This window comes from Anastrepha ludens, chromosome 5, assembly GCF_028408465.1.
Source record: "Anastrepha ludens isolate Willacy chromosome 5, idAnaLude1.1, whole genome shotgun sequence".
NCBI classification, from domain to species: Eukaryota; Metazoa; Arthropoda; class Insecta; order Diptera; family Tephritidae; genus Anastrepha; species Anastrepha ludens.
Window position 1 is genome coordinate 87,167,692 of NC_071501.1, and position 144,179 is coordinate 87,311,870.

Consider the following 144,179-nt stretch of genomic DNA (forward strand, 5'->3'; position numbering starts at 1 on the left):
AAGGGGATTTCGTGTGATGAATCGTCGAAAATGTTGCAGAAAGCCTATGGCGAGTGTGCTTTGTGTAAAACACGGGTCTACGAGTGGTATAAGGCTTTTGCAGAGGGCCGAGAAGTCTTGAAAGATTTGCCCCGATCTGGTTGCCCATCAACGTCTTTAACGGATGAAAACGTTGACAAAGTCAAGTAAATGGTGCTGGAAAACCATTAGTTAAGCTTAGCTCGTGATCTTAGCGTTTCTCACGAATCAATTCGCAACATTTTACACCATCAATTGGGCACGCGACGCGTGGCTGCTCGACTCATTCCAAGAGAGTTCAATTGCTTTCAAAAAATGAATCGAAACCCAAAAAACCAAGCCAACGTCGGTCAAAAGTGACAGTCATGCTACTCGTTGTCTGTCTCGGAATTCGTTCCAAATGGCTCTACGGTAAATAGAGAATGTGCGCAGGATACGGCCCAACTTGTGGAAAGAAAACTCATGGATCTTGCACCATCATAACACACCGTCTCTTCTTCTTCTTAATTGGCGCTATAACCGCTTACGCGATTTTGGCCGAGTTTAGCAAAGCGCGCCAGTCGTTTCTTTCTCGTGCTAACCGGCGCCAGTTGGACACACCAAGTGAAGCCAAGTCCTTCTCCACCTGATCTTTCCAACGCAAAGGAGGCCACCCTCTTCCTCTGCTACCACCAGCTGGTACCGCATCGAATACTTTCAAAGCCGGAGCGTTTGTATCCATTCGGACGACATGACCCAGCCAACGTAGCCGCTGGATCTTTATTCGCTGCGCTATGTCTATGTCGTCGTAAAGCTCATACAGCTCATCGTTCCATCGTCTGCGATATTCGCCATTGCCAACGTGCAAAGGTCCAAAAATCTTACGCAGAATCTTTCTCTCGAACACTCCAAGCGTCGCTTCATCGGATGTTGTCATCGTCCACGCTTCTGCGCCATACGTTAGGACGGGCATGATGAGAGTCTTGTAGAGTGTTAGTTTTGTTCGTCGAGAGAGGACTTTACTGCTCAGTTGCCTACTTAGTCCAAAGTAGCACTTGTTGGCAAGAGAGATTCTACGTTGGATTTCAAGGCTGACATTGTTATCGGTGTTAATGCTGGTTCCTAAATAGACGAAGTCTTTTACAACCTCGAAATTATAACTGTCTACAGTGACGTGGGTGCCGATACGCGAGTGCGCCGACTGTTTGTTTGAAGACAGGAGGTACTTCGTTTTGTCCTCGTTCACCACCAGACCCATTCGCTTTGCCTCTTTGTCCAGTTTGGAGAAGGCAGAACTAACAGCGCGGTTGTTAAGGCCGATGATGTCAATATCATCGGCATACGCCAACAATTGTACGCTCTTATAAAAAATTGTGCCTGAGCGATTAAGTTCTGCGGCTCGTACGATGCTCTCCAACATCAGGTTAAAGAAGTCACACGACAGCGAGTCACCCTGTCTGAAACCTCGTTTGGTATCAAACGGCTCGGAGAGGTCCTTCCCAATTCTGACGGCGCTGCTGGTGTTGAGCAACGTCATCTTACATAGCCGTATTAGTTTTGCGGGGATACCAAATTCAGACATCGCGGCATACAGGTAACTCCTTTCCGTACTGTCGAATGCAGCTTTGAAGTCGACGAAAAGATGGTGTGTGTCGATTCTCCTTTCATGGGTCTTTTCCAAGATTTGGCGTATTGAGAATATTTGGTCGATGGTAGACCTTCCAGGTCTGAAGCCACACTGATAAGGCCCAATCAGTTGGTTGACGGTGGGCTTCAGCCTTTCACACAATACGCTCGCTAGAACCTTATAGGCGATATTTAGAAGACTAATCCCGCGGTAATTGGCACAAATTGCAGGATCGCCCTTCTTATGGATTGGGCAGAGTACACTTAAATTCCAATCGGCAGGCATGCTTTCATCCGACCATATTTTGCATAGAAGCTGATGCATGCACCTTACCAGCTCCTCGCCGCCATGTTTGAATAGCTCACCCGGCAGTCCGTCGGCGCCCGCGGGTTTGTTGTTCTTTAGCCGCGTTATCGCTATTCTCACCTCGTCATGATCGGGCAGCGGAACGACAATTCCGTCGTCAACGATTGGGGTATCGGGATCTTCACTTTCTCGGTGACATGCGCAGCTGTCACTGTTTAATAAGTTCGAGAAGTGTTCCCTCCATAATTTAAGATTGCTCTGTACGTCAGTCACCAGTTCGCCGTCTTTGTTCTTACAGGAAAACGCCCCGGTCTTAAAACCTTCTGTAAGCCGCCGAACTTTCTGGTAGAATTTTCGGGCGTTGTTCCTGTTGGCCAGCATCTCAAGCTCTTCGCACTCACGTATTTCGGCCTCTCGTTTCTTCTTTCGGATAATACGTCTCTCTTCCTTTTTCAGCTCTCTGTAGCGATCCCACATGGCTCGCGTTGCGCCCGATCGCAGCGTGGCTCTATCGGCGGCATCCTTTCTTTCTGCGGCAGCATGACATTCCTCGTCGTACCAATTGTTTTTTCGGGCTCGCCGGAATCCGATTTCTTCTTCGGCGGCGGTACGTAGAGAACGAGAAATGTTGCTCCATTGTTCGTGGATGCCGGTTTGTTGGGCAGTACTCTCTGAGAGCAGGAGTGAGAGTCGAGTGGCGAATCTTCTGGCTGTCTGTTGTGATTGCAGCTTTTCGATGTCGAACATTCTTTGCGTAGGTAGATGCACGTTTTTTGCTGCACAGAGGCGTGTGCGCAGTTTGGCTGCAACAAGGTAGTGATCCGAGTCGATGTTGGGTCCTCGGATCGTACGTACATCTAATACACTAGAAGCGTGTCTTCCATCTATCACAACATGATCGATCTGGTTTCGTGTTTTTCGATCAGGAGACAACCAGGTGGCTTGGTGAATCTTCTTATGCTGGAATCTGGTGCTGCAGACTACCATGTTTCGGGCCCCGGCGAAGTCGATCAGCCTCTGTCCGTTACCGGATGTTTCGTTGTGCAGGCTGAATTTTCCGACTGTGGGACCAAAAATTCCCTCCTTGCCCACCCTGGCGTTGAAGTCGCCAAGCACGATTTTTATGTCGTGGCGGGGGCAGCGCTCATAGGAACGTTCCAGGCGCTCATAGAAAGAATCTTTGGTCGCATCGTCCTTCTCTTCCGTCGGGGCGTGGGCGCAAATTAGCGATATGTTAAAAAAACGGGCTTTGATGCGGATTGTTGCGAGACGCTCGTCCACCGGAGTGAACGACAGAACTTGGCGACGAAGTCTCTCTCCCACAACAAATCCGACACTGAATTTGCGCTCCTTTACATGGCAGCTGTAGTAGACGTCGCAAGGTCCAAGGTTTTCTTACCTTGCCCCGTCCATCGCATCTCTTGGATGGCAGTGATGTCAGCCTTTACTCTCACGAGGACATCAACCAGCTGGGCAGAGGCACCTTCCCCATTAAGGGACCGGACATTCCAGGTGCATGCCCTCAAATCATATTCCTTATTTCGTTTGCAGGGTCGTCATCAGCATAGGGAGGTCTCATCCGAGGCTTTTTCAAACTTTTCATTGGGGGAGGATTTTTAAGTGGCGGGTCCCAAACCCAACGCACAACCAGCTATCCTGGAATGTTTCGCCTTCTCACGTTAGCTCACTCCCGAACGGGTGTTCGGAAGCTACCCAGAGGATACGTGGGCTAATCCCGGCCGTTGTGAGCTGCTTGAACCATATGCAGAAGAATCGTCCTGGCCATTCCCAAGTGAATGGCGATCAGTAACTTTCCCCACTTGCGTGGACTTCTACACATGGAACCGTCTCACAAGGCTCATATTGTGAACACTTTTTTGAACAAAAACTCGACAAATATCAACGAACAACCACCATGTTCACCGGATTTAGCCCCTCTGTGATTTTTCCTTTTCCCAAAACTTAGGCCATTAAAAAAAAAACGCAAAATAATTGTTTAGTCATCAAAATTTCTTTTGTCACCTTGAAAATAGGCTCCATTCGAAGCAATACACATGTATGCCAATGTTTAGCCAAGTCATCAAAGTACGTTTTAAACGCGTTTGAAGAGATCTCCAGCTCCTTCAGCGAATTCTCCTTAACAATTCGGTACTTTTTTGACAGAATGTAAGTGTTTATGTGGACGGCCGACGTAGCCGAATAGGTATGTGACTATCATTTGGTAGGCCCAGGGTTTGAAACCCCGGGCATGAAACAGCAAAGAAAAAGTTTTTTTAATACCAGTCTCCCCTCAACAATGGCAAACCTCTGAATGTATTTTTGACATGAAAAAGCTCCTCATAAAAAACCGTCTGGCGCTCCGAGGCGACATAACTAGCACAAAGTGTATGTAGATTCCTTTATTTTTGAAATAAATGTCAAGATGCACCCCATAAATAGGAGGAGGAGCTGGGCCAAGTACCCAAGAAAGGGTGTAAACACCAATTATATACATATATAATAGGTATATATATGTATGTATGTGTATATGTGTGTTTGTATAATAATTACCCTTGAAAAATACTTTCAATCTATGGAAAAATGCAAACTGCAGCAATAAAATTATCGCCACTTTAATAGTTTAATATTGGAATATTTACCATTTCTATTCACAACAAAGCGTGTCGAGGCATTTGTTTATGCTTAGGTCTATTAACGCCACAAACGTACTTAACACATGCATACATACATACATAAGTGTTATTTTATTTTGAAAAGAACAAAAAAACTATTCATAACTGACGATAATGTAAAGCTACTTTGAATTCATTTATCAGCTGTGCGCTCGTCGACCTCAAAAATAAAAACAAGTAGCAACAAAAACAAGGCGGGCAATACTTTGTTACTAACTACATACATACATACTTATGTAGACGCTCGCATAAATTATTTAAGTACATACATACGTACATATTATGCACACTGCCATAAAAACCGGGACACTCTCATAAAATGCCCAGCTGTGCGAAGCCATGTCGCGACGTTTTTGCAACTGTCTTTGCGCCAGCAGCACCACCATTCTGCTTATACAAGTAAAAGAAGAGTGATCCTGCGGTTTAAATCAACTATGGCGAGATAATCCATCTCAACATCGGTCCTCTCCATAGTACTGTGCCGAAAATGAGGCCCATCATCAACCAACTTTTTGGGCCAAATTACTATGGTTTTATACTTGGCAAATTCACAAAATCACCATTGATTTCTCACTATGGGAAATCCAGGAAAAGATCCTAAAAAAATCCACTCTCACTACTCTTTCATCGACTTTAGAGCCGCCTTGAACAACACGAAGTGAAGCTGCCTACAAGTCGCCATGTTCTCACCTCTACCAACCTTTCGAACCCAGTCAAAGCTCTAGCCAAGGCGGCACAATTTAATGCGAAATTTTTAATTTGACATTTCTGATTTGTAGAATCACAGCGTACGAAAACAATATTGATGCAGTTAGTTGGATCACGTAAGTAAAGTCAGCCTGGTTTACTCCGGCTTAAAAAGGGAAACAAAAACAGCAATGAATGGGGCATATTTTTGTTTCTTGTTCATTCCTCTCGGGAGCATAGGGCATCTACAAGACCCTTCCATAGTACACGGTTCTGTGCTGTTGTTTTTGCACCGTCCCATGAGATATCGGCATCTGCTAGTTCGCGCAGCATCGACCTCCTCCAATTGTTTTTTGGTGGACTGCGACCTTTGCTCCCTTGCAGGTTCCAGTCCAGTCCCATTCTCGTGATGCTATCTGGTAGTTTTCTCAATGTGTGACCTATCCATTGCCGCTTTCTGCGGTTGATATAACTAAGGATGGGTTCCTCGCTCGTTAATCTCCACAGTGCGTCGTTACTGATGGTGTTTGGCCGGAATATTCTGCAAATGATGCGGAGGCGTTTGTTGATGAAGGATTGTAGCCTCTGTGTGATGGTGTTAGAGACCAGCCATGTTTCGGGCATATATTGCAAAATATAAAGAACCAAATACAATTCGCTCAGGTGTTGTGAAGAACTTTTTCTACTAAAGAATACACATTTTTAAATACTACCAACAATGTCAATGAATGGAAATGAAATTGCCGATGAATTGGCCAACTGCGTATCAGTTACGCCACAGAGACCCGAGCCTATAATCGAAATCAGTTCTACAGGAATTTGCATAAAGAGCGATGATCCAGTCTGGAATGCTGCAGTGCTGCAAAGGGTTTTGTGACAAGCTCGAATAGAAAATTGTCGAACTTTCTTCTAAAACTTGGAAGGAAAAACGTTCGGTTGATGGTCGGTATTACAGCATATGACCACCATTGGAATCATTGAAACGTGGAAAGTCAATCAAAGTTGAGAGCGTGGGGAGTAACTGAGATAACTCTTCTATGGAAACTACACCATCCAGTTCACGTAGGAAAGCGATTGAACTTACTATGTCATACGTATGGGCGATGATGCTTTAATGACATGATTCTTTCACTTGGTACACAAAACTGAAGGTCTTTTTATTCGTAGGACGCATTCAAAACGCACTCACAAATTAGAGGTGCAGCTTCCAGAGGATACATCCGGCAATTTCTTATTATTATTAAATCTTTTTGCAGCCTTTTTCCCCATCCCTGGGCCCAAATAGAATACAAGTAATTGGACAGCTAGATTTGTCATCATCATCAATTCCTAGAGCTCCAAATTGAGCATAGCACCTGAACAAATCTCTTCCAATCGGGTCTGTTTTGGGCCAATCCCTCAACTTCATTCCAGCTAAAGCGCATGGCACAAGTTTCTGACTCCAGTGGTCGTCTCCAGGTGTTCGCTGGTCTTCCTTGCCCTCAGCTTCTTGGGGGTTCTAGTAAATCGCGACCCTTGTTATATCGCCTCTTTGGGTTTGAGAAAACAAAATGACTGGCATTCATTCGCTTAAGGGACTAGTTAGGGCACAGAAGACCACGAAGTTGACGTGCAAACCTCATAGAGAATCTATCTAACGGAACTAGTTCCGAATTGGTCCGTAGATAGTCCTTTTCGTTGAGGGGAAGTATGCAAATATCGCCATATGCTTGTTGACTTGTGTTATTATAAAAAATCTTATCACTACTTCCAACAAGCCGGTTGAGTTGATAACAACCAAAAGGACAGTCCAAACTATAATACATATATATGTATATTTGTAAAATATAATATATTGCAAACACATCTACATAATTATAGTGCCAAGAGAGCAATTTTGTACAAAAAGATGTATGTAGGGAGGTATGCCCGGCACTCAAACAGTTGCGCACCTAAAAATACGGGCACTCGAAAAAAATTTAAATGAATGATTTTTTAATGAATGTTTTAATTCTTATTTTTTTTTTTTTTTTTTAATTTTTCTAATAAGATAATCTATATATTTTTAGCTGCGAATATGGATAGTTTTATTTCGCATATTTTGGGTTTGGAAAAAAATGTTTTCGGGTTTTACTATATAATAATATCTTCGAGTCTCATATACATTTAAATTTACCAAATGTCAAAATAAGATTTGCCGTAAATGCTACCTTGGCGAGATCTATGCGATTATTCAATATTTTATCCGAAAGTAGCGTCAGCAATTTCTTTATAAGAAAAAAAAAACATTTATACTCTACTTAGCCCCACGAATAAAAGTCCAAAGGTGTGATATCACACGATCTTGGTGGCCAATCCATTGGTTCGAGTCGAGAGATAAATTGCCACCGAAACGACGTCAAAATAAACCTATTGCTTCACGGGCTGTATGGCAAGTAGCGCCTCAAGTAGGCGCCGTCCGCCGTCTTGTTGGAACCAAATATTGTGGATATCGCGGGCTTCAATTTCCGTCAGCCGGCATCAAAGGCATCAAGGCACGATAGCGTTCGCCATTCACTGTTACATTAGCACCAGCCTCGTCTTTGAAGAAATATGGTCCGATAATCCCTCCAGCCCATCCCCAAATTTCTCCAGCCGCTCCAAAGGTTTGTTTTCAATGTATGAAATGGCTGTTCTTGAATGGCTTCGGGTTGTTCTTCAGCTCAAATAAGACAATTTTGCTTATTGACGTAGCCATCAAGGCAAAAATGGGCCTTATAGCTGAATAAAATTCGGGTCCCAAAATGCGGATCTTCGGCGAGTTTTTCAAGAGCCCAACGACTGCAATTTTGACGCTTTGAAGGATCGGCAGGCTTGCTTCTTGGACTAGCTGCATTTTATACGATTTCAAACCAAGATCTTTGCGTAAAATCGCCCAAGTAGTGCCATAAGATAGGCCAAATTGTTGAGATCGGCGCCGAATCGATTATTCCGGGTCTTCGGCGAAACTCTTATTAACAGCCGCAATATTCTCTTCACTTCTGGTTGTACGTGGTCGAGTATCATACAATAATGTAAAATTTGTCTCAATTTTGCTGGGGGTTTGCTGAATAGAGCGTCCGATAGGACGGTTATGTACACCATAAGTTGACCTGAGCGCGCGATGAACGCATTTGAACGACTTCGATTATCGCCAGACCAGTTCATTGTGGAAGTTCCTCTTTCGGTTAAATAATTTTTATGTGAAAAGGAAAAGAGACGCTGATAAATGAATGTTTTAATGAACATTTATAAAAACAATGACATTAAATTATACACCGACAATTTCCAAAATGGGGACAGTGCATAGAACTGTTTTGAAAGGCAAATTAATTTGTTTTTGGAAAAGGCGCATTGCATTCAACAATTCAAAAATAGTATCTTCCTACTCGTTTGAGAAATCCCTTTCTTTCAGTAAATTTGTGCCAATTTCCCATTAGACACATTGTCTTTGGCAAAAATGTTTTTTTAGCAGCCCTACGAGCAGTTGGATCACCATTTGAAGCCTTCAACGAACTGTTCTCGTATGAATTTTGATTTCGCTGTCTTTTATGAACTTTCTCGGCAGTTTAGAATGCACTTCGCAAACTCCTGTGTTCCAGACAGAATTATTGTCTCATGCTAGACTTTCTGATATTTCTTAAGCTGATTGCCTCCTTGCATAAATAGTTTTTCAAGAAAAATACAACAACAGATATGACTAGTACTACTTTTTAGATTTTTTTTGTCGGAACAACTAGCAAGTACAGCCCTCCGACACAATTAAGTCCATTGTACTGCACTCAGGTTCCCTTTTTTAATTTTCTTTAAATCTATCCGACCTCCGAAGAAAAAATTTTCATTCTATGAAAAAAATATTTATACTCGTACACTTTTTATTTACTTTTTCATGGATAAATATTAAGTTTTTTTCACAGAATGAAAATATTCTTAAGGGGCTAGGGGTAGTCAGGGACCTGAAAAAATGTTGATTTTCAATCATTTTTTTGTTCTAGTCAATTGCTTTATTTTACAAAAATAAAAACACATAGCTTAATATATTTCAAAAAAAAAATAATAATAATTGTAAAAGTTATGGCTGTTTGTGTTGAGCCCGTTTCTCCAGAAGTCCCTTGCGGTGATCATCTCAAGTCCTTGGAGATTCATCAAAAATCAATCGGACGGGAGAAATTAGTGTTATTAATAAATAATCTTGTGCCTCATAGAAGCTTTTTTTTTGTTTTTCAAAATTAACAATATGGCGGCCTCAGGAAATATTTTTCAGATTTTCAAGAAAAAAAAACCGACAATTAATTGTTAAAAAAATCGAAATTTTTGAAAAAAATCCTTGAATCAGGCACGAGTTTTTACATTTTTCAAAATCAGTATAAATTTTATTGCAATCTACCAAGCGGTTTTTAAGTTACAGTGATCACCAGATCAAAAAACATAGTTTTGAGAAAAACGCATTTAAAGTTTTGCTATCGATTTATGTAGTTATACGAATTATTTACTTACTTACACTGTGTCATCTATTCCTAGGCCATATAATAGTTCTTCAGCCGTCAAAGCAGCATTCAAAATATCGCCGAACGCCCTTTGTTAATTGTTGCATAACTCTCAAAGTATTTATCGGAATCACTTCACATTTTCACACAATATTTTAAAGATAATATAGTTTAAGAAAATACAAAAAGAAAAATTCAGTTTTTTGAAAATTCTGACTACCCCTAACCCCTTAAATTTCGTGCTCATATTACATTAATTTGTAACCGTTATATCTTAAATCTGGAATAATAATAATTGACGCTTACACACTTTGTTTGGTGTTAGGCCGAGCTCCTCCTCCTATTTGTGGTATGTATCTTAAAGTTTTCCACAAATACACTCCATTTCTTTATGCCTCCTACAGTTTTGTGCCACTTCCAAGCGGCAGACGGTTTTTATGAGAAGTTTTTTTACGGCAGAAATGCCCTCGTAGGTTTGCCACTGCCTACCAAGGGACGAGCGCTTTTAGAAAAATCGTATATTTACTAGTCTCGGCATCTCAATGGGCTATGAGCCTGAGTGTGTCCCACAGGACAACCGCTTCAACCTCACCTAACCTAACCTAGTCACAGTAACCCCTTGAATGCAAGCTTACAATCTGTCCAGATTTTTATGTTTGCCACTGTAAATATTAAAAACAAAAGCTCCTTTGTGGATTACTATGCGCCTTATCAATACACTTTGATATGAACAACAATGAAAATAGTGAATTGTTTTTAATTTAAAGGCTGTATATATGTTACCAAATGTGTGCGAAAATGTATGTATGTATGCATTTATGTATTGGTATGTGCTTATGTACATACAGTAGGTAGGACCCCATCTACTGCCAGATGTATCCCATATTCGTCTAGACTCTAGACACTAGACAGATACGACAAGTACATGCGCTGGTGTGCTTGGGGCGATAACAGGCGCTCGGGTTATAAAAACCTTGCGACGCATGCAAATCAAATTAGATGTTCGCGGGACGCACATCTGTTTGGAAGTGATACACTAGCACTGCTCGAAAACAAAAGCTACAAAGCAAACGGCACAGCCAATACCTCATAAACAAACAGTTTTCTGCGGTAGCAGCAGCGATATTTGCAATCCGCGTGTTAATTAAAAAAATTAAAAATAAACAAATTTCAATAAATAAATGAACACTTACAAGCTTAACATTTTTTGAGAACAGCATTAGTAGAAAATAAAAACAACTATTGTCATTAGCTTAATTGAGCGCTTTGTGATTACACCTTCGATTGATCGAGCACCACACACACACACACGCAACTACATGCAAATTAAAGTGCATTTGTGTTTTCATATTTATTAAGTAAAGAAAACAAGTCAGTAAAGTGTTGATAAACAAACGTATATCATAAAGCCAAATAAACGATAAAACAAAACCAAAAATAAAAACAAAAACAAATTTTAAATAACTAATTCTATTATACATATATTCGTGTCTACGACGAGGTAAGTTGCAAAAATAAGCACACCAAAAAGATTACAATACAAAGTGATAGCTCGCACGAGTTTAAATATATAATCAAGGGCGGTGCTAGCGTAAGCATTTGGGGTTATAAAAACACCCTTCCTGCAAAACGGTGCTGATGTCCCGTTCAGACAACAGTCACTAAACACAGTTATTGACTTATTAGTGACTATTTGAATTAAATTCCACTAGTGACTGCGGTCTCCTGGGCAAAAGTATGTTTGCGTGAATATTTTAATTCAAAAATATTTAGGGAAACGATTACTAAATATTTTTAAGTCAAAAAACTTATAAAATAAAAGGTATTTCAAAAGTCAACGCCTAGATGTCAATCGTGAATTATTCTTAGAGGGTACCTTTTCTTATAAAATTATTGAAATGAAATGGAAAATGTATTGCACAAAGCAGAATTTGTGATTTTCTTCGGTGGAAATAATCATCCGAATGAGTCTACAATTCAAAAGCTGGGGAAAACATCTCAAGAAACTGGTTCTTTCGAGGATAGAAAAAGTAGTGGCAGACCAAAAACTGGACGTTCTGTGAAACTTATTATGAAATGGATTCTTTCGGGAAACGATTACTAAATATTTTTAAGTCAAAAAATCTATAAAATCAAGGTTATTTCAGAAGTCAACGCCTATATGTCAATAGTGAATAATTCCTAGAGGGTACTTTTTTTAAATTGATATTGAATAAAATTATTGAAACTTATTATGAAATGGAAAATTGAAACACCACGCAGAATTCCTAATTTTTTTCATGGAAATAATCATCCGAATGAGTCCACATTCAAAAGTTGGAGAAAAATTACAAAAAACTGCTTCTGTCGAGTATAGAAAAAGGAGTTTCAGACCAAAAACTGGACATTCTGTGAAGAATACTATATTACTGCTGCAGCGCGAAATGTTGCTGCTGTTGCCGATATCCCATATCTCGACGTTCTCAATAATTAGGCATTCATAAATCATATTTTGAATAAAAATAGTGGAACCTGAAGAAATCTAAATTTGTACACGTTTTATTTTAAAACAACATCTAGGCGCGTCTTTTTAAAGAGCATTTATACGAAAAAAAGTGAATACATATACAAGGTGGCGCAAAATTAATCATCCAATTTTGTTTTGGAATAACTTTTTGACTAAATAAAAAACATTAAAACATTAAACATCAAATTAAAAATCTTATAGAGCCTACAGCATTTTACTGTGATCAAATATTAGGATACAATTTTTAATTTACCAGTGTTTTCTTTTCTCGTAATTATGTCGCTGTTATTCCGCTCTGCGCCAGATCTGTAAAACTTGTATATTTTTTTCTTAGCATATTCACAGGGCTACGTTTTCTTTTCTCAAACCTGTGCTCTGACCGAGCCAATGTGTGGTATTTTCTACCCTCCACAAAAAGTAAGGATGAACGTTGGCCAGCTGATTTTAGTTTATCTGTGTACGCAAATTCGTCAAAAAAGTTTTCCACAGCCTTTAATTATTACAAAAAAATGGACGTGAACTCTTCTATTTTATTATATTCAGTGTATGAAAATGTATTTTATTCTAATAAATTATAATCAGTTCGGGCAGTTTCATTTTTAGGTTGGCACTACATATTGTCAATACGAATGGGCTAGTGCGTAACAATCATTCAGTAGTGGCCAGGCTCGAAGCCCCAGCCATGAGACACCAAATGATAGAATACGTTTTTTCTAGCTCCTCGGCAGGCCAACCTTCAAGGGTATTTCTGTCATGAAAAATCTCTTAATAAAAAACATTTGCCCTTCGTAGGCGGCAAAAAACACCGAGTAACGCACCACAAACAGCATGAGGAGCTCGGCCAAACATCCAGCAAAGGTTGTAAGCGCCTGTATAAATACTTATACATGTAATACTATCATTATATTATATATAATATTATATGTATATACTATCATTGACGTTTGTACGAAATTTGATGTTCTTATTAGCATCCGTTCAAAGTTGCTCGTTTAACCATGTCTAATATTTTTGAGCAAAAAAGTTGCAATAAATTTTATCTACGAAAGTGAAGAAGGTATTTGTTAGCCAATACTGGTTCTTCGCGGGCATTTCCCTAAAAATTAAAAAAATAACGTTTCACAAACACCGCACTTGGTTGCCTTAGCTTATTCCCTAAGCTCAAGTGACCCAGTCTCATCGCATTGAATCCCTTCGTAGTTGCATACGACTTCACATTAAGGTGCTGCACCAATGCAGGATGGCTTTGCTCGCTTGGTTTCGATATTGGTCAAAAATGAATAGAACAATACTGAAATATATTAAATGAAATCTTTGCTTGAAGCTCTTGTAGTACGGTACAGTTTCAAATAGTTCAATGTTTTATTGCCTTTCATTTGTCGATTTAAATATAATTCGCGCACCCAAATCTTTCGTCGTTGACGTAATTGGCGTCATATCTTGAACGTTTTTACTATTGAAAAGCAAATTCACAATATTTTTTCATAGCTTCTAGTTAACATCATCATTGAAATATGTATTATATAGTATTGAATATTTTTAGCATCTCAGTTTCCTTTTTCCTTTGCGAACAATCTGATTGTTATAACAGCCTTCAAAGCACCCATATGCCCATATAAGTTTTCAAAGCCAAGCAAAACAAGTACCACAGGCAAAGCCAGCCTGCATTGGGCCAGCACCCTAAGAATTCCCCTCAGTCATTTCTGATCGACTCAGCGTTCACTGACCTGACTTAACGCCTATCTATACAAGATCAATCACTGTAATATGAGAAATACTTTCTCTCTCTTTTGAGGCATACTTCGACAGCTGCTATTAACCCAGTTGAGTCTTGATAGTTTCAGACCACACTCGCTAATAATCCTTAAATGATGTGGTGCGCCTCCTGGTATTTTCCTATAAATGGTGGGACCTACAGTTGCCGCGTGGCAGGTGATTTCGTGAGGGTATGAATTTTGGGGTTGTTCGTCGTTAGCAAGAACTGTTTAATGTTTTATATTTACTGTCGGCCTAGAGCGAGAGCCTGCACATAATATTATATAATAAAGGGCGATCAATTTAGAGGTATCGGATTTTAACTTGAAAATTCAAATTGATGGGGAAATCTTTATTATTTTTGTATAGAGCCATTCATGACATTCATTCATTTGTTGAAGATAATCCACTTCAAATGTTGGCCGCAACTATACCGTAATTCGGCCAACCGTAGACACCAATTTCGAATGACTCGCTGGAGTACTTCGGTCGGTATCTCGTGAATAACTTTAGTGATGTTGGCTTCCAATGCCTCAATGGAAGCTGTTTTATCGACGAAACATTTAGGCTTTACATGCCCCTACAAATAAAAGTCCTAAAGTGTGATATCAATGATCTTGAAGGCCAATCCAGTAGCCCGGATCGAGAGAGTAATTGCTCAACGAAAGGACGACGCATTAAATCCATTGCTTCACGGGCTCTATGGCAAGTAGCGCCGCCTTTTTTTCAAGTATGTTTAACCCATAGTTGCTCAATGCCTCTGACAAGCCCTAGTGAAATTTTCTAAGGAATCTTTTTGTAGAACATATTACCCCTTTAATACCCAGTTTAAGAAGGTTTTTGAACAATTTTTGAAAAAATGGATTAAATAGTCACATAACGGTAGGATTCAAAGGGTTAAAATGTTTTACAAAAAATTTATCATTGAATTTTACTAAAAGTCTAAGATGAAATTATAAATAAATCAGTATTTGTACTGGATTTACCATATTATTTAAGATGGCATTTGATCAATATTGCGAAACTTGAATACACTATAAAAAAATTGTGACCCGGTGGACTAAAACCCAGTTGGGGTTTTACGATTCTACATAAGTACTTTCATTTGCAATTGGTTAGGTTTAGGCCCTAGTAATTCCTCCAGCTCATAGGCAGCGCCAAACGGTTGTTTCGAATGGATGAAATGGCTATTCTTGATTGGCTTCGGGTTGTTCTTCAGCCCAAATATTACTTATTTACGTAGCCATCAAGCCAAAACTGGGCCTAATCGCTGAATTCCGTTCGGTTTCTGAGCGCGCGATGAACATTTTGCACAGAGCGTCGATTTTTCTAATACAAAATTGTACGTTTTGTAAACGTTGTTGGGGCGGAAGTTTTCCCATGATGAAATGTCAATGAATACTGGAAAAAATATGAATTTTGTTTGACAGCAGTCTTGTGTGATCTGTCAAAAACACCATATCCCATCTGATCTCCCTTTATATAATGTAATATAATATAAAATAGGCTGTATGAATATTCTCGACCTGTTGGCTCAATAGCTAGTACGGTGCTAACAAAATATAACTTGAACTCAACTCCATATGGTAATCTATTAGTGGATAATAAAAAACATGTATACGTATGTATGTATGCAAGTATATCTATTGTACATTTAATTGTTAAAAACAAACCATCAGCGTTATTATGTAGGTCATATTTTGCTCATCATAAATTTGAAAATTGGTTACCAACCACTACTGCAGACGTCATTCATTTGCGAGATTAAGGCGCCACATTAACAGATGTCACAACAACAATGTGTGTAATAACTCTGCTAATCTGTTGCGAAGGGTCAAAGAATAATTTATTTTTGCGACCTCATAGATGTCCAAGTATATACATATTTACATATTTCAGTTGGTTATTAATAATAACAATATATATAAAATATAAATTGATATTCAAATACACGCAAACGAAACTATAAAAGTACGTGGGAGCGCACCAGGTGTATAACTATGAAACTAGAGCTCGTTCATAGACGGCGTTGGCAACAAAGGTATAGATTTTGCAGCTGTAGCAGCTGCAGGTTTTTTTTATAATTTTCGTCCACTTGACAACATCACAAGGGGTGTAGTAGATGAGGGCGTTCATGTTATAATACATCGCGTGATTGAACTAAAAATATAGTATATAGTGCTACACTAACACCAGCAACCAAAAATATAGTTAATAATATTTAGTACATAATTTGCCGTGCAAATCTCCGCATCTCTCGAAGAGCCAATGAAATGCTGAATTTAAAACATGCCCTTTGTGCATACTCCAGGCATGCCGCGAGCAGACTCATCACAAGAGTGTTTAGAGGCCCTGCATACGAGCTGCCAAGCCCATATAAATATTTTAACTTTTAAATGAGCTCACCAAGTAGCTCAGGTAGCACTTCCCGAATCCTCGGTTCCCTCAACATCCCTAAGCTAAACACTCACAGTGAACAACGCCTCTCCCAGTTTATTGTATGTTTACAGGGCTAGCTTGAAAGTCTTCCTAGATACTTAAGGACATTATTTTGGGTCATTTATGATAAGTTTGATTATAGAATATGATGTCCAAAACTTAACTGTTTTCAAGATATTTCATTTAGCAAATTTTTTTTTCTATTGGAAAACATTTTTTTATTATTTATTTTTAATATTTTTTTAATGGTGTCCAAAAGGTTTGAAGATATTCGATTTTAACAATTTTTTTTTTTAATATTTTTCTAGAACATTTTTTTTTATTATTTTTTAAAAATACTTTTTTTAATTATTGTTTTGTTTGCTTTAAAAAATATTAAAAATAAAAGTATTATAAAACATTTTTTTCATATTTTGTTTTAATGATGTCCAAAATTTAACCATTTTCAAGATATTCGATTTACCAATTTTTTGTTTTTTTAAATATTTTTTTTTTAAATTTTTTTTTTAATATGTTTTAAAAATACCTCTTTTAATTTTTTTATTTGCTTTAAAAAATATTTAAAGATCAAATAACTATACAACTTTTTTTTTTTTTTTGCTTTAAAACATATTAAATATAAAAATGTTACAAAACCTTTTTTTTATATTTTTTTTAATGATGTCTAAAACTTAACCGTTTTCACGATATTCGATTTAACAAATTTTTTTAATATATTTTAAAAACACTTTTTTTAATTTTTTTTATTTGCTTTAAAAAATATTAAAAATAAAAGTATTTTAAAACATTTTTTTATATTTTTTTAATGATGTCCGAAATTTAACCATTTTCAAGATATTCGATTTTAACACTTTTTTTTTTAGTTTTTTTTTTTTAATATTTGTAAAACTACTGTTTTTTAATAATTTTTGTTTGCTTTAAAAAATTTTAAATATAAAAATATTTTAAAACTTTACTTTTAAATTTTTTTTTTTTCATGATTACCAAAACTTAACCGTTTTGAAGATATTCGATTTTCACAACTTTTTTTTTGGAAAACATCTTTTTTGAAAAAATTTGTTTTTTAATATTTTTTTAAAATACATTTCCTTCCCTTATTTGCTTTCAAAAATATTAAAGATAAAAATATTATAAAACATATTTTTTTTAATATTCTTTTGTAATGAAGTACAAAACTGAACCGTTTTGAAGATATTGGATTTTCACCACTTTTTCTTTTTTGGAAAATGTGCTTTTTGAAAAAATTTGTTTTTTAATAGTTTTTAAAAATATTTTTATTTAATTATTTTTGTTTGCTTTAAAAAATATTAAATATAAAAATATTAAAAAACTTTACTTTTAAATATTTTTTTTTATGATTACTAAAATTTAACCGTTTTGAAGATATTCGAGTTTCACAACTTTTTTTTTTGGTAAATATTTTTTTTGAAAAAAATGTGTTTTATAATATTTTTTAAAAATACTTTTTTTATTTTTTTTTTTATTTAATAATAATATTTTTTTAATTTATTTCTTTAACTTTTTTTAAATAATTTTTTTTGTGTGTGTCCACTTGTTTTTAAATGCTAGTTCAAGGGTCAGATTGTTTTCTGGTTTTAGTTAAAAGGTGTGCCAATTAATAAAAAATCAATAAAATTTTAACCAAGCCCTGACAGTTAAATATGGTTGCTTGAAAAAGCTTTGAATTTACGTTTCTTCGCCAAGCATTTCCAGCTTCACATCATTAAAACCAAAACTTTGTTAGAAAACTGTTCTGCAACTTATTTCAAAAACTAGTATGTCTTTTTAGCTATACAAAAAGGTATACAATTTTAGGAGTAATGTAATTGAATAGAAACAGCAGGTAGTCCAATATAACGAATTATCGATTCCAAATACTACCTTTTTAGTACCTGACATAAAAATAAAATAATAATAATAAAATACTAATAAAAATAAAAATATAATAATAACAATAGAAAAATATAAAAAATTGCAAAATTTATTTACTTATATATTATATTTACATACATATGTATACATGCATATGATAAATATTTTTATGTATGTCGCCGTAGCCGAATGGTTTGGTGCATATTCGGTAACTCGAAACTCCAAATAATAGAAAAAGTTTCTTCTAATAACTGTCGCTGCTCGGCAGACAGTAGCAAGCCTCCGAGTGTATTTCTGCCATGAAAAAGTTCCTCATAGAAAACCGTCTGCCATTCGGAGGCTGCGAAAAACTGTACGTCCCTCCATTTGTGGAAAAACATCAAGACGCACACCACATACAGGTGGAGGAGGAGGCCAAACCCCCAAAAAGGATATTTGAATTTATCATGCGAATATGGCACGATACTGTGGCGCTGCACCAAGCAAAATTCTTGCTGGAAGGGTACAATCATAAAATATTCCAACTACCTCATAAACTTCCATATGGATTAACTTAAAATGTTCACAGGCATTTTTACTGGCTATTGCAGATTACGAAGTCAGCTGCTCAGGCTCAATATATGTATGTATAGGCCAATGACTTCTGCCGATTTTGCCGATTTGTCCCCAGAGATATTATTACACTTGCTTCGCGTTTGTATCGAAAAGATCATCTCGGTTTGGTACGGCCGGAAGAGGTGCACATACGAGGTGCAGCCCAGTACAGTACCATCTTAGATTCACTGAAAAAACTGGTTCTGGATAAAGTATTGTAAAGAGTAAAGGCCACTATAGATCTTAAGAATGGGGTGATTAGCTCTATTTCCATTCATTAATTTCCATTTAAAAAAAATTGTATGTCAAGTAAAGAAAAACTTATGTATGTATATCAAAAATAGTGAGTTTCTTATTCTGTCAGTGAGCGCATAAATTCAATTTAGTTACACCGCTTCCCGCTAAAAATTCTAAAAATTCGTATATGAAAAAAATAATTCACCTACTTATCGTTAAGGCGATACATTGTTGAATGCAACTTTTGTAAACAAAATATGCGAAGCTTCACATTTATACCTTGGCAATTGTTGCTATAAATGTGTGTTCACTTGGCGATGCTATAAATGTGCGCACGTGTATATATGCTATACAACAATCATGTCTAACGGCATTTATGAATACTGCATGCTAATATACACATGCACATATACATAAGTAAATATGTCATCCCATCCATAAGTATGTGTGTGTGTGAACACTCTTAATAATAATCAAGAGCACTTCATTAGTTCATTGCACCTGACGTCTTGATTGCCACTAAGCAAAACAAGAGCAGAAAAAGAATGCAAAAAAATTAAAAATAGATTCAATTTTACACACATATTATAATACATATATATGTAGTTGCATTTATGTAGGTATGTGAATATAAACATAGGATCCAATATAATCGTTGTAATGCGAACATGTATGCATCTTTGTATGTACCCTGCAAGGAAAAATACTAGTTGTGAATTCGAATACCACCAGTTCCCTTTTCAGTTTGACCAATTCGTGTTCTATCTTTTTTCCATGACAGCAAGTATTTAATGCAAAATTTCGATTGTCCAGCTATAAAAAATAAGTAAATAAATAATTAGCGTGAACAGTTCTGTTGTGTTTTCGGCCGAGGTACTCCCCCTATTTGATGTTGTTTCACAAATGGAGGGACCTACAGCAAATCATTTTTCATGAGGATCTTTTTCATGGCAGAAATAAACTCAGAGGTTTGCCATTGCCTGCCAAGGGGCGGCAGCTATTAGAAACACACTTTTTCTATCATTTTGCTGCTTCATGCACGGAGACTCGAATTGTTCAGCCATGCATCAGCAAAATAGCAGTTAAATACCAACTCATACTAACCAAAAAAAAAAAAAATCTAGTGGAATATGTTTCGAAAATATCCGGTTTTAGAACAGCTAAAATACAAAAAAAAAACATCCATTCCATTCCAACGTTTTAAGATATTCTAACTCACGTCAAAAGTGTACACAAAGTTTTTCTTAAAATTAAATGAAACTTCTTTCAGTTTACTGTAAGTTGGTTAAACATTAAAAAATTGGATAAAATTTACATTACAAGGTGGCACAAAATTAATCACCCTATCGAAAAATATAATTTTTACAAATGGCGTCGTAGGCCAATCATATTTGACACTTATTACTCAAAAACAAATAATGATTAATTTTGCGCCACCTTCTGTAAGTTAAGTTAAGTTGGACTGGTTGACTTGCAGTCATACCTAGACCGATTCGTTCCATAGCTTCTGGAAGCTTATACAATTTCCTTAGGCCTATTTCTGGGCAGTATATTCCAGCGCCTACTCCACTAATCATTTTAGAACCGTCCGTATAAGATGTATAAAGCGTATTGCATTGCAAAAATTTATTAAGAACATAAATGAAATTAATTCCAGTTAAAGTTCGGATTCTATGTTTCCGGTTGCTGCGAGTATTTTTCTGCGATTATTATTTTTGTTTTTCTTTGTCGGGACAACTAGCAAGTACAGCACTCAGACACAATTAAGTCCATTGTACTGCACTCGGATTCCCTTTTAATTTTCTTTAAATCTACCCGATCTCCGAAGAAATCTGAATAGATCTTGTGCTACCAAGGAGCCGAGGTGGTCGCTTCTTAACACATCAGTGCAAAAGACCTCCAGCCTGATTCGAGCGAAGCCTGGGCAGGCGCACAGAAAGTAGTCCACCGTCTCATCCTCCTCTCCACATGCTGGGCAGAGTCCACTGTCTGAGATGCTCACATTTTCCATGTGCTTTGCTCATAGAAATTGGCCCGTCATCAGTCTAACCAACCGCCTACAGTCCCTTCTGCTTAATGACAGGAGGATTTGCGACAGTCGGTCGGACATGTCAGGTAACATCAGAGATCTCGTTTCCCGCGATACCCACGTGTCCCGGGACCCATGTTAGCATCAGGCTATTATGTCTACCGACATAGTTCTGCCTGTATTTACAGGACTCGACTACCCTTGAAGTGGTTGGGGAGCTGTCTAAGGTCATGAGCGCAGCTTGGCTGTCGCTACAGACACATATAGATCTGCCTCTTCATCTGTTTTCCACAACATAGTTCATCACTTCTTGAACAGCATACACCTCCGCTTGAAATCCCGCTGGACTCCACGTAGACACCGTATAAAAGTGATTAGTTGGATAATAATATTGCTTCGAGTCTTTGCAAAAAAATTTTAGTTATGGTAAACATAGTGAATATTACATTGTTATGTAAGTGTATGGAAACAATTCACACGTAAATGGTGCAAAACAGTTATTTCCTTTGACATTTTGAAGTTTAAATTTTGATAGTGTAACAAAAAAAATACGTTCCTCTAATTGTACCGACCTTTGGTGCGCGGCTACTTATAAAGTGAATAAATTGCATGGAAATATTAATTACTCGCGCCTTTATTTGATAGACTTGGAAATAGTGATTTTCAAGTATATGTATTCATCAGTATCTACTTTTGCATAACCCTCTAATCATCGCGATGCATTTGGGCGTGTCCTAAACTTTCTTATCTAAGCAAATCAATTAATTTGCAAACAAGCTGATCATTTTACTTATTTTATTTATTTATTTTTGATCATTTTACTACTGGTACTATTCCAGTCAATGACGAACTAGTACGATTTCTTCTACCAAATACCAGTATCCGAGCTGGGATATTTCTATACTAGTTTGGCTTTTCCCTGCAGGGTATGTGCTGCATGATAATGACGTGTACGTACAAACTGATAGTAGTTGAATACATTAAAAAACCAAATTGTTTAGTGAATTAGTTATAAAATTAATTAAAAAAATGTTTTTTTTTAATAGCACGAGCTACTGAGAGCACTTTGCTTATCAAAAACAGGGTGAGCCATGTAAGAAATACTAATGTTAATGTAGTCGCTGCTGATCAATTTACGGTAGCAGAACTTGAACAATTTGAATTTTTTATGAATGCACCTTAAATTATCGAACTTTCAAATTAATCGCAATCTTGTTCAGGAAATACCCAATTGGCCGGAATGACGATGAATTGAGGCAAATGGATCACTTGCACTACTCTGATGCACAGCTTCCACGTTGCCTGCTGTATGAATATTTCGTTAAGCCCTTTATTAGTGCAGTCGGCCACGGTCATCGCACAGATCTATAAGTAAAAACACTCTCAGCTAATTATCAAAAAGGGCCCACAGTTGAGATTACCTGATGCCAAAATGCTCTTTTATGTAAAATGGTTGCATAAGAAATGATTAAATTTCATAGAAAATTGAATCAAAAAGTCTAAAAAATCACGTAAAAATTCAGATATTTCTTAATAAAAATCATTATTATAGCTAAGGAATGTATTAAAACATACGATGAAGGGACGCTTGGAGTGTTTGAGAGAAAGATTCTGCGGAAGATTTTTGGACCTTTGCACGTTGGTAACGGCGAATATCGCAGACGATGGAACGATGAGCTTTACGACGACATAGACATAGCGCAGCGAATAAAGATCCAGCGACTACGTTGGCTGGGTCATGTCGTCCGAATGGATACAAACGCTCCGGCTTTGAAAGTATTCGATGCGGTACCAGCTGGTGGTAGCAGAGGAAGAGGAAGGCCTCCTCTGCATTGGAAAGATCAGGTGGAGAAGGACTTGGCTTCACTTAGTGTGTCTAATTGGTGCCGGTTAGCACGAGAAAGAAACGACTGGCGCGCTTTGTTAAACTCGGCCAAAATCGCGTAAGCGGCTATCGCGCCAATTAAGAAGGAAAAGACTGTATTAAAAATATTTGTTATTGTAAATTTTCCTATTCAAAGATATTATTTTTCAGGAATTTATTTCAGGGTTTTAGTTTGTATATATGTAAATACATATGTACATATGTACATATTGCGGGAATTTAATAGAATGGGAATTTATAAGAAATGATTTTTACATCTTTTTTGATCATCGTTTTCAAGTGAATGCTTCAATTTCGAAAAACTGGAAGCAAACTTAGAATCCAACATTATGTCACGCAAATGTACTCTTTGACTATCCCGGCTGCACACTTTTACCCCATTTTAAATTTTATATGCGTGTATTAATATTTATAGGTGTATAAGTACAAATTTAGGTGAATTTTCAAATTAGAGAGCCGAGAGTATTATTTACTCATATCAGCTATTGATTAGTACCGTTATCAATAGGGTAGCATTTCTGCTGAGTACTTATCTAAATTTTTTATAATTTTGTTTCCAATTCTTTACTTATTATTATCGGCACTCGCCTATATTTATATTTTTCACAGTTCCTTTTTTCCTAACATGGGTCCAACACGTATTTTGACCAAAGATGGTGGCTTCGGCACACAAATGACAGTGCACGTTGGCAACGCAGTCGATGGTGATCCACTATGGAGTGCCAGATTCAATGCCACAAATCCAGCGGCTGTTATCAACACACATTTGGACTTTTTGCAAAGTAAGCTAAACTGATTAAAAACAAGCTCTATGTTTATTACCCATTAATTTCAATACACTGCATATGTATGAATGTACTTATATAAATATTGGTGTTTGATACTATTAATAGAGCAAGCTCATAAAATCAAATTTGACTTGAATAAGCAAACATAAAGTTCGCGGTTATTTTCCGCTAGAAATATTCCAGCTGATTAATTTGTATTACTTTGAAATATAATATATGTGCATACATAAATATTTCTGCGAACGGTACATAACACAATACAATATGCGTATATTTTTGTAGATGGTGCTGATATCATTCTAACAAACACTTATCAGGCCAGCATTGAGGGCTACGTCGAATATATGGACTTGGATGTGGAGCAGAGCATAGAGTTGATTAAGAAAAGTGTGCGTTTGGCGCATATTGCTAGAGATAAATACTTGGCGGAATGCTGTGAAGCGAAATTGCACGTTCCTGATGGTAAATAAATACTATTTAACACAATAATTAAATAACTCGCATTATTTCACACGCCCAATTCGAAGTTGTGATTGAAACAAAACTGGATTTGAATTGAATTCGAAACGGATAGCCAGCGAACTGGAAGCGGAAACATAAAATTTCTTTATAGTAATCACCCTGTACTTATTTCTTTTCTCAGGTTTCCCTATGATTCTTGCATCAATTGGTCCATTTGGAGCACATTTGCATGACGGTTCCGAATACACTGGCGAATATATTGATCATGTACCAATCAAAGAGATTACCGACTGGCATCGAGTACGTATTGATGCATGCCTAGGGGCCGGCGTTGATGCATTGGCCATCGAAACTATACCATGCCAAGCTGAAGCTGAAGCGTTGGTTGAAATGTTGTGTGACGATTATCCAGATGTGAAATTTTGGGTTGCGTATCAGTGCAAGGATGAATGCACTCTGGCGCATGGTGAGAGTTTCGTGGAGGCAGCACGCTCGTTGTGGGAATTACTGAAAGAGCGAAACGCACAGGGCAGATGTTTGGCCATAGGTGTCAATTGCGTGCATCCAAAAGTATGATTTTCAATTAACTGTTTTGTATATTATATAGAAAATGTTTAATATGTATTACTTTATTTATCTTTCAGTTCGTTACGCCACTGTTCAAAAGCTTAAATGGCAATACACCGGACGCTGAAAAGATTCCACTAGTTGTGTATCCCAACAGCGGTGAGGTCTATGATGTGGCGAAAGGCTGGATGGGTCGTGAACATTGTGTGCCATTGGCGAGTTACGTGCCCGAATGGTCGAAATTGGGCGCAACAATTATCGGTGGCTGCTGTCGCACGTATGCGCGCGATATACGTCTAATTTCGGAAAATATCATAGCACAAAATCAATTGAAACGAATAATTTAGAGCATCCACAAGAACTGTGATCTCAGAATACTGTATAGTTTTAGGTTAAATACGTAGACAATTGTATGACAAACGAATTTTATACTTAATGAAAATAAAAGAACAATTCAAATTTTTATTTAGATTTATTAGATTTATTTTTATTCGCTTTAAGACGCTTGCAAACGGTTGATTTATCAACGCCTAATGATTCAGCAAGCTCTTCTTGGGTTTGGCACGAGTCCTCGTTTACCAATTCCCCCAATTCCGCGTCCTCGAACTTTTTGGGCTGGCCAAGACGCTCCTTGTCTTCGGTGTGAAAATCACCACTTTTGAATCGTCGAAACCAGTACTCACATGTTGAAATCGACGGAGTATGGTCTGGGTAGGCCTCCTGCAGCAATTCACGGGCTTTGGCTGTATTTTTTTTCAAATTGAAGCAGAAAAGCAAAGCTTCCCGCAAATTGCGTTTCGACGGCACGAAAGTTGACATACTCGGAGCATGAAAACACTGCGTTGTTTATACTTCAGCGAAATGACAGATACTGATAAACAAAGCCTAGGGATGAGGCTTTATCATGAATATATATTCAGTATTGCCAACGCGATAAAGTGATAAATAGCGCCATCTGTGTGTCACCTTTAAAACTAATTCAATCTCCTAATATTTAGTTAAAAATATTATTATAATAAAATATTTCTAATAAAATTTATTAAAATACTAATATTATTAAATTAAATTAAATTAAGTAATATATAAATTAAATACTTTTTTTCTTAAATATTAAAAAAATATTTAATTAAAAACTAAATAATAACTATAATATTTGAATCTGAGTAGTGTTTGTATTCTTTAAGACGGATTCCTATTTCTCCCGTTTTTGTTTTTAAATATCGGTTTTGTCATGTATGGTCGTCTATGGAATTTTTCATTTGCCAAATGCTTTATATATTTAAAGTAGATTCCAGCCGAAATATTTTACACGAGTCGGGCATTTCCCTATCGTCACTAAAAAATAATTCAGATCTTCAAGGCAAAGTAATATAAAAACTAGAGCTCCCGATTTTGTTGGCACATTTTCGAATAGCCAGGGCGTATGAGCAAGGCTCCCACGACAGTCGATTCTACGTAACCCGAACGACCCGGATTTATATCCAGCCAAGGACTGCCACTTCAGCAGCATTCCCAGTATACATATGTGTGGGGATTGTTTATGCTGCTCCAACAACAACAACAGCAATGCTCCCCCCACATTTCTTCAATGCTCATTAGTCCATTGCGCTACGTAAAATAAATTAAAATCATAATAAGAAAATCTCAAAATGCATTCATATACTCGGCTCCCTTTAACGATCACAGCAAAATAGTGTTTGTACAAGGTGTTGCAAAAGTATTTAAAGGAATTAGTGAACTGACATGCAATTAAGTACGCACACAAGTCTGCCCTGTTGCTTAATGCTTCCGCGGCACGCTCATGCATTTGTTGTCCAGCTGCTTATATGTGTGCGTGTGATCATGCAAAAGCCGACAACAAGTATGTGTGACACGAAGCAAGTACGTGTGTCACCCGACACGCACACATATAAGCTGCTGGACAGCAAATGCATGAGCGTGTTCCGAAGCATAAGTGAAACGTTTGATTAGTGATTCTTTTTTTATCGTACAATAGTCGAATAATTGTTCAAAGTTAATGAAATGAGTACTCGCTCTCCAAAAAAAAATTAGTTCACGCAATGCACAATAAATTCTCAAAAACGTAACACAATATTTCACATTCTACACCCTGTGCTCGTGATCAGCATTGGCGTTTTGCTGATTTACAATCGCCAAACAACCCCTGCTACTGATTGTCAATTGCCTTCACGATAGCTTTTGGAAAACTGTTTGGGGTAATTTTGGGCAAAAATATAAAAGTGCACGCCGATATAGCATACAAGTCAAACAGACAAAAACATTTGGATTAAAAATTATTGAATCAATCACAAACAGTTCCAGGAAATTTATTCACATTTATACGCAACATGTTGATTAAAGTGAAGGTAAGTATTTGTCTGAAAGTGTAGGAACTTGCGAATCATCATTTGTGCTAATGCGGAGCCTACATACAAAAAAGCAACGCATGAAAATTTTATTATATATAAATGTTACATTAATTTTCTTAACATATTGATTTAGACATTAACCGGTAAGGAAATCGAAATCGACATTGAGCCAACAGACAAAGTGGACAGAATCAAGGAGCGAGTGGAGGAGAAAGAAGGCATACCACCACAGCAGCAACGACTTATATTCTCTGGCAAGCAAATGTGAGTTATCATTGAACTACGTAAATGCAAGTTGAACTAAGTGAAGAAAACCATTGATATTTCCTATTTCAAAGGAAAGTTCATGTAGGTACTTATGGTACCTTCTGGGTACATTGTAATTGTGAAATGGTATTAGTCACACGGCGGCAGCCATAGGTTTCTCTATTTGTGGAGCTTGCGAGATGTATACCGCAAATAGGAGGAAGAGCTTGGACAAACACCCAACAAAGGGTGTAAGCGTCAATTAAATATATATATAGGAATCATAATAAAGGGTTTTCCAATAAGAGGTGTTATTGGAGGTATTTTCCCGTAAAAGATCAATGGTTTCGTTGTTTGTGTGGCACGTAGCGCCGTCTTGTTGAAAATAAACGTTGCCCAGATCAATACCATCCTATTCCGCCCATAAAAATCGTTAATCATCCCTCGATAGCGTAATCCATTCACCGTAACTGTTGCTCCAGCTTCATTTTCAAAAAAATAAGGTCCAATGACTCCGCCGGACCATAAACCGTACCAAACAGTCACACGTTGAGGATAGAGAGGCTTGAAATTTTCTGAACCCCAGATCAAAAAATTTTGCTTGTTGACGAAGCCACCGGGGTGGAAATGGGCCTCATCGCTCAAGATGATTTTTCGATGGAATTCCGGATCACTTTCATGCATTTCAACGACCCAATGAGCAAAGACACGCCGTTGTTGATGATCGGCCGGCTTGAGTTCTTGTGTTAACTGCACTTCATTAGCCTTAAGACCCAAATCTTTATGCAAAATACGGTGTAATGACGTTTGTGCAATGCCTAATTCCAAAGAATGACGAGGAATGGACAAACCTGGGTTTTTTACAAGACTTTCCGCTACAATACCAATATTTTCGGCTGTTCTGGAGCGACGTGCACGGGTTTTATTCTTCACATCGCTAGCTTGTCCCAACAGCTCGAATTATTTCACCAATTTCTGTATTGCGGTCCGATAAGGTGCTTTACGAACCGTCTCTGCCCCACTTTCACCATTTTTATAGTGAATTTTAATAATTTCAATGCGTTGTTTAACCGTGTATCGTTCCATTTTTATTAATGGCGTAGTTTCCACTTGTCAAATATCAAAAAATGACAGCTTCAAAAAAGACATCTACCGAAATGGCGGGCTATTGAAAATAACACCTGTTATTGGAAAACCCTTTACTAATGGAAGCTTCAAGAGCATAAACTTTTTTCTTTCCAATTTCTTTCTAAAAATCGATGCATACCCTATTTAAATACGAATATTATTTTATTACAGGAATGACGACAAAACTGCTGCGGATTATAAAGTTCAAGGTGGCTCGGTACTTCATTTGGTTCTGGCGTTGCGTGGTGGACTCTTCTTAATTAAGGCATAGAAAAAATATACTAACTTAAAATTTAAATAATTGAAAAGCATAAATGTTGTGAAGTTAAAAACATCGTTTATTGAGTGTATGCGCCACAAAAATCTAATTTTGATAGATACAATCTCAGTGAAATGATGTTTGTACGCGTTTGAAGAAATAAAAGAAAAAACGATTTTCTATTAAAATTTTCAATTTACTTATTTAAAAAAATTTTAATTATTCTGGTCTTTAGTAAAGTAATGTAGACGTATATTCACTGCAAATCTGCGTCAGCTGGCAATTGCAATACAACCCACTAACAAACGATTTTTAGGCGTGCACTGTTCTGGCTTTAGCCGTGTCAGGATGACATCATAACCCACTTCTTCTGCTTGCAATTTGCGATCAGTATCAACGATATCCATACATAATTGTCCTTGGCGTGTGGTTTCTGGGCGACAGTTCAAGGTTCCCAACTCATGTGCTTGATCCGCAGTGTGTGCTATGTACAAATAATCTTTTTCAGACAACACTGTACGAAAACGCTGGCTTAATGGATAGGGTATATGTGGCATGGGCTGCAGCGATCCATAACAGCAAGGACAACAAACAAACTTTGCGCGCGATCGATGACACTGCTGCAGCACTATGTCAGTTGCTGTGCCGCACGCATGCAATGATGTGCCAACATCAAAGTATCCTTCGAAGTAATCAATATTGCACTGATAAAACCTGCAGTTTTTCAGGCCCAGTTCCGTGGCACGTTGCTTCGCACGCTCCAATGAAATAGCTTTATTTTCCATTAATATTATAACACATTTAGGTAATTCCAATGCCAACAATATGCCCAAATGACCTGTGCCGCTGCAAAAATCAACAATTCTTTCACCTGGCTTTGCTAAAGAGATCACCGCATTGGCAACATTTTGTAGTTGTTGGCGTTTGCGAATAATACGTTCGCGTGGTAACGCTGAACTCTTCTCATGTTCTGGTTCAATAACATCCCAATCAATATGATTCTTGTCATAGGTATTTGCGGTATCACTACTGAATTGGAGCTTTAGCCGTTCTAATTTGTTTAAAGCCGCATCGACTTCACTTTGTTCGGTAAATATGCGATTGCGTGGCTTGTAGCGTTTCGGATCGCTTTTGTAAAGGCTGGCAGCTTCGCAGTCCGGTATTTTAAGTAAAGACGTCGATTGATTAGCTGATTCATGAAAATACAATTCATTTAATATTTGACCACAGCTCTGCTCAAAAGCGTCAATCTGTAGACCAAGCAAACATTTTTTATTGCATGAAATTGACAAAATATAAGTTACCTACCTCACTTAGCCACGTATTGATCAGCGGGAAATGCACCAGCATGTACTCGCAGTGACGAAATATCAAACGCATAAAAGTGTATAAAATTATATCGGCTATAGTGAAAGTAATGCCCTCTGCAAAACGATGTTCAATGGGCAATAGCTCTTTGGGTACGCTGCAATCCAATATAATCTTTCCCTTCTTCTTCAGTCCATCACATTTGTTTTGCTGCTGCACCTGCTCTCGCGCAGTTTTGTAAATGTTATGCATGCGCACTGGCTCGTTCATGTGTCGTTCGAAACGTGGCACTACCTTTGGCATTTCCTCTACTATTTTACCAGAATCCAGTGTGCACAACAGGCAACTGATTGCGTCCACCATATCCACTTCGCAGAAGCGTGTCCAAATGGACGCCTCCGCCGGTGCTAACAAGCAAGCGCCTTTGAAACCCAGTAATTTACGCCGCTCTGGGCATTCCTGTCGTTCAACGAGCTCTCTACAAACCGCACACATGCCTGCTATATAAGTATTTCCCTCTTTTGCATAAATTGGCAGTTTAAGATCTCTGATAGCTTCAACACTTGTCGCTTCTTTTCGATGTATTTTTTCTTCAGTTAACTCCCGTCTTAAAGATTCTGAACGTAATCGCAATTTGCCCCCCTGGATGGTGGTTCGCACAAAATTCAATTTGATGTTTGAGGGTGAATGCAAGTATCGGTACATGTATAAAGCTATAAAAGACTGGACATTGCTGTAGATTTCCGTATTATCATTACGTGTCTTTATCTCTATTTCTATATACAATTGATCCATTGCAAACATTTAAACTCAGTTTGGTAGCAATTTTAATTTAGGAATAATGTCAAAGAAAACGTATGAGGAAGTGCGACAAATTAATAGCTATTTCTTTTTTTTTTGGTTATGTTTACATTCAAAACGTCATTTGTGTAGAAGCTCAACCAATTGGCCTCTGGCGACGATCCAGCATGCTTGTCCAGCAGGCTTATATGTGTGCGTGTCGGGTGACACTCGCACTTGCTTCGTGTCACACATACTTGTTGTCGGCTTTTGCTTGATGAAAATCAAAAATTTTAGATATTAGCGTCAAGCACCCGACACGCACACATATAAGCCTGCTGGAGCGTCACCAGAGGCCAAATGAGCTCAACGGAATGCAAGCGAAGGGTTGCACCTGAGTAAAATAATAATGTTTTGTTGTAAAGCTGCCTTTCGCACTGCTTTGAGTTTTGAAAAGAAAAATTGCTAAAACAACCTACAATTAGAAAACGGCTGCACCGAGAAAAGTGTATGATAGAAGTTTATGATTAAATAATAAAAATTTCGAAAACGTGCTATTCAAAAGGGACTAAAAATAATAGTTGTCTCGAATTTAAAAATTGAAAACGTCAGAAAAGAAATATTTTAACCGTTGCCGATATGAATTATTTCCCAGCGATAATTTTTATGTTGCTTGATAAAATAAGAAAAATATTTTCCGCTTTGCCATTAAGAATAATTTTCCAACGTTTATTTTCTACGTTTCTTGATGAATCTTATGCGGAAAAAATATTCGTATATAAAATCTACATATATACAAATACATACAATTTTAATGAAATTTTTTATAATTTTACGAAGGTGTTCTTTTAGAACGTCCAGTGATGTGTACCATTCTTTAGATTTTTAAAAATGACAACTTTCTTAAAGCTCTTTCCTCTGTCCACCATATAGCTATACATATCTAACGGTATAGAACTGATAATATCCACAAAATATGACTTCGTGTATTATAGATAGACATACATATGTAGATTAAAAAAAATATTTCTTCTGCTAGTTATCAGGCAACGTTAAAAATAAATTTTGGCCATTAACAATTATCGGCAGAATCTGAAATAACTGTCACATAGCAACATTTTTGCGATAATATTTGCAACTGTTATGTTCTTAATTTAAAGTAATTTTGCTAAAAGAAAATTTAAAAAAGAGTAACTTTTATAAGATAGTCGTAAATTACATTTCTTCGGCTGTTTTCTAAAACGTCTAAAGCACATTAAGCTTTCAGCTAAAAGCTTTTGTTGTTATTTTTATTGTCAGCTGATTTCTCCCTAACTAAGGGGGCGTCCATAAATTACGTGAGGTGTTTTTTTCAATTTTCTGACACTCCCTCCCCCCCTGGTGAGATGTCGTGAGATTTTATTCAACCCCCTCCCCCATCCCCCAATCTCACGTGAGATTTTTCAAAATGTGGGTTTCTTATGTAAACGCGTTGGATTGTTATTGTAAAAAGAAAAAAAATTTGCTTCGTGCTTTTATTTACGACTAGTTAAGACTAGTAATCAATATTGCTGAGAGTTATAAGTGTAATAAAAATTTAACAATAGAAGACTTAAATCGTAACTACTGCGATTAAAAAAAGAATATCTACTCTAATTCAGTTCATGGAGAATCATGCGCGGTTTCAAGAGAGACTATTGGGACCAACATGTCCATATGATTTTCAGTAAAATCATGTGCTCCTTCAACTTCGTTCTAATCTAGCCACTCTAAGCCGTTGACGCTTGCGCACAGTAACTCATTAGCTCGTCTTGTGACAATCCGTGAGGGTCGCACTTTGCGGAACATACGCGCTTGCTTAGCTGGTGCAATGTGAGCTGCTCTCCTGTGCTCTGCAGCTCTTGTGATAGATGCGAAGTAAATACCGCATGTACTGCAGCATATTTTCTCTAAATCATCACGTATACTTGGGCAATAGAGATCAATAGGCGTGCTGATGAAGGCATTCAGCGGTTGAATCGGTACGCGTATTAGAAATGGAGCAAATGATTTTCCGTCATGTTCTTTAAAGTCCGGAATTGTCAAACGTCAACCTGAGTGATAGGGCGTTCGGCTCATAGTGGCGCGAAAACAACCGACGGGCTACACTGTACCGCAAATTCAGATTAAATTGAGCTATTTGGTATAAAACAAATATGGTGGTTTGACAGTAGTAATGTATAACGTCGAAGTATGAATGAAATTATTTTCTTTCGAACGAATTAGTGAATGATCTTAATCATACTACGATTACGCTTGAGATTAAATCTTAAGCATGTACAATTTTTTTGTTTCAATCAGAAAAAAAATTGCGTGATATTTGCCGAGACCCCCCCTCTCTCCAACGTAAGATTAGATGAGATTTGACTCGACCCCCTTCCCCCCTAAAACATCTCACGTAATTTATGGACGCCCTCTAAACTAAAATTAAATTTTATCAGCAAACAAATAATTAGTTTTCTAAATACATAGTACATGCATAACATACGTACATACATATATGTATGTGAGATCGGATGTGTTCATGTACTTGCAAATTTTATTTGCAGGAAATACAAGCAAACTATTGTATTTAAAAATGTTGTTTTGTTGAAGAAATCAATAATTTGCTAATTCAGTTTCCGTAAAATACAGGACTTCAACTAAAGATGCAAGAGTGGAAGAAGCCAAAAACCTTACTTTATACAGGTAGGTAATAGACAGAATAGACTTTGGGGATTGGTGCTGGAGTGACAGTCCTGGGGGTTACTGCAGTAACATTGAACCGGCAGTCATGCGGCGACCTAAATCGTTTCCACGGCAGTCGGTTCTACGTTACCGAAACGACCCGGATTTATATCCGGCCAAGGATTGTCACTCCAGCAGCATTCCCTGTATGTAAGTATCGGGAATGTTTATGCTGCTATACAACAACAACAAGGTGATGATATTGATCACTTTTTGCACACCTAACTGGGAAGAATTTAGTAAGACTACAACAAAATAAAAAAGTTACAATTGTGTTTGCTAGTCAAAATTAAGAATCATAACACAATTATTCTTCTTCTTAGCATCACAGACCTTGGTGAACCATTGCTTCCTTCACAGCTTCTTGCCATCGATCTCGATTTACAGCCACTTCCCTCCAACATTGCATGCGTATTTATTTATTTTATTTTATTATTAAAGTCAAACATACAACCATAGGTTTTTTTTACAATGATTGACCTTAAGAATAGTTTACATAAAAGGTTTAGCAGTAGAATCAAAATTAAAATTAAAACTAAGAGGTAAAGAAGTTGAAGTTGGAGAAGGTAATAAAAAAGGAAAGTAAGGTAAAAAGAGTAGTAGTAGGAGTAGGGACTAATTGGAAGAGATTTAAATAATGTGGAGCCATTTGAGTACATTCAGCAATTTTCGGCAAGGTAGCGAAGCAATTTATTTTTGAAGCACGAGCTTTCTTTTATTCGTTTAATTTTTTAAGGTAAGGTATTCCAAAGACGGGCAAAGAACACAAAGTATTGACGTTCAGTCACCAAACAACTGTATTTCATCGGGACTCAGTTTAACGAACGGCAGAAGTTTGAAAATATCTTTGAGGTATCTGGGTTTCTGAATGTTTATGATCTTCTGGTGTAAAACTAAACATTTAAACCTAAGCAAGTCGTAAAAAGATACGGAAGCAATTTTTTTCGCAAAAACAGAAATCATAATGTTTTTTACAGTAAACGTATCTTGCAATGATTTTCCTGCGATCAGTCATAACTAAATTGCAGACAGACCATTTGTCTAGTAGAAAACGGATAAAAACAGTTCTGCCATTTTTTTTAAGTCAATTAACATCTTCGTAAATACTTGAAGAATTTGGTTCATCGGAGTTCTGCTAAACGACCATAGTAATTTCACGTTACTGTGATTCTAGCAGCCTTCCCAACATTTTTCTAATGACCAGAACTAACAACCATTAACTAGCATGATCATATATCGAGAGTGCGTTGTAGTCACGCTAGAATATGCATAAGCACCCACGATTACTGTATCAAGAAGGGGTATTTTACTTCTAACGAGGATAATCAAATTTAGCGTAAAGCGTAATGATATAATTTGATTTGTATTCATTAGATCTGAAAAGCTCGCGTATTCATAAGTAAGTCACGGAGATTTTAAAATGATACTCTACTACCTTTGGCAGAATATGAGAATTACGGAGATATATGCATGAATGGTGTATATGTATATATATTGTATATAGACATGTAGTTTAGTGGAAGATACTAGAATATCAATTTAACACCAAATATCTTATATATGTACATATTATTGCGTAGTTTCGACACAAAGGTAATGTGACTGCTTATATGCTTTTACACACATACTTACTTAGTATTTACAAGTGATCCATTATTTCATAATTCCAATTTTTTTAATCACGATTAATTTATTAAAGCCTTAGGCGTCCTAATAGCTCGTTATCATATCTACGTACCTATGGACGCATATACTTGGGTACATACATATGTGTAATGGCAACAAAATCCGTAAAAATCCAACTTTTATAATCCAGAATGAGGTTGCGACTTGTTGACTACATATGAATACATATCTACACATGATGAGTATCTTAAAGTGCGCTAATAACGTTGATATTATTTGCATTATTCCCCGTGCCCCTCCAAACAAACAATACAAACATATCCCGTCTATGTAGATCACAACAACTTTAGTGAGACGACATGGAGAGAGTTAACATGAAGGGAAGATAAACCACTTTAACAATAAGAATTCAGCAAATGATATACATATAAATGATAAATAAACAAAAAAAAAACAATTGAAAATAGCAACAACATTATTTCAAACAAGCGGACAGCAGTCACGGCGTTTAGACGGGTAAAAAGCGAAGGCGCTCTCCATATATCGTTTGGAGCGTGTGTGGGTAGCATTTGCTTTCGTGCCGGTGAGCAGTGAAGTGCCTAGCGGCAAGCGAAGTACAGCTTTTCTCAACAATTGTATTTTATCTTTTTTTCGTTTAAAGGGCTGACATAAAAACCTCAATTAAATATCACGAGACAAAAAGTAGCGCAACCAAATCATGGAAGAGCAGTGGAATAATGTGGAACTGACAACTTTAAGGAAGAAATCCTATACTTTAAACCATAAATATGATTTAGTTAATAAATGCGTTGTTGAGAATAGTAACAGCGAAGAGAGTACCGATAATAAGGGCGATGCTAACAATACAAACCAAAGTGAAGTACTACAGCCAGGTTCTAATATTAAACCAAAAGTAACAACAGAAAATGTGGAATCGTTAGCGCGACGCCTTTATGGAATTACTATAAATAATATGAAAGAATTGATATCATATGATGATCGCAATTATCTTATACAACCAGATTGGTAAGTTATGAAAAGAAAGTTCTTATTGTTGTTGCTGTAGCAGCTTACTGAAAAGAATTTTTTTTTTATTTTTGATTCTAAAAAATTGCTTATTACAAAATTTTATAAATATGGTAAACCCGTTTCCGCTAAGTTTGATGTTACTTTTATGACCTGTTATAATATTCATTATTATCTCGGTAGATGGCTGTAGTGATGGATATCTCGGCAAGTATCGATTAAACAATTTAAAGTTTATGCTCATTGTCAAGGTGACATTTAACACTACAAAATTCATTTACTGTTTTTTGTTTGTTCCATTCAGTTGTGAGTTACAGGATGTTAACACTGAAAGTAAAAAAATAGAGAAAATTCGGTACATTTTACAGTTTTTCTTTAATAAAGGTGAAAATGCAAGCCTTAAATTTTGAATGGTGTTTATGGTGCCGATACTGTTACAGCTAATTATGTGCAATTTCGATTTCGTCGATTCTGTTCGGGCATTTTTGATCTTAAAGAAAATGTCGGTAATTTATTTATCCCGAAATTAATATTATTGTTATTAATTTGTAACCAAAATTAACAAAGCATTTAACGCTTAACATACATACATAATACCAGACTTCATACTTACAGACTCTCATATTCAAGTCGGCTTTTCTCATTGCCTCTTTCAATTACAGCAAGCAATCGAACGTGACCGATTACTTATCATTCATATGCGTCTTTTTTACATTGTATATTACATATGTATATGTACATATATACATATATATATATTGTAAATACAACCGCAGAATACACAAACACAACTGTAGAATGAGATATTAAAATAACACAAAATAAACAAACGGTTCGACGCACTTATATATATATAATAATATATGTATGTATATACATGTATATAATTGGCGCGTACAAGTCTATAATACATATTGACAGGTAATATTACAAAATATTTTAGCACCCGATAAAAGGTCCAAACGTATTTTTTTAAGTTAAAAAAGAAAAAAGTTAAATCTGTATATACTTGTATTTGCAATCTTAAGATGTGTACCCTCTAATCTTCAAAGTATTTCATTAAAACCCAACCCACTTAGAAAATCTTTTTTTAAATCGATCTTTCAACAGCACAAAATAGTAGGCGCATTCAATAATTTTCCTCAGTACTGTATATTATTTTCAAATAGTGACACTGAGCATATGACTCACTCACTAATAAATTACCGTAAATAAAAGGCAGTCAATTAGATGTTGTATAAGCTTTCACTTGTCAAATGAGCATTTGCTGAAAATAAGTACAGAGGAAAATGAACTGTATTCTCATTTTGACACTTGAATATTAGCACAAAACAGCGATAAAAAAATATTTAAACAGTCCAAAATAAAATGATTTTAATTAGATAGTATATACATACAAATAAATAAATATGTATGTATGTAGCTGGTTGTAACTCTTTGACATACATATACATGTACATATGTACATACAACCAGCGAAACTACTAAATATAAATAAAAAAAATAAAAATAAAAAATAAAAATAACACCTTACGTTTGGACTAGTTTTGGTTATCTTTCGTTTTTGTTTGTTTTTTGAATGTTTATTATTTTTTCGGCCGCCGTAGCCGAATGGGTTGGTGCGTGACTACCATTCGGAAATGTTGTGGCTCATATGAGCCAGTAAATTCAAGTTCTCGTTGCACTTAACGACTAATGAGGACTTAACCTCAAAGGTTGACAATGCCCGGAGTGCCGCCTGGCTGTCGCTCAGAATGGCAATTCGCTCATTCCTGAGGTTGCTAACTAAGTTTCTCGCTGCGCGTAGACAGATGATGCTGAGAAAACTACCCATCAGCACAGAACGCTTTGATTTGGGACTATACTCGTAAAATCCCGGGCCTGAATTACTACTTGGAGTTTCGTTTCCTACTTTTGGAGTTTCCTTTCGAGAGCAGGTGAAAATATGATTGAACTTGTATAAAAAATTTTGGCACCTCTATGAAAAATCAGGCCTAGCTAATCGACGCCAATCAAAACGAAAAATTGTACAAATAAACGTAATACATGCAGAATACATTCGTATACGCGCTAGTCGTAGTTTCAGTTCTCATTTGGACTTTATTTATTCGTTTAACTAAATTGTGTGGTTGAATATCACACCACTCAAATACAAATAATTGCTTATACTTTAATCATCCTTATATTGACTTAGCTTAGCTTTGTGTAGAAAACGGCAAGTGAAAACTTGATAACAAATCAAAATTATACTAAAAAAATTGAACGGTAGCACTAATACACTAATAACAGGTAAACACAGATACTATTTTAATGTGGGTCGCTTTTTGAAACCAAACATTGTTAAGCGCGTTTGATTCTGCAGTAAAGCAGTTGTTGCATTTGTCGACTTTGTGTTGGATTTGCCACTTGTCTTTTGTGATTTCGATGTTAATTTGGGTCTAGTTTTTGAAAGACCCAAACGTTGTTTCTCTTGTGACTTAAACGAATAGATTGATGATTTTAACGTTGGTGTTATCTTTTGACTGGTCTTATTATAGACACCATCATCTTCTTCATCGGATAGCGTTATTGTACTCTTCAAGCTGTCCTTGCTTTCACTGTCTTCCATAAAACTGGTATCCAATTTCGAAACACTTGTATTTTCGTCACTCAACTCAACACTATCTAATTCCTTTCGATCACTAATGTTGGTTTCTAGAGTAAAATCATTGTCTATGGCAGTGTTAGTTTCCACACCAACTTTCCAGTTTTTCTTGGGTGATGGCGAGTCATAAAGCAACGCGCGCGTTTGTTCTTGCTCTCGTGATTGTTTTTCGATTGAATTAATTTCAGCAGACAAATCTCTACTAACGCTCTTCTTAGTTGTATTAACTTCATTAATGTTATTAGCAAAAAAACGACTTTTTACTGTTACTCTTTCCAGCCGTCTAGCAAGCGGACTCTTTGGACTTTTTAGATGTATACTTTCTGTATTAGCTGCATCACGTACTTTCTTGGGACTTAATACTTTCAATAAAGACGGATTTTCGCAAATCGTTCCTGACCTACTGGCTCTCGATGCAGCCATTAGTTGTGGTCTCGCAAAAGGATTATGAGTATTGTGCACTACTTTTGCAAGCGGGCTCTGTATTGCTTCTGGCTCATTACTATTATCCGAACCATCGTCATTGCTTTCACTACTCTGGCGCCGACGCTTACTACTTGGCGCTATAAGCTTACCAGCCTTGTCCTGGTACATTGAGAAAATTTCTGCTTCTTCAGGTTTTGCATGTTCCGCACGCGCATTTTCTGTTATTTCTTCATCAATAGTTTTACTGATGAAATCTACTTTTCTAAAATGCAAAGCACATTTGTCATCTTTGTCTACATCAATGGATGCGGCGGTTTTTGGCTGATAATTTCCTTGCCAAATACTTTTATGCTTGGCACGTTTAATTTTTTTATTAGTTGCCTGTGCATGTCCGAAATTTCTATCCGGATGCCAGTTGTCTAATTGTTTGAATGTAAATGGATTTAAGTTTCCCAATGCGAGATGCAAAGCCCGCTCATCTTCCTCGATCGGTACGCCAGCGTTACAACAATAGCGTTCATCTGTTTCGAAATCGCTTAGCTCATATAAACGTTCCATACGCCGCGCAATAGGATTATAAATATACATATGCTTAAAGGTCGCATCTGCTCTAAGGAATTGCTCAATATATTCATCATCCACCTGCAAAACGGATTTTTAAGTTAATATAATATATGGTTTACATTTGTTTCCTTTGCACATACCTGCAAGTTTTTCATATTCAAATATGTTGGTATTTTCTTCAGCGCCTTCCACAAATCGTCTTGTTCGGTCTTGAGTATAAATTTACATGCTTTTGCCAATCCAATTCCAGGAAGTGAGTCCAAATAATCACAACCAGATAGTATGCACATGCGTCTAAACTTCTCAAAATTGTATCGCTCTTTACTGCAACCCATTGCCAGATAAAATTTATCTGCTTCTACCAACAACCCAGCACCAGTCAAATCCAATTTGAATATTATTCTACTTGCACCAAATAATGTCAGATCGGAATCTTCGGTTATAACATATTGTGCCACATCGATCTTATTTAGCCAGGCCATTTGTGCATCCGCTTCATAGGGCGCCACAATGCAATCAACATTTCGCAGCCGACACTCGCGTATCACACGCAACGCCATTTCATGTGTAACATCTACGCAGCGTCGCATATGCGAACGAGCTCCTTCCTTATCTCCCTTACGCAACAGCTCTGCGGCCAGTTTGCGCGAATTCTTACGGCTGTCGCGCCGCCGTCGTTCAGTAAGTTCTTTTGCGGGCAGGTGGCGGCCATCAAACACTAGAATCGGTTTTATGTCGTAACTCAGCAACAAATCAACATAACGCATGCAATACTGCATATATTGATCGGTGTCCTCGCCACGCGCCAACTTCTCAGCACAGCCAAAAGCTCCTTTGTGCAACCAGCAGTAGGTATCCACAGCCACAGTGCTGCCGCGTATATCCTTCAGGTGCACTTTCGAAGATGCCTTCTCTAAAAATGGTATCAAACCAGTGATACCCATTGTGATGTCGCGTAAGAGTGTGATGCGTGTTAAATCTCCATTTATTTACATTTACATTCACTTTTATTTTTTTTTTAAACCACAAACTGGAACGTTGAAAGTTGTCTAATAAACCAAATGAGAGCTAAATAAGGCACGTATGAGAAATAAACAAAACCGTGAATGGCAATTTGGCGCCAAAAAGCAACTGTCAAAACTCTGCTAGTCAGCTGATTGCTGTAAAAAAAGCTTTTAATGGTACTGCCAGCTTAAAATCTTTTATGTTGTAAAGCAAATTATTATTTTTAATATGTTATAAACGCGAATTTGAAGCTTTAAGGGGCTTATCAGCTATGCTGTTAACTGTTAAGTTCAAATAATTCCATACAATGCGTTACATATGTGTTTATATTTTTCACTTGTAAGGCAATATTTGTATGTATTGAAAACGATGTAGGCGTCGGGTACTAGTTTCTTTTAATAAATTATATTAATCTTATTCAGGGAGTTTTTTTTAAAGAGTTTGGAGAATAACAGATAAGTAGTAGAATGTGATATGTACTGTGTTTATAAATGTTTACACATGCACACATATATATGTAAAGGATTCAAACTAATGTAGTATTTATCTTGTCTATCTTAAATGTACCGAGGGGAGATTTGAGTCCATATTAATGGCATTTCGCTATTCTATCTTTTTTTCCTTCTGTTACTTCTCTTCTTTCCTCTCACTTTCCAGAGTTTTAAATACAATGGGCTTTTAAGCCGGAGTGTTGTAGGAGTTACCAAATCTGTTGGTGCTTCTTGGCTCGACTTTTAAAATTTTAATTTCAATGGCGTCTCAGTGGACCTCTCTCCATACCCTTATGGAGTGTGGCAACCAACGTAATATAACCTATCCTAATCTGGTTATAACGGTTAAAATAAATACAAATTTTGTACCTAGTGTGTGACAGTAGAAGACTACTGTAATACTTTGCATGGTCAGTTGAAACCAAGGTGGATTTATTAAGGTGACAGCATTCACCCAGCTGAATTTTTCACCGTAGGTATGGCTTACGTCAAAATGATATGCTTTGTTTGTATGTATTGGTATGTTTACATTCGTATGTTTACATTTGCTTGCTGATTTTGACGTGATGGTTGGACCAAACGCAACAACAAATACATGTAGGGTTTTACTTATATGTGTTTGCTGTCACCTGTAATAAATTCGCCTTGGTTGAAACTGTACACTGTTGAAGCAAACACACATACAGTTCAATTCTTCAGTTTTGGCAATGGATTCGAAGAAGCAAGACGATTTTATGAACTACTTCATGAAAGATGGCCAAATCTCATGGCAAAAAAATCATATTTTGAAAAACAAATAAAAAGAGACCACACTCTTTGATATTTACCAAGAGAAATAAAAATAATGTTTATGGATAAATTAATAATATCGTGTTTTTCTTACCTCCTCACCTTCACTGTCCAGATTTGAAATTGATGTCTTCGGAGTGTCTTGGTCTTGCAAGAAATCAAACAAGTCGTAATACCAGAGTGCCGGCTTGTAAATGCTATCCGCTGATGATCCAGACTTCTTTGACGCTTCGACTTTCTTTTTCTCTTTGCGAAAAGCAGATCTCAAACTGTTCACTTTATTAATAACAGATTTCTTCGTAGCACCAGGTTCAATTTCGTCCAATTTTTTTGCTAATTTGGTATATGCATTATCTTTTTTCATACGGTCATGATAATCATGACTCTTTACTTGCCAAAGACAAGGTTCCGATCGATACATTTCAATAAAATCGCTAATTATTTGATTAGGTTTATTACGCGCCATCTTAACTACGCGAAAATTATACTTTTAAAAAGGAATACCACAGAATACAACACACCTCCTCTTAATTGAACTGAGAAATGTACAGCGAACCCCCACACACGTAATAATCAGTTTAAACTTTCAGTTTAAAAAATTGAAAATTTCATTTGTCTCAGTTCAACTGTAGAGTTGAATTGAACTGAAACTGAAATATCCACACACGTGGATGTTAGACTGTACAGTTGAATTGTACAGTTTAAACTATCAGTTGAAACTGTATGTGTGTGGCCGGCCTTAGATTAAACTATTTATTCTCGTCTAATTTCTACACATTTTAGTTATTAAAACATGCCATTTTTTGCTACTTTTCAGGAATATAAAAAATCCAATAATCACCACGCAATGGCCTCATGGTTATATTTTGAAAATTCTAAATGCATTGGATTCAAAAAAGCTGGACTTCGTCGATGCACAGAATCAGATGATGATGTATTTATGTATGTACGCCCTGCAGTTAAAAATTTTTCATCAAAAACTAAGAATATTTTTTTATGTACTATTTTTAGCCAAAGAAGGTATCGTTTGCCCCAGACCAATTGCAAATGTAAATGATAAATACTTTTCTGTGGAACACATAAATGGCTCTGATCATGTCGTTCGTTTGTTGGAGTTTGTGCCTGGCAAAATGTTTCATGAAGTGGAAAGTTCGCATTATCTGCTATACAAGAGTGGTGAATATATAGCAAAGATCGACAGAGCATTGAAGGTGTAACAACATATACGTTTGTTTAAATATATTTATATATGCATATATATATGTACGCTCTGCAGTTACATAGATATGTATAAATATATTTATATATATATATATGTATATATTATATAATATTTTACTAATAGCTTTGTGTTTTATAACATATTTTAGAACTTTCATCACGAAGTGTACGATACACACAAAACACTTTGGATGCTGGAGTCAGTGCCGCAATTGAGAGAATTCCTTTATGCTTTGCAGGATTACTCACGCAAAGCTCTTGTTGAGGAGATTATCGATGCATTCGAAAAAAATGTGCTCAGCAAAATAGATAAATTGGAGAAGCAAATAATACACGGTGATTACAATGAACAAAATATCATAGTCGAGCAATCGCCGACGTCCGCTTGTGGCGAGTACAAAGTGAAGGGCATCATTGATTTTGGTGATACCAACAAATCGCCACTAATCTTCGAAATTGGCATCGCACTAACTTATATGATACTACAGGCCAAATCGCTGGAAAGCGGTGGCTACTTCCTCGCTGGTTATAACGATATACGACCGATTAGCGTGGAGGAACGTGCTTTGTTGAAGTACTGCGTGGCAGCACGTTTAGCCCAGAGTCTTGTCATGGGTGCTTATACGCACTCGCTAGATCCATCCAACGAATATGTATTGGTAACGCAAGAATGCGGTTGGAAAACTATTGAAGAGTTGTGGCGCAATAGTTTTGCAGACGTTGATGAATTGTGGCAGACAACAGCCGATAAATATCTTACACAAAGTGTTAAATAAGCTGCCTCAGGGAACAGGAGTAATAAACGATCAATTATGAAAGTAATTAAATATCAATTTGCCAATTAAACCAGTCAATTTCAAAGTCAATTTTTAATCCGATTTCTACGTGCATTACATGTGAACCAATGCCTAAATATATAAGTATACGTGTATGTAAAAATGAAATAGGTCCTTAATAAAAGTATAAAAACAAATGCGGAAATGTTTTTTATGCTCAATTAAATAGATACACTCTTTTATGATAGATCCGATAAAGAAAGTTTCCCAGCTTCCTTCGTAACACATGAGCGTACAAAGAGTCGTGTTGTCTGTTTGCAAAAAAAAAACGGTCTGCTAGGTTAGTTCACCTCTAAAAATGAGCCGAATCGGTTGTTGTGTGACTTCTACTCGGGAGTGCGAAGTTCGGCTCGCCTTGCATGAAACATCAAAATGATAGAAAAATTTGTTTTTCTAACAGCGGTCGCCCCTCGGCAGGCAATGGCAAACCTCCGAGTTTATTTCTGCCATGAAAAAGCTCCTTATAAAAAACCATTTGCCATTCAGAGTCGGATTAAAACTGTAGGTCCTATTTGTGAAACAACATCAACACGCACACCACAAATAGGGGGAGCAACTCGGCCAAACACATAACAGCAGTGTACGCGCAAATTATTTATTTTATTTTTTTATGTTTCGGAAAATTCGGAATTTGTTTAAGTAATACTTAGTTAATAATTAGAATCGAATTGAACACTTATTCGTTTATAAGCCTTGGCAAGAATTTGATAATTTTTGGTCTGTGTACAGTACTTCACTACGAAAATGTGGCGTCGAAGATAAATAACACCAAGCAAAAAGGTAACAATCGTCGAGTACTTTACAACAACATAGCGTTTATAAAGTCGGGCATTAAATGTCAGTTATGATGAAAAATTCATAATTGCGGTTTTTAATGTGATTCAAAACAAATATTTTTGTTTGCCATTAAGTGTGCATAGACACGTTTTATTCTTATTCATTTATTTTTATTTTTAAATTTTAATCATACATTTTCTGACACAAACAAAAATAAAATACATTCATTCAACAAAAAATCACGGACCGTAACTGTTATACTTTTTTTCAAAAGATTCACTAAATAGCGCTTATTAATTTTTATTGTTTTTTCACGGATAAGTTTTCAGCCAAAAGAAAATTTGACAATTGACTCCTGTTTTAAGTTCGAAATTAATAGTCAAAAGTTAATTTGTACTTTTCCAGTCAAAAATAAAAGTTAAAAGGACGATACCTAAAATCGTTCAGAATTGGTATTGTAAAACCAGAGTAGCTTTTAATAGTTGTTTAATAAAACATGACGTATTGTTATGAAAAAGTTTATCGCTGTTTTTAATCGAAGGTGTAAAAGTAAAATTTTAACAGTTAATTTTGGCTGAAAAAATTAGAGAAAAATTTTGTCTTTTATATTTGACCGAGATAATAAAAGTCACTTTTAACCTTTATATTTGACCGAAATAATAAAAGTCACTGTTAACTTTTATTTTTTCTGAGACAGTAAAAGCCAAATTGTAATTTTTGATCAGTTAGAATTTAACTGTTATTTTTGATTAAAAGTCATTTTGAAAAGTCAAAAAAATTTAAATCATATAGGATTAATATTCCTTGGCTAACAAGCATCACTTGCAATAACAAAAAATATTAAATACACAATTTCTTTCCAACTGATTTTTTGAATTGAAATTTCAAAAATAACTAGTATTTCCGTTCCCTGCAATAAACATCGAAACGTTTTTATGTGCTTCAAATTCAGTACCACTAACAGAATAGTTAAAACATATTTTTTGCAATTTTTGAACAGTTAAAATATAACTGTTATTTTTGTTTAAGAAAATATAATAAAGGGTTTTCCAATAAAAGGTGTTAGGTGTTAAACAAGAGAGATGATTAACGATTTTTTATGGCCGGAAGTGGATGGTATTGACCTGGACAACGTTTATTTTCAACAAGACGGCGCTACGTGCCACACAAGCAACGAAACCATTGATCTTTTGCGGGAAAAGTTTCCGGACCGTGCTGTCTTTCGAAGAGTGTGATCACAATTGGCCACCGCGATCTTGTGATTTAACACCTTGTGACTTTTTTCTTTGGGGCCACGTAAAAGAGATGGTCTACGCCAACAGCCCAGGGTCGCTTCAAGACCTCAAAGATAGAATTCGTGAGGCTATCGACAACATAGGGCAGCCACTTTGCAATTCAGTTATGAAAAATTTCATGAAAAGGATATTGTCCTGCAAGCGTGGTCGTGGTGGTCATTTGCCTGATGTTATTTTGCATTTTATAATGAAATAAACATCCGATCACTTATATTAAAAAATAGTATTTTTCTTGGAATATCAAAATAACACCTCTTATTTGAAAACTCTTTATAATATATATGTATATTTAAGAAAAAAAAAATTTAAATAGTCAAATTCCTTCCTACTGACTTTTTTTTCAAAAATACATAACTAGTATTTCCGATCCCTGCAATAAAAAATAAATAAAAAAAAAATTTGTGTGCTTCAAATTCAGTATCACTCAATAGTCAAAAAATATTCTATATAAGAATGCACAAGTATTTTCTAAATATGTATGTATTTTATGCTACATAAATTTTTTTTTTGTTAACTTCTTCAAATTAGACTCATACATTGCACAAATTTATTTTCTTCTTGTCGTCTACAAAAAAGTTCTATTGAAGTAATTTTTATAATATATTAATTCGAGCACGATCATTCTAAAATTTTAGCTACATAAACGAATTTTCAGTTTAATTTGGTTTGTGTGAACTAAAATTATTTATATATTAAAGATAATGTAAAACAATTACATTGCCGTGCGGATTATAATCAATTTTCAATATAACTTAAATTTCTAGAATATAATTTAAATTCACATATACATTTTAGTCAATAACTTGAAACTACTATTTCGTATAATTTTGCTAATCTGCTCCTTTTCAAATTGTATACACATATACTACATATTTTCATCAAGCAATTTCTTATTGTCGAAGATGCATTCGATTTGGTTTGAATTTTATATATACGGAAAAAAATCAGCAAAATTTTCTAATGCATGCTCAAATACAACTGTGGACTCTTGACACAGCATCTACATATATCGACATGTTGACATAACGTGTCAAAGTGTGTCGTCAAAAAAAATCAGGCATAAGAAATACAACTATACTACGGTTGATTCACTAAAGTCAAATAAGTTGCACACATATATGTATACTATATGTACTATGCGCCACTGCCGTTAATAATAATCAAATTCCATTTCACGTTTCATTTTATGTAGCAATCTTTGGTAAGCAACAACATAGCTTGCATCTTCGAATCTATAATTTAGCTCCTCATGATAAAGAGTTAGCTGACTATTGCTACGCATGACATATGTACATTTGTAATCGAATATTAGTTTATATGTATACTAAAAATCAAAGGCTGCCTTTAGACTACAATCATTTATATCCTTAGCTCGAAAATTTATTGCTACATATTTTCTATACCACATCATAAGACTTGAATTATTTACGAATTGTTGTATTTTTAATTTCTTTACTTTTGAAGTTATCTCTAAATTAAATTATATTTTTTTTTAAATTTGAGTAGTCTAAAGACCATATTCATAAAAATATAAACTACTTTGAAATGCTGTACAAATCCAAAATCCAATAAGACTTCTATTTGTAAAGCATTTGAAATCGCTGCTATTTTTTATGAATAACAGTCTATTTCTGGTACACATTTTTTTTACTAAAAAACAAAAATATATTCATACATAAGCAGGTAAAGTTTTAATTTACAGTAATTCCACAATTAAGCACAAATATGTACAATCATCTATTGTATCTTTGATGTGTCACCTTAAAATCCTGCAAAAACTAGTCGAGTTTTATATGATATTATACAGTTTCAGAAAAATAAAAACTTTCAACTTAACGCAGACTTTACAATCATTTATGGGCATCAAGGAAAGTAAAACCCCACTTAGTAATATTGTTGTTGCTGCTGTTGTTGTTGTTCCACTGTCAAAATAACAGTGCATGCACCTGATGTAAGCCCGAATCGTAAATCCGAAAGTTGTAAGAAAGTTTGGCAACAATATTTGCATAGTAACTGTATCCAACTCACTCTAACTTGCATGCATTCACTCTAAAAAGTATTGCAGCATAACATCGCAGGCGTTGCTATGAAGGCGGAGAAGAAAAAGTAGTGTCGATTTTCAGATAAAATATAAATCTTATGCAGGATAGTTAGTGCCCGACATTCAATTGATTTTTGTTACACATTCGCTAACATCCATTTAAGTATTGTGTTCAATTGTTTTACCTGCAGCTATTTTGTATTGAGTCAATCCGCCGCGAATGATTATTTCATGAATTTTGTTGTTTTGGTTGAGACTTACATGAATTTTGTTTATCTTTTCTGAGACCAACGATAGTTTCTTAAGTAGTTTCGAAACTTTTCACGCATATTAGTATATATATTGCTAATTTTAGCCCTGAAACTTAACTACTTTGGTGGATCCTCGTTGCTAACCTCGTTGTTCGCAACAGTTGGGGTAGAACCAGCATTTATTGCGTTTGGTGGCGTTGAATCCGTCGTCGCAGGTTGCGTCGTAACAATAGTTTCTGGCGGCGCCGATGCTACAGTGTTCGTTGTTTGGGCAACCACTGCTGCAGCTCTACGAAGTGCACCGCGCTGACGTGCCGTTTGCGCAACTCCTGTACCACCAGCGGTACCGCTTTGCTGTCGTTTGCGTTTTTTTACAAACACAAAGGTGGAATTCATAAGCTGTTGCTGCCCTTGTGCAGATGATGGATTGGCACCAGCCTGACTCTGTGCTAATGTAATAATCGAACCGGTCGCTGCTGATCCGGGCGTACGACTGGAAGTCATCGCTTCCAACCATGGCAAGTCAAATTCATTGTGAGCACTTAATTTTGGCACAAGCTCTCCAAACGCTTGCACTGGTAGATCAATGGTAAAGCAAATTGTCTGTATTGTATCTGGCTGTGGATAGAAGCTCAATAACGGCTGTTGTTCTGGTGGTATTTGTATTTCATCCTTGCAGTGGCGTCGCTTCAGCTTCTCTATACGCCGCTGTTCGCGTATTTGCTGCACATCCCACTTCTTGCGCCTCTTCTCCGCCAATTCTAACTTTTCGTGACGTTTGAGGAACGTTTCGTCCGACAGATTTTCCGTACCTTCGATACAATAAGATACAGCAAGTTCGTGCTCAGTCCATTTGGGTATCTCCAACATGGGCGCGTCAGCCTGAAGCGCTTCTGCTTCTTCCTTCATAAATTCGTAGCCATCAGCGACCACCTCCTCATCTTCCCATGCTCGCGTACAATACATTTGCGCCGTTGATATGTAAGCACACCGACGCGATTTTTGTCTTTGTTGCGACTGCAGATGCGTACCGCTGCGAAGGGAGTGTGTTATAGTACTGTTCTTTGGCTTGTTTGATTGATTTCCAACTTTGGGTGATGCTGGCGACGCAATCATAGAACGCTAAAACAAAAAAAAAAAAAAAAAAAAATTAATTGAATCAAAGAAATATATATACGCAAGCGTACCTGATCGGAGAGTTCCCCAAGCGACTCGCAGCTTGCAGATTCGTCAGATTGTATATCCGGCGCATGCCAAAGCATAAGTGGCATTTGTTTCCCACGACTTGGTGTTGGTGGAGTAACACAGATTTGCGTCGTCGTTGCTGTTGTCGAAACGGTGGTGGCTAAAGCCGGTGTACCAGATAACGCGGATGTTGTTGTTACCGGTACTGACACATTTGTTACAGGCGTCATGGCTAATTGACGCAAGGTTTTAGCACCACGCGATACAAGCACTGGTGACATTCTTTGATGAGGCACTGACTTAGAATGTACCGCAACTACATCACTACTATCCTCAGTGGTATTGCCTGTAGTTTCGCCGGTCTCCTCAATATCACCATCTTCTTCTTCTTCGCCAGGCTCGTCATCGTCATTGTCATCTTGTTCGGCATGTGTCTTGCTCGCTGTGCTGTCATCCGCCTCTGATGTAGTATCTGAAGACCCGGTAGTTGTTGAGCTCGGACTATGTTCTGGCAAACTAACACGGTGCAATATTATTTTGCTTATAAGTTTACCATTACACTCGCCAATAATATTTTGAGTCGAAGATGTCGTCACTGTTGTTGCAGCTGTTGCAGGAGACACTGCACTAGTTAAAATAGGTTCAGTTTTACGTTGTATCTTTGCTAATGGAGGCGGCGAAAGAGCTGTTCGCTTTATATGCCGCTGTAATTGTTTTTGTAGATCCTGTACTTGTACCTCCAACTGCTGATTTTTTGTGCGTAACCCATCAAGTTCTTCATTTTGTGTAGCAAGTTGTTTATCTTTCACTTGAAGTTGATCACTTTGCGCTTGTATCAAATCCAAATGCAATATCAACATAGCGCGAAGTTGTTTGTTTTCTTTCAGTAGCGCCAAATAGTCTGTATTCGCCGCTGAAGCAGCGCCACCACCACCCCCTGCATTGTTATTGGCGCGTATGTAATTTTTGCTTTCAGTTGGATGACAATATACATGATCCATATATTTACTGTTAGTATTCGGTGTTTTGTTGCACTTATTCTCCATTATATATTATTTTAACAAAAACAAACAGATCCACAAACTAATTCTAATAGATTTCTAACAATTTCTCGATTGGCCTCGCATTTGTTTTCTTTTCCGGCCTCTTCATAACACCACGCGCTTTGTGATCTTCTGTTTTCAGAATTTAGTTGGTTTCTTTTGGTTAGCATTCGGTCTTCGCGAACCCACCATTAGGCAAAACGAAATGCGTAATTTCGCCCACCTTTTCAACACACTGCAAATTTTCCAATTTTTATTGCTTTTCCACGTAAGTTAACAAACCAATTTAATGCGGAAATACAGTAATTCTGTGCAAAATTTTAATATCTTTCGAGACGCTATTAACCAAGATTTCCGAATAACTATCTGACAATTGGATTTAAGTTGTTTTCCAACAGGAATTTTCGTTAAAAATCACACACAGAAATTTGACGCAGCAAAGGCGACATTTATTTTTATTTTTGGCATCACGCTTTTGTCCACCACCGGCTGTGCATGGATAAAACTTATATTGGCGGCACTGATATGTTAACCCGTCACAAGGCTAGAAGTGGCCACACTGAATATCCATAATTGGCAATGAATTATCGCTAGACAATTACTTCATTACTTGGCTTATATGTAATATTAAAAAAAGCCGAAAAGAGAATTAAACTTATTCGATTACGTTATAATAATGGCCATTTAACCATTTTATATTATTCAATATTGACGATCAGGTGCTGGTGTCGTATCGTTCGTTTAGTATAAAGTTGCAATAATACAACAAATTTTAACAGCTATTCATAATTTTTGCATTAGGAGTTCGGTAACGCTAAAAAATTATCCATCACATGAAAATTGAGGGACCAAAATATTAGTTCGATGGCGGATATTCCGTTCGTTACCTTTTTTGCTCTTTGGGAGAGAATTTTCCCTTGCGTTTTTGATTTAGATTGATGGCTGGTGACAAGTTTGGTCATGCGAAACAAAATTGTGTATATGAGTAATGGTTGCGTTGACTTTTGCTTATACCACCAACACAATCTTAGTTTTGTCGTAAACAAACAGCTGTCGCATCCCTTTCTACGACAGCAAATCACCTGATTTCTTCAAATTCGTTGAGAGCCGATCAACGGTCTCATGTTGGCCAAATCTTCAAATTATTTTCACAATGGGCGGGTGGTGGTTCATTGTGTTATCGAGCACAACTTATGTCTTATAGCTCAATTTAGCAATTTAATAGTTTATCAATTTGCACATCAGATGCTATAAAAAAAAGATGTAGGGTAGATATTGCTTTGGGAGCTATCATAACCTTGCTTATTAGAGTAGTGAAACTGTCAGATCTCAACGTTGATACCATTTAACAGTAGGTACAGGAAACGAGCAGTGTGGATGAGTTAGAACGTTACCTTCTATAGTTAGCTGTTCTTTGCGATGCTTACGAGCGAAATTTCCACTAAAGTTCAAAACCACAACAAGGTACTCAAATCGCTAGCCGGAAGTACTTGAGGCAAAAAGCAAAAAAAAAATTGGTAGCGACATTTAAGTTATTCGGACATTGAAGGCAATTTACGCAGCGCCCACCTGCTCGCCTGTAATTAATAACACGCAATGGACTAAGCTTCAGATCTGCCATTATACTGCTATCAGCACAGTCATGGGATGTCTCCTGATGTCTCCCTATAGTATCTACACAGCGAGGCTACTATGCCCTTAATTAAAGATTATAAGATATTTATCAGCAAGCACTTGGCCTTCCGGATCACTTAGATCCCCACCAATATACAGGTCATAAACGACATTCATCGAGAGTCCCGTACCGAATGCCGTCATCGGTGTCCAACCTCGTCCTATTACAAACGAAAAGTCTCAGCTACCTTGTGAGGCCTACGTTATCTCTCAAGTATGAGAAAAAAACCCTGCACAACACTAACCGCCTATTCACGCACCTCCTTGAAACCGCTAATTTAACATCCCTTTCTCTTTGGGCCCACCCCGTCTAAACAGAATGTTTCTTGGGCCTACCGTTTCATGAGGCAATGCCTGCTACATATCAACAACGAGGTGGAACTCATTTCCTCAAAGGCAGGTTCTTATTTACCGGAACAAATCTGATTTCAATTCGACAACGAACTGTAACTTCGGCAGCATTCCCCAAAAAATTATGGGGAACGTTTTGGGCAACAACAAAACATCAATGATATGGACACATGAAAAGGTATTAAAAGTTTACCAGTTTTGGGCCTTCTAAAGTTTCCACTCTCAATTTCAGCTCTCTTTGTTATACGCAGTAATTCCTACTAAGTGACAAAAATTAATTTGGTATCAAAACACACGGGTCTCTCTTTACTAACAAGAAAAGTAGAGTGGTGAATTACATCCACTGCAATTATTTTACCACTACTCAGTGATTGTTGTATTTGGCGCGTTTTAAAATATTCGGTTGAATAATTCTCTTGTTTTATGTTACAATTTAGTTATTGCTAATTTATAATTAATAATGAGCTCCATATATGGTGAAGATGTTGTCGAAGACATACTTAGTGGAAATTTGCATGAACTACCAAGCGACGAGGATGTGGGTAGGGAAGAAGTGTTTGGCCAAGAAGGCGAGACCGGCGATAACGCGAACGGCGAGGGTGGAGAAAATCAGGGCATTAAAGTGGAGCCAAAAAAGCGAACAGTACGTAATCCACGGCCCAAACTATCACTTGATACTTTGACAGGCCCGCGCGGCATACACACGATCGAAAATTATTTCAAGGATATACAATTCAAAGGCAAAGGGCACGAAAAGTGTGATCTGGATGAAGTGATGCGCCGTATGACGCATTGGGCGCATCGCATGTATCCAAACTACACATTTGACGACGTTTTAACAAATGTGGAACGCATCGGCAAGAAAAAATCTTTACAAGTGCATATGTCACGCTATCGCCTCGGCATGTTGGACAACTTAAAAAATACTGAAGATCAAGTGCACGATGAAGAGGAAGATGGCGCCGCAGTTGGTGAAGCAGCTGATGAACCCTTTGACGAATTTGATGCATTGTTAGGAGAACAAATTGCCATCTCTAAGTTGGCTCCACGTACGCCTTCGCACTACAGTAGTGGTGGTGGTGGTCATGTTGATGCGACATTCACTGGTGCTAGTAGCAGCACATTGCCAACACCCTCCTTTAATCGCGGCAATGCAGCTATGTCCACACCATATTCCAATAGGGAACCCGCAGGCAATACACTAAATGACAGCGACTTGGCTAGACCGCTGCCACCATCACAGCCTGCCTCTCCTGCGCCCAAATTGACAGCAGAGCAGATGGCTCGAATAGCTGAAAATCGACGTATTGCCTTGGAGCGTTTGAAAGCGAAAAAAGAGCGTTTGCTGCAGCAGCAGAATACGGCTGATAGGGAAATAGTGCGGATTGAAGAAGAAACATGATATTTTTAAATGATAGTAAGTGTGTGAATGTGCTTGTCAGTAGCAGAAGAAAACAAATTAAAATATCTGAATAGGATATTTATGGCGTAGTAAAATATTGTTTTTGTCTGTTTTAATAATAAATTTCAGTTTTATATATTTTTTACAAAGCATTCTTTATTTGAAGATTTCAATAAGGCACATTTTAACAAAAGATAATACTTTTATGTTTTCAAAAATTTTTTATTTGACCAATTTTTCTTCAACGCTTATCTGAATTACAATATCAAAATGACTAAATATTTAAGCTCTTAGACATCAATCACTAATTTTGGAAATAGCACTAAAGTACAAACTTATAGACTAAAACTAGGAATATAAATAACAATAAAATTTGGTGTCAAGTCTATAAAATATTTGTATGTAAAATAGTTTTTGATGAATGCATGCATGAATTTAAGTACAGCAGTTTTTGGAAAAATGAACGTGAAAATAACTTAGTGAGATGGGCTTAAATAATATTTTTTAGTATTGGCTTAATACTTTTATAAAACAACCATTAGCTTAGCTAAAAATTGTCATCCCATTGGCTTTTACCTATCTTACTTGCGCCTAGACTGTTCACAATGAGCATTTGGAATATTGATCGTGATTTGTGGTACTGACGAAAAAATGCTGCGCACTTTCTGCAATAAACTGCTGCCCGAATTTGCATCTGATACGCTTGTCGGCGATGTTCTAACTGGCTCTACTTTGAATGCTGTGCCGGGTAGTGTTACCTTTTCAGATGGTCTATCATCTCTATTCACTGAGTCTTCGATTACCTTGAGGACACGTTGATATAGGAATGATTGGCGGAAAATTGGTTTCGAGAGGCTAAGATGATCATCTTTTAGCACGTAAAAGTCGCCGTAATCAATGCGCGCTGAATCTTCAGTGACAATGCGTAACGGGAATTTGAATGTTGTTAACATTGTAGGTGTACCTTCGGCGATGGTAACAACTTTAACATTGCGGAAGCAAGTGTGCAGACAAGCCATAAAGCGGCTATGCAAAGCAAGCAATTTCGGTGCTCCTTCCTCCATTTCTTTAACCTCAATGGAGGGGGAGATAATCATTTGCATGTGTTGTTTCCATTTGGCAATCGATGAGCCACGATGCGGTGTGCCCAGGAAGAGTATTGAAGATGTGTTGGCCGCAATTTGATTTACTTTCGGATCGGGATCATCTACGGCTTTCATAAGCATTAGTTTTGTGAGTATGCCACCCATGGAATGTCCTATCCAAACAACAGGTCGCTCATTGCCAATATCGGATTTGGAGAGTCGCTCGAGCAGTGATGTTGCACGTATATCGATTTGCCCCTGACCCTTCTCGCAGGGGCAGTATTTCGTGAAATTGGCTGACCATTCAGTGACCGCAGAGGTATAGTCGATGCCGATGATTCTGGAAAAAATATAGAAATAAAATTAGTTATCAGATTTTTAATCAATTTCATTTAATTTTTAATCAACCAGTAATTATTTTTATTAATTCATAATTTTTTGATTATTAATTTCTAATTTTATTTATTAATTCATAATTTTTTTTATTAATTCGTATTTTTTTTTATTAATTCCTAATTTTTTTTATTAATTCCTAATTTTGTTTTATTAATTCCTAATTTTTTTTTATCAATTTTTGATTTTTTTTATTGTTTCCTGATGCTTTTATTGATTCTTAATTTGGTTTATTAATTCATAATTTTTTATTAATTCCTAATTCTTTTATTCATTCGTAATTTTTTTTATTAATACCTAATTTTTTTTATTTATTCCTGATTTTTTTAGTATATATTTCCAAATTTTTTTTATTAATTCCTAATTTTTTTATTAATTCCCAATTTTGTTTTATTACAATAGTTCCTAATTTTTTTATAAATTCTTAATTTTTTTATTAATTCCCGATTTTTTTTATTAATTACTAATTTTTTTATTAATTCCTATTTTTTTTATTAATTCCTAATTTTTTTTATTAATTCCTAATTTTTTTTATTAATTCCTATTTATTATAAATTCCTAATTTTTTTATTAATTCCAATTTTTTTCCTATTTTTTTATTAATTTAAAATTTTTTTATTAATTCCTAATTTCTTTTATTAATTCCACTTTTTATTTTTATTAATTCCTAATATTTTATAAACTCCTAATTTTGTTTTATTAGTTAATAATTTTTTTATTAATGCCTGATTATTTTTTAATTCCTATTTTTTTTTTATTAATTCCTAATTTTTTTATTAATTCGTAATTTTTTTATTTATACCTCTTTTTTTTATTAATTCCAAATTTTTTTTATTAATTCCTATTTTTTTATAAATTCCTAATTTTTTATAAATTCCTAATTTTTTTTATTAATTCCTATTTTTTTATTAAATCCTATTTTTTTATAAATTCCCAATTCTTTTATTAATTCCTAATTTTGTTTTATTAATTCTTAATTTTTTTTATTAACACATTGTTACATACCTGGTATTAGGGTAATCATCCGGCAGCCACTCCATTGGCCAACAGTTGGTGTAGTCTTCACAGTTGTCCTGATTTTGCCATTCATTGCCCGGCACACTGAACTCGCCGCAACAGTTTTCGCTCGCTTTAAGTGGCACATCGGGGTGCACAACTTCCCAATCGGATTCTAGTTCGGCAGTATTTTGCAGTGTCTCCACAAGTTCCATTGTAGCAGCATCGCTTATCTCCAGCGCTTTATTTTTTGTCTTCTGAGCAGCTTTCAGTATTGGATCTGTTTTCGACGAACAAAACTATTATACATTTTTATAAAAAAAATTTGAAATATTTTTACACTCACCAGTCGTTTGCTCTTTTTTCACGTCATTGCTTGCACCAGCATGACCAGCGCCATTGCCATTTCCATTCCCATTTTTAAACGCTTTACCACTGGCACGTTTTTGTTCGCCAATCAGAAAAACATCGTCCGTTTCGCTCGTGTAAAACGCATTCTTGCCATATAAACCCAATTCTATGGGGTTGCGGTCCTTTTGACGCCATGTAATAAAAACGCCACCCAATAACCCGTGTATGAATATTATATCAGCCTTGGGCTTAGCGCGCGTGCGCAAACGTGGATGTAACGGATACACATTTGGTGGATATTGAACATGATTCGGATCGTCGTGATCCAAATTGGCCATCGTTTTTGCTGAGATCACTTGCAAACGCAAATCAGGACACTTCATCCAGTCTGCCAGCGCGCCAATCCAGCCCGAAACGAAGAAATGTTCTACACTATCCTCCACAAGCGACATATTGGCCAACACCTTGCAGAGTGTTGAAAGCGTTTCATTATCATCCGCAAAAATCTTACGTAATTCCATGATGTGTGTGAGGCCGCCCTCGTTGATGATCTGCTTTGCAACAGACTCATCTTTAGTGATGTGGTGTAAGAAGGAAATTATCTCCTTTAACATATCTGTATCCTGGACGGATAACGAACTCGCTTGGTCCTGTGTAAAGAACTCGTCAATTCCTTCGTGTGGATATTGTTGTGGAAAGTATTTGTTAAAAAAGTTATCGATGCATGAATTTGGTCGTAAACGCGCCAACATATCGTGAAAATCAGCTAGCACCAACTTGGGATTCTTAATACAGCCACGCATGTGAACAGGCACAAACCAACGTGAATCGGCACCGGAACGCGCCAACGATACTGCTGTGCGGGCATCGCAAATTTGTGCTAAATGACGAAAATCCCAGTCTTTCAAGTGATCGAAACAGGCTAATTGACGCACAGCTTTGAGGCGTTCATGTTGTGAACCCGTTTGTGCGATATTTAATAGACGCCAGGCGACTGAGTGCTTAACGGTTTTCCACCACTTTCCAATGGGGTTAATAATAACGTTGATCCATTTCTAAAAATATAGAGTAGTGGATAGTTTTTAAACATGCTTTAATTCAATTCTAAAACATGTTTAATTCACAACCTCAGTTCAATTCTCAGAGGCTTAGCAATTCTTTTTTTGAATTATATACCTTATCTTCCTCTTCCTTTTGTTTCAATTTTCGCATAGACTCCTTGTAAATATGATATTTGATGTATATATAATCCGGACGCTTTTTGTCTGTCTCTGACGGAGCAGTATTCACCCATTTTGACAAATACTTCCGAATCCTTTGTCTTTCGAGCAAAACCAGGCCACAACTGAAAAAAGATAAACAAAGAAGAGAAATTTTTTTTTCAAATATTTTTTTTCCTTACAAAATTTGGTTTTGGTGAATAATAAATAGAAACATAAACATAGCTGATTTTTAAGGTAATAACACATTTGATTAAATTTTTACGCTAAATCATTTTTATTGCATATTTCCCTAATTCAGATTTGGGGTTTTCTAAAAATTTATTATATTTAACTTTGTGTTTTTCTAATGCCTTAATTTTACTTCAAAATTATAAAAACTATAATTGATAAATTGCAAAATATTTACAAATGAATAGGTAAACTAGCACTAAAAACAGGTGAACACTAAGTATGTACATATGTACATGCATATACATATGTTTGTATAATAATTAGGACTTCATTCCTACCATATGGAGTAGAGTAGCCTTGAAATGTTTTATAAATAACAACTAAATGAATGATTCAAAAATAAAAATTGATAAAGCATATCAAAGCTGTACAATGTCTTGTTTAGTCTGGCCGTTAATCTATAGACATACATATGTATGTATGCATGTGCATTGCTTTATTTTCCCAAATATTTCTAGATGACCCCCCACACGTGTTGAACGTTTGCGAAATCGTGAGACAGACCTGAATTACTTCCAATCCAATTGATTTAAAAATATTTCAACGAAAAAAAACACTGAACCGTATGTATGTAATATGTATGCATATGCCTTCGTACTCAAATATCGACCTCGTTCGACTCATACATATACTAGTTTTTTTTCTGATTTTCGTGAATATTTTCAATATACACATACATATGTTTGTATTAGTAAGTAAACCAACCCAGAGATACGCGTCAGTGGTAATACATGACACTCAACCAACTCTTCAACACCTTAGTTTTGTCTCGTTTCAACAAAATCGCGTGTTTTTATACACGTTTATTTTGTTATTATAGTTCTTTGACATTGTGTTACTGTACTTTGCTGTATCATGCTCCTATTGGCGAGAAATTATTTATCAGCTTTTAACAGCATCCACTCTCCCACACTTTTGTTGGAGTAGTGTGGCACAATAGTTTTCATGGTATGCCTATAACATACATACATACTTGGTATGTAACAAATTGGTTTATTATTGTTTGTGATAGCATTTTGGTTGTTAGCTTTTTGGCTACGCTTTGTAAAACGTTTTGTTTTCGCGAATTTCCAAACCAAATGCGCAACAGTCTTTTCTAACAAATATCAACACAAACTATCATTAACCACTTATGTACATACATACATACATATGCATGTGTCGATGATCTTGTTTACGTCTGGATATGCAGTGCTTTTGCAATGCTGTCATTACGACTTTCTTTTATGTATGTACATATTTATCTTTGTTGCCTTCTCAATTGAATGTAAACAAGCTTGTTTACATTCACACATGCGCCGGTTTATTTGCAAAAATTACAACAATAATTTGACGTAATAAACAAATACAAATGTGCATTGGACGATTTGTTATTCTGTGCATCATTGCTTTATTTTTATATGAGAATAGCGGCATGAGTAAATACTTAGTATGTACATCCATAGGTAAATGTGGTTTTATCTATACACATATGCATGCATTGCAATTCGGTGCCTGCTAAAAAATAGTTGGTGCACTAAAGAATTATGTACGTACATTCACATGTACATATGTATGTGTCTGCTATCGTAGCAGATCATACGATGCTGCCAGACACGGAAGCGCTAAATCGTGCTATTTACGTACGTACATTTAATTTATTATTTGGGAATGCAACCTACATTTTTTAGGTGTCGATATTTAAAATATTCATGCACGTGTTTAAAAAATATAATAAAATTATATATGTACATATGACTTAATGCAACCTACATTTTTTAGGTGTCGATATTTAAAATATTCATGCACGTGTTTAAAAAATATAATAAAATTATATACATATGTATGTACATATGACTTAAAATTATAACCGCTGCATTTTTTGCATTACGTGAAAGGGTCTATATTACATAACTACACATCTCGACGAATACTTGTTGATAAACAAAAACGTGTTTTTATTGCCAATTAATTGTTTTGATCTTGTTTGCACACTCAAATTATATATAAAAACAAAATATTTGTTCTTATAAAATTCAAAGTGGGTGTGCTCTTGTAAGTACAGTAAGAAACAAAAACATCTCTACTATTTACATTGTATGTATGTATGTGAATTTTGTCGAATGACGAGCCCCCCACAAGCTGTTTGTTTTTTATTTCATGATGTCAGTGTCGTACTGTAGGTAAATAAGTGAAATGTAAAATGTATGTATGTATGAATGCGATGATTAATACGGGTGGTTCGAGTTATCATGTGTTGTGGAAATTGCTCATCTGATTTAATCAAGTAAACACACGTATGTAACACATGCGCATGTATAAAATATATGTACATGTGTGCATATGTATATGCATGTATGTTTTTCAGAACAAAATAGTTTTAAAAAATTAAGTTCTACCATGATAGGGAAATTGGTACAAATGTTTGTATTTATTGGAAATAGCTTATATTTTCATATTTCTCTGCTTAATAGAATAGAATGAGAAGCTAGAACGATATTTATTAAAAAAACCATTTACGATCTTCTACGAAACCTTTTTGGAAGAAAAATTATCCTATTTCTGTGCAATATTCGTTTGGAAATATGCATTTATCAATATAATTAGTGATACTGTTGATTAATAGACTATGAAAATAGATCAAAATCGTTTAGTTTTACAGATTTCTTATTTTTAATATAAGTATTTATCATCAAAATATTTAGCAACACTTAATTTTTTATTGTTTTTCTTTTGTAGGCTTTAAGGGACCTGCTCCTGAATTCTAAACTAAGTTATTTTGAAACACTATTCAGTTTGTATGCACTCGATTGAGCAATAAAATTTGTATTTAAATATACACATGTCCATATGTACATACATATACATATATGTATATACGTATGTATGTATATACTCTTATAAGTTCTCCAACTATTGTACTTACGTTGTCAGAATACCAACTCCACCTAAAGTTTTGGGGTAACGTCTCAATGTATTTTTAAAGCCGCCCAACGAAACTTTTGACATCTTTTAACAATTCTGTTTGTATGTATGTATATTTTTCGCTTTTATTTTTTTTAACTCAATTATTTAATGATTATTTCTTTTTTTACTTTAAGAGAAAATAAATCAAGACACACTTCTTTTTTCACACTAGCACACGCGTTGAAAACGCCTGATTTTTAATACTATATAGCAAAACTTTGTATGTTTGTACAATTGTGCGACTGCTAACAAAAGTCACCAGTTGGACGACACTTTGGGTGTGGGAGCAGTGCGCCGCTGTTGGCAAAGCAATGACGACGAACACGTCAGCGACCGTTTATTTAGTTCCTCGGTTCGTTTTTTTTATTTTTTTCTTCTAGTTTTGGTGATGCGATTATCTTAAAATATCTGCACTCAAATGATTTTATTCATTGGCCATTCATAGTTACACATCAATCACTTATTATTTATGCAATTGTCTATAATTTACTTCACAAAAGAAAAACGTATGCACGCCCTTTTTCGCGTATGTTCTCGTGGTTTGTGCTGGAACTTTCAATTAAGTTTTGTTTATTCACTTTATTTGTGCTGCCATTTTCATTTAGTATTGCTTCTGTACTACTTCTGCTGAATGTTTATGCTTGTAATAGTTGTTATAATTGTTTATTGGTTTATTTTGTCCTTGTAGAACTTATCACTTCGAATTTCTATTATTGAATGAACCGTCAGTGAAACTTGCTTGCAAGAAATACTAAATTTTGGTCGTATCTAAAGCGTGTTGTTATTGCAATTGTTGGCTTGTTGTTTTTTTGCGACTTTCACATATTTGTTATTCTCGCCTGATTTGTTTTTCACTTGCTTTTCGCTGACGTTTATATTTTTATTATTGTAGCTTTGTTATTATTTACCCCGAAGACGGAAAGAAAGAAGGAAAATCGTTACACTGTAAATAAAAGTAAGGATTTGTGTGCTACAAAAAAAATTGTAAAATATAATAAAAAGGTTAATAAAATTTCATTGTTTTATGGCGGACCAATTACTCCTAACAAAATACTGTTCGTACATTTAATTTTCTTTAAGGTGCACGTTTTGGTAATTATTTACTTTGTGGGGCATCAAAAAAAAAAAAAAATATCGAGGTGGTACCAAACGATGCGTCTTAACAGCAGCTTCAATAATATGCAAATTGTTCAAAATTTAATTTTCTATGCAATGCTGCTTTTTTCTCTCACTAAATTCACGAAAATAATTGCACTTGGTGGTCAAACTTAATTTTTTCTTTACACAAGCGAATATATTTTAACTATTTTTGCTACGAAAACTTCGTAAATACTGACAATAATATAAAAAATTTATAAAAATATCAAATATTATGGATTATATGCACATTTATTAGTATTTGAATTTTTTGTATTTTGATTGTCTCCATTTTAAATTTATTGATTTAAATTTTTTCAAAAGACTTGTGTGCATAAGGGCACTTTTCCTGAAGATAGGGAAAAAATTTGATAGACAAAATACTTAAAAAATATTATTAACTGAATAGAAAATTTCAAGGCGCATGCATTAAAGGTGATAGCACTAGAGCAACAACAATATTTTGTACGTTTGATTGTCAAAGTAGAAAACTGCCTCCGGCTCTGAAAGGATTCGATGCGGTATCAGCTGGTGGTAGTAGAGGAAGAGGAATGTCTCCTTTGCGTTGGAAAGATCAAGTGGAGAAGGACTTGGCTTCACCTGGTGTGGCCAACTGGCGCCGGTTAGCACGAGAAAGAAACAACTGGCGCGCTTTGTTAAATTCGGCCAAAATCGCGTAAGCGGTTATCGCACCAATTAAGAAGAAGAAAGTAGAAAACAAAAAATGAATCCGTCTTGTTTCATTCTGGGGTGACAGCTACTTGGACAGGGTGAAAGAAAAAAAAAAAACAAATCAGCTGATTTACCAATACCACCTTAAATAGATTCGCCTTGGTACATTTTTTTTGAATATAATAATTTTAGCAAAACAAATATTAAACTAACCTTTCCCATGTGTTTTGTTGGAATTTTTCTAGTATTTCACCCAAGCGAATGGCGCGCCATAGCTGACTGTGAAACTTGGAAGTTATTAGCCGATAATATCTACTGAAAAATTAACCGAACAAGCATATTGTCTTTGCTATTTACCTTTTAGGAAATTGTTTCAGCTTGATCACCCTGCAATAACTTTCGTTTTCTCGTTTTTCTCCAATCAGCTGTTGCGTGACATCAATTATTTTGGTAAAAATAAGTACAAAGTAAAGGTAATCTCGCGAAATAAAAACATATTTTTTTGCACCACCAAAAACATTTTCTTTACATTCTACCTCATACGAAGCGAAAATATTTACAATCGTTTAGCTACGCTAAAAATTTGGCGGGTACTTAACTGAATAATAGCGTACAGACGGCGCCTAGGTGAGAGTTCAGATAATTGTTTGTTGATTATAAAATCGCAATTTGAATGAAAAAATAGGCGTAGCAGACAAAAAACTGCTTAGATTATTAAAGGTCCGACTAATATTATAAGACTTTCAGCTTGAGGCTGAGCATGCCAGACAGTTTGATGAGTCAATCAGAGCGTTCTTCTGTGACGCCACCTAAGCTGAGTGTAGCTGGATCAACATTTGGAGGAAGCACTTTTTGGCAACGCAGAGAAGATATTTTTAAACGTCTACAACAGAGCGCAGAAAAATGTATATTACATTTTAGTGGACGCAAAGAATTGGCTACGGAAAAGGATGATAATGTTGCGGAGTTATGTGAGGCGTTGGAAGATGCGTTCTCCTATGGATTGAAGCAGCATCATTCAGTAGTTACGGTAACAGCGGCTAGTTTGTTCCAAAACATGCACGAGATTGTGACTGGTAACGAAAAATATTTACGCAAATAAACTTACCTTGTTGATTATTTTTTTGTTTAACAGGCAGCAGCTCGAGTCAAAATGAAAACAATGGTGATGTCACATTTTGGGACTTTTGCCAAACACATTTAACGCCACATGAACGCGAACGCTACGTACAACTCAAACATGTCTGGACAAAATGCGGACTTGGCAAGGCATTCATACGAGCTACACTGAATGAGAATTCGTTGCAGCGATATTTGCTAACATGGCTGGATGCAGAAGATGATTTGCGTCGCTATTACACGCAGTGGTCGCTACTGTTGGATGTTACTGCCAGTAAAGAATTGCCACGAATTGTAGGCTCATTACATGATGTGCTTTTCGCGCTTACCGTAAACTCTACCGAATTGAATGCACCAACACGCATTACGCCATTGTTACCTAATAAAGAAGAACCACTTATTTATGCGCCAACACCTACACCAGTTGTTGGCGTACGAAATAAACGCAAATCCAATCCTGTGGAGCGCCCAATTGCAACTTCCAATTCGACAGAAGATTTGTTGAAGGCAATAAAAGAGGTAACTGAAGTGGGAGCACAGAAAACAGCTGTGGACACATTTGAGGCAATGATAGAGTTTCCAGTACAGGAAGACGTTGACGAAACACCACCGGATCCGATAGAACCCGAATTGGCATTTCTAAAAGAGCCTTTACCTGACATTTATACACTTGCCGAAACGCAACTCGAACAGCAAACTTCTTCAGCCGCAAGCACTACCTCATTGGATAACGTCGTCAATAGTGGCAAAGTATCAAGCACTATGGGCGAGTATGAAGATAAGAGCGACACCTCATCACAATATAGCAAATCGTCTTCTGCTAATTGCACAGTTAATCATGCTGCTATGGAGGAAAAATTGCGTGAAATGGAAGAGCGCTGCACGCTATTAGAAACACGTGTTGCACAGCTGACACGCGAGAACCGTCAACTTGTGCGTCGTTTAACACAAAACTTCAATGGACTTGCCATTGACCCCTCAGCCTCATTGGCTACGAACTTTCTTATCACCATTCCAACGGCAGAGCTGAAGAAGACCAAACACGGCACATCGTACTATGCCTATGAGATACACATTACAATGCGGCAAAATTTAGAACATTGGTCACTATTGCGACGCTATCGCGACTTCCACAAATTACACAAATCACTGCTACATACACATCCTTCCGTGTCGTCGATTGACTTTCCGCCAAAAAAACATTTCGGCAATATGAACATGGCGTTTGTCGAGGAGCGTCGTCAGCAGCTGCAGATTTATTTGTTAAATGTGGCGGAAGCGTTGCCACAAGTGGAGGCTTGCAAATCGAAAGCGGAATTGCAGCGGGTATTCCCCTTTCTGCGGGAACGGTAACGCGGTTGATTGTTGCTCAACAGAGGTTGCGTGTAATAGTATTAAATTGTTATTCCCCGAAGCGTTAGTTGTGAATAGCGAATTTTCTCCTTGCGTATGAACGTCGAATCGTTTTTGTTACATTTTTTGATATTATAAAAATATGTATGCTCATTTTACTAAGTTCAACAATTATAATAAACTATACATTTGTTTGGTTATTAGAAATTTGTAGTTGGTAATGATTGCTAGTTAAAATTAAGTAAATGCTTTCTGAAAAAGAAGATCGTAAAAGATATTTTACACAAATTGACCAAAGCTTAAAAATAGAAGGACTAAAACTATGCCGTTGGCAAGCTATTCTACAATTTTTCAAACAGAGATTCGTGTAACTGAAATTTGAAGCTTTAAAACCTATTTACCTATCTACGTACCCTATACCTACTTATGGATCGCGATGCTTATTGATTCATTTGAAATCATTGCAGAAAAGGCGAATAATCTTATCCTTGTCTTTCATTTTTGTTTTGATCCGTGGTGCTGTTGATTGTCCGGTGCTTCTTGAGGACATTTTCTTTAATATTCCGGCCAGAGCTCTTCGTAGCTCTGAAAATCTCTTTATGCTTGAATTGCTCCTATTACTAGAGCCTTAAATGAGTTTAATAAAATCTCTAAATCTGTTGAGATAGATTTTTCATTTTCAAAAGATCGCCTATTGGAATTTTTGAATAGTTAATTGTACTTCCTTTTTTTAATGCCTATTAACCTAAAAAAAATTAATTTTCATTAGCTTAAAAAATAAATCAAATTTTGTCCGTAGGCTCAGGTCCTTGAGCTCTGCAAAATCACATAATCGCACTCAAATTTGGCAGATTCATCCACACCGGTAAAAAAAAAAATAAATAATTGGCGCTAAAACTTCTGTTAGGTGCTTGGCCAAGCTCCTTCTCTTATTTTTGGCGTGCGTTTTGTTGTTGTGCCACAAATGGAGGGACCCAGAGTTTTAAGTCAACTCCGCACGGCAAACGGTTTTTTTACGAGGAGCTTTTTCATGGCAGAAATACTCTCGGAGGTTTGCCGAAAGGCGACCGATATTAGAAAAAACTTTTTTTTTTTGGCCTAATCAAATATAGAGTAAAATGCAGAACAGCATCAATTTGCTCAAACCGGAAAGCTGCACTGTTTATGGATTTTAAAATCTTAATTTATTCTTCCAAATATGCTTGGCGTCTTCTCATAAAATTCAATCCAATTCTTGCAGCCCTTATAGAACTAGTTTTCCCAAATGGCTCTCGGTGGTATGCTCCATCTCTTCTAAGCGCTCATAACGCTGTTTCTAGAGTGGTATTTTTAGTTTTTTTTCATAGCCATGAAATGTCACCTTAATTCATCAATTGATCACAGTAGTACACTTCCTTGGATGCAAAGGGCGTGAATTGACCATTTAGTCTCCATAAAACTCAAAGTAGAGGTGCGCCATAACCATACCATTGTGCTTAACCGTTTCTTCTTAAAGCTCCAATTAGTGGTATCGTAGCCATAACGCCATAGCCACAACAGCAAAACATTAGTCGATTAGTCATGCCGTAGCCATAAACAGCTGATATTGAAGTAGAATTAATGACTTCAAATTAAACCTAATCCCACGCCGTTCGTTTCGGCACTTTATTCCCATGTCGATAGGTTGGAGCTTATTTTCACTATATCACGCCAACAGAAAATTAGAGAAAAATCATCAGTTATCTTCTAAGCTTTAACTAAACATATCCGAAGAGATTTTTTCGAAACTTTTTATTTTAATAATATTTTATCATAAACAAATTGTATGAAACATGCACCGGACAGTAGTTTCATAAATACGGATAATTTAAGGCACAAGATTATCTATTAATAAAACTCATTTCTCTTGTCCGATGGATTTTAGATGAATCTCCAAGGACTTGTGATGATCACCACTAGGGACTTCTGGAGAAACGGGCTCCACACAAACAGCGTTAACTTTTACAATTATAAAATTGTTTTTTTGAAATTTTGCTAAAATTAAGTCGAAATATGACATATTAATGATATGTTTTTATTTTTGTGAAATAAAGCAACTGACTAGAAAAAAAATTATTGAAAATCATAATTTTTTCGGGCCGCTGACTACCGCTAACCCCTTAATTTTTCGTCGTTCATTTCTAACATTCAAATTTTTGTCGCTAATATCAAAACAATTGTTAAATATTTCACAGCTGCTCACGCTTACGGGGAAACCCCGAAATTCAATAGATACATACGGCACCGGTTATCTTTACGGCGTTATGGTGCAGCACCTATAATCGTTTACAGTGATGCCCATTTGTTTGATCAGCACAGCTAATTGCTATGGTTACGGTTATAGCTAAGGTACGGCACCACTAATCGCAGCTTAAGTCCAAAAGAGCGTCCAGTTGCATTTCAATGATTTAAGAGCACGAGGTAAACAGACTCGGATTGCCTTTCAAAGGTGTTTATTGTATAGAATTCGAGGTATTATACTAATGATTCTCCCTTCGACTGCCAACTTTTTAGGTCTTCTGTCGCACGAGTGAGATCTGCACGATTTTGGCTCAATCAAACCCAGCGATTGATTACCTAAATGCGGAAGCTTAGTAATATTAAAGTAATTGGAAAGCACGTAGGTCGTATCCACGCAATGGATTTATGATAGTCGCGGAATCCATCTGGTCGCTTGCTTACAAAAACTGTTATGATTGCTGAGTTAAGTGCCGAAAGGTTCACAGTATTTTTAGTACCTACCACAAAGTAAGCGAACAACTCATGTACGGCTGACGGTTAGAAGTCACTCTAAAGGTCTCCTTTTCGTATGGTGCGTGTTGTAACGTATTTTCAAATATTTACACATTTGTTTGCAAATAATAAAATCAACACATAAATACGAGTACATACATACACACAAATCTCATCGCATGCAATACTTCACACTGGTGACCAAATAAAACAAGACAATTTTACTTATGCTTACACAAAAATAGGTTGTAAACCAATTTATTACAAAAATTTTATAAACATAATTTTTGATAGCATTTAAAAAATTTATATAGAGAAAAAAGCAAAATTCCAAAACAAACTTCTGAGATGCAAATCTATCTAAATATAAATTTATTAAAGTGTATAACAATAATGCAACCGGATTTCAGATTGTACAGCAATGCTCTAATGGTTTACAACTGTAGAGTGGGAAAGGATTTATTTACGGATTTCTAGTTACATGTACATACATATTTACTTTGAACATATCTGCATAAATTAAGTGACGACACGGGGGAATTACATGCATAAATATATAAAAAATATACATATACGCATATGTGTTTACGTTATGCATAAAAAAAAACAACAAAACAAATATTAGTTACATACATCTGCACGTATTTTTAGAAGATCAAATTAAACTAACTCATGTGCGTGTGTGTATATGTGTATAACTAATTACTTAGCACTATGAAAAAAAACGAGAATTTGCTGACTAATGCTACGTTGCATGAAAACAATACAAATACACAGTATATAACCACATATTTGCATTCTAGCTTTGTTTGACGCTTTGGATGTAAACATTGCAGTTAACAAAAAAAAAAAATTTTTTCTAAAAAGAAAAAAAGTGTTTGTAATTAAGTTTCAGTGTTTTTGATTGAAAAAAATATGTATGTTTTTTGGTTTTTAGTACATTTCCTTCATTTTATTTAAGTGAATTACTAATTATTACATATTTTGTTTCTCTTTTTGTGTTGTTTTTTAATTCTACTTTCACTTATTGCTGTTTTGAAATTACAAACCATTGCTAAAACTTCAGAGCTCATTCGCACTGCGGCGATCGTCAGGAATGGCGGCATAGAATATGTCGAATTTTTTTTAGTGGTTGCTACGATTTTTTTTCGAACTTCACTTAATTTAGAAAGCCGGTTTGAAGGAATCGGAGCTAACTAAAGCTTACAAAAAAAAAAAAAAAAAAAACTACGTATAAATGCATTGATTTTCGTAAATGTGTAACTTTCGTATAAAAAACTTTGAAAAATCTAATAAAAGCGGCTATTACACCGTAACTCACGTTTCTTCTCGACACTCAGGTGCACGTTCAAGGAACGAACCGTAACTATGTACGGTTAAGGCAAAGATGCTAGCTTTACACGACTAAGGACGATCACTCCGAGAGCATTTAGCAAATCCTTTTGTTGTATGCCTTATGCAAAAATAATAATTGTTGCACGTTTGACTACAAGAAAATCGGTTTCGATACCTAATCGAGTTCAAAGTGCATTAAAATGATGTAAAAATGTAGACAACCAAAATGCTTTGAAATCATTAAGAATTTGCTGAACTTTAGTGAACACAGATGTTACTGCTATTTCGGACATATTTCGATAAAAAAAAAAAAATGTATTCAATTAAATGCGGTCAATGAGAGCCAGCGTTCACAGAGCTTACAACAAAAGCGAACATTTTTTCTTGGCATAAGCTGCGCTCTTCACCATTTATAAATTTCAAGTTCACCGTATTGCTTTCCTTTATGCCGTAATGTTGTTTTGCTTTATCAAATTAAAATTTTTCAATAATTCAAATCTTACTCAAAGCGAAATTTTTTTCAATAGTGCTTGTACCGTTCAAAAATATTTTATAAAACGCCATTTTAATGCAGTGTCATTAGCCGAGTTGAATTCAACGAGCGATTCAGCCATGTTTATACGAGTGTCATATTTTGGCATTCGCGCGAATTTCGCTTCTATGCTAATCGAACATCATCATAAATTCTTAAGAGTTCCAGTGTGGATCATAGGACCAATCGAACATACCACGTTTATATTCGCACATGAACTGTCATTGTACCAGCATTTTTCACAAATTAATGTTTAAGAATGTTGCATTAGCCATGGCGGCATATTTTTATTTAAACGAAATTTAAAAGTAATTGTATTTTATATTTTTTTTAATTTGACTGTTTAAGGGGTAAAAATTTGCTCAAATATATGCAGCAAGGGGCAAACAATTTATAATATAATCATTCCCATGGCAGGCGGTTCTACGTTACCGGAATGACTCGGGTTTTTCCCGACCAAGGGCTGCCAGCCCAGTAACATAATTTTATGCCTATTACGTTAATATTTTTCATGTTTTTTTACGTAATCTTCACATCTCGTTCTAAATTGAGTTAGTCCGCAAAATGTGAAATTTTTTCTAGCTGCTACAATTAACTAGCAATTTTTAAATCATATACAAGATTTTTTCTGAAAATTTTAAGTCGTTCACTTTCCTAATCTGTCACTAATGTTTGAATTCTTTACCAAAAAATTTTCCATTTTTTCAGTCGTCGCCGCAGTGTTATTGATCATGATTTTATTGAAAATTTTCCATCTCCTTTTGATTTCACGTTAAAAACTTTTAAACAATCACTTCATTTCATTTGATTTTGCTTCATTAAATTTTTTTTTTTGTCAAAATTAAAATACTAATGTATATTATTTAAATTCTTAAGATTACTTAATTATAAAAATTAGCATTTAATAATAATTGCATGTATTATATATAAATAGAAAACAAAGCAATGTTAAAATTAAATTATTGTTTATATGCCAACATACATACATATTTACTTATGTAAGTCATATGTATAATTTTACAATATTATTCAGATATATGTATGTGTATGTGTGTAAGTGTACGTACCCACGCGTCTGTTTATTTACCTTACATACCGATCTTGATTGATAACAGTTGTTGTTTTTTATTTACTATTAAAAAGTTATATAACTAAGCGGATAATCTTGCGCATCTTACATATTTGTTGTTTTTTTATTTATCTTTTACGCTTAAATAATGCTTTAATTAGTAAACAGATGGTAAAATGGTAAAAGCAGGCTAGGCTTTACTAATAAATTTATATATATGTGCATACATACGTACGTACATATGCACGCTTGAATCTGTATATTGAATAAAATACATGTTAAGCTTATTTTTAACAATAAATATGTGGGACCACTAACTCTAATCAAATTGTATATATTTACATAAGTATTTATTAATTGCAAAAAGTGTAAGAAAACGATTTGTGCTTGGTGTTATTGTTTTTTTGTTTTTGTTTTTTTTGCGAGATTTTGTATACACTACTGTATATATTTGCTCTTACTTTTTTTGTTTTTGATTTAAAATAATTTGGATTCCAACTAATCTTCGAAGGTATTAATTTTTACTACTGCAAGTGATTTTTTTTTTGATATACATCAGCACAAAATCGGAACAGTATTGTAATTTGCATTGAAAGCATGCGCATGTGTATATAGTTAAAGTAAATGCCATAAACCGTAAGCCGATAAAAAATGTATTTAGTTATATATAGGTATGTAGTATGTACAGTTGTAAAAGAAAAGGAAAAATAAACACAAGCGATCGCTTAGAGAAAGCATAATATATAATAAAAATATCTTAGAAATACATTTTAAGCCACATCCGAATATTTATTATTATTTTTTCTATAATTTTAAATAGCCTGCTTTCGCTCTACGAAAATGCTTGCAACTATAATTCTGCAGTCAATGCTTTTTGACATATCAGCAAAGGAGAGGAAATAAAATTGTGATCTACACACTGGTCGTAAAAAAAAAATTTTTGTTAAATACTAAAATGATTTAAAATTGCTTAAATTTGGAGATGAGTATGACAAAAGTATGACCTGAACTATATTAATAAACGAATAAAGGTCGTGAAATTGCTAAGGAAAAGAGTAGGCATCTATGCAAAATTAAAATAAGAAAGCAAATCCACATTAAACGCATGAGACCAATTCGCGGGCAAAGAAAAAATTTATTTGTATAGATTTTGACCGAACTTCTTCTTCAATAAGTCTGTTCTTGAAGCAAATTGTTACAAACTATCAAGTTTTGGTTTTTGTTGTTGTTGTTGTTGTAGCAGCATAAACATTCCTCGTGCATATACAAGGAATGCTGCTGAAGTGACGGTCCTTGGCCGGATATAAATCCGGGTGGATCCGGTTACGTACAACCCGACTGTCGTGGGAACGATCAAAGCTGAGTGCTATTCAACTAAAGTGGGAAAAGTTATGGATATGATTAATGATCTTGCATGTGATTATAATGAGCTTCTTATGACTGTTACTGAGCAAGATGATTCGTATCTATTGGAGGAATGGCAATCTACTCCTCTTGAAAAGTCTATGACCCATTTAAGTAATGTTGATTACTCATTGAATTCTTCCTTAATATCGGATGAAAGGGGAAGATTTCATATTGTGGAGTAAAGCTAATAGCACCGGGAAGCGATGGAATCTTAATAAATTTCAAAGAATGAAGGAATTATTAGGAGAGAAGATGTTAAACATAGAAGATGCATCACTTAAAAACTTCCCTAGTTGCTTCGGATTATTTAATTTGCGGAAATACTACAAACCTTGTAAAGGGTTCCTCGATCTTATCAATGAAGCATATAAGATGTCTCTACTTAAAAAACCTGTGGTGGACGCATTCTTTAAAGGTTGGATCGGCAACATACCTGTTACATCATAAATTAATTATACGGAGATGATAGATGAGACAGAAAATGGGGTTGTTTATTTTGGGAATTACATCAGTAGACGTTGTTTTTAAACTGCACTAACAAAACTGAAGCTCGAACATTGTGCAATCAATTTAAATTTTCAATCTACAAAGACGAAAATTTCGGTCACACATTTCAAATTCATTTACCAACCGTGATAGTTGGTTACGGTTTTGCATACTTCTCAACATTGAATTTACTATTAGATCGGAATACTGTTTTGATGATGAAAGACACTTATATTGCCCGATTTAATACCTTGTTGTCTATTCAGTTCAGAACTGATCAAGCCTTGCCCACTTCTGGTTCTACTCAAGGTAGCAGAGTGTACGAATACAGAGTTATAATATTAAGCGAAGGCGGTAATGCAGGATATGATAGTAGCTATTAAAATGCGGGAGCCGATGTGTATCGATCAGTTAGCTCACCAATATCGCCCATTGATTCCCTTATTCACGGATTTCACCGAACACATTAAGAAAACCCTTCAACAACTCGAGAAGACAGCTCCCAGTATCCAACGACTCAAATCAATAATTCACAATTGTTTATATGTAGAGGTTGTGCTAACAATGTATGGTTCTTTCCGACACTGGGGTCATCTATTTGAGGATTACCTCAAGGGTTTGGAAACATTATATCATCAAACTACTTTACCGAAACTTATTGACGGCCCTTACACAGAAACATTAGCATGTGATTTAGCGCTCCTTGTTATCCGAGATCAATTCCGTACACGAAAACAGTGTCCAGTTGATGAAACAAAAGTTCCGAAAAATCATCCTTTAAAAGATTTCATTAAAAATAAATCATGACCTGATAATGCAACGATAAAGAATTTTGGTAATTATTTGCATAAATTACTATTAATTCAATGTTTCGATATTCCAGATGTAATTGATCCGTCTCAAATTTACTCCGATAAAAGTCATTCAATTATTCGCTCTAAATTGCGAGAATTTTTAAAACGCCCTCATCATCCTCATATTCTTATCTTCCCTATTACGTGAATCAGCGACGGATTAGCCTAAGTTTTTAAAACAAGTCAATGATTTTGGAATTTTCGAAGACCAATTAATTATTGGACTCAAGGCTAAAGAACGAGAGTTGAAGACAGTAGGCCGATTCTTCGCCTTAATGTCTTGGGCAATTAGAGATTATTTTGTAATGACTGAATATCTCATTAAGACACATTTTGTCCCGTTATTTAAAGGATTAACTATGGCTGATGACCTAACTACTGTTATGTCAAAAATGATAGAAAGTTCAGCGGATCAAGGCGGTAAGGATTACAGTCAAATTAAAATTGCTAATCATATTGACTATACAAAATGGAATAATCATCAACGAAAAGAATCTACCAATCCCGTTCTCTCAGTAATGGGGGAATTTTTAGGATATCCTAATTTAATTTGCCGGATACATGAAATATTTGAACAATCATGGATCTACTATAACAATCATGGCGACCTGATGGCAATAGATGCATCTGAAAAGTTAATAAACACAACGAATTTAAGAGTTTGTTGGCAAGGACAGAAAGGAGGATTGGAGGGGTTACGCCAGAAAGGTTGGAGCGTGAACAATTTCTTAGTTATACAACGGGAATCTTATTCCGTTAATACACGAGTCAAAGTACTTGCACAAGGAGACAATCAAGTTATATGTTCACAATACAAAATGAGACAGCACAGAACCTTAACGGATTTAACTAATCATATTAATGGTATAATCCACAATAACCACTTGCTTTTTCAGCGTATCGTTTTGGGTACATCGAAATTGGGATTATTTATTTATCAAGATGAAACTGTAAAAAGTGGGGGAATTTTAAGGATATCCTAATTTAATTTGCCGGATACATGAAATATTTGAACAATCATGGCGACCTGATGGCAATAGATGCATCTGAAAAGTTAATAAACACAACGAATTTAAGAGTTTGTTGGCAAGGACAGAAAGGAGGATTGGAGGGGTTACGCCAGAAAGGTTGGAGCGTGAACAATTTCTTAGTTATACAACGGGAATCTTATTCCGTTAATACACGAGTCAAAGTACTTGCACAAGGAGACAATCAAGTTATATGTTCACAATACAAAATGAGACAGCACAGAACCTTAACGGATTTAACTAATCATATTAATGGTATAATCCATAATAACCACTTGCTTCTTCAGCTATCGTTTTGGGTACATCGAAATTGGGATTATTTATTTATCAGGATGAAACTGTAAAAAGTGGGGGAATTTTAAGGATATTCTAATTTAATTTGCCGGACACATGAAATATTTGAACAATCATGGATCTACTACAAAAATCATGGCGACCTGATGGCATAGACGCATCTGGAAATTTAATAAATACAACGAATTTAAGAGTTTGTTGGCAAGGACAGAAAGGAGGATTGGAGGGGTTACGCCAGAAAGGTTGGAGTGTGAACAATTTCTTAGTTATACAACGGGAATCTTATTCCGTTAATACACGAGTCAAAGTATTTGCACAAGGAGATAATCAAGTCATTTGTTCGCAATACAAAATGAGACAGCACAGAACCTTAACGGATTTAACTAATCATATTAATGATATAATCCATAATAACCACTTGTTTTTTCAGCGTATCGTTTTGGGTACATCGAAATTGGGATTAATCATTAATCAAGATGAAACTGTAAAAAGTGCTGATTTCCTGAATTATGGGAAGACATGTGTATTTAGAGGTGATATCAGAAATCTGGAAACAAAGAGATGGTGGCGTGTAACTTGTGTTACCAACGACCAATTACCTACACTCTCAAATGTATTATCATCAGTTTCTAGTAATGCTTTACCGGTAGCCCATTATGCCGTATCTCCTGAAAACTCAATGTACCATTACAATTTCCTCGGTCATTTTGCACGGAAACTTGTGGAGATACATAATCCAGCATTGCGCTCATCCGTATATCAGTTTACGTCCAATTGGAAAAAATCAGACTTTCAATCTTTGGGATACCTAATTGTGTCTCTTTATTTAGATCCATCGTTACGTGGAGTATTAGGAATGCCACTGAGTAGGTACTTGGTGAGAGGATTCCCTGATTTTATAACATAAAATGTGTTTATGAGAACACCGAGGACGTAGCTATTAAAGGGGTAGTTGCAGCAATGGGATACTTTTCTATTAGTGTACATAGGAGTGCCGATATCTCGATTTCTGTAGGATTAGAAGATATTTGGTCAAAACATGGAACATGTGCTCCATACATGGGATCATCAACAATTGAATCTACTAGTATATTGCAGTAGTGGGAGCGTGAAACCAAAGTTTCAGTCATTAAGAGAGCGTCTAAACTTCGTAATGTAATCGGATGGTTTGTAACACCGGGAACTCCTTTAGCGAAGTCGATATTAAACAACATTTAAGCTTTAACAGGGGAATATTGGTCAGAATCGACTACAGGGTTTAAAAGAACAGGACCCGCTTTACATCGATTCAATTGCTCTAGACAAAGCAGTGGAGGTTATCCCGCTCAGAATCCGAACGCATTAACACGTATGATTTCAACAACGAACACTCTCTCCGAGCTTGGGGAAAAAATTATGATTTTATGTTTCAAAATTGTTTACATGCTGGGTTAATGAACACATTTATGAGTCATCCAGTGGGTAAGAAACAAGGCTATTATCATGCACATATTAAATGTGAAAAATGTTTGTCAATGATTTTGGAATTTCCGAATACCAATTAATTATTGGACTCAAGGCTAAAGAACGAGAGTTGAAGACAGTAGGCCGATTCTTCGCCTTAATGTCTTGGGAAATTAGAGACTATTTTGTAATGACGGAATATCTCATTAAGACACATTTTGTCCCGTTATTTAAAGGATTGACTATGGCTGATGACCTAACTACTGTGATGTCAAAAATGATTGAAAGTTCAGCGGGTCAAGGCGGTAAGGATTAGTCAAATTACAATTGCTAATCATATTGATTATACTAAATGGAATAATCATCAACGAAAAGAATCTACCAATCCTGTTCTCTCAGTAAGGGGGGGATTTTTAGGATATCCTAATTTAATTTGCCAGGCACATGAAATATTTGAACAATCTTGGATCTACTACAATAATCGTGGCGACTTGATGGCAATAGACGCATCTGGAAATTTAATAAACACAACGAATTTAAGAGTTTGTTGACAAGGACAGAAAGAAGGATTGGAGGGGTTACGCCAGAAAAGTTGGAGTGTGAACAATTTCTTAGTTATACAACGGGAATCTTATTCCGCTAATACACGAGTCAAAGTATTTGCACAAGGAGACAATCAAGTGATATGTTCTCAATACAAAATGAGACAGCACAGAACCTTAACGGATTTAACTAATCATATTAATGGTATAATCCACAATAACCACTTGCTTTTTCAGCGTATCGTTTTGGGTACATCGAAACTGGGATTAATTATTAATCAAGATGAAACTGTACAAAGTGCTGATTTCCTGAATTATGGGAAGACATGTGTATTTAGAGGTAATATCAGAAATCTTGAAACAAAGAGATGGTTGCGTGTAATCTGTGTTACCAACGACCAATTACCTACTCTCTCAAGTGTATTATCATCAGTTTCTAGTAATGCTTTAACGGTAGCCCATGATGCCTTATCTCCTGAAAACTCAATGTACCATTACAATTTCCTCGGTCATTTTGCACGGAAACTTGTGGAGATTCATAATTCAGCATTGCGCTCATCCGTATATCAGTTTACGTCCAATTGGAAAAAATCAGACTTTCAATCTTTGGGATACCTAATTGTGTCTCTTTATTTAGATCCATCGTTACGTGGAGTATTAGGAATGCCACTGAGTAGGTACTTGGTGAGAGGATTCCCTGATTTTATAACATAAAATGTGTTTATGAGAACACCGAGGACGTAGCTATTAAAGGGGTAGTTGCAGCAATGGGATACTTTTCTATTAGTGTACATAGGAGTGCCGATATCTCGATTTCTGTAGGATTAGAAGATATTTGGTCAAAACATGGAACATGTGCTCCATACATGGGATCATCAACAATTGAATCTACTAGTATATTGCAGTAGTGGGAGCGTGAAACCAAAGTTTCAGTCATTAAGAGAGCGTCTAAACTTCGTAATGTAATCGGATGGTTTGTAACACCGGGAACTCCTTTAGCGAAGTCGATATTAAACAACATTTAAGCTTTAACAGGGGAAAATTGGTCAGAATCGACTACAGGGTTTAAAGGAACAGGATCCGCTTTACATCGATTTAATTGCTCTAGACAAAGCAGTGGAGGTTATCCCGCTCAGAATCCGAACGCATTAACACGTATGATTTCAACAACGAACACTCTCTCCGAACTTGGGGGAAAAATTATGATTTTATGTTTCAAAATTGTTTACATGTTGGGTTAATGAACACATTTATGAGTCATCCAGTGGGTAAGAAGTAAAAAATCCTATCATCAATATTAAGCAAGGCGACTAGGTAACTTTAACAAAATCAGAACAGTCATATCTTGTAGGTCTCATACAAGGATTCATTTTTGGAGATTCAACTTGGGGATATCAAATTCCATCCGAAGATCCCGCATTATTTCCACTTACTATACAAAATAAAGTGAACCCTATATAAAATGTACTTATGAGGGTTACTCCATGGAATACTAAGAAGTGGAATGATAAGTGTCATCCATCTGCGTACTTTATCGATTAAGTTCAAACTCAAATGTCAAATTAATATTTGGAGAACTGATGGGTTCATCAATATTTTTGCACAGATACCTCATCAAATTCCTTCGAGTTACCTTATGGTGAACTCTGAAGCAGGATTTTTGGGTCAATCATATCTTCATCATTTATTACAAAATCAAGGACTTCAGTTTTTAATGCAACCCCATGAACGCCATGAACAAAAGTTATGGGTATTCACAGATGTAAATAAACCTGTTTATATAGGACTATTAGCTTTATCTGAGGAAATTTATAATATCAAGTTTTGGTGTTCATGCTTGGGAGCAATTTGCAAAGTAGGAGAAAGTGAGAGAGTAAAATGAGGGAAAGTTACATTTTGAGGGGAAGTTGGTAATTTTTTTCCAAAACGCAGCTTCTTATTCTGAGGCACAGATTCATGGTAAAAGCATTCAAAAGAAAACCTAAAGAGCGTTCCCACGACAGTCGGTTCTACGTTACCGGAACCACCCGGATTTATATCCGGCTAAGGACTGTCACTTCAGCAACATTCCCCATAATTGTATGTATGGGGAATGTTTATGCTGCTACAACAACAGCGTTATAACATCGAAAAAGTTAAATCACTAAACATAAATGCGTAGCCCACAAATTTAGAAGGAAAGAAAGAGTTGAAAATGCACATATCTAATTATTTCAGTATTTTTTTGTAAGTCAATGTAATTTTTTTTTGTTTTAAATGCTAATTTGCATACCAAGCTCAGGTTAAAGTCGATTTTAGATTTATATAGCTGATTTTTATTTTACAAATCTGTATTTGATTTGATAGAACGCGCGATTCAGCAACATAAATTTATAGGTTACAAAATATTAATATGCAAAATTTTACTTTAAAGTGGAGTCATGAGTTTAAATGTATGCATAAATCTACAAAATCTTTGCATACTTTCATTTTAAAGTAGTTTTATGTAATAAAGAAAAAATTAAGCCTACACAAAACAAAAAAAGAAAAAAATAAATAAAATAAGTCCAGCTGAAAGCCTCCGTTGCTAGCGCTGCGTTGTCTTTCAGTTTATTTAACAATTAAATTGTTATTTAAGCTTTTAAAAAATAAAAAAAATAAGTGCCGAATTTTTATTTTTGTTTTCGAACTGCTCGACCAAACACCCAAAGCGGGTGTACGCGCCAATTATACAATATATATGTATATATATATAACGGTATGTATTTGGTAAACTAAAAAAACTAAAAATTGTTTTTGAAATAAAAAAAAAATGATATGTATATTTCAAGTTGGTAATTCGCTAAAAAATTCTACTAGATATAATAAATACGAAACAAATAACAAATTTTGTTTATAAAAAATATTCCAAATTCTATGTGGCTAAAAACGCAACGCCAGAATTTATGTTTAGAAAGTAAGTAAAAGTGCAGTGCAAAATAAAATAAAAAAAAATTATATTAAATTTGGGCGAATTATATCCGGGTAGTCCCAAAAATACGAATACTTGCAATATAATATTAAAAAGTCGGTTAAAATTTGTAGCGAAAAAAGGACGTTAACAAATCTTCATTAATTTCCATGCAGGTTGAAGCTTGTACAAAATTCCGCCCAGCGTTAATGCTAGCAAAGTGGTTGAGACATTTGAATGTGAAATATTAAACTAAAATGCCAAAATTTTGCGACGTATACAAATAAAAAAATATTAAAAAAAAAAATATTAAAATAAATTTAAAAAATTTCAAAAAAAAAAAATTTAAAAAAAATTTAAAACAAAAATTAAAAAAAAAAAATTTAAAACAAAAATTTAAAACAAAAATTAAAAAAAAAAATTTAAAAAAAATTTAAAACAAAAATTAAAAAAAAAAATTTTTTAAATATAAAATATATGTATATTAAATTAAAAAATAACAGGAATTTAAAGGCACATTCGAATTTAATTTCTGTCAAAAAAAAATTATAAATAAAAAAAATAAAAGGAATCTTAAGTCACTGTAATTTGAATTTAACTTGTTAAATTAAAAATAAATAAATAAAAAAAGGAATAAAATAAATAAAAAATATATAAAAAACAAAAGCATCAATTTAAAGTCACTATAATTCGAATTTAACTTGTGAAATAAAAAAAATAAAATATCACTTTAAAGTCACTATAGTTCGAATTTCACTTTTGCCAAACTATTTACCGAAATATCGTTGGATCACTTTATGCCTTTTGAACGCTAAAATGAAATTCTAAGTTAGAAGAAGTTTTCTGTCTGCCATTTTTACGCACACGCCCTTAGCAATATAAAGTGAAATCCAATAGTTATGTTCTTTTTACGTAAGACTTATATGTTTAATTGGACATTACGTCAAATGCATTTCTAGTTATACTTAAAAAAAAAAATAGCAAAAAATAAATAAGTTTAATTAATGCATACTTTTGTGTTTCTTCTAGTTCCCCATCTTTTGTAAGTTCAAATAAGTGTGCTGCAGGCGCCAAAGAAGTAAGATGAGCGTTAACGATATTTAATTTTGCACCTGCTGCTGTGTTGTTCCTTCCCTTGACAACGCCTCGGCTGTATCACTCCTCAGTGTTAGTGTAGCATCGATTATACTTTTATCTCCCACGCAAATACTTGTTTCCGTCAAGACATAATCTAAATTGCTAGTTGGATGATTGACCAACACATCATTATCGTCTCTTGAGCGCTTACGCTTGCGGGCAGGCGGACTGCATTCAAATTTGTCAATACTACTATTACTACTACTACTGCTACTACTACTACTATTGCTTGCGGTAGTGGCTGTATTACTTTTACTGCTGCTCAGAACTGGCGGACATTTACAAAGTTTCTTTCGGGGCGATGGTGACGGGGACGGTGGCGGCGATATTGCCACGGTGTTCTGAGTTGTTGTCGTTGCATTGCTTGAGATACACGGTGATTTATTACTAACCGTTTGCACTTCTGTTTCAGCTTGGTAGACCTCGCCGCCGTTGTTGTATGTCGCCGGCAGCGTTTGCTTAGCGCAAATTGCAAATGCATTTGTTGTTGTTATTTCATTAACGACTTCCGCCTCCACAGATGGTGGTAAGAGCGGCGAAAGTGGACCGCCACTCGCATCGATATCATCCTCATCTTGATCATTATAATCATTCCCAATTATGTCATTATCTTCATTCTCGTCCTCGACATCGGACCACCAAGAGACTTGCGCACCTGGAAAAACGTAAGCTGAGGAGGCATCGTGCGCATAGTATGTACCTTCGAGCAAACGTTCCGCTGCAGTTCGGTATTTTTTATCGCTAAGACGTATTGTAACGGGTGCTGACTTGTTTTCGGTATCGCTTGCCACTTGTGGCATCTCTGCCGCATCCAGTGTTACTGAGGGTGTGATTGTGTTATCTGCGCAGGTTGGGGAAGCTAACGACAAGTCTGTGATAGCTGTTGTGCCACCACTATCACCGAAATTTGTAACAGGTGGCGGCAGTTGGCCAATGACATTATTCGAAATCAGCGCGGAATTGGACGAGTCACCTAGTATGCCACTGTCCTTGGATGAATCAATTGACAAATGACGTGCATTCACATCGTACGCAATGTGGTGATGCTGTTCACTTACGTGCGCGTTAAAAGGTTGGAAGGAACGATTTTCAAAATCCACCATATCACTAGGCTCTTCTAAATAGTCAACTGACACCGAATCGCTACTTTGGCGGGTCTTCGTTAACGGGTGATTCAATTCCAATATGGTGCTCTTGATCTTTTCAATCGCCTCGTTTGCCTCTTTTTTGGCCACACTCGCCGTGGGTTTAGCAAGCACCATGCCAGATGATGTGGATGAATCGAAGCCACTATCTGAATAAGCACCGGCCGAGCGTAGCACTATATCTGTGGATGCGCTGGATTTGACAGATTGTGTGTCTGTATCTAGCATCTGTTGGCCATCCTCCTCACATTCGTAGTTGTTTTCTTCCTCCTCTATGGATAAGAGCTCCTTGGATTCTCTTAATACAACATTGTCGTAGCAGATTTCTTTCCAGTCGTCACCTAAGCGATGACAAAGCTGATTAATGATAACATCTGAATCACCCAACAATTCAACATCGAATTCAAGGTGATGCAACTGCTCCCGATTGATGAGTATCTGGGGCACATTTGCTGGTATAGAGCTGGGAATTAATGCTACCGGCCGTACTTTAAGAGAAGAACCTATAACAATCAACAGGTCACATCTATCTTTGTCATTGGCCATGACGGTGTGAAATTCCTCGGGAAGACCTGTGTGAATTTTAGATATGCAATTTTGTCGTTAGAGCACAGTCAAACTTGTTCTCTAATAAAAATGTATACAATTTTTAGCACTTGGCAATTAAGATGAAATCTTTAATCAGTGGTAATTAATGTTAAACTTACCTTCGCCAAAGAATACAATATCTGGTTTCATTATACCATTCTCCACGAGCTTTCTCAAATCTGCATCAGACACCGCATCAGAGGCATTAACACTCTGATGCACATTGGGCTGACAACACGGACAAACGGGTATACGTTGAGAAAAAATATCATCTCGTATTGCATCTGCGGTACATTTGACTTTACATTTTGTGCAGGAAGCGGTTGAGAATGACCCATGACATTCTATTACATTCTTTATGCCAGCTACTTGTTCCAAAGTGTCGATGTTTTGCGTATAATTCCGCAGCAGTTTTTCCTTTTCTTCTAGCAGTTTTATAAAACGATGACAGGGCGAAGGTTTGAATTGGCCGGGATATATTTCGCGCGCAAACTTATAAAATGGTCTTGGATCACTTGAGAAGTAGTTGATGTCAAACATGGCTTGGGGATCGGGTAGATTGGGAAAGTCCTTGGCCAAACGACTGTAGATGCCATCGCTAGAGCGGAAATCTGGTATGCCACAAGATACAGAAACTCCTGCGCCAGTTAAGACAATGATGTTTTTCGATTGCTGAATCAGTTGAATAACATCCTCGAATGTGTTGATATAACGTAGCTTTTGACGGCGTGGCGGTTCCGACAACATGCTGGCCAATATGCGCCACAACATCATATCATTCACACCCGGTGCAATTGGATGTGCGTTAGAAGGCAACATTTGGGAAAGTAAATCACGTGGATTAGCACCAGCGTGAATTTGTTTCTGCACCCAATTTATAGGTCTCGCACTTATCGGCTTCCATTCGCGACCAGACATATCTGAGAGTCCACTCAAATCAGAAAAATCTGAATCGGAAGTAGATTCATCACTCTCCTGCGAAACATCATTATGTATATTTTCATTACGTTCTTGTTGTAAATCTTCATTGCCGTCCTCGTCCATATCGTCTGATTGAAAACTATCACCGCCGTCATCATCATCATCTTCATCAACCTGACTACCTTGATCGGTGGCAAACCTATCCTTTAATGGTAATTCCGCCACATTCAATGGCATTTCTATACCTGATACTTGATTATCATCGGGCGAGGCGGAGGATGCTGCTACCGCAACCGTTGCTATATTTTCCCTGTTTGTTTTTATATTGTTTTCGCGTTCTGATACTATTGTTTGTGTGCCAATACTAATTTCGGCGCCAAAATTAAAGTTCTGTTTATTACCCGCCAAGGTAGTGCATTTGGCGGACAAACATTGTTTATGAATTTTTACATCATGCAAATCACACTGAACACTATGTGCACGACTAATTGGTGCTTCTTCATAACTTTCCATCATTTCCAATTTGATTTATCGTGGTCACCACCTACAACACGGCGATGCGAAAATCCCTGTCCTGTTATTCGAAAGAAAATACGCCAACACAGTAGGCTCTCTTTCCCACTTCCTTTCAGCTAACATCAACTAACGCGCTCTCTCTCGCACTCACTCTTCACCTTGTTTATCCGTTCTCCTATGTTACGTTTTATTTGCTGTTTCGTTGGTACACACAAAATTTTCCTTTCGTCTCTTTTGCTGATGTAAAATTTTTTTCACCGTCTTTTTCAGAATTTCTGCCAAGAAATACCGCGTTTTTCATATAACATTTTTTCGATATTTTTTGTCAATATTCTGTTAGTATCAAATTGCAACATTAATTGGCGCAAATTTTTTTAATTTATACGTATATTTTACTCGGTAATAGTAGCAAATGATCCTCGCCCTAGCACAGACGACAATGTTTTTCAGTGCCTCGTCAATGACGTGAACAAAAATGGCTGCCGTATTGTGGGGTTGCCGTGTGCATTTTTAGTGCTTTCTTGAAGTTTTCGTAAAATGTAGTAGCACGTATTTACACATTTTTCCCTACTAGTAATATATTTGTCAATTATAAAATGATTTCTTAAATTTTTTATTTGAACCTACTTAAAATACCCCCACAAAGCTTTAATATTGCGGTCTAAATAGTAAAATACTAAAATTTTTATGTAGGTAATATTTGGATATGCACTTTGCCGATAATGCAACACTGAGTGGAAAATTTTCTTTCACGTCCTTAGCTTGGGTTGCCAACATACTAAATGACGCATTCCATAGTTAAAACATTTGAAGCACAAGTGAAGAAACAATTTCAAATGTTTTTCTCGGCTGTGTGTTTTATTTAAAATTATTAGCAAGGGTTAACGTGACTAATATAATTCATTGGTGGCAGCAAAAATTTATTCATTTATTTATGTAGTTTTTACGGTCTTAAAACCTAATTTATACTATTATATGCTTATATGCTAAATAGTACAATAATAATATTCCTACATAGATATATGTGTACAATGAAACAAATTATAGCTTACAATTATGAAGTTTTTACAGCGTAATTTTTAGTTTAACATAGTTAATGTAATTCTTATTCCCACTCTTATTCCCACTTCAAAGGAAGGGTCTAGTTTCTATCTAAAATGATAGCTGTAACAACTGTAGAGTCTGTGCTACCGGAATTTGGATATATATCTAATAATTGACCACTAGTTCAGCATATATATGGGGCATTCTTCGCCAACCGGACACCCCCATCTGCCCAGAACAGTTTTTATAAAAAAAAATTTTCCCTATGCCGAAATAAAAGCTTATGTCATGTACTTTAATTTGTCATGTGGCACTTTTTAAATATTCAAGATGGACGACGAATATTGACTTGATGCTCGGGGGTTTCTGGGTTCGCTGCTGAATATAAATATTGAAGGAAATTGCTGAAATTGGAATTTTTTCTTCATAATACAGGATTTTTTTCACAGTAAAACTTTTTTTTCTTCTGGAGAATTGGAAAATCTTTTAATAATCACTTCCTTTTTGTTTGAGATTTGGAAGGAATGGCTTTTTAGTATTTCTGGTACTGGTGCTGCAGACTCGAATCTTTTGTTAAGCTTCCAACATATTTGTCAATATTCGTCGTCCATCTTGAATATTTAAAAAGTGCCACATGACAAATTAAAGTACATGACATAAGCTTTTATTTCGGCATAGGGAAAAATTTTTTTTATAAAAACTGTTCTGGGCAGATGGGGGTGTCCGGTTGGCGAAGAATGCCCCATATATATATATATATATATATATATAATTGGCGCGTACACCCTTTTTGTCTGATGCCGCCGCATCCTGCATGCATAGGGTATATTTTATGATGTTATAACAACCAACTATTCGGATTCAAAACAAAATCGCATTGTTAAATTTGTATTATAAGATATTTCTTAGTTTATTGTTTTTTTATTTTTCTAGACAAGCTTTTATAACAAGTCTCATTTTTTAAATATATGACTAAATAATCTATGCAGCTGTATATTCTTATTTTTAACCCTTTTTTTATAATAACATATATTTAAATGGAAATTCATTACTTACTATAAAATCCCCATAAAAAATCACCCGTGTTGACAATACACCGCTGTAAGCAAATTTACTCTCTTCATTATCGTTGCAGTAAACGAACGTAGAAAGAGGACGGAAAGCTTTCTCGATGCAAAATTTTCTCAATTGTTATTTTGTGTTTGCGACGACAGAAAATTTTGAAGGAAATTGATTTTTTTGCAACAAATTTAAGAAGTTGCAGTTATGGAGAATGTGGAGCTATACGAAATTCTTGGAGTGGATAAAAGTTCGACATATGCTGAAATTAAAAAGGTAAGGAAGATGAAGATTCTTTATACATTTCGTCGAAGTGCAGCGAATTAGCTGGTATGTGGGCCGCTGCTGCTGCTGCTGCTTGCCGGAATGCATTGTGAGCATCAACAAGAACAGTTATGGGTGTGCGACAGCCTTGGGCCAGCTGCTAGTATTTACTTAAACAGAAAATGGATTAATTTCTGATAGAATCTATGGTGACCTATGCATCTTTTGAGCACAATCTTGCTGAAGTTCATCTTTGTCTTTCGTATTTCGCAAGGGCGCGACAAGGAGGCTGCAAACTTTCATAACGTATTGTTGTTTTTCGTCTACACGATAGCTATGTATGCGTAGAGGAATATATTCCACAAAACAGCTGATTGCTTAAGGTTGACTTTGTTTACATTTTGTCAATTTATTTTGATTTTTTTTTGTTTGTATTTATTGCATCTAAATAAAATTTTTTGGATGAAATTTTTACAGAATTATCGAAAATTAGCTAAAGAGTTTCACCCAGACAAGAATCCCGAAGCTGGTGATAAATTTAAGGAAATTTCATTTGCGTACGAAATTCTTTCTGATCCAGAGAAGCGCAAAATCTATGATCAATATGGTCTGAAAGGGGTGCAAGAAGGCAGTGATGGATTCGGTGATGCATCCGAATTTTTTTCGCATTGGTTCCCTTTCAGTGGAGGTCAAAGTCACGGTGGCGGCGGCGGTGGCGGCGGTAGTTTTGGCAACAACCGTTCGCGGGCAGGAGCACAAGTGGTGGTGAAATTAGAAGTGACATTGGAGGAATTATACAATGGAAATGTTTCAAAACCTGTTGAATATAAGCGTACTTCTTTTTGCGGCACATGCAACGGCGAAGGAGGACCTGAAATGACCGTGGAACAATGTAAAGCCTGTAATGGCACTGGACGCACTGCAAATTACTCCTTTATGGGCGCCTTTGTAAACGCGTTCGAGTCTGTGAGTATTATAAGAAGCAAACTAAATTTGTTAAGTAACCCTGAGATCCTCTATTTCATATGTAGACATGTGCGTCTTGTTATGGACGCGGCACCACTATACCAGATGGATTTCGTTGTGCTACCTGTAGCGGTAGTGGATTGGTAGAAGAGGAGTTAAAACATGAAGTGCCTATTGAGAAAGGTGCACCAAATATGCTGAAAGTACTATTCCACTCCGCGGGCAATCAGCCATTGGTGGGCGAACGTGGCGATCTGATTGTGGTTTTAGTGCAAGCCGAACATCCGGTATTCATACGACGCCAGAATGACCTCTTCCTGCGAGATATACGCATAAACATCACTCAAGCATTGTGTGGTTTTGTGCATTGTTTCCAGCACTTAGATGGGCGTACTTTATGCATCACAAATAAGCCGGGTGATGTTATAAAACACAGTGAACTTAGAGTCGTTACTGGCGAAGGTATGCCATTGCGCAATAATCCCTTCGAGCGAGGTGATCTTTTTGTTGAATTCAACATTGACTTTCCCGATGACAATTTTGCGACTATTGACCAGATGCATTTGTTGGAGACACTGTTGCCGCCACGCCAACCCTTCACAATGCCCGAAGATGCCGAGGAAGTAGTGATGACGGATGTGCCACCATATGGCGAAGGCGGTCATGCTGGGGCACAAGGTGGAATGGATGATGACGATGAGAGTGCACATTTCGAGAGTGTACAATGTCAAACTGGATAAAGCTGCATATATATATGTATAGCGTACTAAAGAGTATAGTAAAATTTTTGGTGCGATAACGAAATTTTGCGTGTGCTGTGCAATATAGTTGGACATGCAGAGTCTTACCAATGTGAAACATTATAATATAAAAAGAGAGCGCGATAAGGGAATGAGTATTGTGTAGAGGCGGTGTGCTGCATTCAATAAGTTCTTCTATTTTATCCTTTTTGTTTGTTTTATGTGTGTGTGTGTGCTCTTTTGGACTTAACATATTTTCGAAGAATTCGCTTTTAACCTTTTGTTTTACTTACTTACACACTTTCACCTACGTGATAATGAAATAATATAATGCAATGATTGTTTTAACTTATGCACATAACTGAAGGGCGGCTAAAATTGTTTGAATTCGATAGAAAGAATAAAAATATGTAAACAATTTTTATTTATTAACAACAAAAACAACCATTTAGTTGAAAAAAGATATTTAAATTACTAAGTAACGATATTATTAATAATAATGTAAGCATTCTTGAAGGAATAACGGAATGTAATGAGCAAATATGGCAATTTATTGGCGGTATGGAGTATTTGGGGAAACCAACACAGTTCAGTACAATCGAAAAGGTAAGACTATTGGTAAATTTTTTGTTTTTAAAAATTGAGGAATTTTCTGTTATGGAAAGTCGCTTAAAATTTCGTTTGTGAAAACGCGGCATAGAAGGAAACATCCACAGAGTACCGTGGAGTTATGAGTTAGTTAAAGTTTCTATTGAAGAGCCATTGAACAGCGACCTAAATATCTAAGCGACTTAATACCTAAGTTATGAAACCCTTCACCATGAGAAGATCTTTACTAAAAATGAGTAGAATTACTAAAGGGGGCGTACCTTTTAAAATGGTCAATGAAGTACCTTGGTCGTATTCTGGACGACAAGCCCAGGAAACTTGCTGTTTCGCCAGGTTGGGCCCAGAGGGAGAGGGGTGTTAGATGAGTGGGTTTGAGGGGGCATGTGAAAAGGTGGTTAGTGTCGTGCGGTATGCCTTCACATGCCGGACATGTGTTTAGTATGTCGGGGTCAATTCTGAATAAGTAGGAGTTTAACCTGCTACAGTATCCAGAACGTAATTGTGCCAGTGTTGCGCGTGTCTCACGCGGTGAAGCTGGAGCTCTTCATCTGCTATAGGTGGTGGTGGTTGGACTCCGATGACGGCATTCGGGGGTCGGGAGCTTTAGAAGGTGGAAACGGTCTCCCGGTGAATGTCGTTTAATGTCTGTCTGAACACTGTCTGGTCCAGTAGATGTCTGTTAGTTTTGTCCTGGATCTAGTCGGCGTCGTTTAATAGGTGTCTCCTGACGTGACTGGGAGGTGGCTCAGGCTCAAGTAGGTGTCTGCATGGGTGGGAGCTGTGATAACACCCTAGCAAGAACTGCTTGCTGAGCAGTTTATTATGCTCCTTCAAAGGGAGCGTATGGGCCCCGTCATGTTAATGTTGTATTAGGGACATCAGTAGACATTCTGTCCCAGTTCTTATGGCAGTGTTTCGACAGGTCTGTAGCTTCGTCCAGTGCGAATCACTGGTTCCATCAAAGTCATTGCCCGACGCCATTATCGTGCAATTGTCAGCATAGGAGCCCAGGAACCGTAGCGCACTAGCGAAGACCATCTGTCCTATCACTGCGATGGAAGTGGGGTTTATTGAGCTAACACCGCTTTACATAGTAATTCAGCTGTCAGGCAAGCGTACCCAACTCAGCTCCATCTTAAGTTTACTGGAGGAACTGCGCTTAGATGAGGTATTGGGTCTGGATAAGTAGAGGGCCCAAAAATTTTTTAGTCGAAGTGAAAACCTCCTTTTAGTTCTATTTTGTACTGAGCATATTTGAAAATTTTTACGAGTTCGTTTTAAACAAGTTCTGTGGCACTGCGGTCGAGATATTATACTTAGAAATCGGATATAGTTACTCGAGTTTAGTTTGCTGCGGTCGAAATATTACAAAAAATTCAATTTATGATCTATGATACTTCGAGTCATACCTGGAATATGTTTTGTCTACTTAAAAATTATTTTTGCTGGCAAATATAGGCTCCTTAGTTGGCTAAGTGGTTGAAATATTCCGAGAAACCGTATTGTGGCGTATGTCTTCATGACGGGATTTTGCCCGAGTTCAACAAAGCGTGCCAGTCGTTTCTTTCTCGTGCTAACCGGCGCCAGTTGGACACACCAAATGAAGCCAAGTCCTTCTCCACCTGATCTTTCCAACGCAGAAGAGGACTTTTTTTGCCTTCCTCTTCCTCTGCTACCACCAGCTGGTATCGCATCGAAAACTTTCAGAAGTGGAGCGTTTGTATCCATTCGGACGACATGACTCAGCTAACATAGCTGCTGGATCTTTATTCGCTGCTCTATGTCTATGATGTCGTAAAGCTCATACAGCTCATCGTTCCATCGCCTGCGATATTTGCCTTTGCCAACGTGCAAATGTCCAAAAATCTTGCGCAGAATCTTTCCCTCAAACACCCAAGCGTCGCTTCATCGGATGTTGACATCGTCCAAGCTTTTGCACCATACGTTGATGAGAGCCTTATAAAGTGTTCGTTATGTTCGTCGAGAGAGGACTTTACTACTCATTTGCCTACTTAGTCCCAAGTAGCACTTGTTGGCAAGAGAGATTCTCCAGATTTCAGGGCTGACGGTGTTATTGGTCTTAATGGTGGTTCCTAAATAGGCGAAGTCTTTTACAACCTTGAAATCATAATTGTCAACAGTAACTTAGGTGCCGATACGCGAGTACGCCGACTGTTTGTTTGATGACAAGAGGTACTTCGTTTTGTCCTCGTTCACCACCAGACCCATTCGCTTTGCTTCATTATCCAGTTTGGAAAAGACAGAACTAACAGCGCGGTTGTTAAGGCCGATGATGTCAATATCGTCGTTGGCTCCCGCGACTTTGTTGTTCTTTAGCCGCGTTATCGCTATTCTCACCTCGCCATGGAGGGGCAGCGAAAAGACACTCCCGTCGTTAACGACTTGGGTATCGGGGCCTTCACATTTTCTGTGACATGCGCAGTTGTCACTATTTAGCAAGTTTGAGAAGTGTTCTCTCCATAATTTAAGCACGCTCTGGATGTCAGGTACCAGAACGTCGTCTTCTTTCTTCGTCCCGGTCTTGAAACCTTCTGTAATCCGCCAAACTTTCTGGTAGAATTTTCGGATGTTTTTCTTGTTGGCCATGAAAAACGATAACAAGAGAAAGTTGATTTCTAATAGTGCAAATTACATTTCCGGGATATACTTTTGCCTGTTCGTCGAACACTTCTTGACTTTCTTATACCAGCTTTTTTATATTAATGTCTTAAGTCCATTGGCAATCCTTTTTCAAATACATAGGAGCATGTTTGCATGTATTCTAATATATATATAGTACACGAGTACACACCAGTGATTGCTTATATAAGCACATACAAATATATCTACGTAATATACATTTACGATTACTCAAAAGCAGTTGTTGTACGCTTATCTCACTTGCATGGATTAATGTCAGCCATTGTCCGCTTTAAGGGCATTTACTATTTATGTATGTATGTATGTATGCAGTTAGTGTCAATGGCCTTGAAAATATTTTCTAATGCACTATTTCCAAGCGATAAGAAAATGCAAATTATAAAGAAAAAAATGGCAATGTAAATATAACAAGTACAACGGAGATTAGAATAACAGGAAAACGCAGACGTGCGCACAACGCGCGAAGTTAAACTCAGGCGATTAAAATAATAAATTTCTTCTAGCACAAGGAATGACGTTTTAGGGTCAAAGGGGCGTATGAGTAACATTGTAATGTGATAAGCACAAAATAACTAATACATACGCACATGAAAAGACGCAATGCTTAATTTTAGAGAAGATCTTCGTTAAGTGAGAGCGGCGAATGCGAAATATTTCCATTGGCGTTGCTTTCTGTGAGCGCCAGATTAGCTGAGTGTAGTGCCTTGTGATGAAAGTTCTTTCAAAAAACACTGCAGCACTTGGTTGTTTGTAATAGGCAAACGGAACCAAATTAGATTTACGTAGATAAAGCAAAATATTTCAAATGACGATGAATTTAGCGATAGCTATTTGGGAATGTGTGTCCAGATTTATTTTTTTAAGCGATCGATTTATTGCAAAATCAATTTGGTGCCAATTCTCTTTACAGAAGTGGTCCTGTTCACTGGCCCCCTTGTTCGTGTGAGGCGTTAAGGATTACTTTTTTGGGGCTATGCTATGCCCATAAACCGTGTTGCTGGATAAACATAGGGCTCGATTTATTGGAAAAAATAGTCAAAAATTGGACTGATCGAAAGGAGCCTGCAACTCGTAGACATGGCGGACATATACCGGATTTCATATTCAAAAAATGAGTGCCATGAAATTATTCACCAGGTTATAATAAAATCTATCAGATTATAAAAAAAAAATTATTCCAACATTTTGTTTTGTATTATCATATTAAGTTCAATACAGATACAACTTATGCAAAGAACTTTAACAAGTTTGATGAATACATATTTACATATACTTGTCTCATTCACTATTAATTCGTACCTCTACGATTTTTTCTCACACACATCTTGTTGTAAAATTATAAGCAAACAACTCCCTTTTGGGAAAAATATAGTTCGCACAACAACAAAAATCATATAACGAAAAGTTTCAAACTTTGTACACAATTTTTTAAAATTTCGTCAGTCTTTCTACTTTTTAACCAGATTTTTAAAAAATTTCTGGGTATGCAGTTTTATAGCCCATTAAATGTGAGTAAAACAAAGTGCAAGTTTCAAGTGACTACAAAATACCACCGATTTTTGACAATTTTTTTTTGTTAACGCTGCTGGGGTTTTTCCCCCATAAAAAAAATCGAGCATGAATTTTGTACAATTCTGTTTTGTATACATACATATAGTATATGTCTATTTAGTTACGTACATTTTTTTTCAGCTCGAACCATCTTTGTTTGGGGCATATTTCCACCAAACGATAATAGTGCTGCCTTACTGGTTTCATCTGCGGTCTAGTTATGCGAATCTGTGTTCTCATGCTGCTCCGATAGAATAGCCACATCTAGTTTAAGATCAGCACTCGTTTGCCACACCAGATCTTGAACCTCTTTGCAGTTATTGAGATTTAGTCGCCAGATCCTCATATTCTTCTTTTAACCTCCTTCTGAAAACGTGGGCCCCTCGCACTTCCAGTTGCGTGATTTCCTTCCTTCGTTTCATTAGCCCAAGACGCAGCCATATGGTCAGCTTCTCCGCACTTTCTGCACAGCCTGGTTTGGTCTGCTTGTGTACACCGTATGGCAATCTGGGTACGAGATTCCAAGCAGGCGACATGATACCAAACGTATTTTGATTCTATGCACTTCAAGTCCCTTTTTGACATCCCCTGCTGGAAGGCTCATGTAAGCTGTTTATGTACCATTGTAGGCCGCCTTCATGCTGCGAATCGCTAATTCGATCGGCTTGCTGATTTCACTTTGCATATCCAGCGCATTGCATATTTTTTTCATCCAAATCTTTACATTGAAGAGTCACCATATGGGTTTTTGCTGCTACGGTTGCCGTTTCATTCAGCACTTTTGCCACTGCTACCTGGAATTCACTAGTGCAGGACCGCTATCTTCATTCATTTTCTGCAGTTACCTATTCGCCCCGTGGTTGTCTATGCATAGCAGGGAGGTCACGTTAGGATTGTTGCGTTACCTTATGAGTACATGCATTCAGAACCAGGCTGGTATTAATCGGGACAAAGCCCACCGAACCAACCAACCAGACCAGATTAGTGGCGTTGGGTGTCGAACGAATCTTGAGGCACTGTCAGAGTTTTATCAGAACGAAGGCAACTGAGGCATTAACCGACACCCGTTTCAACGAGATGTCATTTTTGCTTACTAAGGTGGCCGAATACGTCACTTGTCAGCCCGGAATTATCATTTCCAAAACATTATTTTTGTCGTCGTTATTATCCATCATCATAGAAAATAGCCGCCCCTTACATGGGAAACAGACGCTGATTATGAGTTAGACGGTGACCCAAAAAACGTTTACTATAAGACAGTTGCTGATGGTATTCCCTCTCTTACGCTCGCTAGAAGTACTCCAGTTTCTCCATAGCTGATACTTCTTAATTTTTCTTCGATTTTTCATTGCTTTTAATTTCGGATATTCATAAACTGTTCACAAAAAAGTATGAGACAAAAAAAGAAGTGCGAAAATCGTTTAACTTTTTATTTTCACTAATTTTTTAGGAGTTTGTACGTTTTATTTCCTTTTAGCGTTTTTCAATATTTTTAAGGTGCAGGCAAGAGTGTTAAATATTCATATCTCTAAAATACTAAACCAGAAAAAAACGATTCATACCATTTTTTGTACCTACAAAGTTGAGAATTAGGCGACTTTGGTTCGCGCATAAGCAGATAAATTGACAAATGTGCGCCACCTAAGCATCGCTAATTAAATTCAAAAGTCCAAAAAAAGAAAAATATGTGAAAAAAGTAAAATGTAAGGAATGCTGATTCGAAGGTGTTTTTGACTAATGAAGTGACCTTAATGACAAACGCAGGCAATACTCGGCCACACCAAAACGAGTAGAAAATAATATTCATATATGCACATATGAGCATAGAAGTACAGGGTGGTCCATATCTTCGGCACATTATTCGCTTATTCGAAAGATCAAACCATCTCACTTATTATAAAACACAATTTCATTCAGTTGGCTGCCTCGGCTGGTTTTACATTAGCGCATCCTGTTAACTGAGCTTTCCAAAACTAAGGGTTAATAAATAGACAATTACCGAACCCAGCGCGCAAAAGATCGAGTGTGGCACGAGCGCGCCATCCTGCTGTAATCGAAGTTCGCTCAAGCTCATGTCCTCAACTTTCGGTCATAAAAAATCACCTCTGTAGCGCTCACCGTTGACCGAAATGGCGTTTCCAGCAGCACTTTCAAAGAAAAATTAGCCAATGAGGTCATCGCTCTAAAATTCGCACCAAACTGCCACTCTGTGAGGATGCATTGGCTTCTCGATAATCATGTGCGGGTTTTCCGATCCTCAGGTGCGGTAGTTTTGCTAGCTAATAATTAAATGAAAATGCGTTTCGCCAGAAAATAATATTTTGATTTATTTTCTTTATTTTGTTTTGGGCTACACAACATTCACTTTGTTTGCAATATTTCCCAACGCAAGTCTTCTCTTTCGAGACTTAGTGTGCGAAGCAGAAAATACCTTTCATCCATCGGAATTTAATCGATTGAATTTCGAGATCAAGAGACGGCGGCAGGATATGATATTTTGCGCTTCGGCGAAATCGAAACCCGGAGTCCGTTTGCGAAGGCTTCGTCGTGGAGGCTGTATCAAATATCTCTTCCCTGTGTTCTCTAGTGTAGAAGCCTCCAAACACGAGAAGCAGCGCTAATAAATGTGCTCTAAGTGATCATAAAAATGATGTTATATTGTCTTTATTTTTTGCAGGAGGTGGCCTCAAATATCAGAGAATCTCTCTTTGATATACATAGATTGTGGCGAGGCTCTGGTTTACTGGGGTGACCGAGAATATCTGATAGCGAAGTCACCTTTATATGGCTGCTGGAAAACCGCATACTGCATGTGAGTTGATCAAACGTTTACGGGTGTTCCGTTGAGACCTCCAGATTGGACCTGATTTAGATGAAATCTTTGCTGGCGCCGGTCAAACACGGAATGTACACCGAAAACATTATTAATTTAGATTTTGGACACAAACGTTTGTGGAGGACCGAAGTGATTCAAATGATCCCTTTTGCCACCTTCACATCTAAGCATGAGAAGGCACGTAGACAGTGTGCACCCTCAATTATTTCCATACTTTAGTGTGATATAAGAACTCATTTTAAACGCTAGTATGGTTTACTTTATGTCGGTTTGTAAGTTACGTGTCAAGACTCCTATAATATTGGGTATGGGAAAAAGTTTCCGCCCTCGTGGAAGAGGTGTCGCTGCTGACACTATTTTTGTGTTCGCTCTAGTAATATCAAGGCGTATCTGTTCATACACATATACATGTACATACTATATAGATACGCCTTGAGTAATATACTGGTGATTTGAAGATGTATATGTGAGGTCTCGATCGCAGTAGTTGATATTCGTTTGAAGTGTAAAGATCCTTTTTTATCTGACTTTAAAAATGTCTACGTTCATTCCGAAAAAACAGCATTTGCGGCAAGTCATGCTTCATTATTACCTTTTACAGAAAAGTGCAGCTGAAGCGTGTCGTACATATAGTATATTGATCAATATTTACGGTAATCATGCTCCAACAAACACAACTTGTAAAGAGTGGTTTCGCCGCTTCCGAAGTGGCAATTTCGAAGTGAGTGATAAAGATCGCGAAGAGGCACCGAAAAAATTCGAAGATACTTAACTACAACAATTACTGGATGAAGACGCATGCCGAACCCTTTATGATATGTCGAAAGAGTTGGATGTTGACAGATTAACCGTCGATAAACATTTGTACGCGCTGGAAATGGTCCAGAAAGCAGGTAACTGGGTGCCACATCAATTGAAGGAAAGGGATATCGAGAGACGTTTGGTGACGTGTGAGATGCTTCTTGAACAGCAGAAAAGAAAAAGTTTTCTGCATCACTGGCGATGAAAAATTGATTGCCAGGTGAACCAGGAAGCGCCAGAAGCCAAACAGCGAAACAAAATCTTTATACTTCACTGGTTATCTGGTGCATCTGGTGGGATCAGAAGGGTGTCATCTTTTATGTACTTCTTAAATCATCTGAAACCATCACTGGCGATCGTTACCGACTGCAGCTAATTTGTTTGAAAGAAGAAAGAGCGGTCGGAATGCCACGGTAGACATGACAAAGTTATTTTGTTGCATGACAAAGCCAGGCCACACGTTGCTAAATCGGTCCAAAACTATTTAAAGGGACTGAATTAAGAAGTCTTGCCCACCCGCCGTATTCCCCTGACATTGCACCTTCGGATTACCATCTGCAACATTATTAAATGCAGTCAACCCTTATTGGAGAGTGGTTCACTTCTTACGAGAGCATCGTAAAATGGCCCAATGAATGGATCAAGTCAAAAGAACTCAAATTTTTCGTCAGAGGAATCCGTATGCTGCCTGAAAGTCGGCGTAAAGTTGTAGCTTCCAATGGCACATATGTCAAATAAAATTATATCTTATTTCATGGTTTAAATAATTCGTAACTTTGGCTAAGAAAGGACGGAAACTTAAGAGAAATCAAAGCTTAAGAAAGAAGAATAAGTATTAAATTGAGATAGCGTCCTGCTAAAAGAGCCATTCATTCCACAAACAGTTTTAGCAATAGATTTATTAATAAGCAACGAGTGCGAGTGATCCGTCAATGCGATCAACGAATTTCATCGAGCGCAAAGCAACGCGCAGAAGAGCTCTCTGCACAAACTCTAATTTACTAATACATAAGTAGACTGCATGAAATGGTTTCCAAACGAATACCGCGTACTCTCACTTGGACCGAACTAAGTAAGAGTACAACAGTTTGAGAGTGTGGGGATCAAAAAAGTAAGAACTATTGCGACGAATTAAGGCTAACCTTGCGAACTTGGAACAACTACTATACATACCAATCTCCTTATTCTTCTGGGTTTGCGGACAACAATGCTTATTTTTTTTATTTTTTTATTTATTGTTTAATGTATTTTGATTTGTTTTCCATAAATAACAGATTTCTCTTACTTTTCTGTCTTTAATTGCATGTATTCAAGGTGAACTCATTAAAGGTGGTGACACCAGGCCAACAACACTTTTTGTACCATCAGTATGCCACCTCTAATAGATCCGCCTTGTTTAAATTAATTTTTTTTTAGGCTGAGTGAAATGTCTTTTGCCGCGAACGGATATCTACTAAACAAATTAATTAAATTACGCCTCCGAGTGAGAGTGTGGACATGAGGGACTTCTTCATAAAGGCCTTTCCAACAGTATCTAATTTAAAAAGGCTTGACTTTAAGAAAAAATTTCAGAATATATGTAGCATTTGCTCTTGCTCCTTCCCCCGATAGTCGGTTCTACTCGTTTGTTACCGGAACGACTCGGTTTTTTCCACTAAAAGATGGCACTTGGGTTGAATTCCTTAAATATTTCTGGAGAATGCTTTTGTTGTTACAATAACAATAACAACAACAACAAATAGCTCATTGTAACCTGTTCAATTTGACTTTTTTTCTGATTTTGTACTCCGATAAAGGATACATACATACATACACACCTTGATTGCTTGATAATTAAGTGATCTCATAATGCATTTTTACTGTTTTGCCATCCGTCAACACTTTTACAGACAATGGATTATTCGGATGGAACTGATTAGTGCCAGTTATGACACTTTTGAATGCTACGGAAGTGGATGTTTGAAAATTCACTTGATTACACGAGTGCATGCCTACCACTCGGCTGTCACTGTTGTTGCTCTTGTATAATTTTTCAGAACTTGGTACGTGTAATCTTGTTTTTGCGACTCTCTTTTCTTGTTGTTGTTTTTTAAGCGTGAAGGTAATTAGTATTGACAACATTTATCGCAGGTGATTAAAGAGCATACATATATATGCAAGTATGTATGAAGTGTGCGCTCTTATGCATATGTGAGCATGCAAGCGCATGTACTTGTATAATGAGCGAAAAAGGGACGTAAAAACAACTGCAGCAAGTAAGTGGGTATGATACATCTGAGCAATTTGTAAAGTTGAGAGTGGGGCCAATTAACTGACGGTGGGAGTTGACGTATATAACGTATAAGTTTGTATGCATGTATGTATATACGAATGTACATGTATGTGCATGTTTTTTTTTCGTGCAGAAAAGTGCTCGTATAATATTCCGTAACGTATAATTACTAAGAATTCGTGAATGACTCAGCGATCGTCATCACTCGTCAAGGCTCACTGTCGCCCCAACCGCCGCCACTGCTTTGTCTTAAATAACTTATTTTTGACATGAATATCATTTTTTCGGCACATATATTTGCGGCGCATACATGCATACATATTTGTCTGTATGTGACTGTGTAAATATCAGTCTGATATGTTTAGACTCTGGTGTGGCAGCGGCAGTTACTGAAGAAGAGAAGAGCGAGAGTTGGTAATATAAAAATACAAATCCGCATGCAACCAAGCGCTTAAACAAAATGATAATATTAAAAAAAAATATTGAATTGCCAAAAAAATTATGATGAATGTTGATTGCGCTTGCATTCACTTGTGCGCATAAAGGGTGTATCGAATGTAAATATCTTCAAAAAATGCTTTTCCGGATATACTAGGTGCCCATTTTAACTACCTATAAATTATAGTTTCATGGCTCTCGCTGATTTTTTATAACTTTTTCCCTGATGGTGCTGCGCATTTTCGATTGCACGTTTTATACTTTGACTTATGTGATATTTGTTGACGACTGAACAATACTTTGATAAAAACCTGAAAAAAATTAAAAATAAACAAAATGAGAAAAAAACGAAAAAAACAACAAAAGGTAAAATAAAAAAAGGAAAACAAAAGAAAAAAATAGAAATAAGCAAAAGAAAAAAAAAAATAAAAATAAATAAAAGAATTGAATTCAAAAAAGACAAGAAACAAAAACAAAAAAAAAAACAAAACAATTAAATTAAAAAAAGACAAAAAAAAAATGTAAAAAACAAAAAAAAAAAAATTAGAAAAAAAGCAAAAATAAGAAAAAACTAAAGAAAAAAATTAAAAAAAAGAAAAAAATGTTGACTACTTTTCTTTTTCTTCTTCTGGGATACAAAAAATTTAAAAAAAAAAAAAAATAAAATAAAAAAAAAGAATTAAAAAAATGTTGATTACTTTTCTTTTTTTTCTTCTGGGATACAAATTCTATCTTTCTGCAGCTGACTTGGCTTAAACCGTATGAGTTCCACGATCCACAGGCGCAGCACTTTTTGTTAGCGTAGGTGCGGAATTCTAAATGCGTCAGAAAGGATGATTTAAAGTGAATTCGAAGCTCGAACAGGGATACTATAATGAAACTCTTAAATAATGAGTCAGGTCCGGAACTGAATTGTAGCGGGTAACGGGTTGACGCGTGGTGATCAGCTGATCCACTTTCGACGGAAAATTCGGTCTGTAAAACACAATTGGGACGGGGACACTATTGAGATGAAACGGTTTTCAGCTGAAATTTTGTGGTTATAATAAAAAAAATAATTTTACGGTGGAATCTTTACGTTTGCTATATTTTTGAAGTAACACATTGAAGCGCAAAGTTACAAACAAAAAAAATCTTTTCTTTCTAAATTATAGGTAATTTGTGCAATAAACCCTTTGTTACTATTTGCTTTTTATTTGCCTGCTGTTGCTTGTAAACAAATTAATTGCTATTAAGTAATCAGAAAAGCAACTTTGAGTCTTGAATTATATTAATTAATTTAATTTAATTTTTTTTCCATCTCAAAGTAAACGACGGCAAGAAATCCGTTCGCGCCGCAATTCATGCTATTTTTTTTCCTTGTTCACTCCTCTCGGGAGCATATCGCCTCGACAAGACTTGTCTTGCGTTGGTTTCGTTAATCTATTTGAGTTCTGACAGGGTAGATGATTAACCTGCCGTCCTAAGTACCGAGAATGCCCACCTGTCGTTGTTGAGGAACCATGCCTTCTTACTGCTTTGAGCGCCATCTGTAATTCACATTTTTCTGGCGGAAGGATCATACAGATGGTTGGGGACTTCGCTAAATTTGGTGTGCCAGCGTTATTACCGCTGCTGCCCGCTTCCTCTTGCTGGCGCCATTGATGCATTATGGAACTGCGTGTTTTTCTTTGTTTTTGCATGTTTTAGTAGCCAAAATGCAAAAATAACGCGCTGACTATTGTGCGGGGGTAAAGATAGAAATGATAAGGTTTTGGGATGGAGAAATGAGATTTTTTTTATTTTTTTTTATTTCTTCAGAAACAGGGAAAGTAGGTAAATTTGGAATGCTTTGCTTTATGTGGGATTCGAACCCACAACCTCTGTGATGGCAGGCTAGCGCACTTACGCTAGAGTACCGATACCGCTATGATGCTATTAAAGGTGGTCTAATTTTCAATTTCCAATTCTGTTCAAGCGGTCAGTCAGTCCTTGTAAGTTGATACATCGAGATCCGATTCTTCTCCACGTACATTCTCGACTACAGCTGCTCCTCACGGGCTTTTTGCGCATTTTTGCTCACAGTTGCCGTGGTGGCTACTTCATTTCAATATTTTCCAATGGTTTCAAAGTGTCAAGCAATGCATTTCATTTGGCGGTGGTGTTAAACTAATTGACAGTTTAGTGCCAAAACAATCTATACTTCAGTAATAAAACTTGCATTTAGAGCACCCTGTAAGCACACTTAATGTACATATGTATGCGTATATTCATGTACTGCATTGCCAGTTTTTGCTTAATCTGATTTTGCTTTTCAGTTTCGTACAACACTTTAAATTGCCGGCGCATGCGCAACCTTTTCGTTGAAGCCTTTACTGATTATCACTTGACTGTCATCGCCTTCATCTGTACGCAGGTAGCCAAGTACTTTACAGACTTTAATTTTATAAAATTCAACACTCTACCTTTTATTTGTATTTTTGTGCATTGCAACACATTCAGTTGACAATATCTTGACACGCAATCGTCATCTTCAGCCAGCAATTGTATCTTTACCTTATTCAGCGTATCTGCTCTTCATAATAATGAATGCGTTCCATCGCAGCCATACAAATCATAATTTTTCACTGCAATTCCTAGCATTTTTGTCCTTTTTTTCTTCTTTTTAAATTTTTTTCTTTAATTTTTATTTTTTTATTTTTTTTAAATAAGCTCTGCCTTTCAATTGTTTTCGATAAAATTTATTAGTTGCTCTGCACGTTTTTTCCAAATCACTGTCACTGACACGCGACAATCGCTAGTGAGTCAATCGTTTATACGCCTGTCAACCTTTCAATTACTTGATTCATTTCTTCAGTGCTGCGGCCAGTGGGCTTTAGCACAATTGATTTTGATATACTCACCTCAGCTGTCAATAAATGCAATTGCGGTTTTTCGTATTGGCGATGAGTTATGGTAAAAATATCTGCACTACAATAAACTACAATAATAACTGAAATTTGTATTACAACAAAATAAATAATTAAAAAAAAACTACCTGTCTTTGATTCGTCACAGTGAAGGCATCTCTTTTGAGCGAATTGGCGCCAATTGGAAACCGCAAGTGAAGCCATTTGCTATCTCCAGCAATGCAGAAGTACTTGACAATTTCCTCTGCTGGGTACATACACAAATAAGTAGGTAATACTTCAAGATTTAGTCACCACTTTCTCACTGTAACCCGCGCTGATCTAAGATTTGCGACAACCTTCAGTTAAGCAAGACTTCGAAAATAAATATCACTGTGAGCATATGACTTCGGGTATGAGTACCACATTGATCAAAAAGTTTCCGGAATATATTCAGAAAATTAAAAATACAAGTTTCTTCTTTAAAAATTTACAGGTTCAAAGTACTCCCCATCGACTCCAACGCACTTATGCGAGCATTTGATTCAACTATTCAAACATTTATGGAACTCTATTTTCAGTATAGCCATCAGAACCGTCTTCGATTTTCCATTACTTTCTTTCGGCTGTTAAAAGGCGTCCCCGTAGTGGTTTTTTGACTCGACCAAACAGAAAAAAATCCCTGGGAGCCATAACAGGTGAATTCGAGGGCTATTGGCTGGTATTTGTTTCGATCTTGGTCAAAAATTTACGGTTAATAATGGCACTGTGCAAAATCCACGAGTTGTTTACCCACAAATCCTTTTTTTTAGCGAATTACTTCACGTAAACGTCCCATAACGCCCAAATTATTGTCCTTATTAACTATCTGACCTTCTGGCAAAATTCGTGGTGTACTTTTTGGCTCTCTTTTCTGAAAATGACATGGATTTTGCCAAAATCATTTTGGGTCTTAGTTCATTCTGAACTCTCCACTCACTCGCCTGATGTGTGGATTGCGTGTACCGACGGGTCGTCTCCAGTAATGATGCCTTCGATTAATCTTGGGCTGATTCTGCCTTGTAAATCATGTCTTTGGCGATATCAATGCGGTCCCTTGTTTGCATTCAATTCAGTCTCTTTGGGACCACCTTTGCAACAAGATGGCGCAAGCCCAAATCATTAACTACAATCTCCTGGTTCCATAAGCAATGCTCAAGTCCTCTACCAGTTCTCTGATGGTTATTTTTCGGTTATTGGTCAACTTTTCTTTCACTTTATTGATATTTTTATCAGATCTCGATGTCGATGGCCTGCCACTACGTTCGTTATCCTTGATGAACTCAAGATCTTTTCTGAAACGTTTACGACGTTTTTCTTTGGATTATTATTACTGAAACAGTTTCCCAACATTTCTAAGGTTGTCGCATCATTGAATCCATTTTAACTCAAAATTTCATACAGACCCGTTGTTGCAAATTCAAATCCACTTTCAAAATTGTAAAAAATCGAAAATACGTGCAGAGGTAGGCTTAATCAAGACGGTGTAACTTTTACTAATGCCAAGCAATGGCGGTAGCAAAGGTTTGGTAGGAATGTTACATCATCACAGAGGCGACAACCTAAGAAAAGAAAAAGGAGAACTCAAATCATTTGATTTATAGTGTTCCCGGAACTTTTTGATCAATTTGGCATTTGCAGTGGTGGCATTTGGATGGGTTAAGTTAAGGCGTGTTTTTTTTCTTAGTCTCGATAGCATGTGGAATTAAGAACTTCCTTCCAGACTACATAGCGGCAATGTAGTGTTTTCAGTACATAAAATTAGGTGAAAAAAATCATGATGAGAGTTGGTAGAAAAAAACTGTTTAGCTTTAAGAGTGATAAAGGTAAAAGTTGTAAATGCAAAATTTCACATAATTTACTCACTCCCACTCTCAACAGGCGGCCCATTTTCAAAGAAACAACAGAATTGCCGTGACATCTAAATCAGTTTAGTTGCGTTTGGCGGTGAACCGTTCAATGCAAAGAACTTTGTTTCTACTCTAAACAATTCTACAAGTTCTTGGATTTGTCACGTGAAGATTTTTTTTTCCTTGTTCACTCTTCTCGGGAGCATAGGACCTCGACAGGACTCTTTCATCGTTCTATTTTGTATTTTTTTTATTTTTCATATCATCAAATAGTTTTGGAAATATAAATGCTTTGAATTATTAGTAAAAAAATGTGAGTATCGGTTCGACAAACCTTGAATTAGCGAATTTCATGCAGTTTTCGAACTTATAATTTGATCTTTTCACGCGACTTTGCAAAGATAAGAATTTTCGATTTTTTAAATCATCTATTTTCAGCTCTTCTGGTTAATTTTGCGAAAAAAATCACTCCTTGAAGTTAGGACTTTACTAGCTAAGCACGACTCCTCATCATTATCACTTGAGCTGCGCCAATGAGTAGTGAGAAACTCTATTATTTTGATTCATTTGGGCAAGAGGATATGCCAACAGATTAAAGTGGACAGAAACCGCCTACATAGGACTTATTCATGATGTGATGAAAGTTAATTAATCCCAAAAATAATATTTTTTTATAAAAATAATAAATAATAAAAAAAACCGCTAATTTAATGGCCTTTTTCTCAAAAACGATGATATAACAAAAACTAACTCAATCAGACTAAAATATCCCATGGGAAGACACTAATTTCCATCCTGAGTACAGAACCTTCGAAGATATTCGATATTCGGTAATTTTAGCTAATAAGTAATTTTATCCAACCCAGAATGGTGCGAAATCTTTTCATAACTCAATTTTCACGAGCATTCGCTATTCGAGAAAAACGAAATATTTGGCGGCTGATTTTATTTTTTTCATCTAACTTTTTATAGTCGAATTACGATGCTTCGGCAACCGCTGATACTTCAGAAAAAGGAAAAAAACAAAACATTGGCAACATCGAGGAGTGCAATCGTTTACTTTTAAATTACGATTACGTAGTATATGAATACATGGAACTATCAGCACGCCGTAGGTACTCAGCTCTGTCCGAACCTGCTTTCTGTTGTCTCGATAACCTACAGAGGTAGACATTTGTAAAATATTATGTCAAGTCATGAGTTCTGAAGACTTTCGCTTACATGGTTTTAGCGAGTCATATCTAATGACGTGTATATTGCATCGATCCATACTACACGACGATTTAAAGACGAAATTGCGCTTGGAAAAAAATTTTTTTTTGCAGTTTCGTGTTTTGGTGTTCCAAAATTCAGACAAAAAAAAAAGAAATTGGATACACTCTTCGGTACTATTAGGACCAAGTTGAAAAGTCGGAGCAGGTGGGAAAAAATGTGTGGTGTTTATTAACCCAGTAGGGTAGAAGGGGGCACATACGCCATTTTTTTTTTAACTGCTGGGGAAACTAAAAAATATTTTTTTTTGGTTTGATATTTGCTTACCTGGAAACCTTCATTTCTTATCTTCTTTGTTTTTTTTTCTACTTTGTAATTTTTTAAGGTGTCTATATATTTTTTTAAAGATTATTTGAAGTTACCCAAATTGGCGAAGCTGCCCCGCCCATGGGGCACATACGCCAGGGAGATGGGGTAAAACCGCCACGATGAACAAAATGTTTTTTAAAAAAGTATAGCTACTTATAGTTTTTAATAAACTTTTTTATTTAAACACCAAAGGATGAGAACAAGAATGAGAAAGATGAGGAGAGGGGAGAGAGGGGAGGGAGAGGCTGAGGAAGAAGGATAAGAGTGGAGAGCAGAGAATAGAAAGAGAATGAGAAGGGAAAGAGGGAAGTAAGAGAAATTGTTAAATCTATAAAATTCCAAGCTCGAGATAAAGTATATACTTTACTTCACATTAAATTGTGTTAAATCTGATTCAAATACATATGTTGCAGCAGCTCGAGAAGTACCAGGGGGATGAATGGGTTCAGGAAGCTTCAGAACAATATCTGTTTATGGCACATATGACACGTCTTTAATAGCCGGATCAAAAAATACCCATGATTGCGTCTTTTTTCGTAGAAATTCGATTTCGAAAGAATCTTCAAACTCGCCTATTACTTGACCAACATAAAATTGATCTATTTGACCTTGAAAGCGCACAAGAACATAATCATTTAAGTCCAAGTCCTCGGTGTCAACGAACGATCCAGTTGATTTATCTGTATCTGCAAAACTTATAAGTAATGAGTCGTCTGATGTTTCAGCTGATGATATCCGTTTTTTTGAATTCAAGTTCCTTTTGATTACTTTGCGTGGTCGTACTTTTTTCAATTCAGTATTTTCTTTTTCTTCCTTGGACGGCGTAGATGTAAGAATTTTAGATGAACCTTTTCTTAGATTTGAAGAATTACGAGACTTGCCAATTTTAGGAAGAGGGCGAACTTGTTCTGGAGTTTTTTTAGGAGCTGGTATGGGTGAACATTCACAAGGAGTGACCGGTTCAACATCATCACCAGTGGCATGTTCTACAGTTATGTCTACAAAGTCTGTGCTTTGAAATACTTGCCTGTTAAATGGGTTTATCCCGGCTGTTGTAAAACCCTTGCATATGTTCTCAGATACAAATGCCTTTTGAAAAGGCATTTTAGAAAGGTGAGGTATATCGTATATACTTATAGCTTGTCCAAGATTAGATAAAAGAAAATCATTGTATGATGTGGTCAGATATTTTTTAAATGGCCCAAATACGGATATGTCTAATGGCTGCAACTTATGCGAAGAATGGGGAGGAAAGCTTATCATGTGGATACCATTATCTCTGCAGTACAATATTGCAGCCAGGCTGCAGTGTGACACATGATTGTCCAAAAATAGTAAAATCGGCCTTTCTCTCGAGCATCGGGTATTTTCTTGAATATGCTTCAAAACGTCACAGAAGCCTTCCACAGACATCCACCCACTTTTAGTAGCGATTCCTATGCAGCCATGGGACCACCGTTAACAAAGTGGTCTTTATAGTTCACTCGAGGAAAAACGTATACCGGTGGAATTGCATTTCCTGCAGCATTTATAATACCCACCATTGTGACTAAAGAACCTCTTTCCGCGGAGGCCACCTGGGAAACTGTGCGCTTCCCTTTTGTGGAAATCACCTAACCATAAATTCAAGGGGAAGTACTGTGGTTATACCAGTTTCATCAAGATTATATATGTCACCAGGATCGAACGAATATTTACTATACAAAATTTGTACATTGTCAAAAAATGCCATTACAGCTGCTTTTGTAAATGACGTAAAACGCGCAAGGCTCGTGTTTTCAGGCTTTCTCAAACTTAAATCTTTGTTTCGCTTCATGAAGCCTTGCATCCAATCAATTCCTGCTGTTTTGGTACTTATCCAAGTTACAGGAACTTTTATGTCGTTCACATCGGCATAGTCGTAAACGAACTTCCGCGCAGCGCTGTACGTGAATCCATGTTGAAGGTTAGAACACACCTTGAAGTATTCTGCTATTTTATTTTCCTGTTTCTTTGTAAATACTTGGTTGGAGCTGTACTTTGAAGAGAATGGAAATGTTTCGTCGTCTGAAGAATTTCCAGAGTCATCAAGTGCTTGGGTTTTTTCTTTGTTCATTTTTGCTATTCTGTCTCTTAATGTAGTGCGACTTAAGCCATATGTTCGCGCGGATTCGCTTACGTTAAATTTTTTTGCAAGAACATCCTTAATAGCAAGTTTAATTTTTTCCTCATCCAAATTGCTACGGTTAGTTTTTCTCTTATAGTTCCGAACCATGTTGCTACCAACAACCTAAGCGTAAAATTTTATATAAGTTTATCTGAGTCTAACTCATGGGTAGGTTGCATTTTCCAGGGTGCATTGACCCCATGGGGCACAACCGACGGCGAAACTGCCCCACCTGTAGCCTGGCGAATGTGCCCCAGGTGCAGCCACCCTTACAAAAGTTATTTTTTTTTGCACTCCACAGCACTTTTGCAAAACTAGTTTTAAACTTTATTTAAAGAAATATAGCCGGTATCACACTTATGAGAAGTTTTTGCCATTTATCAAAATTAACAAAGTTATTGCAAAATATACATCCAAAAGTTTCTACAGCAATGCAAGAAATTGAATAGACGCGACTGTGTACGATCACTTGCAAACTTTAAATGTCAAGGTACGTTAAACTAGAGGTGGTCAACTGAAGTACAATATATCGACCATGAATGTTCGATATCACTGATAAATCTAGAGAAAACGGGGGGTGGCGAATGTACCCCAGCGGCGAATGTGCACCCTTCTACCCTACAGCATTAAATGCAACAGCAAGTTGGTGTCTTCAACGATTTTCTTCTGGTAATATGGAGGTGTAAGCTAAAGCGTCCTTTGGTAAGTCAATATTAATAATATTAGTTGGCGTTTACACTCTTTGTTGAGTGTTTCCCGAGCTGCTCCCCCTGTTTGTGATGTGCGTTTTGGAGTTTTTCAACAAATGGAGGAGCCTATAGGTTTATGCTGCCTCTTATGAGCAGCTGTTTCATAGCGGAAAAACATTCGGACTTTTGCATTGACTGCCGACGGTTGGCCGCGAAAAAACCAAACTAAAAAACTTTTTATTTCGAATCCGGGTACTACTGAATGGTAGTCACGCATCCACCTATTCAGCTACAGTTACAGCTTTGGTAGGCTAATCGTAGAAAATATCGACAAACCGGAACTCAGTTTATTTCATAGCCTAGGAGGGGAAGTTTAGCCTGGGATTGTTACCAAAAATCCACTACTCTTCCTTCAATTCAACTTTTCTTGACCCCTGCGACATCTAGCGCTATATGGCTTAATAACGTTAGAAGCTATGGAGAGTACAAATTAACTTAGAACTATTAAAAATATATCATATAATTATAAATAGGACTTTAAAAGGTTTAGAAAGACTCAAAAGTAGAGGGTTAAGTTCTTAATTTCTCGAATGATACAGCTTCCGTCAAGAGTTGTTAAGAGACTATAAACAGGATTTTTCCCTCCAAGGTTCATCTAAAATATGCTCCACAGTTTTAATTTAAATACAACTTTTAATTAGTTCTTGTTTTTTCAGAAATCTTTCAATATTTCGAGGAAAGAAGCAGACCATAACAAATGTAAGTAAGTCAATGTATTTCATCGGTACAATCGCAGAATTTAGTGCATCACACACAGTCACATACAACCCACAATGCACAAACGTGTTTCTATGCGAATGTTTGTACTTTTGCATACTAAACGCCTCTACATGTGGAAAAGGCCATGCACCCATTCAAATTGCGAATTCGCCATTAGGCCAAAGAGTTCCACGCCACTGCAGAGAACAATCAATTTTCTTTAGAAGCGTAAAACCACATGTGCACACGAATGCACAACAACAGCATTAGGACCTATAGAAAAAACTATTGCTGCTGCCGCTACTGCAGCTACAGTAATAACAAGTAAATAAGGCAAACTGCAAATGCAGCGACAATAGGCAGACGTGAATGGGATGAAAAATGAAAACCGCATTTCCAAAGTAAGTGGCGAGGGAAAAATAAAAAACTTAAAAGAAAAAATAAAAAGTAAAAAAAAAATTAAATAGAAAAAAATGTGCATTAATTTACAAAGTGCCAAACGAAAACAGAAATGGAAAATAAAATACGAAAAACGTAATAAAAAAAAAAAACAAATGGGAACACTAAAAACCCGAGCAACAAATGGTCTAACAAAGAGTTACGCTATTTTGAAAACGCTGCATAAAAAAGGCCAAAGTGACGGAAGGAAAAACGGCGAATAGCGACCTAGGAGAATACATGTTCACATGCAGGGTGTGGTCAAAGTAATGTTATAAAGGGTTTTCCAATAACAGGTGTTATTTTGATATTCCAAGAAAAATGCTATTTTTTAATACATATAAATGATCGGATGTTTATTAGATTATAAAGAGGAAGGTATGCCATTAATAGTGGAAAATAACATCAGAAAAATTACCACCACTACCACGCTTACAATATCCTTTTCCTGAAATTTTCCATAACCGAATTGCAAAGTGGCTGCCCTATGTCGCCGATAGCCTCACGAATTCCATCTTTGAGGTCTTGAAGCGACCCTGGGCTGTTGACGTAGATCTTCCCTTTCACGTGGCCCCAAAGAGAAAAGTCACAAGGTGTCAAATCACAAGATTTCGGTGGCCAATTGTGATCACCTCTTCGAAAGACAACACGCTCCGGAAACTTTTCCCGTGAAAGATCAATGGTTTCGTTACTTGTGTGGCACGTAGCGCCGTCTTGTTGAAAATAGACGTTGTCTAGATCAATACCATCCATCATCTCTCGATAGGGCAATCCATTCACCTGTAACACCTATTATTGGAAAGCCCTATAATTGGAGTGCGACATAATTTTTGCTAGTGACCTCTAACAGCATTGAGTTTTGATTTTTATGTTACAGGCAGACAGAATTTAGTTGATAAGAAGCAGTTGCGCTTTACACACCCGAAGTGCACCGAAATATTTATTTGACCAATATTTGGCTCATGGTGAAAAGATTTTTACAGGCGCACTCAATATCGGACCGTTAATTGGCTCTCAGCGCTCTTGGGGGCGCTTTTTCTCTCATTGGGGTCATGAAGCGCTTTGTTTACGAAAAACTAAGATTCTGCCAAGGATAGTAGATTTACAGGGTTTGCTCTTTAACTATGCTGAAAAAGAAAATTGTGGGGAGAACTTTGGCTGCCACCTTCAGTTGGGTGATTCGGCAGCTGAATTGTTCACGATCTTTTTACATGTATTCACACGTTCGTCCCAATCAGTCGTTGTGCAGGCGGCAACGAAGTATCATTGGTTGATTTTTTTCGATTCATCAACACCATCTTAGTTTTTGTGTAAACACATCCCAAGTGACATCAGCCCATCGGCTGATTCTGTCGAATTCGCTCCGAGCCGAATAAAAAATTAAAATAAATAAATGATTGGCGCGTACACTTTTTTTAGGTATTTGGCCGAGCTATTTGTGCAGTAGAGGTGTGAGAGGAAGAGCACATCTCTTAAAATCTTTGTATATGAGATTGTGCTAGAGCGGGCAGAATTCGGCTGCCGGGTACTCGTTGAGGGTGCAGTCAAAGTTGCTCGCTTCACTATAGCTAATGACCAAACCTGGTATTCGGCCTGTTGTTTTCAAACATCAAGAATTTCGCCGTTCTTTACTTGGTCGCCCGTGAACGAATGAATAAAGATTTTAGCTGTTAGTTTAGCGTAAACTAGACCTACTCCAGTGTCCAAGGACATACGCTGGTGCCCACTAACGTTAACGAAATAACGATGCAAGTAATTTGGCATTAGCGAAAGAAAGGAAAGGAGCTGTAGACGTCCCTTATGAAGTGCAAATTGTTCACCAATTGCAGCCTGCTTATCGACAAACGAGTTTATCATAGTCCCACGCTCTGTTGAATCTGGTGCAAGGGGAGGAGGATTTTGCTTTCGAAAGCACAATGAGTAACGGAACACATCTCCGCTTAGATGCTTATGTGGGAAGAAAAATGGTTCTTCTAGCACGATGAGTCATTGCAAGCCTTCAATATGTCTCTTTGGTGCGGCATTTGCTGTGAAAAATTGGATGTGCTCTTATATTTTTTATATTTATTTCTTATATTTTTTAGGACGTCGACGGCTGCACCTTCACCGTAACTGGTGAGCGCTGCAGACAGATATTAAACGCCTTTTCCCCCACAAGCTAAGGAATTTGGTATCGAAGATTGTTGGCTCTAGCAACATGAAATAATCGCTCACACAACTCGGTGAGATTTTGAATCAAACTGGTGATTTGGTATTCTGCTTTGGCGATCCGGTTATATCGTTAGACTTTTTCCTGTATATTTTTTTCGAAAACTCGTATTTCGATGCACGAACTAAAAATTTTACAGGTCAATAATAAAAAAATAAATGAAAAATTGGCGCGTAGAGTTCTGTAAGGTGTTCGGCCGAGCTCTTCCTCCTATTTGTGGCGTGTGCCGTGATTTTGTTCCACAAATGGAAGGACCTACCGTTTTAAGGTAGGATTTTTATGAGGAACTTTTTCATGGCATAAATACACTCGGAAATTTGCCGTTGCCTACCGAGGGACGAACGCTATCAGAAAAAACTGTTTCTATTATTTTGCTGTTTCGTGCACGGAGATTCGAGCTTAAGCACTCTCAAATGGTAGCCACGCACCAATCCATTCGGCTACGGCGGCCGGGCAATACTGAAGAGAAATTATAAATTTCGAGCCAGATGTTTTGCCAGCAGTAATTCAAAGAGAGGTAACTGAAATTAGAAGATTTTTCTTTGATTTTCAACTGCATGCAATCAATTCTACTTTACTTTACTTTGCTTTACCTTGAAGTAAACTTTTCGTGAAAAGAGAAATAATGTTTTTTTGGTTTTAAAAATATTCAACCAATTCACCTCATAACTTACTCCTACCTCACCCTGTACATACATACATATATACATACACACACTTATAAATAAAAAAACATTTAAATCTGCTCGGTGAAACTGGTGTGCCACGTTGTTTTGCGGCACACACCAAAACACACAGTTTGCAACAAAAAAAAAACATTAACAGGAATCCACCAACACAACTAAATAGACTGCGACCAAACAACAGCCGATCAAGTCAAGCCAGTGAGCCACATAGAAGCATACAGCTAACCGAAAAAGTGAAAATATGAAATACGACAGCACGCGCCATATAATAAAAAAATATAAAGGGTGCGCTATGATCTGGTTTCTTTTTAAAAATGCTATAAAAAATTCCATAGGTCTCTTCCAATTAATTGTGGAATATAACTTAAAAAAAAAAAAAAAAAATGTTAACTTGGCTGTCTTTCAATGAACTGTGGAATATAACTTTAAAAAAATGCTAACTTGACTGTATTTACCGCGCGTTCTTTTAATCCGAGTTCAAAAGACTATTTTGTCAGTTTTTGTATCTATCTCTCGCCTCACGCATTTCAATCATCTTTGGATTATCGTTTTTTAGTGATTAATAGATTATTAATGACAATCAGCAAAAAGGTTGAACGGAGTCTAATTGCTGATCTGAAGCTGAAAATCGGTATTCTCAAACTGGCTGTTGTAATCACCTAATGCCTGTTCCAGCGGGTCGGGGAAAAGAATACATCTGCCTATCAAGAGAGGGGACCAAAATCCGGGAGGAGAGGAAGGCCTCATATACCCCGAGTACCATCAGCGGCAGGGCTCTAAAGCTCATCAGGTTCGAGACCAGTGTGATCCTGATTACGGTATACTGGAAAATATTTCCGATTAGACAGTCTATGAGCTGGTGAAAGAAGTATTCTATCACCTCAGTACAGGAGGGCAACACCTCACCGAAATGGCTGATAGGCTAATACAATAATCGCCTCCGTCCCGTTAAAATTCTGGCAAGCCTTTGGGTACGTTCCTTGCATGGCAGCATTAAGTTGGTGGTGTGGGCTCAGTTGAGAAATCTTGACTAGTTTCTGTACTGGCTCTGAACTGTATAGCCCATGAAGTGTAGAATCAACCCTCGCATGGCCTCCCTGTTTGCCTAGATAACCATGGAGACACTTAGGGAAACTGGTCTTCCGTGTAAGGATAGCGGCCTGAAGTCGGAACTCTAAAGAATTGAAATTGAATACGAATAAACGATCGATTATTTCATGAGCTGTGTGATATGGGAGGGCAAGCACCAAACCCATATTGTAAATTTCTGTCGGTCGGAGAAGTCGGCAACCGAAAACAAAATGCGGTTCCGGGCAGTATTTTCACAAACAAACAAATCGTCAAACTGATGAGTCAAACTGTCATTTACCAACGGATTTCTAGAAAAGGCGAAAATGTGTCTTAAATAAAACTTCTTTTGAATAAAGTAAAAATTTGGGCACAATTTGGGAATTAGTTTCCAATATTACGCCAAGCAATCCATTAAATATCCCAGAAATACGAATCTGAGTTTTTCATTACTTTTAGAGCTTAAAACAAACCTACAAACAGCTGACAAACTGTCGTAAGACCCACACTCACATACGGGTACGAAGTCTGGGTGCTGAAATCCAATGAAATCCGTTCAGTTAAATTGTTTTGAAATAAAGATACTAAGAAAAATATATGGACCTGTACGACTTGAGGATGGTACTTACCGCTTTCGGCACAACGAAGAGTTAGACAGATTTATCAGAGGTGCAAATGTAGTCAGGTACATTAAAGCGCAAAGGATTGTACGAAGGTATGGTCACCTATGAATGAGCAACGATAGAGCTATAAAAAAATCTTTGAAACAAATCCGTAAGGCGACAGAAGAAGAGGCCGCCCGAGAAAACGATGGGGAGATGCCATTGAAGGCGGCTTCGAAGCTATGGTCATATCTGATATCATACGAAAAGCTGATGCCCGAGTGGCGTGAAGGTGAATTGTAACGGAAGCAATGGTTCACGCCGAACTGTGATGCTATGATGAAGATATGAAAAGCTGCCAGTGCCAAAAGAATGCGCCATTTAAATATAAACCAGCCATTAACCATTGGTACACCCTTTATGAGAAAGCAAAATATTTGCAGACATTCACAAAAAGACGCCGTCAACGCAGAAAGTCTACTAACCTAGTTGGGCTTCCTATATGCACTACATATTTGGTTCCATGCGTCGAGCTGTTGTTCTTAAAGTATTTGAATAATACTATTTTTTTTACGTGAATTTATGCTTTCACTTTTTGGTCTTCAATTTTCATAGAGTAGAAAATATACTTGAAAAAATTGTCAGTGATGACGATAAGCATGAAAAATAGTTGTTTTAGTTATGGAAGTACGAAAATAAAGGTAAATCTAGCAAATACAGTGGATGCGTGCAGTGCTTCAAAAGCTCAGTAATAAAAGTAATAATGGGTAAATAGTAATGCAAATAGGCTAAAAATAATAAAGAACAAATGAAATGGGTTTTGGAACACTTTCCTTCTCAACTGGGGATATTTTAGGTTGGGGAACAAGTTCATAGCATTTTTATGGAATACTTTTATTTATACAAAAATGATTCGCCGTTGATGGTTACAACCTCTTCCCACTTCTCAACCGATTCGTTGATGCCGTTCCGCCAAAAATCGCCTGGTTTGGTGTCAAAGAAGTCTTTCAGGTGCTAAAGGACCTCTTATTGGAGCTATTGGAATGCGGCTTTGACGATTTGTGCAACATGGGGCCTGGCGTTGTCGTAAAGAAATATGGTTTGACCATAACGATTAGGTCCTTTCATTCGAATCACTTCAATCAGTCCCACCAAACACATTTCATGACCTTCTTTGGATGAAGATCCGGCTTGACTCAAGGCTTTAGGGTATCTTCTACAACCACCCACTCCTTAGAAAAGGCACCATTTCTCATCTCCCGTAACGATTCGGTACAAAAAGCGCTGTTTATGACCGCGTGTTGCTCGATGGCGGGCGAGATACTGAGAAGCAATTTGAGTGCGACTTTCTTTGCTTTTTTCGTTGAGTTCGTGAGGCAGTCAGGCTCCCAATTTTTCGGTAAATCCCATTGAATGAAGGCGATTGAGAATCAGTTTATGGTCGTAGCTAATTTTTTCTGCCAATTCACTACTGGTTTGGCGACCGTTCTCCTTCAAAAGTGATTTGAAGCGTTTTTCAATGAATTCGGAATGCCTTCCGCTGTGGGATGCGTCAGTGACGTTAAAGTCCCCATTTTTGAAGTTTGCAAACCATTTCTGTGCTATAGACTCGTCTATGACACCTTCTTCCTATACGATGCAAATGTTCCGAGTTGCTTCGGTAGATTTTTGATTTCGATGAAAACGAAAGAAGAGAAGGTGTCGAAAATGTTGATTTTTGCTTCCTGGGGTATTCCATTTCTAAGCCTGGAGACTAATAAAAAATGAAATAACTCAAAAATACAATTAACATAGTTTTGTAGAGCAGAAAGAGTTCTTTGTACATTTTCATTTTATTTTGATACACCATTCGGTTTTCGATCACTTTCCCTCCCAACTGAGGATATAATAACTGGGATCTCACAACTCAAAAACTTCACCCAAATAGGCTTTGATGGTCTTTCCGATATTTTATTTGAAAAATTGCCCTGCTCAATTTGCTCGAATCAACACGGTTTTGTATCGGGTCGATCTACACTTCCAATTCTAGCTGTCTTTAGTGAGTATTGTATCGCAGTATTTTCTTTCGGGCGACAAGTTAATTGGATTTACACTGACTTTCCTAAAGCCTTCGACAAAGTTTCACCTATGCTATTGATTGTTATTGTTGTTGTAGCAGTACCTATGCTATTGATAGACAAGCTCGCTTGCCTGGATTTTCCTTCTACAATTCTGCCATGTCTTAGATGAGATTAGGTTTGTGGAGGGTTGGACAAGTCCACGCACTCAGTTAAGAAGACCACTATAGTACACTCGGATAGATTACAGTGGAAGGAATTGAGAGACGGGATAACGGTATGGATAGTAAGTCGGGGATATTAGTTGGAGGTCACTCTTCTGCGAATCTTTTGGATTCAGTGATGAGTCTTAAGAGATCCGGAAGAGGAAAAGTATGAAATTGATCAATACTCAATATATCGCAGCCCAACAGCCTAAGCCTGATTCTAGAAGACGCCGGGCAGCTACAGAGAAAATGCTCTGCATTGTCCTCATTCTCACGACAGAATAGGCATATTGGGTCCCCTATAATTCGCATGGTAGCAACATGCTGACCACAGCCGTTGTGCTCGGTGATTATACCCACCAGTACTGTGAGGTCCTTCCTACTAAGTTTTAGGAGAAAGGTCGCTAATTTCCTGTTTGGTTCTTACACAAAGGACTTGCCTACTCTGCAGGAGTCCAACTCAGCCTAACAGACCAACGTCTTCTAAGGGTAGACCTCATGAAAGTGTCAATCCATAGTTGAACTGGTGCAGAATTGACTCCTAGTAAGGCTTAAGGGTCCAGTGGTGTGTTTGCAGGGCCTTTATTAGCCAGTTTATCCGCCAACTCGTTCCCTGTAATACCGCAGTGTCCAAGCACACAAATAAGACAAACTTTGTTGTGTTTTACAACACTGTTCAATTTTGTCTTATATTCACCGACTAATTTCGAAGGGAAGCGTGGGTTAGCGGGCTCTTAGTACAGCTTGACTGTCACTACAAATTGCAAACTGCAATGGCTTAAATCCTATTTGAGTCGAAGACGGTGCGTTCTCACACCGCTGACCTCGATACACTGTTTTGCGCGATCTGAAAGCTTTTCGAAACAGCGTTTCAGGTCGTTGACCGGAATGTACTTCAGGATGTCGGTACAAGCCTTTTGGATGTCCTTTTGGACGGACGCAAAATGTGTTCCTTCCCCGGCCAAATGCAATTTTCCGTATAGGTAGAAGTCACAGGGAGCCATATCAGGCGAATACGGTGAGAGTTTGATGGTTAAAATGCGCCAAGATAGAAAATTGCATTGACGGTGTGGCCCGTCGGTACGAACTGCTTGTGGACAATTCCCTTGGAATCGTGAAAACAAATGAGCATCGCCTTCATTTTTGACTTCTCCAAACGCGTTTCCTTGGGTGGTGGCTCGTCTGGGGCCTTTATTCGGTACTTTGACGCTTATTTTTAGCTTTATATTGGGAACACCACGTCTCATCACCAGTTACATTGTAGTAGAGGAAGTTCTCGCCTCCTTAATGAGGTCTTTCTAATGTTGAATTCTGAGCAATTTTTGGTTCTCAGTTAAGTTGTGCGGAATGGAACGTGCACAGGCCTTTCGTAAGCCCAAATGATTATTTAAAAGCGATAAATCGACGGTTTGGAGATATTCAACTCCGATGCCATGAATTTCAACGATGATTTCGGTTCATTTCTGACAAATTTACGAACGATTTCGATGGAGTTTTCGGTGATTACTGATTTTGGGCGGCCTGTATGTTCATTCTCATTTATGTCCTCACAACCATCTCTGAAGCGTGTAAACCACTCATGAACTCTGGCACTGGATAGACAATCATCGCCATCAACTTTTTTCATCAATTCAAATGTTTCGGTAATCGTTTTACCGATTTTAAAACAAAATTTGATGTTAGCTCTTTGTTCGAAACTCATTTTTGTACCGATGACACACACATACTGACACTTTAGACGCAATAACTTCGCTTCCACTGAACCGAATGTCACCAAGCTTTCATTGGAAGTCAGCTAGGGATGTAACTTCCAACGCACTAACTCATTAAAAAGATGGCGCCATCAGAAACATTTTTATGATGCCAGCCTTGATTAGTTTGGACTTCACCTTGTATTGCACGTTTAGCGCTGCTTAAGGCCGGCGGGTCAAAAAAATCGATTTTTTTTCCTGAAATCAATAGCTTAGATATTCAAGAACATGAGACACAAATTTTCAGAGTTAAATTCCAAGTATTTGCAGAGCTACAGAGCCGAGCGTAGTGCGGCGTCGAGCAACCGTGCGTTTATTGTTGTAGTGCTCCGCCCATTGACCATTGACTTTGAAGCGCGTTTTCTCGGCTTTTCATTTTCACGATTTTACCTAATTTATGTACACGATTGCAAAAAAACTAAACGAGCTATCCATTTCATTCAAAATGCGTTATCTTCAGTATTGTTTTCTCTTCTATGTGAACTAAAAAAAACATCCAAAAACTTTTTTTAAGCGACTTTTTTACCCAGTTGAAGAGTTTTTTTTTTCCTTGAAAAACCACTTTTTTTTCTACCTTCCCCCAAAATTTTCTTAGTTCACATCGAAGATAATTACATCAACATTCACATCGAAGATAATTACATCAATGTATCTTGTACAGAAGTTGGATACTTCAGTGGCAAGGCGCTCTGGGAATCTATTGATAACTCGGCTTACAATATATTGTTGGAGATTGCACAAATTTTTTTTTTTTAGTTCAAATATATATTAAACTATCCCAAAACTTCATTTAGCTATTTGTTTTTTTTCTCATCCTACAACGCTTAGCGAAAACTACTGAATTTAGGACATCTAATTGGCCCGCCGGCCTTAATTTGAAATCGCTCGGCAATACAAGGTCAATATTATCTTCAACTTTTATTTTTTGCATTATTCAAGGAGTTTATGGCCGTCAGTCAATTTTAGAAAGAATAAATTTGAATGTTCTGCGAAGGTATCTTCGTACTTCGTTGACTTTCTATGCAGATAATCCTAGAACTAATTATGCACGTAATGCACTTAATGGACAGGCTATTTGCGAATTTAACCAAATCTCAACTTCTATCGATCTTGATTTTTCTTAATTTTCACTATAATATGGGAAAATAAATAAATAAACTAAATTTTTTTCATTTTTAAAGAGCCCGCGAAAAAATACAGCACCTCAGCATTTAGAACAGTTTCGCATTTTTGCTGTTTTTTAACGCTCATAATTTATTTTATAAAAGTATCGCTCATCGTCTAACAAAAAATATAAATAAAATAAATTTTCATAAAAATTTCAATATTTTTATTCAAAATTTTTAGTAAAAAACTTGTGTACACAGATTTACTGCTCATCATGTCAGGCTTAGCTTGCAAGCAGGTTAGATTGCTGTTGCATAATTCCTCGTGAACGCTGCGTCGCCAGGATTTTTTGGGTCGCCATCTGCGCTTGTAACCTTGAGGGTTCTTCTCTAAGGCTATCGCTGGTTTTCTAGAAGTATGTCCGATCCAGCCCCACAAGCGCTTACGGATTTCAATATTAATTGCGATCTGATTGCATCGTCTGTGTAAATCAGTGTTTGCGAAACTGTTTTTTTTGTTTTCATTTATTTCTGTCAATTGCGTATTGGCCAAGACCATTTAAATTCTGCTCGATGACCCATTTAACGATGCTGTTCTCGCATACTGAAATGCTAATGATGATTACTTGCGGCTCATCAAAATCCAAAAATGGTTATATTCAATGTAATAATGGCAATGAATAAGACTTACGTGCATGCAAGCTACGAGTTACTATATATTTAATTGAAAAATATATGTACTAGCCAAGCTTAGATGCGGTTGAGAGAGCAGCGCATACTAATGCGAGAATTTAGCGAAACCCTGTAGCGAAATCTATTCGCTGCGAACTGGTTGAATTCAGAGCCATGATGGTGGTGGTGGAGGAGGTGTTGTCTGAGTGACATAGCCTAGACCCTTTTTGTACAAAATGCGCCATTTTGAACCACTGAAAAACTGCTTTTTATTAGTACAACCATCTTGATTTGACGATGAATCTGCCTATGTTGTCAATTTTCTTTTCTGCAATTTCTTTCTTCTCTTCTCTTTCAAATTGACCGTCGAGAATTAACACAACATTCTTTTTCGTAGAGGTTAGGTTAGGCTGACCTGGCTGGCTGAAAGTCCTTAGTGGTACCAGTTGGAGCTTGACCCTTACGTTTCCTCGTAATAAGCCTGCATATTTTGTAAGCTCTGGAGCTCTAACCCCGAGAGACATTCTAACCTTTCATATTGTAGAGCTCCTAAGCATTTCATTCGGGTTCTAGCTAATACAGGACAATAACATAGAAGGTGTTCTAGAGTTTCCCTCTCTTCTAGTTCATAGCAAAAACTGCTGCTATCATTGGGGGTAATTCTATTTCGTAGAGCACTCACACAGATTTTGAAAAGCTGTTTCCTTCTTGTTTTTTTTTGCCATTTGCCGATTTAGAAGCCATCTTCCTGGCATGATCTCCCAAAGGCCAGTGGCCGATTATTGCTGAGATAATTCTGAATATATCTGCTTGTGGTATTCTTAACAAATCGTCAGTTCTGGTTTTGTTGAAATTGGGCCACGTTTGTTCAGTTATTTTGCAGGTATCCGTGTTAGTCTATCTGTCAACGGCCGTGCTTCTGGAATAGCGAGAAGACCTACATCCTATTTCTACAGCCTATTTCTACAGCTTTGGACTCGTTGTAAGATGCCGCGTGTCCTGCCAATTCATCAGCTTTCTCATTTCCTTCTATGTTCCTATGACCAGCAACCGAGATGAGAATGTTGTCTGTCGCGTGCCTTAAAGCATTAAGTTCTTCTTTGCATGGGTTGACGATTTTTGAATAGGTCGTAGGTGATTTTAAAGCTAAGATGACTGATTGACTATCTGAAAAAATGCATACTTCCGATTGTGGTTATTGATGGTTTTTAATTATCATGCCAGCTTCTCTTATTCCGAGAACCTCTGTTTGAAAAATACTATTCCAATTGCCTAGGCGAAAAGACTTGGAAGTTCCGAGGACTTTTGAATACACACCCGTGCTGACGTGGCAATCCGTCTTGGATCCATCGGTATAAAGTGCGGTGGCATTCTCTTTGGCTACTGAATTCAAATCCCATTCCTTGCGCTTGGGGAACTTTACCTTGAACTCTATTCTGAAGTCTAGGGTAGCGGTAGTAAAATCTGTTGAGTTGCTAGTAAACCTTTGGCTGTCTAAGGTAACACTATGACCGAACATCCCAGCACTTCAAAAACCACCTGTTTTTTGTTAGTCGTAGTTGTAAGCCTATTGGCAGCAGGTAGAGCATGTCACTAAGTGCCTCTGCTGGGTACGATCTCATAGCTCCACTTATTCTTGCGAAGGCTGCTCGTCGTTGTACGCTTGTTGGCCGCCTAACGTTGTACTGTTTAATGCAGGCCACCATACCAATGCTCCGTATGATATAATCGATCTTACTATGCCGGTATACACCCAAAGTGCGAGTTTAGACTTTAAACCCCAGTTTTTACTGATAACTCTTTTGTAAGCTTTTTCTACCTGCTTTTCTATATTATGCCTCCCGTTAAGTTTCGGATCTAGCACTACTCCTAGATACCCTATGATCAAAAAGTACCGGGAAGGTGACCCTGACTGTTTTCTTCGATTGCCAAGGCGTAATGCACCGTGATTACCTCCCATCGGGCCAGACAGTCAATAAAGAATATTATTTATCCGTTTGAGAGATGCTGTACGCCGCAAACGGCCGGAAGTGTGGGCAAACAATTCTTGGATTTTGCATGATGATAACGCGCCATCGCACCGAGCCCAAATTGTGCTGGATTATTTGATCAACCACTAAGTAAATACCATCGTGCAAACACCGTATTCACCTGATATGGCTCCGTGTGACTTCTTTTTGTTTCCCAAGTTGAAGTTACCACTTCGTGGAAGGAGATTTCAGTCGATAGAGGAGATCAAAGAGAATGCGACGAAGGAGTTCAAGGCCATCTCTTCGTCGGCCTACCAGTTGTGCATGGAGGACTGTGTTAAACGTTGGCACATGTGTGTTGCTTCAGATGGGTCATATTTGCCTGAAATTTAACTCTGATTTGTTTTATTTAAACATTCCCGGTACTTTCTTATCATAGCGTATGCCACTCAGTCTGTAAGCGGAATTTCAATCCCCTTGATTGATGGAAGTCTAAACTGAGAAATAGTGCGCTCAGTTGTCAGAGTCATAATTTCGTCTTCATTTTCATACTCGTACAAGCAATTGGTGAAGCAGAATTTCAAGAGAAAGAAACTGAGAGTAACAAACTGCGAGTTTTATAACTTTTTCAATCTCATCTTATTTGCCTGGCTTAACTGGTCCTAATATAAATTCTACCTTTCAAGTTTCTATTCACCAAAGTAACATTAAGTAGCTGTGAAAATCGAAGTTTGCCTCTCTATCGAACATATTTCCTACAGGGCACAAAATGTAATTCCAATACAAATTCATATTTCAATCAACACAAATGAAACCCAGCAAAGCGTCTAAGCTTATTTTACAGCTTCAGCTGCAGTTCTACTGTTACGTGTTTTGTTTGACGAGGGGGAAAGACGGCGTTTGCACGTTAGCGCTTGCAAAAACGAGCCAAAAACAGTGGCAACAGCAACAGCAACACCACCAGTAACAATACCAGCAATAAGAGTCAGCGCTGCAACAAAAAAGAGCGCAATTAGCTTAGCTAATGTTAACCTTGAACTTAAGCGTGCCTTAACCCTGACTGCTGTGGGCTGTGACGCTGTCATTGCAGCTCAGCCGTGCGTCGTTGCTACTGTTGCGTCTGATGTATTTTCCGCTGCGGAACATAGTGATTTTTGCACCTTCCGCACGATTAACTTTAATTATACATGCGAACAGCAACAAAAACATAGTAAAAAAAAATGACGTGGAGAAAATTGCAGAAGACAAAATGACTATCGAGTATACCTACATACATACACACAGGTATCTACATAAGTAGATACATACATACGTACTAGCGTGCTTCCAAGCTTGGATGTCCGTAAGTATGTAAGCGCATTTGTGTCACTTGTTGAATGGATCAGAAAAGAGAAAAAAGCGGCTAATGTATGAATGGACGGACGTGCGGGCATAACAATGAAGCACCTTTGACTTAATTAAGTTTCCTTTTAATTTAATTTTGTTATTTTTTTCTCTTTTTTTTATGGTGTTTTTTTTTTGTTCAGTTAATCATTCTCTCTGAATATGAATATGCATTCATATATCACAAAAAAAAAAATATTTTATTAAACCTTTGGTCACAAAGAGCTGATCCCAATTGTCTGACTGTGTTTTATACCCAATGCTTCAGTGCACTTAGTCCACTTAACGGTAACAATGAACAAACTACGTTGATGGGCGCCATAGTGTGACATAACGGCAGGAGGTCTTGAGTTCAATCGATGCTTTCGATATGGAAAGTTCAAAAGCTAGAAGTAGGCTTCTCTAATAATGAACTCCATTTGACCAGAAATGGCAATTCTTCTTGTGTGTTTTTGCTAAAGAAGGTTTTGCCCCAAAAAGGATCTACCATTCTATTGGGGGCCCGTTACAAAATAAACACAGTATTATAAGGCTGAGTTCCTCTGGACATAAGGGAAATGAAATGTCTGTTCATCTAACTAAACAAAGGGCAAACACGCCTCAAATTCGTTCTGAGCCTTTCGGTGGACTGACAAAAGACCACCTTAATGAATTTCTAACAAAGTGTGAGGAGGAAAAACACGCTGAACACAGGCGAAATTCTATCGGTCAGCGACAAGCGAAACAATTCCTAACGACGGACAGAGGAGCTTCTGATAAACTACTTTCGCTCAGCAGAGTTGACTTGAGACTTTTAACTGGTTAGATTTAGATTACTTCGAGGTTTGCAATTCGATCTCATGGCCTTTTGAGCTCTCCGCTCATACAGTACCTCATCCAGACACAGTTTCTTGAGATTAGTCGCAGAAACGATAAGAATCAGTGGACCATATCCCGATCATGTGCAGATGACTGCGCAGTCTACCGTGGCCTGTAAGAATGCCCGTGAGCATTATCAGTTTATCTTTGGGGAGGGTTATGCATTTTTTTAAACCTCTTTTGATTGTATCCTCCCAGCTAATCTCCCTTAGCATCAACTCTTCACTTCTAAGCTTCTCCTTGATGGTGTTTTGTCTTATAGCAAAGAAGAGCTCGGGCCCTATAAGTGGCGAGGCTGCAGCCTCTCTCGCCAATGCGTCGTTCCCAGTTATATCCCTGTGCCGTAGGTCCCAGTGGACCGGATAGGATTGTGCGTTCCTAGCAGATTCAGTTTCCCGATGCACTCCAGAACCAGTGAGAACTTAATCTCACAGGATGTAGAGCTTTCAGTGCCGCCTGACTGTCGGTCAGAATGACAATTCGCCCATTCCGGAAATTTCTATCTAGGTTTATCTCTGCACATAGACAGATGACATACATCTCCGCTTGGAAGATGCTTGGAAATCTGCGGGAAGTTGACAGTCCAACCTCGTATGAAATAGTACCTAAACAAAATTGATCTCACTAAGGCCCCAATCTGACGATTCTGTGAAATGGATACTGAAAAATTCACATCCTTTGGAATGTCCTGCACTAGGCAGAAAAAGGCTATATCACCTTGGTGGTGTTGCCATGCAACCATATAAATTGGAGAACATAAGCCTTAGAATGTGCTAAATTTTTTAAAGAAACTTTGCTATGCATTTTTTTTATCATTTGTTTATTGATTATTAATTATTAAATTGAAAACTAACCAAAAAAATAAAAAATTTAAATTGACAAAATTATGCGCAGCCAAAGTAGCTGGTCCAAAAAAAATAGAGGGTGCCCTGGTGTGCATGATGCCAACCCTCGTGGTGATCTGAAAAATAAAAACCAAACGGATTCGTAATTATTATATTATAAATGCCGCTGTCGAATGAGCCTTGGAAAAGTTAAAAAAATTTTTTATTTTTCTTTTTCAAAATTTTTTTTTTTAACTTTTCCAAAACTCATTCGATAGCGGAATTTATAATAATAACGAAACCGTTTTTCAAAATTTTTTTTTTAATTTTATTTTGTATATTTTATAACAATTCCGATTTTTTTTCAAACAACCCCCATATTGTGAAAAAAAATTGTTTTTTCCAAGTTTCTTAAAAATACTAAATGAAAAGTTATAGTTCCGAGCAAAGGTCATCCGAAGAAGTACTGTATAAAAAGTATTCTCCCCAAATTTTAAGTAAAACGGTTGATTAGAATTCGATATATCCTTACCGCCAGCTCGAAGAAATTAGTTTTGAGAAAAACGCGTTCAAAGTTTTCAGACAAGGCGGATCGGAACCGGTGCCATGCCACCTAAAAGGCTATAACTTAAGAAATAATAGGCATTTTAAAAAATCCTCTTAATGGCATGTTCTTAATGGCTACACTTTGAAAATATGTAAACAAAATTTCAATTTGTTCAAAATTCTACCCTTGAAATATAGGGTATCTCAGCTGGCTTTGCGGAATATATCTCTCTTGGTCGCAGTGGCGCAGTGGCCTAATAATAATAATAATAATCTAAGTGAGCTTGGCCTTTCAAAATCTTTCCGGCTGCCCCTCGTATTTTAAGTCATGAATGAATAGACGATAACAACTTCTAATGACCCGCACTTAGAATTTAAAACAAAATTTTTAATTGATTTAAAGAAAAAACCAAAATCTAATTAAATATTAAGAAGTCTTCAAAATCGTTAAGCTGATAAAAATCCAATATCTTTACTATATAAATCTGCTGCTTTTTGGCAAATAAAACCAGGAAATGTCAAGTCGAAACTAATATGACCAAGGCGAATCTCTTAAAGGTGGTGCTGGTAAATCAGCTGATTTGTTTTTTTTTCTTTCGCCGTGTCCATGCGGCTGTCAGCACAGAATAAAACAAGGTGAATTCATTTTATGTTTTCTACTTCGCCAATACTTTGCTGTGACAATCTGTGACAATCAAAATTACAAGTCATTGTTGTTGGTTTCGTGTCATAACCTTTAATAAATGCTCCTTGGATATGGCGTTCAAATATAAAATAGTTTGCGTCAGCTACTCTTTTCTTTTCATGACTTTTCATAAAAATATTTAATACTTCTACGATTTTTTATTTTTAAATTTACACTTTTACTAACGGCTGTGAAGTGCTAATTATGTCAAAAATTGCTAATTATGGATCAATTTATTTGTTTGCGCTTGCGCCCATCGATGCTAAAATTACTATTTTCCATGAGCACAAACATCCAGATAATCAATTTGCTACATTTGCTATAATTAAGTGACCTTGAATTATTGTAATTTATTATAAAACCAATCATTCCATTGGAAAGGAAATTAATTATCCACATTGGTGATTATTGACACATAAGCAGACTCAGAGATAAGTACTCGCATATATTGGCATGACAGCATATTTGACAGAGCACAGGGATAACTGCCTCCAGATGCACCATACACGTTTTCACTTTTTGTTTGTGGATTTTTTGTTTTTGTTTGTGTATAAGCAGTGATTCAACTCTGTCGCAAATTATAATATTGTGTTCATAAATCGCAACGTCTTGTGTGTTAAATTGCTCTCATTAATTAGTGCTTAAATGGTGGAAGACCGAGCGGAGGAGAAAAGAAACTGAAGCACGTCAAGGAGTCTACGTGAATTCGCAATCTTTACACCCAAAGCACTAAATATTGAAGAAATATTTCTAACGGGGCGTATTTCTGTTTCACAAGAAAACCTATCTATCTTAAGGTACTTCAAGCGCACCTTCTTCTTCTTTACCGATATTTGAATGTTGGAATGTTGGTGCAACTATCCTCTATAGTGTCGCAGAGTTTGAGCGTCATCTGTCAATTAACTTGTTTTTGGCATTTAATTATATCAGTCAACCGCCGGTGTGCTCTGCGATTTTCACTATGGATAAAAATATCGAACAAAGAATTTGTCTTAAATTTTGTGTGTTTGAACGGGATTTCGTGCGCCGAATCGTTGAAAATGTTGCAGAAGGCCTATGGCGAGTGTGCTTTATCAAAAACACGGATCTGCGAGTGGTATAAGGCTTTTGCAGAAGGCCGAGTTAAAAGTGAAAGTCATCCTACTCATTTTCTTTGATTATCATGGTGGTGGGCACTCGGAATTCATTCCAAATGGTTGTACGGTAAATAAAGAACATTATTATTCGACATTTGAGAGAGAATGTGCATAGGAATCGGCGCAATTTGTGGAAAGACAACTCATGGATCTTATATTTCTTACTTAAGGCTTTCTGTCTCTGCCATATTTCCCTTCTATTTTTTCTCGCAGAATGAGTTGAAGTAAATGATATTTATTTTTTTTCATAATATGCCCTTCTTTTTACGAAATCGTGCGTAGTGGAGGAAAGAAAAAGAATGTGAATTTTTCAGTATCCCTTTCACAGAATCGACAGATTGTGGCCTTAGTGAGATCAGTTTTGTTTAGGTACTATTTCATGCTAGGTTGGCTCGTAAAGTAACTGTTCTGTGCTGATAAGTAGATTTCCAAGTCCTTCAAGCGGAGATGTATGCCATCTGTCTATGTGTCGAGATAAACCTAGGCAAAAATTTCCGGAATGGGCGAATTGTCATTCTAAGCGACAATCAGGCGACACTGAAAGCTGAACATCCTGTGAGATTAAGTTCTTACTGGTTCTGGAGTGCATTGAGAAACTGAATCTGCTAGGAAGGCACAATCCTATCCGGTCCACTGGGACCTACGGCACAGGGATATAACTGGGAACGACGCATTGATGAGAGAGGATGCAGTCTCGCCACTTATAGGACCCGAGCTCTTCTTTGCTATAGGACAACACACCATCAAGAAGAAGCTTAGGAGTGAAGAGCTGAGGCTAGGGTAGATTAGCTGACATCAAACTATGGAGCTACGCGAAATCCTCATTGGGAGGGTAAAACAAAAATAGGTTGAAAATACTTATAACCATCCCCCAAGGATAAACCGGGAATGCTCACGGGCTTTCTTACAGGCCACTGTAGGCTGCGTAGTCATTGGCACATGATCGGGATATGATCCACTGATTCTCGTTTAAAACATCTCGGCCAACTGCAGCCAAAAGAATGGCATATACGCTTAGCCCAGTCCTGTTCCATTCTGAGTTTAATAAAGAAAGTGTGTCTGGATGAGGTATTGTGATGAGCGGAGAGCTCAAAAGACCATGAGGTCGAAGTGCAAACCTCAAAGTAATCTAAATTTAACCAGTTAAAAGTCTCAAGTCTACTCTGCTGAGCGAAAGTAGCTTATCCGAAATTCCTCTGTCCGGCGTTAAGAATTGTTTCGCTTGTCGCTGAGCGATAGAATTTCGCCAGTGTTCAGGTAGTATTTTCTCCTCACACTTTGTGAGAAATTCGAGAATGCTGCCGCAGAAAGACTTAGTACGAATTAGAGGCACGTTTGCATTTCGTTTCCTTATGTCGACGAAACTAACCTAATTATACTGTGCTGAAGTTTCCTAACTTGTTAAGAAGGTTCGGGTAGTTCTCTACCATTTTTGAGGTGATTACAGTTGATAAAAGGCCTTTCAAAGCCGCCTGACTATCTGAGAGTATGTAAATATGGGTTTTTCCTACAGAGTAATTCCCTCATAAATGTCTGAAAGCTTTTTGTGTTAAAACCCGTTGGTATATGTTTTTTTTATTTAGGACTATTGCTTCCCTCCCCTGTTCTACCTTCTTCTAATTTCGACCCGTCAGTAAACCAAATATGGGAGCCAGGTTTTAAGTTGATAGGATTATTTCTTCAGGTCGTACGTTTATTAATAAGAACTTGAAAGTTCCTGAAGCGAAGGGGTTTGGGTGACAATGTATCAATCCCATAAAGAATAGGAGTATGTCGAAAGCTCATTTTTGGCGGCCAGCATTTGAAAGGGATTATCTTTAAAAAATAAATATCACGAATGGTTCTATACAAAAATAATAAATATAGCCCAGTCAATTTGAGTTTTAGTAGTTTTATATATTGTATATATAAAATCTGATAACTCTAAATTGATCACCCTTTATATATCTGCCTATTCATATTCATCTGTATACAAATATCATTTATTCCAAAATTATGAAAAAAGTAGATATGATTCTTTTATGGAGTGCAAATATTTGCTTAGTGAATATTCATTGCAGTGACATACCCCAAAATAGTATTTCTATGGATGATTATTGAGGGGTTTTTTTTGGCAGTATTGCGTTTTTTGTGACTACTCATCAACTGGTGCGGCTGCCATGTGGGCACAGCTATTGTCATTTGCTAGTTGAATTGCTGGCTGTCTCCCAACAATGAGCTGATTACGGTGTTGCTTGCACTGATGGATGGACGGATGGATGGCTCGCTGGCTGTCGGTCTGGTTGGAGCGTTGATTTTTCTGGCTTGCATGAGCTGCGGATTAATCGCTAATTACTAAGTGGCTACTGCGTTTTTGTGCTCACCATGCGAGGAAGAGTCGATTGTAGTTATTCTGGGTAGCTATTCTTTTTTCATATTTTTTGGTAAATACTTTACTTAATTACGTTTTGAAATAAAAATATTTTTGCATGCCAAAATTTTATGGAAAAAATGAATAAGAAAAATATGACATCAAATGACAAATGCCAACAAATTGGGTGCGATTACTTTTTTCTGCACTTTTTCGTATGGTATTGATGTTCTTTTTGTTATTGGAGCTCTGCGCTTTTTGTTTTCACGCTGGACGCGCACAAAGTGGCAGACTAAATTGGCTTGTTAAATATTTCATTTCATGCCATGATATCATTGCAATCATCTGCATTGTATAAACAAGATTCGTTTTATTTCGATTTTTTTAAATATTATTTTATCTTTTTTTTTGCATTTTTCTTTAAGTATTTTACACTTTTTCATTGGCGAGTGTCGGACAGTACCGCAGTTGGTGCCGCTGCTGCTGCTGGGGCTACAGCTGTCTGCAAAGAAATAAGCGCTCATCAAGGAAATTACAAACATCTGTATGTACTTAGGTATACCGAGGCCAACACACCTACATACCTACTGAACTACTTATGCGTACACACACGCACACATGCATGCATTCATAGTGAATATGAGCAACGTGTTGATTATTATTGCAGTTCACTGGTAGACACACAAGCGAATACGAAAATATGTGCCATGTCCAAGTGCAACAACAATTTTTAAGTGATGTTTCTTGCAACTTAATTCTATTTTCTTTATTTCTCATTTATTTTTCATTTTCACAAGACGCTTGTATCGAAAAGGAATGCAAGAAAAGAAGTATCTAAGTTCGGGCACATCCCAAATTTTTATACCCAGCGCATGTTTAGTGGTTTAAAATTATTTGAAATATTATTAAGTCTTAGATTAGATTACCCCTAGCGGAGGGAGCAAAGCATCTGATCACAGCGAGCACAGAACCGATCTTTTGTAGCCAACCTCATTTTTGTTACAGGTCTTTACCGATCTGCTGTAGCCGAATGAGTTGGTGCGTGACTACCATTCAGGAGTGCTTAGGTTCGAATCTCCGGGTAGGCAACACCAAAAGGTTGTTTTTAATACCAGCTCCTAAAAAAAAAAAAAAAAAAAAATATCTGCCTTTCGGACCCGGCTTGAAACTGTAGGTCCCTCCGTTTGTAGAATAACATCAAGACGCACGCCACAAATAGGAGTAGGAGCTTGGCCAAACACCCAAGAGAAGTGTACGCGCCAATAATTTTTGTTTGTTTTTTACTGATCCACGAATTATGTACTAAGGATGTCACAAACTCCTTTGCTGAATTAATATTTACTTCCAGGTCTGGTGATTTCCGAGACACTCTATGTACTTTGCTGGTTCCTGCTCTTCGTCGCACAACCTGCCACCACGCCCCTTGAGAGATTGAACTTCGTACAGATCTCTCTATTCGCAAACTGGAGTTTCAAGCTCATGCCAGGGCAATTTTTCCAATTTGGCAGTATTGGAACGAGGGAAAAATCTGCATCGAAGCTGGTACCTCTGCCTTCACTAACAGCTCCAAGATGGTATGGGGAGTCGGAGCAGGGGTTTTCTATAAATCAGCCAATTTATCTATCCCCTTAAAACTGCCGAATTTCTGCTAGTGGTTTTACAGCATAAGTCTTTGTGATCCTGTAGGCTTACAAAATGCTTCGGCAACGTGGGAGCGAGGTCCAATAGTCAAGCCGCGATCAAAGCTCTGACAACGCCATGGTGCAGATCCAAACTAGTCAACTCCTGTAATCTCTCAACTCCTCAAATCTCTTGGGTGTGCATGTAAAATTTATCTGATCTGGGTTTTAGGGCATGGGAACATGATGAGTTTGCCCGGAAGAGGTCGACTAAATTGGTCTCAGAGGCCTCCTACTCGGTCATTGGCATTGCGCTGACTGTTGTTAAAGGAGAATTGCACAACTTATTTCTCAGGAAAGTGCAGACAAAATGTAGCTCCATTTGTTCAGGTGTTATTTCGAATACCCTTTGGGCCCAGTACAATAGACAGAGGACTCAGAAAGTCCTGGGGACTTCATGCCACTCAATATACAAACACGTAGTTGTGGGAAAGCTGGGTTAAATGGTAAATCCCACTACAGAAGCGGTGACGACCTTTCAGGGAAGGAGACTGTTGAGCGGTTTCTCTCTAAATATCCGAGTTTGGTAGCTAGACGATTAAGGTCACATGGAGCTCCTTTCTTTGACAACCTGGGCTAGTGCTCCAACCTAGATCCCATCAACTTCTCCAGTATATGGCTCTGGCTGGCTGTTGGAGGTCCCCTAATGATATCAAAACGCTGCTTTAATGATACTTGGGGAGTGTCAGAGTGGTACTTTGGGTATTTTGGCCGAGTTCCTCCTTCTATTTGTGGTGTGCATATTGATATTTTTCCAGAAATGGAAAAGTTTATTGCGGTCTCCGAAGAGCAGATGGTTTTTATGAAGAAATATTTCATGGCAAAAATACACTCCGAGCATTTTAACCTGAGCGCTACTGAATGACAGTCATGCACCAAACAATTCGGCTACGGTGATTGCCCCACCTTACTGATATCTCTGTTGCGAAGTCTTTGGCATGCCAGCAACTTTCCGTATTTGCCCAGTAATGTTAGACCTCCGAATTCTTTCAGATATAATAGTTTGACATAATGGCAGACCGAGCAAGAATCTCGAGCTTATAAATCTGTGGTCTACTCTTTTCGTCGCACTTAAGTTGGTTCAAGTCTATGCCTTCAATTGCCTCGATTTTGTGCCTGCATGGAGGTATGGAGGTCGCCCGAAATCCCAAAAAACCTGCGTCTTTAACTATAACGTCAATCTATATGAGCGGAGGGCAGTCTCTTCTTCTACAAAATTTGTGTGGGTATTTCCAAAGAGCCACCATGGCATGTGCCTACGACTATTCTTGGGGAGTTGCGGACATTCGTTGTCTAAATTTAATATAGTACAAAATTAAATCTTGGAATGCAGTGGTCTGCTATGATAATACGAAGTGCGTTCTTCTCTACATTCGCTGAAAAGAGTCTTGCGGTATGTTTAGAAGCATCTCGCGATTCGCGGTGCTTATTGGTTTCATCGTTACGGTGTTGCTTTCGTAGGCAGGTTGGAATTTGTTGAACGTCGCTAGCGAGGTCTTCGCCTCTGACTTGCTCCAACAGACGGACGCATATACATATAGCAGGGTTTGGCTTTATACCCAGTTTGAGTTTTATACCCAAACTCTCCACAATTAGTTTCAGATAGTCCCAAACTGTCGCCTGACCTGATTTAAATAGTTTTTACAGGTGCGAATTTCTATAGAGTTTGAAGTCGCGGATTTCTTTAAACATTCTAAGCAGTTTGGTTAACATATACATATATACATATTTCTATATCAATTTCGAATCCATCAACAAGATTATATTACCCCATTGCACGAGTGCGCACGAGTGTAAAAACAACAGATGGATCGCAAAAAATAAGCAGAACATACAAATTGACCCAGTAAATTGCGCAGATATTACTGCTCTTATTGGTATTGCTGATATTCATGCTGCCGTTGTTGTTGTTTGTTGCTTATGCAACATCTGCAAAATACGATGCTGCTAAATTGAGTAATTGACGAGCGCGCCAACAGTCCCTAGAGGACAAGTGGAATGACAGCAAAAAAAAAGTCATATGAGAAACATGAAACTAAAGAAGCACAGTGTTGTCAATGTGATTAAAATTGGCATAAAAAAACTTTATAAATTTATTTTGCTGGTGGTAGCAAAAGAACGCAAAGATCGTTGGAAAGATTGAGATGAGAAGGAATAGTTCACAGTTGATGTTTTTAATTAGCATCAGCTTAACCGCGAAAGGAAAAAAGGACTATAACGCATTTTTGAGGTCGACTAAAATCGGTTAAGTGTTACAGTCATATTGAATATGAAGAAGTGGGAACTGTGTTCCAGTCGGAGATTTTACAGATCTTCCGTCTTGACTTATTCGAGATCTCATTAAATTGGCGCAGAGTCCGAACAATAGGTGCATTGGACTCGAAATTCATTTTGAATATCTTGAAATAAAAAGGGTAAGAGCTCAGTCAATGTCACTTGAAATTAAATTAAACACAAAAAGCGATAGAATCGACCTCCTGCACTCAAGCGACTTTAATCCAATTAATATCGAGCGGGAGCTATAAGAGGGATATGGGACAGAAAATTTAAGAGATCTTAAGACGTGTTTAAGAAACATCTTTTGTACCCGTTCTAGCAAATTGGTGATGAGCTCTCCAAATAAATTAATCATATTCCAGCCTAGATCGAACAAACAAAGCCCAAGATCGGCTATTATTTTAATAATTGCCATGGTTTGAGAATGAAAAATTAGAGTCAAAAGTTACTCCAAGGTCTTTAATCTGATCCACAGATTGGAGGACATTATTAGAGATACGAGGGGTGCCTTTTATATGTCGGGATTTGGCAACCCTGGTGTTGCAATCTGGCAACTGACAGCTGTATCGCAAAGTTTGACATTTTTTGGCTTTTACGTACTCAGAACGTTTTGAAATACCAGCGCTATTTGTGTTGTTTACAGTAACTTAAAAGATTCATTTCGGCCCAAAAATGGAATTAAATCGTGAACATTTTCGTGCTATTATTTTTTACAACTTTCGACGTGGATTAACTCAGCAACATTGCATGGATGAACTTAATTCATTTTTTGGCGATGAAGCTCCATCAAGGACCAGTGTTTATCGATGGTATGGTGAATTCAATCGTGGCCGTAGTTCACTCCAAGACGAATTTCGGGTCGAAGGTCGTCCAAAACCAGTTGTTGTTCCGAAAACCATTGATGCTGTGCGCGAACTGATATTGCAAGATCGTCATGTGACCTATCGTGAGATTGAGACAATCTTAGGCATTAGTGGGACCAGCATACATTCAATACTGCATAGACATTTGACTGTTAAAAAATTTTGTTCGCGTTGGATCCCACACAATTTGTCAATCGCTCAAAAAAAGGCTCGTGTCGATTGGTTGAAGGAAATGCTCAAAAAATACGATCGCGGAGTTTCGAAACACGTCTACGACATCGTGATAGGTGATGAATCATGGATTTACGTGTATGAGCCCGAAAGTAAACAGCAGTCGACTGTATGGGTGTTTCAAGATGAGCCAAATCCAACAAAAGTTGTTCGCGCACGAAGCACTTCCAAGCAAATGGTCGCCTGTTTTTTGGGAAAAACTGGACATGTCGCAACCGTACCACTAGAACAACGCAGAACAGTAAATTCTAAGTGGTACATAACCATTTGTTTGCCAGTTGTCTTCCAAGAAATTAGGAAAACCAATCGCCAAAGACGGATCACTCTTCACCAGGACAACTGCATTTTTGAGCACCCAAAACATCGAATAAATGGGTCATCCGCCGTATAGTCCTGACTTGGCACCGAATGACTTCTTTTTATTCCCGTACGTAAAAAACAAACTGAGAGGTCAACGTTTTTCGACACCTGAAGAAGCGGTTGCGGCATTCAGAATGCATGTTTTGGAGGTACCTCATTCAGAGTGGCAAAAGTGCTTCGATAATTGGTTCAAACGGATGCAAAAGTGTATAGATCTTCATGGAGAATATTTTGAAAAACAATAAAGTGATTTTCGATGATTAAAATTTGTTTTTGTTCTCTAATCCCGACATATAAAAGGCACCCATCGTAATATAAGACGATTGTAGAATATCACGAAGAAACTTGAAGGGATTGCTGGGCGTAGTCTTAGTTATTATTAAGATAAAGATAAAGATAAAAAAATTTTAACAAAAAATAATTTTTTTTTCTTACATAAGTATTTTTAAATATTTAAGATTAAAGTTCTGTTGTAATGTTAAAAATAAAAAACCGAAGTATAAATCTAATTTTCTCTTTCTTCTCTAAATTTAATTTTTTCCTAACCTAACTCTACTTGGTTCTTTCTACTTGCCTCTGATAACTCAACCACTTCGGTTATAACGGTACTTACTTGTACGCTGGTATCCATTACGCCGAGTTTTAACTACTTTCCTGCAGTAGCTGAAAGGGTTGATACATGATTACCATTCGGAAGTATGCTGGATCTCTGCGCATGAAATACCAAATGATAGAATATATTTTTTTAAGTCGCCAATGGCAAACCTTCGAGTGGATTCCTGGCATGAAAGAGCTCCTCATAAAAACCATCTGCTGATCAGAGGCTATTCGAAATAACAACAGTTTGTAACAACATCAAAACGCACACCACAAATAGGAGGAGTAAATCAAACACTCCAAAAGGGTGCAAGCGCCAATTATATGAAATTATGTGCTGTTATTTGCACCAATTTTATAGAGAAAGTGTGTCTGTAAATATGTATATTCAGTATGAGTTTTGGGAAGAGTACAAAGTTCCTTTGGATCTAGAGAACCCAATTTATTGGCTTCCGAAATATTTTGGCCATTATCAGATAGAAGCGCAGGCCTGCTAGGAGACGATGTGCTAACAAAGTTTATGACTAAAATATAGTAAACGGGTAGAGAACTTCTCTGGAAGCTAAGGCGTTCTGTAAGTGTTAGCTCCTTGTGTTGGCACGCAAGAAGGGTCACTCAGTTTTCCAAATGAAGCGGCACGGATTTTCATTAAAACTATTTAAAATGAAGAAGTCAATATATTTTTTTCAAAATTGGCATACAGTTTATTTATACATTAAAATAATATAACATTTTTTTTTTTATTTTAATCATTCAAAATGGCGGATGTACTCTCAATTATTCCAGAAAGGTCGCAGCGTGACTTCTGTATCGGCGGGCATTGTAGCATCGGCGTCAGTGATCTGAATACAAAAAAACGAAATTTTTTTTTGTTTATTAATGTCATAATTTCTATATTAATTAAAAAAAATGAAAAAAAATTCGCGGAATAAAATGCTTAAAAAAATGAATTTTGGGGCGAATTTTCCTACTATTTTTGCTTCTTATTTTTTTGAAAAATTTTCGAAAGCTTGTAAATCCACATAGAAAGTAATATCATAAAAAAGATGTTTGCAAAATTTCAGGGATATCAGACATATTCTTATGAAAAAAATATTTTTTTTCGAAATTTTAAAGTAACGCGAATGGCGAAACTCGCATTTTTTTTGGTGGAAATAGTCGTCCGAACGAGTTGAAAATTCAAAGGTTGGTGAAAACTAGTTCTGCCAGGGTTAGAAAAAGCATTGGTAGACGGGCGGCCGCCGTAGCCGAATCTCGGTGAAAGCAAAATTAATAAAAAACATTTTTCTAATAGCGGTCGCGCCTCGGCAGGTAATGGCAAACCTCCGAGTGTATTTCTACAATGAAAAAGGTCCTCAAAAAAAAAAACAAAAAAAAAAAAAAAAAAATATCTGCCGTTCGGAGTCGGCTTGAAACTGTAGGTCCCTCCATTTGTGGAACAACATCAAGAACACACCACAAATAGGAGGAGGAGCTCGGCCAAACATCCAAAAAAGGGTGTACGCGCCAATTATATGTATATATATATAATAGGCCGGGTCGATTTGTGGGGAGGCAAAAAATCGCCCATTGCTCTGTGAACATCTAAAACGAATTCTGATGTCCCCCAATTTGGGTCGAACTTTTTAGTTCCTTTTCTCATGTAAAGGCCAAAAATGGTGATATTTTGAAATGATTGTATGGGGAACCCCCCAGGGGAGTTCCAGGGGGTGTGCCACTGGCATGGGTGGATCGGCCGTCCAAAGTTAGTGGGGGTCGGTCATACATTTGGACTCGATTGGAGCACTCTAAATGGGTCAAAGTGGGATTTTTCGTTCGACCCAAATTGGGGGACATCAGAATTCGTTTTAGAGGTATGGTTCCTTCGGCAAAGTTTCTTATTTTGATCACTAGAATACGATTTTCATAGAGCAATAAGCGATTTTTAAATCGACCCGCCCTAATATATATAGACCAAAAACTGGACGTTATGTTGAAAATATTCCAAAGTGTTGCTGAGCAACCTTCAACGATATATCGACGTTCTCAACAATTAGTCATTTTTGAACCGACGGCGACTGTTTAGCGGATTTCACCTGTAGACGTGCTCACGGTGGAACTTTATATGATCCAATTTTCCACATTTAATTGTTAAGAGCCGTATTTTGTATAAAAATAGTGGAACCTGAAAGAATCTTAATGTTTACACGTTTTATTTCAAAGCAACATCTAGGAAATCGTAGAAAAAATACAGGATATCGTATTGGAAAATCGTCGAGTGACTGAAAGAGTTTTAGTAGAAGCCCTCGGCACCTCATCGGGCAGCGGATTTCACCTGTAGACGTGCTCACGGTGGAACTTTATATGATCCAATTTTCCACATTTAATTGTTAAGAGCCGTATTTTGTATAAAAATAGTGCAACCTGAAAGAATCTGAATGTTTACACGTTCGACAGAAATCGACCAACAAGGTGTTACCTTATGTTTTTTGGGATGTGAAAGGAATTTCGTTTGTGGATTACTTGCAAACTTGTAAACCAATAAATTGTGAATATTATTGTATTATCCGTAAAAAAGACCCAGTTTTCAAAAGAAAAACATTTTTTTTCATCAGGTCAATGCACCGGACCAGACAGTGTTTAGACAGACATTAAACGACATCCATCGGTAGACCGTTACCACCTTCTTAAGCTCCTGGCCACCGAATGCCGTAATCAGAGTCCAACCACCACCTACAGCAGACGAAGAGATCCAGCTTCTCCGTGAGACCCGCGTAACACTGGCACAATTACGTTCTGGATATTGTAGAGGTTAAACTCCTACTTATCCAGAATTGATCCAGACATACCTAACATATGTCCGGCATGCGAAGGCACCCCGCACGACACTAACCACCTTTTCACATGCCCCTTACAACCCATTCATCTAACACCCCTCTCCCTCTGGACCCAACCTGTCGAAACAGCATATTTCCTGGGCCTACCTTTAGATGAGCCTGACGAAGACGACCAATGATGTACTCTACACTGACGGGGATTGTCTTACTGCTACAACAACAACAAGTATTTTGACAATGGCGAAAATCCATAAACTAAAGTTCGAACTGTTGAAGCATTCCCAAATATTCACCAGATTTGGTCCCTGGCGACTTCCATCTGTCTGCATGCGCAGGAAGCGTTTTTCATCAAATGATGAGGTCCTAATAGCTGTGGAAGCGTATTTTGCAGCCTTTTATTTCCCGATGCTCACTTCAGGAATGGATTTCATAAATTGGAATCTCGTTGGAACAAGTGAGTTGATGTTCAGGGAGACTATACTGAGTAATAAAGGTTATTACAAACCATAAACTTGTGCTTTTCTTATCGTACCGCAAAACTTATTGAACAACCCAGCATATCCTGAAATTTTACTTATAGATACCTCAAACTTTTATAGTCATACTGATATTTGCTGCAATATTTTTTAAGATTTTCCAGTTTCTCGGACCGTTTTTTTTTTAATTGTACTTCTGATACCTTTTTCCCATTTCAGAAAAATTCGTTTGATTTCAAATGCTCTGAACGTGACTCAGAAAGCATAAAACGGATATATGTATATGCTGTATGTTGAAAAATAAATCCGTCCATTTGGCGTAGCAACAACAAAAGCTAATAGCTTTATAGCTGACTGAATTTCTGACTGATATTTTCTTGGTAGCGCATGTGGTTCAGCACAAAATGTACACACACCCACTCCTAGTAACCCAAAAGTCGTGAACAAAACCTCTGCTTCGGATGAGTAGCTGCAATGTTTTCTACTCATATCCCAGTTTTTGGGCTTGTATTTGTTTTTTTACTTAAACTTACATATACATATGTTTGTGTATTTTGTGTTGCTTTTCTAATTCAACAGTTCATCTGTACCAGTGAATGTGCGAGTGTATTTGTGCTTTGTTTTTGTCTTTGACGTCGATTTCACAACAATAACTGCTTCGCTGTCGAACGACTGGCCAATTGTGGTTGCTGCTGCAGTGACTACTACTAAGTATTTGCAGATGCATTTAGTTCGTTGGAAGTACTTTTTTGTGTGTTATTTTCTGTGTTATTGCTAACTTTGTTTGTTTCTAAATTGCGCATCTAGAATGCAACGTTTTTGTTAGGTGCCAACAGCGCAGTGTGGCGGCAGCGAGCGCCGCCCTTCAGTCTTAGCTGGGATGCACTTAAATAATTCGGAACAACTCGTTTCGGGCGTAACATTCAGTTTCTACTGATTTATTGGCGTTCGAAGAGCGCGAGCATCAGCGCTTATTATCATTTCGAGAAAGGTTTCTGCAACAACAATTAAATGCATTAAAAAAATATTTCACTCAATTAAAATTTTAGTTCGAGTTGTCATGTGAATTTATGTAAGGAAAATAGTATTTGTTGCTTGTATATTTACATAGTTGGATATACTTGCATAATATTTTTGATTAATTATTCTGTCTAACTCACACTTTGTACTGTATAACAGTTTTTAAATTTATATAGATAGAGTTGCCTGGTACAGGGCAAAATATAAAATATAAACTTTAAAACTTTGGTATCAAAGAACGATAAATAGAAAGTATATAAAATTTTTTAAGCTTTAAATTTTTGTAGATAGAGTTGCCATATATCCGTTAAAAATATAAAGTACAAACTTAGGCATCAAAAGATTTGTACGATAAATAGAAAGTATTCTTAACTTTTCTAGATTTTAAATTTCTATAAATAGAGTTGCCATGTATCCGTTAAAAATATTAAATACAAAATATGAACTAAAAAGAAATCGTGTCAAAGGACTTGCTACGATAAATAGAAAGGGTTCAAGCCTTCCTTATTTTTAAAACTTTATAGATAGAGTTGCCATGTACTCGTACAAAATATAAAATATAAACTTTTGAACTTGAGTATCATAGGTATTGCTGCGATAAATAAAAAGTATTTTAAATTTTCCCTATCTTTAAATTTTTATAGAGAGGGTTGCCATGTATCCGTTCAAAATATAAAATTTAAGCTTTAAAATTTAGCCATCAAAGGATTTGCTACGATAAATAAAAAGTATTTAAAATCTTTTAAGCTTTAAATTTTTGTATGTATCCGTTCAAAATATAAAGTAGAAAATATAAACTTAAAAAAATTGGTATCAAAGGACTTGCCACGATAAATATAAAGCATCATACATTTTCCATATGTTTTAAGTTTTATAGATACAGTTGCCATGTATTCGTTCAAAATATAAAATTTAAGCTTTAAAATTTAGCCATCAAAGTATTTGCTACGATAAATAGAAAGTATTTAAAATGTTCTTAGCTTTAAATTTTTGTAGATAGAGTTGCCATGAGTTCGTTCAAAATATAAAACATATTTTAAAACATAAGTTTCATGCCATGTATCCGTTCAAAATAGAAAGTAGAAAATATAAACCTAAAAAAATTGGTATCAAAGGACCTGCCACGATAAATATAAAGTATCATACATTTTCCTTATTTTTTAAGTTTTATAGATAGAGTTGCCATGTATCCGGTCAAAATATAAAATATAAGCTTTAAAATTTAGGGATCAAAGGATTTGCTACGATAAATAGAAAGTATTTAAAATTTTTATAGTTAGAGTTGCCATGTATCCGTTCAAAATATAAAATATAAGTTTTAAAATTTTGCCATCAAAGGATTTGCTACGATAAATGGAAAGTATTTAAAATTATGTTAGCTTTAAATTTTTGTAGATAGAGTTGCCATGAATTCGTTCAATATATAAAACATATTTTAAAACTCAAGTTTCAAAAGACTTTTACGATATATAGAAAAGATTCTCAATTTTCCTTACCTTTAAATTTTTATAGTTATAGTTGCCACGTTCCTGTTGAGTTGCCATGTTAAAGGGGAATTGCACAACTTATTTCTCAGGAAGGCGGCAAAATGATGGAGCTCCATTTCTTCATGTGCTATTTCGAAAACCCTGTGGCCCCAGTACAATACAGGAAGGGCTCAGAAAGTTCTGTGGACTCCACGCAATTCAATTTCCAAACTCTAAGTTACCATTTAACCCCTTTTGTAAAACTGTGGACCCTTTCAGAGAGGAAGACTGTTGAGCACTTTCTCTGTAAATGGCCAGGTTGTACAGTTAGACGATTAAGGTCGCTGGGTGCTCCTTTTTCGACAGCCTTTCTTAAGCTTTAAACTTTTGTATATAGAGTTGCCATGCATCCATTTAAAATACGAAATGAAACCTTTAAAATATTGCTCTAAAAGGGTCTAGTAACAGGCCGAAAGAAAGAAAATTTAAAGGTTGAAATCAAAAATATAAAGTATATTAGGCCTACTCTATATTTTGAACAGATTCGAGATATCAAAGAACCCCTTCGATCGAGTCATCTCCGCACAGTTCGAATGCCGGATGTCATCAATGCTGCCAAATCAAGAATTCAGTGAAATCGGTTCCAGGATCGGGATATAAATGTCTCGCAAAAGTTTCTGAGGTAAGATTAGATTCTTTATGAGGTTTTTACTTCAAACTCATGGTCTTTTGTGCCCTCTACTCATCACAGTACTTCATCCGGACTCAGTTCCCTTGCTTTTTTTCTAGCCGAGATATTTCAACCTATAGTCCTGCATTCCAGGAGAAGGTGCATTGGAGTCTCTTGATATTGGTTGCAGAAACGATAAGAGTCCGTGGACCAAATCCCGATCATGTGCAGATGGATTCGCCGTCTGGCTTAGCCCCATAGTTTGGTACCAGCTAACCTCCCTTAGCTTTAGCTTTTAACTCCTAAGCTGCTTCTTGATGATGTGTTGTCCCATAATAAGCAAGGGCTCGGGACTTATTAAAGCCGAGGCCGCAACCTCTCTTGCCAATGCGTCGACCCCAGTTTTACCCCTGCGCCCTGGGACCCGAATCAGCTGGATGCAATTGTGGATTCCTAGTAGATTAAGTTTCTCGTTACACTCAAGGTCCAGTGAGAATTTGATCTTACAGGACGATAGGACCTTGAGTGCCGCCTAACTGTCGGTCAGAATGACAATTCGCCCATTCCGGAAATTTCTACCTAAGTTTATCTCTGCACATAGACAGATGGCATACATCTCCGTTTGAAAGATGCTTAGAAAACTGCTCATCGGCACAGAGCGCATGGTTCTGTGGCCTTAAATTCCTCAGCCTATTCCTTCTGGGGTCATCGAGCCATCTGTGTACCAGTGGAGAGTACGTTCCTGAAATTTCTTTTCAAATGCAGATCTACTTATTGTTCAGTTAAATTCTGAATTTCTTTTGATTCTTTGATTATTTGATTAGTGATATCACCTATGGGTAGCTGGCTAAGTGGGAGCTGGAGCCTCAGCACTTCCATGTTTGTAGATGACATAACTTTTCCTCTCCTGAAGCCTTCCCTGCTAATATTCAGCAGGGTACACTTGGCTGATTGTAGAATGACTATATGGAGCGGTGTCAGTTCAAGCATCACGTCCATCGCAGCTGTAGGGCAGGTCCGCATCGCCCCCGTGATTCACACGCATGCCAAGCGCTGAAGCTTAGTTAGCGCTGCCCGCACCGTCGAAAGAGTGACTCTCGATGCCCAAGCGACCGCTTCATATGTCACCATTG

The 144,179-nt window shown here is 37.0% G+C and overlaps 11 protein-coding genes across 14 annotated transcripts; 6 read left to right on the forward strand and 5 right to left on the reverse strand.

Annotated features, from left to right (window-relative positions):
• Positions 1–10,760: 10,760 nt before the first annotated feature.
• On the forward strand, positions 10,761–25,378 carry LOC128863322 (homocysteine S-methyltransferase-like). The gene is made up of 5 exons (XM_054102442.1): positions 10,761–11,274; positions 23,700–23,872; positions 24,161–24,340; positions 24,522–24,910; positions 24,985–25,378. Exons 2-5 carry the CDS (start codon positions 23,716–23,718, stop codon positions 25,252–25,254), a joined length of 996 nt encoding a protein of 331 aa, XP_053958417.1. The 5' UTR covers positions 10,761–11,274; positions 23,700–23,715; the 3' UTR covers positions 25,255–25,378.
• A 1,684-nt stretch (positions 25,379–27,062) lies between these two features.
• On the forward strand, positions 27,063–29,097 carry LOC128863848 (NEDD8). Its single transcript, XM_054103219.1, has 3 exons — positions 27,063–27,273; positions 27,410–27,540; positions 28,822–29,097. Exons 1-3 carry the CDS (start codon positions 27,256–27,258, stop codon positions 28,919–28,921), a joined length of 249 nt encoding a protein of 82 aa, XP_053959194.1. The 5' UTR covers positions 27,063–27,255; the 3' UTR covers positions 28,922–29,097.
• LOC128863846 (glutathione S-transferase C-terminal domain-containing protein homolog) lies at positions 28,966–31,119 on the reverse strand. Its single transcript, XM_054103218.1, has 2 exons — positions 30,218–31,119; positions 28,966–30,159 (listed from the first exon to the last, which is right to left on the reverse strand). The coding sequence occupies exons 1-2, from the start codon at positions 31,019–31,021 to the stop codon at positions 29,182–29,184; spliced, it is 1,782 nt and encodes a 593-aa protein (XP_053959193.1). The 5' UTR covers positions 31,022–31,119; the 3' UTR covers positions 28,966–29,181.
• A 4,745-nt stretch (positions 31,120–35,864) lies between these two features.
• On the forward strand, positions 35,865–44,507 carry LOC128863318 (hydroxylysine kinase). Of its 2 annotated transcripts, XM_054102432.1 has the most exons (5): positions 35,865–35,951; positions 36,030–36,394; positions 43,131–43,255; positions 43,325–43,524; positions 43,684–44,507. In XM_054102432.1, the coding sequence occupies exons 2-5, from the start codon at positions 36,087–36,089 to the stop codon at positions 44,308–44,310; spliced, it is 1,260 nt and encodes a 419-aa protein (XP_053958407.1). In that variant the 5' UTR covers positions 35,865–35,951; positions 36,030–36,086; the 3' UTR covers positions 44,311–44,507. The 2 variants fall into 2 exon arrangements, with proteins under 2 accessions (XP_053958407.1, XP_053958406.1); XM_054102431.1 differs by having other exon boundaries at positions 35,947–36,394.
• LOC128863317 (exonuclease 1) lies at positions 38,472–41,136 on the reverse strand. Its single transcript, XM_054102430.1, has 2 exons — positions 40,169–41,136; positions 38,472–40,106 (listed from the first exon to the last, which is right to left on the reverse strand). The coding sequence occupies exons 1-2, from the start codon at positions 40,970–40,972 to the stop codon at positions 38,697–38,699; spliced, it is 2,214 nt and encodes a 737-aa protein (XP_053958405.1). The 5' UTR covers positions 40,973–41,136; the 3' UTR covers positions 38,472–38,696.
• Positions 44,508–45,265: 758 nt separating the features above from the next.
• LOC128863161 (protein male-specific lethal-1) lies at positions 45,266–51,457 on the reverse strand. Its single transcript, XM_054102155.1, has 2 exons — positions 49,922–51,457; positions 45,266–49,856 (listed from the first exon to the last, which is right to left on the reverse strand). Exons 1-2 carry the CDS (start codon positions 50,963–50,965, stop codon positions 48,852–48,854), a joined length of 2,049 nt encoding a protein of 682 aa, XP_053958130.1. The 5' UTR covers positions 50,966–51,457; the 3' UTR covers positions 45,266–48,851.
• A 1,874-nt stretch (positions 51,458–53,331) lies between these two features.
• LOC128862789 (protein TIPIN homolog) lies at positions 53,332–62,589 on the forward strand. Its single transcript, XM_054101527.1, has 2 exons — positions 53,332–54,404; positions 62,507–62,589. The coding sequence occupies exon 1, from the start codon at positions 53,448–53,450 to the stop codon at positions 54,387–54,389; it is 942 nt and encodes a 313-aa protein (XP_053957502.1). The 5' UTR covers positions 53,332–53,447; the 3' UTR covers positions 54,390–54,404; positions 62,507–62,589.
• On the reverse strand, positions 54,398–61,659 carry LOC128862788 (protein SERAC1). Its single transcript, XM_054101526.1, has 5 exons — positions 61,574–61,659; positions 58,391–58,559; positions 57,210–58,269; positions 56,873–57,143; positions 54,398–55,814 (listed from the first exon to the last, which is right to left on the reverse strand). The coding sequence occupies exons 1-5, from the start codon at positions 61,654–61,656 to the stop codon at positions 54,971–54,973; spliced, it is 2,427 nt and encodes an 808-aa protein (XP_053957501.1). The 5' UTR covers positions 61,657–61,659; the 3' UTR covers positions 54,398–54,970.
• A 1,239-nt stretch (positions 62,590–63,828) lies between the features above and the next one.
• LOC128864032 (sorting nexin-29) lies at positions 63,829–66,102 on the forward strand. Of its 3 annotated transcripts, none has more exons than XM_054103504.1 (3): positions 63,829–64,050; positions 64,109–64,499; positions 64,559–66,102. In XM_054103504.1, the coding sequence occupies exons 2-3, from the start codon at positions 64,184–64,186 to the stop codon at positions 65,893–65,895; spliced, it is 1,653 nt and encodes a 550-aa protein (XP_053959479.1). In that variant the 5' UTR covers positions 63,829–64,050; positions 64,109–64,183; the 3' UTR covers positions 65,896–66,102. The 3 variants fall into 3 exon arrangements, with proteins under 3 accessions (XP_053959479.1, XP_053959481.1, XP_053959480.1); XM_054103506.1 differs by having other exon boundaries at positions 64,163–64,499; XM_054103505.1 differs by having other exon boundaries at positions 64,171–64,499.
• Positions 66,103–81,034: 14,932 nt separating this feature from the next.
• LOC128865109 (NAD-dependent histone deacetylase sirtuin-1) lies at positions 81,035–85,346 on the reverse strand. Its single transcript, XM_054105088.1, has 2 exons — positions 83,555–85,346; positions 81,035–83,419 (listed from the first exon to the last, which is right to left on the reverse strand). The coding sequence occupies exons 1-2, from the start codon at positions 84,870–84,872 to the stop codon at positions 81,666–81,668; spliced, it is 3,072 nt and encodes a 1,023-aa protein (XP_053961063.1). The 5' UTR covers positions 84,873–85,346; the 3' UTR covers positions 81,035–81,665.
• Positions 85,347–87,022: 1,676 nt separating this feature from the next.
• Positions 87,023–89,486, forward strand: LOC128864021 (dnaJ homolog subfamily A member 4). Its single transcript, XM_054103488.1, has 3 exons — positions 87,023–87,251; positions 87,717–88,205; positions 88,271–89,486. Exons 1-3 carry the CDS (start codon positions 87,183–87,185, stop codon positions 88,943–88,945), a joined length of 1,233 nt encoding a protein of 410 aa, XP_053959463.1. The 5' UTR covers positions 87,023–87,182; the 3' UTR covers positions 88,946–89,486.
• Positions 89,487–144,179: the final 54,693 nt, after the last annotated feature.

Coding starts and splice junctions, on each gene's coding strand:
- LOC128863322 (XM_054102442.1), top strand. CDS start 23,716: ATGGGTCCAACACGTATTTTGACCAAAGATGGTGGCTTCGGCACACAA. Junction 23,873..24,160: donor ACATTTGGACTTTTTGCAAA/GTAAGCTAAACT, acceptor ATATTTTTGTAG/ATGGTGCTGATATCATTCTA. Junction 24,911..24,984: donor TCAATTGCGTGCATCCAAAA/GTATGATTTTCA, acceptor TTTATCTTTCAG/TTCGTTACGCCACTGTTCAA.
- LOC128863848 (XM_054103219.1), top strand. Junction 27,541..28,821: donor ATATTCTCTGGCAAGCAAAT/GTGAGTTATCAT, acceptor ATTTTATTACAG/GAATGACGACAAAACTGCTG.
- LOC128863846 (XM_054103218.1), bottom strand. CDS start 31,021: ATGTTTGCAATGGATCAATTGTATATAGAAATAGAGATAAAGACACGT. Junction 30,160..30,217: donor TCAATACGTGGCTAAGTGAG/GTAGGTAACTTA, acceptor CTTGGTCTACAG/ATTGACGCTTTTGAGCAGAG.
- LOC128863318 (XM_054102432.1), top strand. CDS start 36,087: ATGGAAGAGCAGTGGAATAATGTGGAACTGACAACTTTAAGGAAGAAA. Junction 36,395..43,130: donor TATCTTATACAACCAGATTG/GTAAGTTATGAA, acceptor GCTACTTTTCAG/GAATATAAAAAATCCAATAA. Junction 43,525..43,683: donor AGATCGACAGAGCATTGAAG/GTGTAACAACAT, acceptor AACATATTTTAG/AACTTTCATCACGAAGTGTA.
- LOC128863317 (XM_054102430.1), bottom strand. CDS start 40,972: ATGGGTATCACTGGTTTGATACCATTTTTAGAGAAGGCATCTTCGAAA. Junction 40,107..40,168: donor TGAATATGAAAAACTTGCAG/GTATGTGCAAAG, acceptor TCCGTTTTGCAG/GTGGATGATGAATATATTGA.
- LOC128863161 (XM_054102155.1), bottom strand. CDS start 50,965: ATGGAGAATAAGTGCAACAAAACACCGAATACTAACAGTAAATATATG. Junction 49,857..49,921: donor TTGGGGAACTCTCCGATCAG/GTACGCTTGCGT, acceptor TTTTTGTTTTAG/CGTTCTATGATTGCGTCGCC.
- LOC128862789 (XM_054101527.1), top strand. CDS start 53,448: ATGAGCTCCATATATGGTGAAGATGTTGTCGAAGACATACTTAGTGGA.
- LOC128862788 (XM_054101526.1), bottom strand. CDS start 61,656: ATGTCAAAAGTTTCGTTGGGCGGCTTTAAAAATACATTGAGACGTTAC. Junction 58,560..61,573: donor GGAGTTGGTATTCTGACAAC/GTAAGTACAATA, acceptor ATCTTTTTTCAG/TTGTGGCCTGGTTTTGCTCG. Junction 55,815..56,872: donor GATGATTACCCTAATACCAG/GTATGTAACAAT, acceptor TATTTTTTCCAG/AATCATCGGCATCGACTATA.
- LOC128864032 (XM_054103504.1), top strand. CDS start 64,184: ATGCCAGACAGTTTGATGAGTCAATCAGAGCGTTCTTCTGTGACGCCA. Junction 64,500..64,558: donor CATGCACGAGATTGTGACTG/GTAACGAAAAAT, acceptor TTTGTTTAACAG/GCAGCAGCTCGAGTCAAAAT.
- LOC128865109 (XM_054105088.1), bottom strand. CDS start 84,872: ATGATGGAAAGTTATGAAGAAGCACCAATTAGTCGTGCACATAGTGTT. Junction 83,420..83,554: donor TATTGTATTCTTTGGCGAAG/GTAAGTTTAACA, acceptor AAATTCACACAG/GTCTTCCCGAGGAATTTCAC.
- LOC128864021 (XM_054103488.1), top strand. CDS start 87,183: ATGGAGAATGTGGAGCTATACGAAATTCTTGGAGTGGATAAAAGTTCG. Junction 87,252..87,716: donor CATATGCTGAAATTAAAAAG/GTAAGGAAGATG, acceptor AAATTTTTACAG/AATTATCGAAAATTAGCTAA. Junction 88,206..88,270: donor TTGTAAACGCGTTCGAGTCT/GTGAGTATTATA, acceptor TTTCATATGTAG/ACATGTGCGTCTTGTTATGG.